The sequence below is a fragment of the Bidens hawaiensis genome, unplaced genomic scaffold (assembly GCF_021521415.1).
Source record: "Bidens hawaiensis isolate Kalapana, Puna unplaced genomic scaffold, B.hawaiensis_p1.1 tig00011228_1, whole genome shotgun sequence".
Taxonomy (NCBI): domain Eukaryota; kingdom Viridiplantae; phylum Streptophyta; class Magnoliopsida; order Asterales; family Asteraceae; genus Bidens; species Bidens hawaiensis.
In genome coordinates, this window is record NW_027491873.1 from 381,021 (window position 1) to 525,199 (window position 144,179).

General features: G+C 36.4%; 7 protein-coding genes, 2 long non-coding RNA genes and 4 pseudogenes across 12 annotated transcripts in view; 8 read left to right on the top strand and 5 right to left on the bottom strand.

Moving 5' to 3' along the window:
* The first annotated feature begins 3,652 nt into the window (after window positions 1-3,652).
* Window positions 3,653-5,169, top strand: LOC143537569 (uncharacterized; annotated as a pseudogene). The gene is made up of 2 exons (XR_013136079.1): window positions 3,653-4,690; window positions 4,804-5,169. The product of XR_013136079.1 is annotated as an uncharacterized LOC143537569 (transcript).
* Window positions 5,170-6,583: 1,414 nt separating this feature from the next.
* On the top strand, window positions 6,584-8,632 carry LOC143537534 (uncharacterized). The gene is made up of 3 exons (XR_013136072.1): window positions 6,584-6,719; window positions 7,426-7,798; window positions 8,409-8,632. It is a non-coding gene; the product is annotated as an uncharacterized LOC143537534 (long non-coding RNA).
* Window positions 8,633-13,004: 4,372 nt separating this feature from the next.
* LOC143537557 (uncharacterized) lies at window positions 13,005-17,648 on the bottom strand. The gene is made up of 3 exons (XM_077031306.1): window positions 16,911-17,648; window positions 13,826-13,936; window positions 13,005-13,364 (listed from the first exon to the last, which is right to left on the bottom strand). Exons 1-3 carry the CDS (start codon window positions 16,995-16,997, stop codon window positions 13,215-13,217), a joined length of 348 nt encoding a protein of 115 aa, XP_076887421.1. The 5' UTR covers window positions 16,998-17,648; the 3' UTR covers window positions 13,005-13,214.
* A 6,413-nt stretch (window positions 17,649-24,061) lies between these two features.
* On the bottom strand, window positions 24,062-25,696 carry LOC143537558 (UBP1-associated protein 2B-like; annotated as a pseudogene). The gene is made up of 2 exons (XR_013136076.1): window positions 24,402-25,696; window positions 24,062-24,287 (listed from the first exon to the last, which is right to left on the bottom strand). The product of XR_013136076.1 is annotated as a UBP1-associated protein 2B-like (transcript).
* Window positions 25,697-29,433: 3,737 nt separating this feature from the next.
* On the top strand, window positions 29,434-32,590 carry LOC143537537 (vesicle-associated protein 3-1-like). Its single transcript, XM_077031280.1, has 7 exons — window positions 29,434-29,623; window positions 30,249-30,319; window positions 30,407-30,488; window positions 31,145-31,260; window positions 31,466-31,639; window positions 31,755-31,898; window positions 32,120-32,590. Exons 1-7 carry the CDS (start codon window positions 29,575-29,577, stop codon window positions 32,237-32,239), a joined length of 756 nt encoding a protein of 251 aa, XP_076887395.1. The 5' UTR covers window positions 29,434-29,574; the 3' UTR covers window positions 32,240-32,590.
* Window positions 32,591-39,744: 7,154 nt separating this feature from the next.
* LOC143537570 (putative chloride channel-like protein CLC-g) lies at window positions 39,745-44,799 on the bottom strand (annotated as a pseudogene).
* A 553-nt stretch (window positions 44,800-45,352) lies between these two features.
* Window positions 45,353-46,754, bottom strand: LOC143537535 (uncharacterized). 2 transcript variants are annotated; one of them, XR_013136073.1, is made up of 5 exons: window positions 46,670-46,754; window positions 46,520-46,593; window positions 46,123-46,439; window positions 45,805-45,941; window positions 45,353-45,692 (listed from the first exon to the last, which is right to left on the bottom strand). It is a non-coding gene; the product is annotated as an uncharacterized LOC143537535 (long non-coding RNA). The 2 variants fall into 2 exon arrangements; XR_013136074.1 differs by having other exon boundaries at window positions 45,805-45,953.
* Window positions 46,755-58,382: 11,628 nt separating this feature from the next.
* On the top strand, window positions 58,383-59,427 carry LOC143537536 (protein WHAT'S THIS FACTOR 9, mitochondrial-like; annotated as a pseudogene).
* Window positions 59,428-64,029: 4,602 nt separating this feature from the next.
* On the top strand, window positions 64,030-68,104 carry LOC143537559 (glutathione S-transferase zeta class-like). Its single transcript, XM_077031307.1, has 10 exons — window positions 64,030-64,121; window positions 64,200-64,244; window positions 65,823-65,908; window positions 66,003-66,074; window positions 66,153-66,206; window positions 66,296-66,371; window positions 67,088-67,149; window positions 67,346-67,405; window positions 67,482-67,575; window positions 67,892-68,104. Exons 1-10 carry the CDS (start codon window positions 64,046-64,048, stop codon window positions 67,930-67,932), a joined length of 666 nt encoding a protein of 221 aa, XP_076887422.1. The 5' UTR covers window positions 64,030-64,045; the 3' UTR covers window positions 67,933-68,104.
* A 422-nt stretch (window positions 68,105-68,526) lies between these two features.
* On the top strand, window positions 68,527-72,788 carry LOC143537560 (glutathione S-transferase zeta class-like). Its single transcript, XM_077031308.1, has 9 exons — window positions 68,527-69,369; window positions 69,436-69,483; window positions 70,218-70,303; window positions 70,402-70,473; window positions 70,571-70,624; window positions 70,732-70,807; window positions 71,604-71,665; window positions 71,984-72,043; window positions 72,265-72,788. The coding sequence occupies exons 1-9, from the start codon at window positions 69,282-69,284 to the stop codon at window positions 72,343-72,345; spliced, it is 627 nt and encodes a 208-aa protein (XP_076887423.1). The 5' UTR covers window positions 68,527-69,281; the 3' UTR covers window positions 72,346-72,788.
* A 35,739-nt stretch (window positions 72,789-108,527) lies between these two features.
* LOC143537538 (acyl carrier protein 1, chloroplastic-like) lies at window positions 108,528-110,410 on the top strand. The gene is made up of 4 exons (XM_077031281.1): window positions 108,528-108,733; window positions 109,457-109,546; window positions 109,863-109,985; window positions 110,092-110,410. The coding sequence occupies exons 1-4, from the start codon at window positions 108,674-108,676 to the stop codon at window positions 110,221-110,223; spliced, it is 405 nt and encodes a 134-aa protein (XP_076887396.1). The 5' UTR covers window positions 108,528-108,673; the 3' UTR covers window positions 110,224-110,410.
* A 2,684-nt stretch (window positions 110,411-113,094) lies between these two features.
* On the bottom strand, window positions 113,095-117,997 carry LOC143537561 (zeta-carotene desaturase, chloroplastic/chromoplastic). The gene is made up of 14 exons (XM_077031309.1): window positions 117,703-117,997; window positions 116,751-116,875; window positions 116,495-116,629; window positions 116,311-116,383; window positions 116,123-116,196; window positions 115,921-116,025; window positions 115,584-115,828; window positions 115,335-115,422; window positions 114,531-114,573; window positions 114,290-114,446; window positions 114,048-114,176; window positions 113,893-113,965; window positions 113,614-113,778; window positions 113,095-113,367 (listed from the first exon to the last, which is right to left on the bottom strand). The coding sequence occupies exons 1-14, from the start codon at window positions 117,893-117,895 to the stop codon at window positions 113,221-113,223; spliced, it is 1,752 nt and encodes a 583-aa protein (XP_076887424.1). The 5' UTR covers window positions 117,896-117,997; the 3' UTR covers window positions 113,095-113,220.
* Window positions 117,998-143,678: 25,681 nt separating this feature from the next.
* Window positions 143,679-144,179, top strand: part of LOC143537539 (ras-related protein Rab11D-like) — a 1,981-nt gene continuing 1,480 nt past the window's right edge. The window contains exon 1 of the mRNA XM_077031282.1: window positions 143,679-144,068. Coding sequence (XP_076887397.1) covers window positions 143,836-144,068 — 233 coding nt within the window. The 5' untranslated portion in view covers window positions 143,679-143,835. The remainder of the gene's footprint in view (window positions 144,069-144,179) is intronic.

The following is a 144,179-nucleotide window of genomic DNA, read 5'->3' on the forward strand; positions in this document are numbered from 1 at the left end:
TACACCAGATTATCCACAATGCTATGGATGCCCTTAGATGTCATATCATCGCCACATCATATCCTTTACAAATCCTTAAAACCCATTAAACTATTTCCAATTGACCAATGCTAAAGACGCCCTTTAGTGCCCTTAACTGCCTAGTCAGTTGCCATATCATGATTAATAAATCATTTATAACTCCTAATTTCACCTCCAACAATACAAGCATTTTACGTTCCCAACTCATCAATTTTATTATACAACATATATTGGATTTTTTAAATTGGATTTTTTTTTCAATTGAACACATTAAAACTGTTTTTTTTCCTTTTCAAATTGGATTTTTATATTCAGATCAAATCTAAAGGGTACATATGTAGTTTACTTAATAAATAAAGGGGCAAATATTAAACTTTCATCAATAAAACAAAACATTTATCTACTTTCTCCTCCACAAGACATTCCAAACTCCATTAAAGCTTGACAGAATTACAAATTTAGTCCTTTAAAATAAGACGAATTACGGTTCGTGTCCTTTTCTAAGTTTCCTTCAGGCGGTGTACTTTAAACTTTTTTTTCCTACAAGTTATGTCCTTTACGCTAACTGGGTTAGAAAAACTCTGTTAAATCCCATCACGTGAGAAGCATGTGAGGGCATTTTTGTCTTTTCACCTGTACCTGCAACTTCTTCTTCTTCTTCAAAATAGAAAAATACCAAAAAACTCGCTGGCCGGACTCGAACCCGCGATCTCAGGCCGGACCAGAGTGTAACACACACACACCAGCCAACTGCGCTGGTGTGTCAGTTGGTTTAACATAGTAAACGTTTTAATATATACATAAACATATCTAAACCCAATTTGATTATAAACCCTAACCATGCAATTGATTAATTCGTTCTATGTTCGTTTAATTAATGTTAGGGCTTTTGTAAAACTCACTGTGACGAATTCAAACATACAATTCATCACCTCAATCGTCGATGAAACATGGGTTAAATTGTTATGAATATGCAGTTTGAAGTCAAAAAATAAATAAAATAAGGTTGTTTTATGAATAAACATGAACTCTTGAGATTGATGCAAAAAATATGCAGTTTGAAGTCAAAAAATAGTGCAGCCCCAAAAAGTAATAGCAGCAGGCAGTTTATGCGCTGCAGGGCCAGACCAGGTTTTTTTTAATACTCTATGTCGGGTTCTGTAAATGTCCGAAAACCGGGTATTACTGTTGGGATGTGCAGGTGTTTAAAATCAATCCGTTAGCAACAGATTTCTATAGAGCCAATTTTTTTGAACTTTTTTTGCTGCTATTACATCTGGAATATATAATCGAGCCAAATGCAGTAGCCGTTGAGGTGATGAATTGACGAGATCAATTTAACCCATGTTTCATCGACGATTGAGGTGATGAATTGTATGTTTGAATTCGTCACAGTGAGCTTTACAAAAGCCCTAACATTAATTAAACGAACATAGAACGAATTAATCAATTGCATGGTTAGGGTTTATAATCAAATTGGGTTTAGATATGTTTATGTATATATTAAAACGTTTACGATCTTAAACCAATTGACACACCAGCGCAGTTGGCTGGTGTTTGTGTGTTACACTCTGGTCCGGCCTGAGGTCGCGGGTTCGAGTCCGGCCAGCGAGTTTTTTGGTATTTTTCTATTTTGAAGAAGAAGAAGAAGTTGCAGGTACAGGTGAAAAGACAAAAATGCCCTCACATGCTTCTCACGTGATGGGATTTAACAGAGTTTTTCTAACCCAGTTAGCGTAAAGGACATAACTTGTAGGAAAAAAAAGTTTAAAGTACACCGCCTGCAAGGAAACTTAGAAAAGGACATTTAACAGAGTTTTTCTAACCCAGTTAGCGTAAAGGACATAACTTGTAGGAAAAAAAAGTTTAAAGTACACCGCCTGCAAGGAAACTTAGAAAAGGACACGAACCGTAATTCGTCTTATTTTAAAGGACAAAATTTGTAATTCTGTCTTAAAGCTTTATGAAGGTATTCAAAAAATCTAAATAATGGCCCCGGATGACACGTGTGAAACTCTTTCCTTCTTATGAGATTTAAGATGTTTTCCACATCAGCTGAGACAGGCAGGCGTGTTAGAGATGGTCTAAAGTTATAAACTCATCATTCACTTTCTTTCAACAACAATAACAATGTCCACCATCTGATGACACCCAATCACTTTGATTCTCCATTCATGTACTTAAACTCATTTGGGGGATTAGGGTTCCGGCTATGTTGATAGTCTCACTGTTGAAGCAGCAAACAAAAACCGTAATTCGTCTTATTTTAAAGGACAAAATTTGTAATTCTGTCTTAAAGCTTTATGAAGGTATTCAAAAAATCTAAATAATGGCCCCGGATGACACGTGTGAAACTCTTTCCTTCTTATGAGATTTAAGATGTTTTCCACATCAGCTGAGACAGGCAGGCAGGCGTGTTAGAGATGGTCTAAAGTTATAAACTCATCATTCACTTTCTTTCAACAACAATAACAATGTCCACCATCTGATGACACCCAATCACTTTGATTCTCCATTCATGTACTTAACTCATTTGGGGGATTAGGGTTCCGGCTATGTTGATAGTCTCACTGTTGAAGCAGCAAACAAAAACCCTTAAGCCAAGCCAACAACATCATTCAACTTAATAACTCATTTCTATCTATCTTACCGATTCATGCCACTGATTCACCTCTAACAACCCCAATACTCGACGCTATCTTATCATCCGTCTAATGATGTGATTGTGTCAAATGTGGTCGGCCGGTTATTGGCTGCTTGTTAACATGTTGTACCAACAATTATATTCAAGCTAATGTGAAGTTGCCTTTTTTATCAACAAGGTCATGAAGATTGAGCCGGGTATTTTGTTGATGGTGAACTCGGTGCCAAATATGTGCACATGACAGAACAATCCTTTGGAGTTTTTGTTTATGTTGGTAGATTGCTATTGTGTTGAGAGGAAAGATTTGATTTTGAAGGGCGTGTCGGATGAGGTTAAACGAAAAGGGGTTGTTAAGTTTTGACCTGTTGTGATGGAATTTCACCTTTTCTTAAAGAGAAGAAGCTTGTGAAGATGTTGTCTTTGAAAAATCTGAGCGGTTTTGTTTCGTTGGTATTATGCGGGCCTACACTGATACGCGTTTTTTAGTCAGGTTTGCATTCTTACATATCTTGATATTTTGTTCCATGCTTTAGTAGTGTAATGAAATTAAAGATTTTTATCAAGCACAACGGAAGTCTAAATTAGTGTCTTTTTACAAATTTTAAATTGGAAGTACTTCAGAACTTGATTTAAAACAAACTGATTAGAGTTTAACCTGTCAGATAAGCTATGCCAGTTATATTCTTAGCCAAATAATCTGAATGAGTCTTCTGTTCCATTACATTCTTTACCTTGCTGCTAGAAGCTATAAACCACCTCCTGTAAATATATGTTAAATGAGTCAGTTACGTTGGTGACTTCTAACTTTAACATCATAACAAATTATTGTATTGAATGCTCTTTTAACACAAAGACATTGAAAACAACAGTTTAGCGGGTCAGAATCTTTTCTTTTCTTTGAACATTTTTCTATACTGCTTTCATTAGGCGTGTACACATTAACAGCTTACCAATGTTCAAATTTTATTTCAAAACCTGTAAATGTATGCCTATTCTAAGTTGTTTTAATTTACCTTATTCTTCTTAATAATGAAGGTTAAAAATACTCTTATTCTTCTTAATAATTGCAGCCCAAGCCAACTTCACTTTTACTAATGTTGTGATATCAACTCACTCAATACTTTGTTGAATTAGATTTAAAAATATCAGACCCATTTTTGGTTTTAAAAAGCGAGAAGAGCACAAAAGCAAAAGGGTCTAAAACTGATGAACAAAACCGCACTACTTTTTGTACACGAGTCACAAGGTGCTTACATAGTTTTCCTCTCTATATATCTTATAGGTTTTTAGCATATCCTACCCAACTGTAACGATGCGTTCTCATCACAAAATCGTGTGGTGCGCGCATTATGCGCTCCTGACGCACGCGTGTTAAAACCAAGATTGGTTGTGGATGAGAGAAGTCCATAGTTAAATGTGTTGAGTGTGAGCAAATAAATAATTCATGATGTATAAATTGTAACTCATGCAACCTAAAACAAATCTGCAAGATCCTTGTGGGCAAAGCAGACAATAACAATATGTTACTTGATATTATGTTTCAAACTGATTTATGTCTTGTTATAATAACAGAAAAAAAATCAAAGCTGCTCAATCAATCCTAATCGTTGGAGGCGGGCCTACAGGAGTAGAACTTGCAGGCGAAATCGCAGTTGATTTTCCAAAAAAGAAAATAACATCGGTGCACAATGGAAGTGGGTACCGGTTGCTTGAATTTATTGGACCCAAAGCTTCCAAGAAAACTTTAGACCGGCTAAAATCCAAACATGTTGAAGTGAAACTGGAGCAAAGTGTGAATTTGGAGGATGTTGCAGAAGGAAGCCAGGTGTATAAAACTTCATCAGGTGATATAATAAGAGCAGATTGCCATTTCGTGTGCACTGGAAAACCATTGGCTTCATCATGGCTAAAGAACAGCATATTAAGAGATAGTTTAGATGATAGTGGGAGTTTAGTTGTTGATGAATATTTGCGAGTTAAGGGCGCAAGAATATCTTTGCCATTGGAGATATTACAAACATCAAGGTAAGTTGCTAGACACTCGGGTTGGGTTCACATTTTACCATCTCTGCTTAACACGCACAAAAGATAAGTTATTACAAAATGATATAAGTTCGGATTGTTTTGTATCATAACAGGAAATGAAGCAAGGTCATTTGGCTAAAAAGCAAGCATCAACTGCAACCAAAAACATAAACTTGGTGATGAGTGGAGGAAATGAAAGCAATATGATAGGTTACAAGGTGAGGTCATCAACTAAAGCCATTGTTTCCATTGGAAGGCATGATTTTGTGGCTCAATTTCATCTTAGATGTACCAGCAGGCGCCTAATGCTACCTATTCACCGAGTCAAACGCTCGATGCATAGAGCAAGCACCCCCGACACACATGAGCTGATGATCATACCTAATATATACTCTCTCTCTCACCCAACTCATGCAACTTTCCTTTATGAGTTTTATCACCGTAGACTGGCCATTCATCCAACTTTCATCAGTCAATAGGAAAGCATACATTGCGATCCAATTAAAGAACGTAAATACCATCAACACCCACATGCTCTGTAACAAATTTGAAAGTGCCACAAACATGTTACCGGTCATATACCAGAGACGACCGGCACAGGCACATATGTATCTTCTGAAATATACCATAGGGCAAATACTGTAGCCAACAACAGAATTATCGTTGCTATGAAACCGCAAACCTTCATGTGTGCACAATTGGTGTTACATACGTTGGTCTTGGTAAATGGAGTGTTGTAGCTGGCCAAATAACCAATGGTCTTCCCAACACATGTGAAGAAGACAAACAGGGCGCTTCCCATTCGAATACGCCGAGGGTTCGATCCTGCAAGGTTTGCTAACAGAGCCTAGCATGGCCCTCGGAAGATGTTGTCTCCAACCCCTAACAACCAAGAGCCAGTCACGTAGATAGTAACAACTCTCAAAATGTGAGGAAGATCGAACCCTCAACATATTCGAATGTGACACCAATTGTGCACACCTGAAGGTTTGCGATTTCATAGTAGTGATAATTCTGTTGTTGGTTACAGTATTTGCCCTATGGTATGTATCAGAAGATACATATGTGCCTGTGTGGGTCGTCCCTGGTAACTCGACCGGTAACATGTTTGTCGCACTTTCAAATTTGTTATAGAGCATGCAGGTATTGATGGCATTTACGTTCTTAAATTGGATCGCAATGTATGCGTTCCTATTGACTGATGAAAGTTGGATGGGTGGCCCAGTCTACGGCTGGGTGAGAGAGAGCATTCTAGGTATGATCATCAGCTCATGTATGTCGGGGGTGGTTGCTCTATGTATCGGGCGATGGATAGGTAGCATTAGGCGCCTGCTGGTACATCTAGGCTGTTTGTTGGTGGTTTGTTTGGCGGTGACGGTTGCTTTACCGAAGTTTGCTGAGTCGGGGTCACTTGGCTTGAACACACACACACAACAATCGGATTTTTTTACTCATTTTTTAAATGGGGGTAGTATGGCCTTTTAAACTACAACCATATTCACATATTTATCTCGTCAAGATCCTGTTGAATAAAAATTCCTAGTTTTACTCATTTTTGCATGAAGTTTTATTCAAAATATGATCAGATATACTCTCTGTTATGTTTTGATCAAACAAATTCTCTGATTCGCATTAGGTTAATTGTGTCTCGAGCTACATCTCCAATATCTAGACGTCCCAGCCCTCCTCGTTCAACTACCCCAACCTTGGGTGGGTTATCTTCACCAAAAGTTGTAATTGATGATGTCAAGACGACAAATGATGACACCAGCCAAGAGGTTGTAAAACTAAGAGCCCAGGTATGTAGATGCTTACTATGTTAATATTTGTATGTGATCCTTGGTTATGTGACATAATTACCAAAATGTATAAAATTATTGCAGGTGGAAATCTAACTCGTAAAGCACAACTTCAAGAGATTGAACTTGAAACAACTTCTAAACAGTTAAAGGAGGCAATGACTATTGCAAAGGAAGAGAGCTCAAAATGTATAGCTGCAAAAGAAGTCATTAACTCACTTACCTCCCTAGTAAGTCAAATCATAGCATCAAATTCATCCATTTTCAAATTTATGGCATTTACACCCTTACCTTAAAACTTGCATTAAGATACGAGAGTAGGTTTGTAAATGTACTGAACGAACATGAACAGAGCATGTTTGTGTTCGAGCGTTTAACTTTTAGTAAATGAGCAGGGTTTTCTTGTTCGTGTTCGTTCGTTAACAAAATGAGCATGTTTATTTGTGTTCGTTCATTAAGCGTATAAACAAATGGTTCATGAATGAACATAATTGAGCTAAAACTAATTAAAAGTAATGTGAAGAACAATGTGTCAGCCCTAAAAAGTTATTAAAACTATATTAAGTTGCAATGTGTCAAAATTCTTTACTGAATAATTGAATATATTAGCAAATGTAAACGAAAGAACTTAAACAAACGTAAACGAACAAACATAAACGGATTTAAATGAACGTACGTAGGCGGACGTTCATGAACATAAATGACTGAAGAGACACGTATTCGTGTTCGTTCGTTTAACTAAATGAAGTTTGTTCATGCTGTTTCTTTATTAATAAACGAACTTTCCGCTGTTCACTGCATGTTAGGTTTGTTTACATGGCTATATGAGAGTGTGAATGGATATACTCGGTGTTAATTTTTTGCAATTCTCTTAATCTGGACGAAGCAACAAATAACGGATTTTTTTTTTCGTATTTTGTATGCAACAATAAATAGCTAAAAGAAATGGCAGAAAGGTTACCTGTGGGAGCTGCCAGGAACATCAAATCTCCTTCACTTACTTCCAATATATCTTCGCCGATATTACATCAAACACCCGAGTTGACTTAGTTGACCGGTCTCATGGTCAAACAATGCCATATGAAGAACCAGATTCCAACGATTCAAACAGCCCAATAAAACCGAACGCCATTAATAACCACAGCTCAACCCAAAATAAACCAGTCCAGTCAGCAGCAGCAAGAAACAGTAGCAGAAGCAACAATAGTGAATCTCAGAATGGTGTTGATGAATGGGTTGAACCCGGTGTTTATATTACTCTCACATCTTTACCTGGAGGCATTAAAGATCTTAAACGGGTTCGCTTCAGGTATGCCTTTTCCAGCTTGTATTCTCTACAAGTGCACACATATGGTTTAGGTAGTTATAAAGTGTTGGATTATTATTTTATTAATATGGTTTAGGTAGGTATAATCAAGTTTTGTTCGTACTTCTTTTAGCTATAAAAACCACTCAAGTTTCATATATTGTTTCATTGTTGTTATAAACATTAAATTATTTAAGTGACTTAAATGGAATTATAAGAAATTTAATTACTATTTAGTGATTGTTTTTTTCAAGTTCACTTAAATGGAACAATTCTGCAACTTTGTTATTATTTGGTAAATTTTCTTTTTCTTCACAATTACTTTCTGCTTCAAGTTAAACTTGAAGAAATAATCAATAAATAGTAACATAGTTACATACATGTATGTTTCATTCATGTCATTTTATTTAAGAAAAAAAGTAAACGTTTATAAATTTTCTTTTATAAAATGGAACAATATTGAAACTTGAGCGCTTTTTGTTATTAAAAAAGGTGTAAGTGGAATATTCCCTTTTAAAAGTATTGAACAATATTAAAACTCGTTTAGACATATTACTCGACCAACACGTCTATTAAAATCCTGATTTTATTTAAAAACCTACTCAATTTGCAGCCGAAAGCGGTTCAGTGAGAAGCAAGCAGAACAATGGTGGGCCGAGAACCGGACCCCGAGTTTATGAAAAGTATAATGCTCGAATGCTTGATAAGTCTAGTGTCGGTATCCCAAACGAATGACTTAGCAGTGGGCCCGCCCGATGGACATGTATATGGTATGCAAATGAATTCTCCCTTTGCATCGATCATAAACAAATGGTGGCTCATATTAATTACCAAGCCTTCTCAGTTGTTTTTATTTCAATAATTAGATTATCATTTTGATATTATAGCTTTTTCATCATTTTTAGAATATTTGTAGACAGGAAAAAAAACACAAAAAGATGATTGTACTTTTTGATCAGTAATTAAAAGATGCTCACTGGTTTTAAGTTCTAAAGATGCACAAACCTTACGTTGTCACTCGTCTAAGAATACTTGTGAATTGCCAAACATGTTAGAATCGAGTAGGAAATGGTCAACATTTATAGTTAAATATACACTAGTGTGTACACTAATATACCCATATTTAGCTCTAAGACCATATGGTAGCATGTATGATAGACGACTTGATGCACATTCTTTGTGATTCGGGAGTCGTGGGGTAGGATAATAAATCACAAACTTGACTCGTTCCAACAACGAAGGTGATCGAGTGTGTTTAATGGTGTATCATAAGATGATAATTAATTAATTATTGGTGTTTGAAATGTAACTAAATAAATGTAAAGAATACACAAAAAGGAAGAAAAGAAGGGGGGGGGGGGGGGGGGGATGACCATGGGAGTATGTAATACAAAATTTCACTAGAAGTGACATTTCACATAAGAAATCATTTTTTAAAGTGTTGGGTGATGGAGCCAAATTCGAGATTGACGATCCCCTAACTAAATAAATAAACTACAAAGTAAAGTACGAAAGACAAAAGTGTTTTATTCTTATTAAATACTTTATTAGCAATCTATATAACCATATATATAGCTTACGTTTATATTTTTCGGGTATGAATAAAAATGAATTAAAAGTCTATGTTCCATCTAGTTTCCAATCTAAATTCTTTCTACTTACTCGTTTTCAGTTACACCATATTTCCGTGTTTTATTATGTTCATCGCCTCTACCCTACCCGAATAACGGCCGGGCCGAAAATTTTGTAAACCGAAAAATTTGGGACCCATTGACAAAAAATCCTGGGTCCGCCACTGTCCTAGGTCACCAAAAGAAAACCAAATATACCTGTAATAAATATTTGGTTTTGAGGTCTATGTACAAATGTTGCCATGACACACAGAAATGAGACATATTTACAACATGATATGGCGAGTATGTTGGATGTATTTAGGGATCGCAAAACAACCAGAGTATGTTGGGTATACTCGAAACCCGAAACATCCAGGACATGTATTTCCAGAACCCGATGAGTATTGAACTTGGCATGTGATTTGTATTAAACTTTTATGCGGGTAAGAGACGAGTATGAGATTAGATGATACCCAATGTGATTACTTGAAACTATATATTCGTTTATCATAACCGGATGTCAGAAAATTTTTATTTTTAATTTCATTTCCCCTTTGTGTGTTGATCTTTCATTTTAGTAGGCTTGTTATATGGAAAATCAAATTCACTCTTTTGAGACATTGTATTTGATGAGGTTATTTATATTTTATGTTGTGATATTGTTTATTTACGATGACGTTTATTTGTACGTAATGTATCATGTTAATTTGCAATAATTGTTACATAAATAAATTTATACAATAATATAATAGTAAATAAAAAAGAAATATATTTATAGAATCAACGGGTTGTTTTCTACAAACTAACCGGTATACTCAATGCGTAATTACCTAACAAATACCTGACATGTATTGGCGCAGGTATGAAACACAATTTTACAATCAGGTACGGGATTGAGATTGTTAATATACGACCTAAACTCGACTCATTGTCATCCATATCCATAGACTCTTGCTAATAATGTATGATCCTAAAGTATCACCCACCAAACAACTTATATTTTTTCATATAAGAGCATTCTCAGTTCATTTCATATATTTTTTCCTATAATTTAGCTAAAAACACAATTTCATAAATTTATCTATAATTTTTCAAACAATCTTCCACATTTTATTCCCTATTCATGTCCATATATTCTTTTTTTTTCTCATTTGTCTTGTTATGTAATATATGGTGATCGAGAGATAGTTGATATATTATATGGCATGGATAAAAAATGAGACCCTATATTTAGGTTTTTATATTAGTTGTCATATCACTCATCCATACAATAGGGAATTGATTGGAGATGTGATTTTCTCAAAATGTGTTTAAAAGCATTCCCAACCTATTCTATATATTTTTTCCTACAATTTAGCTAAAAAACACCATTTCATAAATTTATCTTTCATTTTCTAAAATTCGTTCACATTCTATTCCCTATTTATATCCATAAATTAATTCTTTATTATTTTTTTCTCTTTTGTCTTGTTATATAGTAAATGGTGATTGGGGGATATGTGATATATTATATGATGGATCAACAGTGAGTTCATATATTTAGATTTTTACTTTAGTTGCCATATAATTCATCCATATAATAAGGAATTGATTGAAGAGGTGGTTTTGATGGTTACCCTAAATTATATGGATTTGACAACTTTAGATAAAAACATCTACATTAACCACTATTGGTTGAATGCCATAGTTTATAAAATAAACCCAAAATAGTAATTGCTATAAATCGGATAAATATTAACAATAATTAAATCTTAAATGTTACTCCTTTATTTTGGATGAATGAATGTTTCATGTTTAATATTGTTCTTTTTTTTTTGAACGGTGACTTTCATAGTGGTTGAATAATCAGCCACAGCTCTTGGAGAGAGCCCCAACCGTCCCACTGGGGCTAAGACTATGTTGTCTTAACCGGGCCCACGCTTGGCATCCGAGTTTGGCTAGGCGTTCCACGAGAAAATTTTGAGCCCCCTGCCACTTGACAGGAGTTGTCCGCCCACAAGAGCAAGCTCTCTGGGAAGGGACACCCTAATAGAAAACTCGTGTCGCCATCAAGATTCGAACTTGAGAGGCCAACCAGCATCAAACTCTTAGCCATCATTTGGTTGGCCACTTGAGCTAGCCCAAGTGGTTTTTAATATTGTTCTTGATTATTTCTATTTCTTTTGTACAACCATTAATTTATTTTTTTATTGATAAACTAAAGTTATATCATATATTTGTAACAATTAACTATCGCCAGTTCTTCTAAGTTTTTTTTTATTTTAAAAAAAGGCCTATTATATATGTACTTTTAAAATGAAGCTTCATGTTTGTTTTGTTAAAAGTCTAAGCAAATAAATAAAATGAACAACATAATTAAACAAACATAAACCAACCGACGGAAACACACATAAATGCACAAACACAAGACAAGAAATAACAAGAGAAGGAATCGAGTGTGAGACTTTAATGTTGAAAATGAAAAGTTGATGAATGCGGCTAGTGTTTTTTTTTTTTTTTTTTTTTTTTAATTATAAAGGGATTTCAAAAATTGCATAGATAAAGGGAGCAATGGAACAAATTTTGAAGTCTATTGGTTTCAAAAATTCCGTTAGTTTTCTTGCTGACTTAGGATTTTTTAAATGACTTAGGCAATGCATATATGACATTTTTAAATTCTTTTCTTAATCCATTGTACCCGACCCACTTTTCCCCTGCCTCATAACATCCGGAGCTCATCATCCAGTGCCAGTCATCCCCTCTACCACCCACCACCTTTGTAATGTCATAACTTTTAATGAAGAGACACAAAATCGATACTCTAAATCAAAGTTGTTTGGTGTTTGGAACAAAATTTCAAAGGTTGAAAGGCAGTTTCGATGAAAATAATAAATGAGTTGTTGGATCAACAAAAGGCGTGGTGGGAAATGGAAAGCAAATTCTTTTTTGACTTGATAAATAGGTTGGGGATAATCCGCTATGCTATGCGTTTGGTTCCCAGCTTTATTCAAATTGGAACGCTTTAAAAGATGCTAGATTAGATTAGAGACAAAACGGTAGATGGTTCATCAATGAATGGATGGAATTGGACGTGGGTAGACGAATGATGCTCTTACCGGGTACCATTTTGTATGAGAGGGTGGATGGGTGGGTGTGGTAGCTAGAAAAAGATGGGACGGACGTTCACTATGCATTCGGTTTGGCATAGAGTGTGCCAAATCCAGATCTTGAGCACATGACCAACTCGTGATCCTTAATTTCTTCAAACGGGTAACAACAACGTTGTTGAATGAGAATCCCCCATTCTAACATCAAGTCTACCAACCTATAAGAATGTAACTACACTTGCATACTTTTTGCTAACCGCATTCGAATAAATTAAGGGTTGATAACCCAACAACTGATACATCTCAAACTAACAACTAACAACTGATACATCTCAAACAACTCACTCTTGTGCTAAACATAATGACAAGTATAAATATGTCTTCGAAAAATTGCGCCTTTTTAACAAAAGGGAAAGGGTATAAAAGCCATATCCTTCACTTCAAGTGCTACAACTAACAACTGATACATCTCAAACAACTCACTCTTGTGCTAAACATAATGACAAGTATAAATATGTCTTTGAAAAATTGCGCCTTTTTAACAAAAGGGAAAGGGTATAAAAGCCATATCCTTCACTTACTTTTCGGTAGTACCCTTAATCTCAAGGCACGATCATGATCAACTCCTCCATAATCAGTCAGAATATACAAAATCAAGCATTCCCATTTCATCTTTAAGCAACATCCATGGCTTCAAAGTGCAAACTAAATGTTGGAGTTTCATCGGGTTCCATCTGAATTACTTACTCCTGCAGCTAAGTTATTGGTTTGACTTTTCTTCTGATCTTGACTGGGTACCGGTTTGTTATCCAATAGCTTCCCACTTTTGGCTATGGCAAGGATGAGCTCAAGTTGCTTTTGTTGTTGGTCCTGCATGTCAACATCTCAAGAATTACAGTCAAAAATCTTTTTCTACAGATGGGTTAATTAAAACCAACATTAATATCAATTTTGTTATTGTATGCAACAAATGATGATTCTTTTTTTCTAGTTTGATAAGGTGTTGCCCTGTCACCGTGTCAACTTCTTTAGAAGGTTACTCACATATAATGATAAAAACTGGAAGCGTGTTGAATACAGTGGAAAAAAACTATTACATACAATGACGGAAGGTTAAAAACAAGTTGCATTTGGTGTAAACCCTTTTCTACAAGTCATAATGGTACTTTTAGGAAAGTATGTTGTTACTCTATAGCCAAAATCCTTAAAAGTATTGCTTTTTGATTATGTAAAACAAAACAAGCTATTATTTGTGAGATTTCTGACAAACACAGTTTTAATGCCATTAAGTTGATTAACAAAACTGCTGACACTTTTAAGCAATAACTGACCTGCATAGCCAAAAGAACCTTCTGAATTTCAGCAAGTTCTTTCTCCAAGTTGTCTTCTTGCATTGCCAGTGCCCGTGTCGCCTCTGAATTTTTCTTTGCCAATTCCGCAGTCTACAAACACACACAAAAAGAAAAATATACTTGAAAATTTGTTGAAATAAAGGCTCCAACACTACTGCTATGGCTTCTAAGGCTTGGTAACATTAATTTGTGTAATGTATTATACCAGCACACAAGCACATGTGACAACAAACTGTACTAGTAATTCTATAGATGTTGATTGAAGGACATTAACAGGTCAGGCAGGTTGTGTTACAAGTGAGAACAGGTTCAAGTCCAAATCATTTATTGGTGACGGTCATATCTGATTGAGCTGAACAGACACTTTTCGTCCATAATTTGAATTTATATGAAACACTAATATGTCGAATTTGATTGTAAAATTTATATTATTTCAATAATAATCTAATTATTTGAATAAATTGACTTTAGACCCATTTGGTCTGTTTCCATTTTAGCTATTTCCTTAATCTACTCGATTGAGCCAATCAAATTAAGCATAACTGAATCAACATGTTCATAAGTAAGGAGGCAGAGCAACTTCAGGATCTTTCAGAAGACTAAGGTATTAATTGTGTCATTAATCTGTAACAGGGCACACGGTATTATACAGTGACACACATTCCTCACTCTATTGCCAGTAGACGTTTCACTAAAAAGATACGCTAATGTTATCAACATGAAATATAAAAACAAGATGCTCTCAATCACATCACGTGTAAGACTACATTTATTTGCATGTGTTATGAACCTGAAGGTGACAGTATATGTGATTGGTTCTAGTGTCTATCTAAAAAGTATACTTATATACTTGAGAAATTCTAGAGACAAGCTCATGTTAAGTATCCTCAGCAATATAGTAATTGTTTTTCTACGAAGTCCACTTTGCCTATTAATTAACTATAAAGATTGTAACAACCCAAAATCCAGGGCTTGTTATTGCTGGTAAATACTTCAATTAATGGATAACTCAATTGTCATTTCACCATGTCAGCAAATGCTGGTAAATTTAAGGTTTTATGTACCAAAACACTCCATAAGTTAATATGTCAGTGTCACACCTTTCATAATAGATAGAAAATATCTAAACACAAGAGCATTCAACACATACTCAACTAGCATAATCTTTGTCCACAAAAATAACATGATCAAAATTCAACACAGTCAAGGTTCACTGGCCTTTATTAGTGACTTGCTTGTCACATCTACTGCCTATATAGGCTCGTTATCCAGCTCTCAGTTCGCTAAATTTATAACTCACAAGTATCAAGACTAATTAGGAAGTTCATAGCATAAACAAATCATGCTCTTACTTTCAAAACCAATCACATACTTCAACAATCCTAAAGCACATGACATGATCATATAACTTGTAAAATGTCTTTGCACACGTATGCATAGGCATGGATCACGTTTCACAAAGCACATTACGCTTCCCTGAACTTCTAACGTGCTCTTACTTCTTGCTAAACAAGCCCTACACTATCAACATAATCTTTCTAGAAATTTATGAAATGTCTTTGCGCACACGTATGTATAGGCATGGATCACGTTTCACAAAGCACATTACGCTTCCCTGAACTTCTAACGTGCTCTTACTTCTTGCTAAACAAGCCCCTACACTATCAACATAATCTTTCTAGAAATTTACACAAGTCCATTGTCATATTCACCACATAAGAGCCCTAGTCAACTGGTAGTGTGCCACACATGTGTTATTTGTTAATAATTTGTGGCACATAGCTTATTATAATACAGGTTTGCCTTTTTTAGTTAAAGAATCTATTGTTAACTCTCCAAATGATTTCTGCTTCATTACAAATGCGAAAACAATAATATTTGCGAACTACCAAAGGTTATCAACTAAAGTAATTTAAATTGTATACTAAATACATAAAATTATTAGCTGACAGATTTGTCATCATGCTATGACATTTATCTTGTTTTAATAACTTAAAAAAATATCTAATAAAAGAAACATACATCACCCTTTGTTTCTTTCTTCCTCTAGGTTCTTCCAACAAATTCATGCCCCCTAGTATTTTTTTAATCATACAATTAATCTATTAACCTAGCTGCATAAAACTGATTATCTCAAACAAATAAGAATTTCAAATACTTAAAGCACAATTTTGCTTCACCTTATTCACTTGACTATTGTTCCAAGTAAAGATATCATCAGCAACTTTCAAACTGAAAATTTATTTAAATATCAACTTCTAACACAGCAGTTTGCATATCCCCATCACATAAAAGACTCATACTAAATTAGCTTGACCCAAAACCATATTTTTTACTCATTAACCATACTCAACAAACTAAACGATGACTAAACAGGCAATCAAAAACACATGAGTGACACTAAAAACTTCAACTAATCAACCACTACACATCATAGGATTCTTACAAAGCATTACTTTAGACAAGGTGCACCTATGAACAAACAAAAACTCGTAAAACCTAACACCAAAACATCTACAGAGAACTAGAACAAAACTCCATGGGATTTAATCTCTTTCCAGTTGTGAACGAAACAAATGAGAGCTGAAAGGTGGGAATTTTATAATTAGTTACCAAAACTTTAATTTCGGCTAATTCCAAATTCACACATTCTCCTTCATATGAAATCATTATTTCTTTCAAATCCATCTCTTATCTTTCTTTTCCACTTTGAAAATTTTAACCCTTCCATACTTTTATTCTAAGATCATACAACTAAAGAAAACCTCACACTTTATAACAAGTAAACATATCTTTTTCGTTTTTACAAAGATGCAGAGACTAAATTTAAAAACTAAATGTGGAGTTTAATATTCCCATTTTTTTCAACGTCTCAAGTTAACATACTTTTCTCTGCTCAACTAACCGCATATGCATCATGTCACCAATTCAAATTCTTAATTCGATAGCCTCACTTCTCTAAAAATTTCCTTACTAAGATCTATGGCATTCTAACTAAATATATAGCAAAATTTAGCATTTCTAAAATTAAAAACAGAAAATTGCAGTATTAGTGTTCACATACCTGAGCAATAGGCTCCTTCATCGACTTGCGGGTGACCCTAAACCGAATCCCAAGTTTCTCAAGCTGCCTCGACAAAACCCTAATCATTGTAGCCGAGCTCCTCAAATCCTCCTCCACTTTCTCAATTCTGTCAACCAAATTAATCCCCGAAGAACCGGGTTTACTAAACCCTAAACAAACCCTTCTCTACTGTCTGCGTCGAATCGCCACACCAATCACAATCCCCACTACCAACAACACCGGCTGCCACACCGCACCCCGCGTCCCAAACCACTCCAACACCGGGTTCTGTGAAGTCGAAAACGTAGAATTAATAACGAATCCAATCGAAAGCACCGCGGAGGACGCGAGGCAAAAGAATTCGGATATGTGGAGAAAATCATCTAAATTGAATGTATCAGTGGCAGCAATGTATTGTTTGTCGACTAGTGCGTCTGAATTGAAAGCTCGTATTGAAGTATAAGGGTGATTTAGAACCCGGGTGGTAAGGGTTTTGTAAAGCGGGTTGATTGTGAGGTTAAGATTGGGGTTTATGAGATTGGTGGGTGTTAATTTGAAGGAGATGCGAGTGAGTGAGTGACGAGGAACTAGGGTTTGAAATGTTATTGACATTGTTGTTGAATTGGGGATTGGAATTTGCAGGTAGAAGATTGAAGAAGAAGAAAATAATAATAACAATATTTATTATGTGGCGATTATTTCAACGGTTGTTGGGTTGGCGCCTAGGAATATCAGATTGACACAGTGGAAATGGGGAAAGTTAGCTTTTGGTTTGGGTGTTAATGATAGGATCAAAATCACTAAGCTCATCTACGGTTCATCGGGAATAAAAATGAGAAGGATGAGAAATCATAATTAATTAATATGTGTCAAGTAAGGACCAAAGGAAAAAAGGTAGAGAGGTAATTGTATACATTTTCTCTCTTCACATGCAAGGCACATGTTAATACCCCCATCATTTTATAACTTTTTCATATGATATTTTTTTAAAAAAATAAAATTTATAATAACAAACGTTTTTTTACCTTTAATACGAGTATAATTTTGTTATATAAGACTAAAAAAATAATTTACGTCATTGTGTCTTTTTGCTTACCATTGTGTCTTTTTGTTTATTATTGTGTTTTTTCGCCATTGTGTCTTTCAACTGATCATTATGTTTTTTTAATACTAATAACACCGTTGTGTAATACTAATATGTAAATGTAATGAAAAATACCAACAAATTATCTAATACTAAACACAATGATGAATACATATTACAAATTAACATGAAACGTAAAACACAATAATTGATACATATAACACAATCACCTGAAACGTAAGACACAATGGTAAAATACATATAACACGATGACTTTAAACGTAAGACACAATGGTAAGATACATATAACACGATGACTTTAAACGTAAGACACAATGGTAAATACATATAACACAATGACCTTAAACGTAAGACACAATGGTAAATACATATAACACAATGACCTTAAATGTAAGACACAATGGTAAATACATATAACACAATGATCTTAAATGTAAGACAAAATAGTAATACATATAACACAATGACTTAAAACGTAAGACACAATAGTAAATACATATAACACAATGACTTAAAACGTAAGACACAATGGTAAATACATATAACACAATGACTTGAAACGTAATACACAATGGTAAATACATATAACACAATGACTTGAAACGTAATACACAATGGTAAATACAAATAACACAATGACCTTAAACGTAAGACACAATGGTAAATGGGAAAATTACAAGAATTGGCAAGTTTGACTCAAAATTTACCAAAATAGACATGTCTATTTAGCCTACATCTCTCCAATCATTGGTTTTTTAACCAATAAACAATTGACACGTCACCGAAGCCGGATAAGGCGGCTAAGCCTTAGCCTCCACTTTATGGGCACGGAATTTTATAAACAGTAAACAGGTCCCACCTTTAACCAATAAAAATTCGACACGTGTCAAAGGCGGCTAAACTTAGCCTACATCTATAGTTATTTAGCCGGCTTCGGGATACGTGTATATTTAGTTAGCCGGCTCCAAATATTCCTTCTTAGCCGGCTCCAGCTCGGCTTGTAGGCTAAGGCTTCACTTAGTCGCCTTCAATTTTTTCATTTAGCCGTCTAATTTTAGCCGTCAAAACTGTATATTTTACCAACCTTATTAAATATTTAGCCGGTTTCACTTAGCCGTCTTCTTAGCCGGTGTAAATTTAGCCGCCAAAATTGAATATTTTACCAACTTACCAACTCTATTAAATACTTAGCTGGCTTCACTTAGCCGTCTTCTTAGCCGGTGTAAATTTAGCCCCTAAAACTAAACATTTTACCTACTCACTTAATTATTTAGTCGGCTTCGCTTAGCCGCCAATTTTTTTTCTCCTAGCCGGCATGTTTTAGCCATCAGCAATAAATACTTTACCTACCCAAATTTAATTTTTCACCAACCATTTTTATAAAACTATACAACCATATTCCCTACATCTTATAAAACCATCTTCACCCTCTCAAAATATACTCATTTTAAAAAAAAATATGTTTGTTAACGTCGTCGTTTTGAATATTTTGTAATATTTTGAAGATCAAACTCTTTTGAAATTAAAGAAATTAAATAATCGTAAGTAATATTTGTACTTATCTGTAAAACACGTTTCATGCAATCAACCGGAAGGTATTCAACAACCCGATCAACAACATGCCAATTCCCACCACTACAACCAACGACGTTAACAAACATATTTTTTAAAAAAATGAGTATCTTGTGATAAGAAAGTAAAAAAGTTTGAGAGGGTGAAAATGGTTTTATAAGATGTAGGGAATATGGTTGTATAGTTTTATAAAAATGGTTGGTGAAAAATTAAATTTGGGTAAGTAAAGTATTTATTGCTGATGGCTAAAACATGCCGGCTAGGAGAAAAAAAATTGGCGGCTAAACGAAGCCGGCTAAATAATTAAGTGAGTAAGTAAAATGTTTAATTTTGTGGGCTAATTTTAAACCGACTAAGAAGACGGCTAAGTGAAGCCGGTTAAATATTTAATAGAGTTGGTAAGTGGGTAAAATATTCAATTTTGGCGGCTAAATTTACACCGGCTAAGAAGACGACTAAGTGAAACCGGCTATATATCTAATAAGGTTGGTAAAATATACAATTTTGACGGCTAAAATTAGACGGCTAAATGAAAAAATTGAAGGCGGCTAAGTGAAGCCTTAGCCTACAAGCCGAGTTGGAGCCGGCTAAGAAGGAATATTTGGAGCCGGCTAACTAAATATACACGTATCCCGAAGCCGGCTAAGAGTCAAAGATGCCGGCTAAATAACTATAGATGTAGGCTAAGGTTAGCCGCCTTTGACACGTGTCGAATTTTTATTGGTTAAAGGTGGGACCCGTTTACTGTTTATAAAATTCCGTGCCCATAAAGTGGAGGCTAAGGCTTAGCCGCCTTAGCCGGCTTCGGTGACGTGTCAATTGTTTATTGGTTAAAAAACCAATGATTGGAGAGATGTAGGCTAAATAGACATGTCTATTTTGGTAAATTTTGAGTCAAACTTGCCAATTCTTGTAATTTTCCCAATGGTAAATACATATAACACAATGACCTTAGACGTAAGACACAATGGTAAATACATATAACACAATGACCATAAACGTAAAACACAATGGAATCTACATATTACACAATGGCTTGAACGTAATACACAATTAACATAAAGAAAATGTTGAGCACAAAGACACAGTGACAAACGAAAGACACAGTGACGTAATCTTTATCTTAATTTTTATTTTTAATATGAGTATCAGTTGAAAAACACAATGACCAAAATATATAACACAATGCATAGAAAAACCCAATTAAAAAACACAATGGGCAACCAAATAACACAATACAAAAAAAACCCACCAACTTTTTTTTATTTTTATATAACAATATGATATTCATATTAAAGATAAAAAAACGCTCGTTATTTTGAAAAAAAAAATTCTAAAAAAACGTCGCATGAAAAAGTTATAGATGTTTTAAAATGATGGGGGAATTGACATGTGCCTTGCATGTGGAGAGAGAAAGTCTTCATAAATGAGTTATTATCTTTATGCCCTTCTCATCTATTTTTATTTAATTTTTACTCTTGAATTAATCTTCACCATCCAAATATAAGATCAATGGATTAGATTCCTTCTCACCCTTCTCATTTTTGTTGTCCTTTGTATTTTAACTTTACTCAGCTCATTTATAATCTTTGTAGTTATATTCTTAAGAAAATATTACCGCACCAAGAATGTGGCTCGCAATTGTATACCTTGTTAGGCTTTGTCTCTCTCACAGTTAAAATTTACTTCATAGAAACAGTTAGGCTTTGATACTCTTACAACCAAATTTTACTTCTTTTCAATAAAAACCTCTCTCTCGCATCAACCTCTCGTCCTTCAAAAACATCGAAACTTGATTGGAGATGCTCTAGGAACAAAATCATTCTTTTTTGTAACCATAAGTACAATTCTACACTAATTTTTACAAGTCTTTAATTTGAAAGGTCACCCTTCTTAGCATTACACCAATACGCACGCATCTTTGAATATGAGGTTCTAATGGGGTTAGGGTTCTATTTTTTTTAATAAAAATACAGTCAAGGACTCATAATTTTCAAACTACGTTTTGTTTTGTTAAGATAACATGGAATGACTTATCACATACATGGTACATTACCGGGGGAAAGTACAATCGACCATCTCATTCAATCACCACGTCCACTAAATTCAGCCACGGTCTCAGTTCAAGTTTGATTTAATAGGCGCCCTAGCTGGTTATGTTTATGTTTACAAAATCATTTTGAAACCTAATCATCATAAAACAGTCAATTTTCTTATTTCTCATTTATAGAAACTCTCACCAGGTCAGAATTTCAGTGTTCGCTAGTGAAACAATATGTTAACTGGTTTCATTTAGGTGTAACGAAAGCTCAAAGGCGTTGGTTGCTTAGAATGGAAGGTGGGATTTATGGGTGTTTAGCTGGTGACACTGGGGTGCCAAAAAGAGTGGTGGACTGGTGGGCACATTAAGGTTGTTCATCACAGCAATTCAAGTAGAGGTGGTGTGCTGCAGTGGGAGTGCTAGGTGGTTCACAGTGGCAATTCAAGTGCAGGAACAATGGTGCTGATGAAGAAGGGGAAAGGAAACCAACCTTCTAGTTTAACAAATAAAAAACTAGAAACCAACATTTTGGTTTAACGAAAATTAAGGATCATTTTGGTTATACGGCATTACAAAACCGAACCAAATCCAACTAAGCAACTGAACTGCACCAAACCTGGAAACCATACATACCAAACTTTTAACCAACATTTTGGTTAAACAAAAATTAAGGATCAGTTCTGAGTACTGGTTATACATCACTACAAAACCGAGCCAAATCCAACTTAGCAACCAAATTGCACCAAGCCTACAAAACAAACATACCAAACTTGTTTGAATGTTTTCAATTGAATTTATAATTCGTTTCATTACTTTGGACCAAGTTGCAAACGCATTCATTACCCAAGCATTTCAAACCCTAATATAAAACCAAAACTCAAACCAAACCAATACTGAAAAACCAAAACCGCCTGATTTCCTAAAACCAAAACGTTTTAGTTTGGTGAGCCCCAACCAACACACGTACACCCCTATATTGCATACAAAGAACATCAAAAGGATTTCAAATCTTTTGATACATAATCTTACATAACGAGTGCAGGAAAGATTAAAAAAATAGCAAAATTACATGTTCATACATTGTCATTATGCTTAATTAAAAATACCATCAGAAGTAACACTCACAAACACACCCCTCAGACAAACTTTATCCAGGAACTCAAGTTAGACTCAAAAAATATACTTAAAACACTGCCCTCTAAGCGTAAGCACATTTAAACTAAACAAGTAAAACTATAAATCAATATCCTCAAAATTAAGGGCATCCAGCATAGAAACAAGTAAAACCATAAATCATCACTATTTTGGATGCCCAAAAGTATTCTGTTTTGACTCGAGTTAAAACAAGAATAATATAAAGTGGAGGAATAGCAAGATTTGCTGAGCCAAGAAAGCTAATACAAATACTAAATATGAAAACATTTACATAAAAAATGGCCACAAAAATTAATAATTTCTAGCAATCTGGAAAGAAGAAGTATTGCATAACCAGGTTAAAGTGAAAGTATTCAAGAAAACAGCCACAAGTCAACTAACTACTAAAAGTCAAATCGGGATGAAATGAAAACACAAATCACATAAGAGCCTCTCCATCGTTATCAAATTAATGATGGCAATTTCGATCAATTTACCTATCTATGGAGTGAGTTGGGTTATCTTTTAAGCCTAACGGGTCAAATAACAAACAAGTTAAAGAATAAACGGGTCAAGCATGTTAAACGGGCCAAAAATACCCAACTGTAGTTTAAAGACTTGATGCATAAAGCGCCATTAATATTTGTTATGGTAAAAGAAAGTTGACAAAAAAAAAAAGCTGACCCGATCCATTTCAACATTTGCCAAAACACTTATTTTGTTCCAAAACCATTTGGACCACCCAAGCGGTCCACTTTGTCATCTGGGCCACCTCTAGTACTAAATAGAAAATTGCAATGAAAAACTTTATTTGAAATTAAACATGCAAAAAGACAACGTGGAAAATATGTATAATGTAAAAGACCATAGGATCTATGGGCAAAAGTGAAAAAACAGCAATGTTGTTTGTTCCTTTCTAATTTCTGCTTGAGAAAACTACCCATTACCAGTTAATATAGAGAAATCTTATAGTTGTGCTTTTCAAAGTCATCCCAATAACTGAAGCCTAAAGAATAATAATAAATGATTACAAAAATAACAATATGTCGACACTAATAACAAAACTATAAAAAAGTATAACCGTATGACCATCAAGAAATAATAAATGTCAACCATGTCATGTTGAAGATACAGAAAGAACATGCATACGCGAGTCAAAATCAAGAACAACCAGTAAATGAGAAAGTAAATCCAACAAACCTCAGCATACCATAAGCACCACAGCAAACTCAAATGGAAAACAGAAGCAAAAACTCAACGAAAATATCCCCAAATGAAAGTATAAAAATAGATAAAAGATAAACGCTAAAATGTCATTAACTCCATACAATAAACTATAGAAATGTATCCAAAATAAGTATAAAAAAACAAGTAAAAACAAGTACTTAAACCATAGAAAGACATTAGAGATACGAAAGATGCTTCGACATGCACAGCTTCCAAGCAACTAACGAAATATAAACGCCTTTAAAACACATTCTCCGATTCTGAATGATAACTTACCTCAATGGCAGCTGCAATTCATCTGCACAAACAAAACTACTCATGTAAAAAAATGAAAAAACAAACAAAACGCAGAAAGTTCACAACTTTGTACATGTACATAAAACATAGTCAAAAACAGTCTATCAGATCATACCACATATGAGACGGATAACCACCGAAAGAGCCACCAGCACCTGCACCACCTTGAGCCCTGGACCCAGAACCAGAACCTAGAGCCGGAGGCGAAGCAGGGCCTGCTCGACTCTTAGGGTAGGAATTTTGTAAGCCCGAGCCCGGTATCACAGGGGGAACACCCCCTAACAATGACGCACTGCCAACACCAACATTCAACCCGCCCGCTGCACCAGCAAAGTAACCACCTAACCCACCCGACGCACCACCAACTCCACCCACACCCATTTGCCCCAAAACCCCCGAAGCCAAAAACGGATTCGCTGCAAATAACCCTCCATACATAGGATTAAACAACGCAAAATTCTGCGCAGCAGCCATCATTTGCGTAGTCGGCTGTTGGACACCCAACCCATTAACCGTATTAACCGAATTACCCGGAGCAGAAACCACAACGCTCTTATTTTTACCTTCACTGGACGCTCGCTGGCAATGCAACTGATGCCCTTCGAACACCTTATGCGGCTCCTCCAACGCCTTCCTAAACCCATCCTGAGTCCTATACACAAACAACGCAAACCCCCTCGACTTGCCCGTCACACTATCGAACCCAATCGGCCCCGTCTCAATCTCCCCAAACTTCTCAAAAAACAATCTCAACCGCTCGGGGTCCGTATCCGGGTGCACATTACTAACATAAATTTTCCTCCACGAATTATCACCTCCCACGGGAGCCTCAGAAGCAGGCGGTCCCAACGCCGCCAGCTGACACGACGCCATTCGGTTATTAATCTTCTTCCTGGGCTCCTTCAGCTCCTTCATCGCCTCTTTCCGGGTTTAAACTGGACAAACCCAAAGCCCTTGGCTTTGCCGGTGACCCGGTCGATTACGACATTACAATCCTCGATTTCTCCGAAGGGTTTAAAGGATTGGACTAGGGCTTCTTTCGTGATGTCCCATCCTAATCCGAAGACGAAGATTTTACGGTGCGAGATGTCGGTGTCGCGTATGCGGGTGTAGAGCGTAGGGTTTGTTAAGGCGGCGTTGATGATGAATTGGATGAGTTGGTCTTTGGTGTAGGGTTCGATGAGCTTGTGGATCTGGTCTGGGGTGGTGTCGTCTGGGTCTGAATCGGAAGATGGTGGTGGGTTTGATGATGATGGTGGGTTTTGGCTGGTTGGTTTGTCTGGTAATGTCTTCTTCTTTTTTATGATCTTCTTCTTGGTGGCGGTGCCTGGTTTTTTGGTGACCTTTTGCTTCTTGGCGGCTGCTTCTGCTGCTGCTACTTTCACCATTGTATTGTTGCAGGTGAGAAGAGAGGAGGGGTTTGTCTAAGGGTGTGATAATAAGTTATACACAAGTGATGGCTTCTTATTTTTTATTAGTTCATAGGTCATAGCCTCATAGGTGATACCAAACTAGTCATTTCTTAATTTTTTTATTATTCTTTTTTAACGGCCGATTTTATTTTATAAAAAGACTAGCAAATATCTAGTCTAGGGGTGTGTATAAAACCGAAAAAACAAAACCAAACCGAATTATAAAACATTGATTCAGTTTAGAAGTTTAGCAAATATCAAAATATTGGTTTTGTTCGGTTTTGTATTTTGTTAAGAACCAATAACCAAAATATTGGTTTTGTATTTTGTTAAGAACCAATAACGGTTTTGTATTTTGTTAAGAACCAATAACCAAAACAAACCGAATTAGAAAACGTTGATTCAGTTTAGAAGTTTAGCAAATATCAAAATATTGGTTTTGTTCGGTTTTGTATTTTGTTAAGAACCAATAACCAAAACAAACCAAAATGACCAAAAAATTTGAAATAAACATAATATTTTAACCGTAACCATTAAAACTAAATCTACCGATGACTATGTGGTTAATAACGGATATTGAAAGTCTAAGTATTCAATATCTATTAATCATTAGGTTAAACAAAAAAAATCTTGTCCAATTTCAATATCTTGGGTCAATTTTTTGTTCCCAAAAAGTTTTGGCTCGATTATCAAAACCGCATCCAAAACCGAAAAAACAGAAACCGAACGATTTTAAAAAATTCATAAAACTGAAAGTTTGGTTTTTGGTTCGATCTTAGTCAAAAATCACACCGAACAGCACCACACACACCCCCATCTAGTCAAATCAAATACATCATATACACCAATTACATGAAATGAAAAATCAAATTCACTTTTCCAATTTTAATCCAACCAATTTTTCTCTATTCTTCGAGCCGGGGGTCTCACCGGAAACAGCCTCTCTATTCCTACAGGGTAAATGTAATGTCGTCTACATCTTACCATTCTCAGACCCTACCATAGTTTTGCTATTGGTGGAATATACTGAGTACGATGATGATGATCTTCAACCATATGAACAAAAATCGTCTTATATCTTCTTTAATTCTAGTAATTGACACCATTATATTGTTGAAAATGTTATTGTTTTCTTGCTTTTATAGACACCAACATGTAGCAAGTATGGTTGGTTGACCTGCTCTTTGTTGGCCTTCCTCTCATTTTAAACTAAAATGGATCTTTAGTCAATCATTTACCTTCAACATAAAGATTGGCGGGATACCACGCCAACAGCTAACAATCGACACATAATCGATGCAATAGGTTTTCGAAAGGAAATTTACCAAAATAGACAGCATTGACCTTTCAAAATCAGACATTGACTTTTAGCTTATAACTTTCTATACTTCACCTTGTGAACCTATCAAATTGTGTCACGAAGGACAGGCTAACTTAGGACGCTAAACCTAAGCCAACTCTTTTTGGCCCAAAAATAGTAAGATGCATCCCACATTATAACAACCTTGAGTTGGCACATGTCACTAAGCACGAAATTTTAACCTACAAGTGTAGTTTTTAGCCTACAAGACAGACAGTTAAAAAAGATAAGTTGGCTAAGTTAGCGTGAACTTTTTTAGCTGACAAGACATATGACTAACAAAATGTATGTGTAGGCTAAGCTTAGCCTACATGTAACAAATGTCAATTCCTGGTTAGTCAAAGACTGAGGATGTTATCAGTTTTAGTGTGAGAAAGTGTCAAATAATACTTAGTCTCTTTAATGTACTTGGTATATGTGACGACTTCTAATTAGCTATAAGTCAATATGTATTTTTATAATAGATAATATAAAAAGGATAAACAAGTTTTTTCTATTACGCTCTGCTTACGATGCGCGCATATAATGTATATATATGTGAACCTTCGGGTGGCAAAAGTAAAATTACACTAATTTTGACGTTATTTTACTAATCTCGTGAAAATAACGTTAAAAGTGGCGGAAGGTTAATCAGGCATCATGTGGTGGCGTTGATAGCCGAAAGACAAGGGCACATGTAGCAATCAGCGGGTGTTCCGATGATTGAGTGTTATGTGCCTTATGTCAAAGGCTTGATGCAAAACTACTATCGAGCCGGGGGTCTCACCGGAAGCAGCATCTCTATTCTTATGGGATAGAGGTAAGGCTGTCTACATCTTACCCTTCTCAGACCCTACCATAACATTGCTATTGGTGGGATATACTGAGTACGATGATGATGAATAAGTTTTTTCTATTTATTTTAGAAAGGTAAATTAAAAAAAAAAAACTAAAATACAAAACAAAAGGGCATCTAAACAATTACAAAATTACAACATAATTACACGAGATTGAAACTACATCAATCTAACTAGGATAAATATTTTATCTTAAACCTATTATTGGACAAAGAAACAACCAAACAATTGATGTCTTTCAGAATCTTTTTAGGATTGGCCTCGTTATTTGTGAAGTAAAGATCATTTCATAGCCTTTTAAATACACCAAAAATCTATCATCCATATATAGTGAATGATTTATATGAAGGTTTCCTAGTTCGGGAGTTGTTTATGTATGTTAAAAATATCATAAATTGAAAATACGAAAGACCGGGTTAATTTGTACCAATTACTAACATAATGTCAAACAACCGAAGCCGCAAATCAAGAGGCGAGTGCTAAGTACAACACTCCGAGAACAAGTTTTTTTTTAAGACTGGAAAAGATTCAGAAAAATTACGCGCAAGAGTTCATTAGATACCCAAGGGCCAAGCTGGAATCTCATTTTATTTCCAGTATCAAAATTACCCTTAATGACATTAGAAAAGGAAACACATCCAACTTTAATTTGAGAACGAGCCTTGTTATACTATTCCAAACCCCCCGTGATAAACATTTTGAGATATACCATAGACCACGATAGTAGGGCTGACAATTGGGTATTTGTTTAAGACATGATAAGACCTGTTAATTCAAAAAGTGCGGTATGCGTTTTTTCTCTTATTATTGAAACTAATACAACAAGATTTTATTTGTAACAAGTAGTTTTGTTGTTTGGATAGTTGGTCACGCTAACCTCTATCATTTTCCATTATTGGTACCTAAAATTTAAAACTGTCTTATAGTCATGACATATAAAGTAGTTTAACAAGTCGTATTCATGATTGATGTTTGTGTTAAACGCGTCGTTTCTAGCCTGTTAAATATGTTAAGACACGAATTGTCAGTACTGCACGAGAGTCTAGTATCATGGATGGCCGACACAACCTTCCACCAAAGACTGTAATCCTTAGTTTTAAATCTCCAAACCCATTTAGCAAGACCTTGTTGATGTCTTCAAGCAGACCAAGACCCAACCCATCATCTTTCTTTTTCTTCGCTTTTGCGTGTCTCTCCCAAGCGACCCAATGAATTTTATTCTGTCAATATTACCGCCCCAAAGAAAACATTTGCGAATAGATTCCAAGTCCTTTAGCACCTTGGCCGGGGCTTTGTAAAGCGAGAGGTAATAAGAAACAGAGTTGAGTTATAATAAGAAGATTGGTTTTCCTAAGAAGGATAGGAAACACTCTTGTCCATTCATTTTAAAATTGAATGGTTGAGATTAAATTAGAGAGATCATAAAGTATAAAACAAGGGTAAGGACATAATACGGATAACATATTTGTCAACCAAGGACCTTCCTTATATGTTTTGAATTTGGTCATTGCCTTTCTCGCGCTCTCAGGTAATTAATTAATAATAACTTCACCAGTTTGTTTCAGCATTTTGCCAGCACGAACTCTTTTTATTTATAAATTAGGGTTCTACATAACCAACTGATGGATCAAATCACAATCTCTATGACTCTGTTCGTTTCAGTACTGTTTGGATGCGAAGATGAACACGCAGCTGCTGGAGATTCAACCTCACGAAATTAGAATTGTATGTAAGCCTCTTGCTCTCTGTAATTCCTTTGCTCAAATGCTAGTTCTCATCAAATCTGAAACTCAATTTGTATAAGTTAAATTGAACTATTTTGTTGATATAAATGAATGCTGATGATCCTATACATGTAGAGTCAGCTGTGAATTCAGCTTAGTAGGTTTGAAAGAAAGAAGGTATTTATTTGTGCCTCAAATGTCATAGGTTAAGTACTTTAGGGGTTTTTGATGGATCAATCATAAGTAATGTTAGTGAAGACGTTTGTAACAGTTATTAGTAGCATAAATTAGGCGATTCATGATTCTGATCAATGCCAAAAGTTATAACTAACAAATTTATATAAGTTTGTTTTGATGTAAGGGGCCATACTTGTATAGTTATGGACTATATCAATGTACTCATACATGACATGGTGATAGTCCACTTAATCAAGTATGTATGGGCAATCAAATTCAATCACGCATATAATTATAACCATGCTCTCATTCCACATTGTGATTAAGTTAACATAAAACTTCACATTGGATTTATAATTTCATTGCACTTTGTAATGTATGTGTAGATCTACAACTGTTATTATCACAGGATTGGGCTAACTCTTCATGCCTTTTTTTTCTATTTCCGATTAGTTGAACCGGAGAAACAAAGCTCATGTACTATTCGACTGGTCAATAAGTCTGATCAGCATGTCGCTTTTAAGGTTCTGACCTTGTTTTTGATATTTAATTTTGATTTATCTTATGATATGATATAAGTAGATTTATCCATATGAATTGATTTTTTGCAGGTTAAAACCACGTCTTTGTCAAAATACTGTGCCAGACCAAATACGGGAGTTATTAAGCCAAATTTAACATGTGATTTTACAGGTATAAGTTTTGTTGTCGAAAATATTAGACCGTGTGGTGGGTCCTTGCTATTTTGCTATTACTTGAAGTCCTGCTAATATTTTGTTGAAAATGATGAATTTTAGGCTGTTTACATATTGTTACTCTGCAGACATTGATTTGCTTGAGCTTTCCTAAGACCTGCAAATTGATCTTAAGTATGGAACCATGTAACCGTATTTCTTTGAGTACAATTTGTATTTCTTGAGTTTAATCACTCCTATTTTATTTCTCATCCCTTCTATTTGACATTAAGATCGAATAACGTTTGACATCTAGAGTGACCAAGAAACATGGACCCCATATGTTAGACAGAAGCTGTGTGCATTTACTCATTTTATGATGCCATGTGTATTCGCATTTACATTGCAGTTCAATATCTTTTTGCATCTCAACTTTTAAAAGAGGTGTATGATTGCCAGTTGTAGAGTTTATTAATTTCTTATGATCTATTAGTTTCTTTGTTCTTGGCCCACAAGTGTATCTTTGAAAATCATTTTCCCTTATATTCAGCTGATATACCGATTATAAGAACCCATGATCAATGTCTTAGACAATTAAGCCATTGATGGATTTCACTTCTAGGATAGTTCATGTTGTATACACTAAGATATATTCGTATTGGACATGTAGCACAGTTACTATGCAAGCCCAAAAAGTAGCTCCTCCAGATCTGATATGCAGTGACAAGTTCTTAATTCAAAGTACAATTGTACCCAGCGGGACTACAGAGGATCGTATCATGTCTACCACGGTTAGTATCAAGAAATGTTGGTTTGACAGTGAGTTATAGAATGTGGCAAACGAGCCTGGTTGGGTAATGTGCTAAAATGGGCCGGGTCGGGTCTGCCCACACACAATACACTTTTTAACATACGATAACCCAATTGAACCCATTTGTAAAAAAAAATGATAAGTCTAGACGTCTAGTGAGTTTAGCTGATTCATCACGTTTTCAGTTTGCTAAAGAGGGTGACAACCACGTTGAGGAAACAAAGCTTAAAGTGATTCTTGTCAGTCCACCCAACTCACCAATATTGTCATCAACGAACAGAATATCAAGAATGAGACCATATAATACAGTCACTGAATCAAATGATGATTTGGTTCAACACAATAGTTCGAATGCCAAGGTAAGAACTTTATTTGATGGGAGGTATTATGGCTAAATATATGTCTTACATGCCATCTTATTTTATGTAAAAAAAGGTTGCTTTATTAGTTATTACTATTTTTAAACTATACTAGGTTGATGAGAAGTATAGAGAAGTTGTAGAGGGAAGGAAGAACGAACAATCTATAAACAAGAAGCATACAGAAGAATTACGTTTAAGCAACGACGTAGAAGAAATAAAGTCAAAACTGAGAGAATTTGAGTCAATACTTAAACAAGTAAGCTATGGCCTATGAGTTTACTTTTGGTTTGTGCTTATATTACAAGTCAACGTTTTTTGTTCACTAAAATCCATGAAAGTTTAGTGGTTTTTCAGTTTTTTTACATTTGACTTGAAGTTATACCTTTAAATAGAGAATATTAAGATATAGGCATAAAGAAATCAATAATAAGAGTCAAAAAAACATTCCAAAAATGCCCCTAAAACTTTCTTTTATAGGACAATCCGAGAACCAATCAAAATACAAGGACAGGAGAGGCCGGGTTCCAACTGCTGTTTGTATCTGTGGTAGCACTTGTTGTTGTTAGTGTTTACCTTGGATATTTGCTGCATGGCTGATGAACAAGTTTTAGCAGGTTGAGACTGCTATGACATTTATGAGCTGAGTTGAATAGGTCCGTTGACCAGGTTAGTGTCTATATGCTTTTGACTTCTTGTTCAAATACAACTACACACAAAGCAAGTTGTGATATAAAGACTTCATCCCAAGAACATTACAAAGCTTGACTTCATGTGGAATTTGATAGAAATTTATAAAGGGAATCACTGTTGGTGATTTGGTTTGAGTTTTTCATGATCAGATTCTCTAAATATGCCATTGTATGTAGCAAAAGTATAAGAAGGGAGACCCTAACACTTAAATTTCATATTAGAATTTAGAAGGTGACCCGAGAGCAAAACCTTGTGAAACTAGGGATGACAATGGGCCGGGCACGAGAGGGTTTTTTTAGTATCTCATACTTGCCCGTATCCATTAGGTACATGTTACTCAATACTCATTAGCCATGGTTTGTGGGTTTCCCCGTGGATACTAGATGTAACTGTTTATGGTGTTATCTATATTATAGAGATTTTTACATATATCCCCTTCGTAAACATCTTAATAACATATTTCCCCAATGTTAAAATAATAATTACATATTTCCTCTTTTGACATACAATTACCTTTTTACCCTCATCAATATCCAGTAGCTTTTAGAAACAAATTGTTACTGCTGCCATTCACGCTAGAACATCTCCTGTTTACTTGCAAGGTTTGCAACTCCATAATGCTTTTTTGTTAAATCTTACCTTCTTATTGTTCTATACCACTATAAGTCTCTCAAAATATGTTCCACTTCTTCGATTCCAAATTTTCCGTTTGGGTTCTTCATCCACTCAAAAGAGAAATTGAATCTTTAAGTGTATCATATTAGGAATTAGGATGTATCGTGATGTTTGTTGTTATGCATAATGTTTTTTGAATTTAGGCTTTTAGGATGTATTTTGGTTAAATTTAAGTTGTTTAAATGGGGCTTTTAGATAGTGTTTTTCAGGTGTTTGACCAAATGTCACGTGGAGTCGACTATATTATATGTCGTTTATTGTTTCACTATATATGGCAGAAGTTAGCTTAATACTTGTTTTTTTTCCATAAACATTGTCTGTAACCCAATTTGTTACCAAAGATTGTTATATTCCCATTAATGTAAATTTGTTATTTTGGCAAATAACAAAACTGAAGTCGTATGTCTTTTACTAAAGATTGTTGTACAAGTAAGCGACGTATCCGATAAATATGAATTTGTGGCTCAAACGACCTTACGGAGGGTTAAATCAGTCATTTGGGTCAAAACGTTTGTATACTTAAATTAAAAACATCGTGTAGAATCGTCCTTGGTTACCACGCGCCGCAACGCGCGGGTACAAAACTCGTTATAAACAAAAACAACGATAAATTTTTAGTCTCAAATCACAATTCAAAAGTCTCTCTAGTGATTTTTAGATGTCAAGAAGTTATTATAATAAAGTGCCACGTATGTTTATAATGTGATTTCAAATTATATATGCCACCCATGTTAGAAATATTGAACCTATACACTATGGTGAAAAAATGTTTTTTTCTTATATTTGCTAACGATTAAATAAATTAACTCCTATTGAATTTATTAGATTTAATATGTTTGTTTTAACAATGACTTGGTTTGGGTTTATTTTGTAAAAATTGAATAATTTAAACCGTATAGTGATGTGAAATTAGAGGTCATAGATTCAAGTCTAAAAGTTGTGGATGTTATTTTACTTCCTACTTTGCAGTATCATGTTTGCGTAATATCATAAGTTGCTCCACTCCACTTGCTGTTTTTCACAATACGATAGAAATAGTCAAATAGTCATCAATTCACCTCCTCCTTCTATTTTTAAATATTAAATAAACTAAAAATATTTATATAACTAAAAATAATTTAATTTTATCTTTTAAAATTTATTAGTATAACTAAAAAAAAAGACTTGACGTTAAACATTACATTTAATAAATTAAATAAAAATCACCTAGCAAAGTTTTGTGGACCAGCATGGATTTATTTGGGCTTTGTAAAATTGGAATAATTATTTACTTTAGCTAAAGGAGAAAATGACCCAATATGATCAAGATAAAGATTCAGGGGCATTCAAGTCATGTTTGAATGAGTCTCTATCCCATTTAGCAACAACAACAAGTTTAAATGATTCACACTTAATTTTAATCATTCAGATGTTTTTCTATCTGAAACCAAATAGTCTGAATGAAGTCTGAATGAATCAAATATTTACATCTGAATGGTTCCATTGTTCCATTCAGATGTAAACAAACAGCCCCTCAGTCTAGTAACAGCCAGTGTAGTCCCTTTCTACACGCCCACCCCACCCTCTTTTATCACTGAAGTATCCAATCCATAAGACTTCAAATCTAGTGTTTGAAATATCGATAATCAATCCGGTGTGTTTGATTTATATGTCGATTGTGTTAGTCGGTTAGGGTTTTCCTTCTCAATCGTTAGATGTATGTTTGTTGGTATGTTCTATCAACGTATTAACACAAATCCCTAAAATTGTGTCTATGAGTGTTCTGCTTTTATTCATACAAGTATTTCATGCGGTGGTGAGTTGATTGGCGGAGAATGAAGACGCTCTAACAGTTAATAAAGGTAAAGTTATAGTTTTGTACGAAACCTAACTCTATACCGTAACTCTCTCTCTCTCTATATATATATTAATTTCTATTTTTTTAACAACTTTTAATTTCTAATTAAAGATATAGTTTAATTTTTGATAATTTATAATATTTAATAAATAGGTAATGATATAGTTTTGTTAAAAATTATTTTTTTGTTGTAACGAGTATTAGGGATGAGCACGGTACCGTACCGGTATCGAACATACTAATCCCGAAAATTGCAAATTCTTGGTACCGGTACCGAAATATTCGGTTCGGTACCGGTACGGTACCGGGAAAGTACCGGTACCGAAGGTAAAAAATCGGTATCGTACCGTACCGGTACTGTACCGATCCTGAAACTTAAAACTTTGGTAGCGATTCTATAGAGAAGAATGGGTGTTGTGTGTGCTTGGGTGTTATGTGTGTGAATGTATGAACAAGATAGAGTAAAAGAGAGAGTTCTCATTATTTTTGTTCCCGCCAAGATTCTGTCAACCTCATCTCTGTGATACTCATATCAACAAGGACAGATCGGTAGTTGACCTTGGACCTTGTCTGAAGTACTTGGGCTGCTGTTGGGTTGGGCTGGACTTCTTGGGCTCTGCTTGGGCTCTGTTCGACCTAGTCTCTTCAAGTCCCCCAGTCTATTATTGTTGTTATTTATGACAACGGTAATAGACTTGTTTCAAGTCCGCCTTCCTTCTCATTTTTTCTTTTTGTTGGGTCCCGTGGGCTTTCCTTATTGGTCTTATGCTAACCTCTTCATCCATCGGGGCTGCCTCGGAAGCCCAAACCCGAGGTAGGCTCTTCAAGTCTCCCCGGTCTGTTGTGCTCATTATTTATGACAAGTATAATGGATTTACAACAAGTCTCTATTCTACCTTTGTTGTAACCTCTTGCGTGATCCACCCTACACTTCAATTGGATGTTGATTCTTGACCTAGGAGCTTTCTTTCGGAACAATTGTTCTCTTTGACTTTGTCTCGTCTGCTCCAACAACATGGCCTGGGACATGTGTTGTTCTAACCATTTCTTTTAGGTTGATACTACCAACTTGTTTAGATCAATTGGATAAGACCTTAACCCCCCTAGAACCTTTGATTTCTACCTTTGTTGTGACCTCTTGCGTGATCCACCCTACACTTCAATTGGATGTTGATTCTTGACCTAGGAGCTTTCTTTCGGAACAATTGTTCTCTTTGACTTTGTCTCGTCTGCTCCAACAACATGGCCTGGGACATGTGTTGTTCTAACCATTTCTTTTAGGTTGATACTACCAACTTGTTTAGATCAATTGGATAAGACCTTAACCCCCTAGAACCTTTGATTTCGTTTAGTTACTTTGAGAGGTCTTTTAAATACTCTCTTTTAGTCATACTTAACCTGGGCCCGTGTTTGCCACTGGGCATATTTCTCTTATCATTCGGAGAACCCATTTCTAATGTAACCTCTTCAGCCCATTACTGGCATACTCCTGAGCCGACGACATTTTGAAAAAGCCTCTCATACTTCCCTCAAGATGTCATGATACCTTTCGGATCGTCCGCCTTTCTCTTAACTGTTGGCTCCCTTTTCCTACTTTCAAATTTACATTTCATGTCTCCTTATCTGTCTAGTAGGATGTTTGGTTGGAATAGCTAGTACTCTCCATGCATCTTGGTTTCTCCTGGGCTTTCTTGACTTGGTCTCAATCATGGGACGGAGACCCATTTTCATAGGAGGCTTTACAAGTCCCCCTAGTCCTTACTTTTTATGATAAGGACAAAAGACTAATGTAGTTCCAGCTCACCTTTCTCATAGCATACGGGATAGGTTCCTCCCTTCTAGACTAATTCATTGGGCTAGTTTCGGACGAGATCTTTTTTCTGTACATGGCTGAGGTAGATGATATTTAGTTTCCATGAGCATGACCCAGTTCTCTTGGTAGTTTAAATTTACCATGACATAAATACACAACCCTTCTTCTATAAAGGATGAGTAAACCATAAACACCATGGGTTGATTTCATTTTTACTCATCAGATTTGGACCCAGTAAGGTTGAGATGGCGGAATCATGGGGTGAAATAAAGACCAAACATTATGCGCTCATCCCCACACAATGGGCCCAGTTCTGTAATTATCTCTTCAATTCCCCCAGTCCCTTATGCTAATTATTTATGATTGGGATAAGGGACTTTAGACCCGAGTTTCTTTAACATAACCAAGAAAATGTTAAGTTTTCTCTCTTGGGTAGTATGTAATCTCTTTCTTCTTATTGAGCAACCCTCCCAAAGTTGTTAGCAGCCCATGAACAGACTCTAATAATGATCTTGCTATTCTTGCTTTACTAGTAGTGGACATAAACAATATCCAATGCGATATATGATGAAAATGTATCAAACCACCGACAATAATCATGATGATTTGAATTATTTCTATATATTTCTCCTCTTGCTCCCGGATGTATCATGATGTTTTCAATCTGTATGTGGATGGATTATAAGGTTTCCAACTTGTGAGGTGGATGTAGTAGGTTAGCTATCAATTTGTAATCGAGCTTTCCTTTCACTCGTTGTGAAGAAGATTCGATTGTCTTTCCCCCTTAGGGGGCCGTATATGTATGGTGTCCCATTTAATGGGAAATATATAAGTTGTGAGCCTCATACAAGGGGTCATATCCCACCACTTGGGGGTAATACAAGTTCTAAGAGTCTTAGAAGGGGCTATTTTCCCCTGGGGAATTATGATTATTGAGCCTCATGGATGGGGCTATTTTTCACAGGGGTAATTATAAGTATTGAACCTAATGGATTAGGTTAATTTTGTATATGGATCCAAGCCCCTCAGCCGGGCCTTCCTTTTACACTTGTGAAGGAGCATTGATGTCATTTTCCCATTAACAGGAAATTATAAGTCATGTGCCTCTTAAAGAGGGCTTTATCCCATCTGGGGGAATTATAAGTATGATGCCTCTTTTAGAGGGCTTTATCCCATTTGGGGAATTATAAGAATGGGGCCTCCTTTGGAGGGCTTTATCCCGTCTGGGGTAATTATAAGTATGATGCCTCTTTTAGAGGGCTTTATCCCATCTAGGGGACTTATAAGTACGGTGCCTCTTTTAGAGGGCTTTATCCCATCTGGGGGGATTATAAGTACGGTCGACCCATTATATTTGTTAATCATAAATATAAAAAGCATAATCAGTTTTAATACTTATTAGAAGTCTTACACATGAAGATGATGGAAGGGGCTACTGGTAGGGGCACATTCCCTTCTTACAAAAGATAATAGGGATATGAAAGTTTCTTCTCCATGGAAAATTTTTGGAATGTGAAGTGTTACCACATGAGGCTTCTTTCCTTTCATAGCGACTTTGTCACTCTTTAGACGGGAACTCTTCTTCTCATTCATTGGAAGGGAATTATTTTTCCTTAGAAGTCTCACTAAAATGGTGATCTCTTTATGAGATACGTCTTCATGCATAGAAGCTGATGAACGGGTCCCTCTTGTCGTATTAAAGAAACTTCAATGACGAAGACCCACGATACAATGACGAAATGTCAAATTAGTCCCCAAGCTCCATGTTGGTGTAGGGGGAAGGGTTCATTCTGAATGGAATTGACCTTTCACATATGTCGTCCCCTTCAAACATTCCATCCCTTGGAGGGGGATTATTCTCCTTCAAATAAAGTTTGTAATGCAAAAAGCTGTTGTAGAATGCTCTCTTTCCTCACATGAGGGGTTTCTCGAATACCTCGTCCAATAGAAGGGGAATAATTTTCATCGGAGGAAAATCTTGCAATATGAGAGATGTTGTTGTAGAAGGCTCTCATTCCACATGGGGAAAAACTTTTCAAATACTTCCTTAGCTGGAAAGTGATTACTCTTTTTGAGAAGAAAAATCTGAAAGAGGTTGCTTTCCTTTGTAAGGAACCCTTGCCCAAATGATACTTTCTTTTCTGGAGGAAATTTTTAAATACCTCATCCATTGGAAAGGAAATCTTTTCTAGAGACAACGATAACAACGGTGTGTTTGGTGGCGGACGTAGCCTGAGCCGGAAGGAAACGGTAGTGACATTCCCTTCAAGCTTTGATCATCCATTCTTTCAAGATTTTGGGTGAGACCTTCAATCAAGAAGGTCCCACGGATGGCGCCAATGTTGGAACCCTAATTAAATCGTGAATGATTATGTGAGGGCTCGTGTGTTTCTCTAGAGAAGAATGGGTGTTGTGTGTGCTTGGGTGTTATGTGTGTGAATGTATGAACAAGATAGAGTAAAAGAGAGAGTTCTCATTATTTTTGTTCATCCAAGCATCTGTCAACCTCATCTTTGTGATACTCATATCAACAAGGACAGATCGATAGTTGACCTTGGACCTTGTCTGAAGTACTTGGGCTGCTGTTGGGTTGGGCTGGACTTCTTGGGCTCTGCTTGGGCTCAGTTCGACCTAGTCTCTTCAGGTACCAAATCGGTACCGGTACCGGTTTTGCTCATTCCTAACGAGTATACAACAGTTTCAAGCTATTGTATAGTTGTATTAATTAATTAATTAGAAAAACGTGTAAACATCACCTCCATATTAAAATTCTTGGATTGGCACCCTCATGAGTTTTAAAATGAATTCAAATTCTCCAAGATATTTGAATATTAAAGATTTCACATTTCACATTTCACATTTCACATTTCACATAACCGTAAGAGCTGCATAAACATATATTCTTATACTTGACTATCAAATAATTGCTAGTAAGATCATTCTCCAAATCAAGTTTATACAGGTCGACCCAGCTTGTATAGTTCCCTTTTAGAACGAACCCAATAGACCTCTTGTAGTTTAAGAGTCACATGTTTATAGACGCGACCCACATATATAAAATGAGAAACAAAAATGACTGAGCTCAAATTCGACTATGCTAATAACTAAAAACACTGATGCATTACTTGCATACATATAAACAATATTGAAGTCATATTATTAAGCCAGTAGTCTTGGTGAAAAGAACAAGTTCATATATATATACCAAAAATTCAATTTAAAATGATATGAACTGACCGGATTTAGCTTTCCACAATACATAGATATGATGGATGATTTAACTTGAATTTGAGGAGAAAAATTTGTTCCAAAGAGGAAACTTGAATCTTAATCTTTTCCATTTGATTCTTGCCAACAACGGGTGTAAACCTAGTATATGTTTAGGCATGAAATCATGTCTTGTCAATATCCCAACCACAGGCAGTCTCTGCAACACAAAATTAAACAACATTTTTTAGCGATATATGCAATAAGTATATTATGTATTTTATATAAAAATGAGTTAACTGGTAAAAGATAAGAAATTAGCTGCAAACAAGTTTGAAGTCTAAGGTGTATTCAAATGCTCACAACCTCTAATTGCTTTTGTTTTTAGAGTTAGTTACATAAGTGGCCCCCGTAGTTTGATAAAATAACAGGTTTGGAGTCTAACTTTGAAAGGTAACAGGTTTGGTATCTATGGTTTATAATTTGTAACACGGTTGGTATCTAACACTAGCTTTTGTTAAAATTTCTGTTTAATTTTTAAAAAATGACAAATTTACCCCATTAATGTTACTACTTGAAAACCACATTGACCAAACCTGCTATGTTTACCAAGCCACAAAGAACATTATTATTTAATTAACTCTTTTGTTTATGAGATTAGATTACTGTTTCGATAACATGGTTTAAGTGAGATTTAATAAAACCATTTTGTAACACGAACCAAAACCGATTTTCTTAGTCTGTGTTTTATCTCAAACAGGTCATAAAAGAGAACAAGTCAAATTCAGTCCCGACCCGTTTAACCCGTCCATCTTGCTAGTTATTATTAAGAACTAACTAAACGAAACCAAGCTTACCCCGGAAGTCTTGGGGATCACTAGTAAGTGTCTTAACCCGACACCCCTAAAAAGTATAAGCGCCTTCACGAGTGACATCGTCAGTATAAGGCGAAGCATCAGTAAAAGGATGCAAATCTATAAACATTTCCATCTCTTGGTGACTCAACTCAATATCATCAATCTTTTCAGCATATTTTGCAAAATCATTTGATGAAAATTTAGTACCCTGCTTGCGGTGCGCGCATATAATGTATATATGTGTGAACCCTCGGGTGGGCAAAAGTAAAATTGCACTAATTTTGACGTTATTTTACTAATTTTGTGAAAATAACGTTAAAAGTGATGGAAGGTTAATCAGGCATCATGTGGTGGCGTTGATAGCCGAAAGACAAGGGTACATGCACCAATCAGCCGGCGTCCCGATGATTGAGTGCTATGTGCCTTATATAATATGTCCAAGGCTTGATGCAAAACTACTATCGAGCCGGGGGTCTCACCGGAAGCAGCCTCTCTATCCCCATGGGGTAGAGGTAAGGCTGTCTACATCTTACCCTCCTCAGACCCTACCATAGCTTTGCTATTGGTGGGATATACTGAGTACGATGATGATGATGATGATGATGATTTGATGAAAATTTCTCCACACTATCCTCCTCATCAGCTACAGTTGGAGTAACATGAAACGCCTTCTTCTTCAACAATGTGATAAGATGAGACCGAAGAATCAACCCGTATAAAACCGGTGCTTCTGAATAAGGCGGCTCATCAACCATGGTAATCCAAATAAGAGACAGGAAGTTGCAATGGAAACCATGCAAGCAAGGAGTATTTTGTAAACCGTGCCTCTCCTAGTGTAAAAGTCAGAAAAAAAATAGTTTTATTTTCTAACCATAATTAATACCTTATAAATAACTATAAGAAACAGACAAAAAGTCAACCCAGCCGGTTACAACCCGTTACCCAGCCCACCCATCTTGCCACTTTCAAGTAGAAGTGTGCATACAAAAAAAAAAAACAAATTCGCAGGAGCATCTTCAATTTGATGTTTAGTTCTGACTTGACATTGTTTAAAAATCTGAACTGGATAAATGCATATTGGATGTGATGTTTAGTTTAAAGCATATTCACAAAACTGGATGAAAGTAAAAATGATAAATGAGTCCAATGTAATTCATTTTTTCATTTAAATTTTGAAACCAATTTCAACTCTCACTTTAATTATCTTTCTTTTTTAATTAAAAAATAATTTCTTTTTGTTTGTTTTTACTTTCGGTAAAAAGATTTAATAAAAATTTATTATTGTTTATGTAATTTTAAAAAACTTTAATAAATATTTTTTTTTTGTGTTTGCGTGTGGTTGTTTTATTTATTGTTTATGTAATTTTAAAATTTATTTATATAGCTTTTATTATTTTTATTTTAAATCTATTTACTATAACTTATATTATTTTTAAATAATATGAAATAAAAAATAAGACACCTATAAAAGTATTTTAGTTTATAAAAGTATTTGAGTTTATAGAAATAAAATATAGAAGTATGTTATTATGTCGAATATAGGGGTGTTTAAAAGTGGATGTAGAGTTGGAGGAAAAATGAGAATTTTTGATGTTTGAAAGTGGATGAGTGGAAATCTGATGTGGCGCGTTTAGTTTTTTTTTTCCTCATCCACCATTGTGGATGCTCTAAGGCGTTAACAAAAACCAAATTTTTGTTGCATGTAGTTTAAACCGGAAAAACCAAACCGAAATTTTCATTTTTTATTTTGAGTGTTAAGTGATATTTAAGATTTAAATAAACAGTGTAACCCAAATATTTTAGCCCAGATTCATTACTTTTGGAAAGGCTTTTTTTTTTTTGGCAAAAAAAGTTCAAGCCCAAATGGTAAAACCGAACCAAATGTACCGATTTCCATTTTTTATTCTGAATGTTAACTAATTTTTAAGAATTTGGTAAACAGTGTTACCCGAATACTTTGGCCCAAACATACAAAAATCAATTAAGTATTAATTAACAAAAAGTTTTAGGCCAAATTTATTATTTTAGGCAAGTTTTTTTCTGGCCCAAACATTTCAAGTCCAAATGGTAAACCCTGAACCATACCGAACCAATTGTATGGATTTGTATTTTTAATTTTGTATGTCAAGTAATTTTGGAAACTTTAACAAATAGTGTAACCCAAATATTTTTAGCCGTATAATAATCAATTTATCATTATTTAACAAAAAGATTTAGCCCCAAATTCATTATTTTGAGCTAGTTTTGATTTTACCCAAAAACTTCAAGCCCAAACGATAAAACCAAAACCGAACCGAACTGAAAACCGAAAAAACCAAAACCGAGCGGTTTTCAAAAACACAAAAACTAAATTTCGGTTTTGGGTTCGGTTTGAGCCCAAAACCAACTATGCACACCCCTACTTTGATTAAATATGTTTTCATAGAAAGACATTATCGAACTCTTGATATACCATAAAAACAAAATGACTACATGAAACCAAAACGAGAGCTTACTCGTTGATTAGACTGTAGAGCCGGAGAACTTTACCCAGTAAAAGATTGTACAGACCACCTGCAATGCCCCCAATGACACCAAGAAGAACCGGGGGCACATCTACTAGATGATAGCTTATATTTGCAGAGGTAACATCAAACATTATCAAACCCCCGGTCCCAAACAGTCCACATTTTCCACTCAAGCACATATCAGTTAAACCCCTAAGCAATATTGCAACAACAGCAGTTGAAAAGAAAGCTCTCCACAAAAGTGCACTTCTCCACCTGCAGAAACACAAATACGTAAAAATGCGATAGTTTAAGAATATTGATGAAAATTGAATTCATGTATTAGTCTTTATTTACCACGATGCCATTTCTTCAAGAGCAAAAAGTACACCACCAACAGGGGCACGAAAAGCAGCAGCAATCCCAGCAGCTGATCCACACGTTACAGGATCTCGCCTGTCTCTATCGTTATTAAAAAATCTGAACCATTTCCATGTCAATCCGTATTCTTTGATCCACCCTGGCATGTTAAAGCTTCAATGATTGCCCCAGTATGCACCATTGGCCCTGCCTTGCCAAATTAAGAGATGATGACACAGCAGCGATGGTGCCAACAATCTGTCAACAAGTCCACTTAAATAATATAAGTTAATAGCTTATTATACAGATACAGACACACGCACATATAGGGGCATATTTGTTTCAGATTCAATACTATTTTGAGAACCGTGAGGACCGCATAATGCAATTGTATATAATGCATAAAAAATATTATTAGAAGTAGTGGAATAGAGAAACAAAAACAGTTACATAGCCGTCTTGTGTAACACATTTAAAGCAATAGGTGCAAATGTATTATGCAGTTCTCGTGGTTCCACACATATAATTGGTTATATACATATGTATGTATAATGTACATATAAACATAGAGGATGCTAAGCAGAACACAGTTTTTCGCTTAATGAACAACCAAAATCATCCATTTTTTCAACCTTCAAAAAAATTTAAAATATAATAAATGGTTAATATACAATGTTTATTAAAAAATAAGCAGAGACTTCGTTTATTAATAGAAGCTATGCTTGTGTAAGTCATGTGTAGATTATATTACATACACATAACTTACACTTAACACATGTATAAGCAAACGAATAAACATTATAAAAACATACGAACAGATTAACTAGATATTTCTTATGTAAATAGCATGCCCATGTGTATTTAAGAAGTACTAAACATTAAGAATATGAACTACTGATCAAAAGTTAAAATATTTAGGTTTGTTTTAAATTGTTCTCATGATAATTTAGTTTTTTGTAATGAACCTCAGCCTTATTATGCGTGTGTGTATTCTAGAAAAAGTTTATTAGAACATAAACAAACGAAATCACCTTTATTAGCAAAGTTCTAAATGAGAATGTGGCTGGGGCATCAACACCATTTAAGTAAGCCTTAACTTCAGGTATGCCTGATCCAGTAGACTCTGGTGCTATAAAAGTTGTTATCAAAACAGCAAACAAAGTAAGGCCTAAGTTTGCAGCTGCAAATATAAGAAATGCTGCCAAGTACCTGTGATAGAGCATAGAGTACATTATTTAAAGCAATTGAAATGTACATAGAGTAATTATAGGGTTTCAATGAGGTTGAAATGTCTAGTATGCCCCTCCTTTTGATGGTGGAGATTAACGGACATGACACTGGAACACACTTTGTCCCGCCAGAAAACCACAAGGGTCAATGGTTCATTTTCCAAACGAGGGACACAATAGGGTCCCGCCCACAAACCACAAGGATGCAAATTGAAGTTCTCTCTTTGATATGTACATGTTCTAAATATTTTAGTAAAGAGTAAATTCAGTAAAATAACAGAGGCTGTATGAGGTTGTATGTTTTGCGCAACCCAGGTAATAAATTAAAAGGATACAACTTTTTGAGAGAAAATATGAACCTAAAACAATTTCACATTTCTTTAACAAACATCAACCCACTATGAGGGGATCTTGTCAAGTTCAATACAACTTTTAGTCCATCCATAAACCTAAGCTAACTAATATATATGCTAATCTTTCATGATAGCTAAAACATAATGTTTCTTCATGGTTGTGTCACTTGGCTTGTTGGACTCCATTACACCCAAGTATTCACCGTTCACATCAGCATCATCCTTATTTGTCGTATCCTCAGTAATAACAAAGTCAACATTTTGGTCTTTTGATTCAATATTTATAACCGTATCCTCGGATGATTTTGAAACAGTTTTCCCGCTTTCACTTACAGCCTCATTGTTTAAAATTTCAGTGTTATCCATCGTTTTCATAGATCTAGTTATACGCCTGCTAGAAACCCGTGAAAACTTTGCTCGTGTATATGAGTCCACAATATTACTTACAACGGGACTCGTTTTAAGACTTGGATCACCCTCAAATCCTGGTGTCACGGGAGATCTTTCACATAAAACTTCATTTTCAGCTAGAATTATATCCTCCTGCTCATAAAACCATAAAAACATTTTTTTTTGTTTTTTTGGGGGTTTCTGATTTAACAAACTTGAAACAAACTGAAAACACAAATGTCAAAGTAAATATGAGAAAACATACATGTGGAAGTTGAACCAAAGGTGGATTAAGGGGAGTGCTAGTTTTATCGTTCAACATTATGTCTTTGCAATCTTGAATTCCAATATCCAAGGAATAATGTGGTTTATCATGAAAGTGACCATGTGAGTGTTTTCCATCTTCTTGTTGAACTGAAGATGATTATCATATGCAGAAAGTGAGAAATGCATGTTTCATAGGTGCAGAAGTTTGTTTTACATAAATAAACATTTAAGTATTTAACTAATTCAATGAGTGATTCTAAATCATCCCCACAATAACAAACATGTTTTTCGTTAAATACTGTGTAGTGTTTATTACCCGTTGTGACAGTAGACTCTGTTTTGGAACAATATTCCTTCCAGTTAGGGGGGAAACCGACAACGAAATCATCAAAGACCTGCAAATGTAAGAAATATCATATTATATTAAAAGGGGCAATGAATGTTGATTTGAGTAAAAGTCAAAGAAAAGGTGAAGTACAACATCTACCTGAGGGGGGGAATCCGTTTTGAAGGGTTGTTTGTTTGTTAATGAAGCCCCTTAGAAGAAGACAGACGCCGTCAACTGTCTCTAAGTCGAAAAAATCGAAAATGTTGAGGATGGGTGCAGAAGAGAAGCAACGTGTAGCCCGGCTCCTATCAATGAATAGAAATGACAGTACATGTGAATGAATATGTATATATAAAGAGAGGGAAGGGAGGGAAAGGGGACGGACTGTTGAGAAGTGTGGCCTGCAACCCCTATGGTTTTAGGGTCGGGTTTGATGAGCCACCGGTCGTGCAGAGTAACCTGAAACAAAGAATAAGAATAGAAAGAATAATGTATATGTGAATTATTATAAGGAATATAGGGAAGAAGTTGTTACAGTGTTGTGGACGTAGGAAGGAGATGCATTGTTGGCAGCCATTTGCAGATTTATTTTAGCAGTTGGTTGGTGTGCATTCATTCATACAAATATAATAATAACATTGTTTATTTATTTATTTATTTATAACAAGCAATTGAATTGGTAATGAAAGATAAAGAAAAGAAGAAATAACTATGGGTGTTGAATTGAGATAGTAATAATAAGCAAGCGGGATGGATTTGAATCCTCGATTACAGCAGCAGCTTCTTCATTGCATTGCAAACTCACTCACTCCTTTCACTGAAATAATAATAATAATATCTAACTACCTACCATTTTCATTTTCATTTGCTTTGCTTTTGACTCTGATGGCTTAATAATACATATTAGTGGAAAATGATAGTGAAATACCATAGGCTCTGACGGATGGATTTAGGGCAGGGCTTTAATTAACAGTGGATGTGATACTTATGCGGCGGTGGTGGTTGTCCTTGGAAAACCCCTATTGTTTCGTTAGTTTTTCCGAACAGTTGGTGGATTCCGGCGAGAAGCCCTAGGCGTGGTTGCCGGACGGTTGTTGGGTGCCAAAGGCTAGTGGATTCTGATTTCTGATCATCATATTAGATGATAAGCTTAGAGGGTTCGATTTTAAAATAAAGGACAATTAATGAAATCAGGTACGAATATAAAAACAATTAGTGTAATTCTGTCGTAACTTAATAAGTTATAAAAGTGTAACTTATGCAACTTTTTCTCTCATAATATAAGTAATCCCAAATACCTTATTATTTCTTAAAAAGTTTATAAGTTATAAGTTGGTGAAAATAAGCAATCCTAAACACCCCCTAATTTTACAATTTTTGTTTTGGGTCAAAGGAAGGACTAGTAATTAGGTTACGGATTTCAGAACGGAGATGGGGGTGGAAGCCAATGACGTTGACGGAGATAATGACGGCCAGACCAATGAATGAAACCAATGGCATGCGATCGGCTATAAAAAAAGTTAAAAGTGTCAATTTGGTACACACATGTGGTTTGTTCAGTTACGTACATTTAGTAACGTGTTTGGATTTATTGCAAATAGTTACTTCATGTTTCTAAGCTTGCCATTTTAATACCTTTTGCTAATATCGACAACTTTTGTTTGTTAAATCAAGAGTAAACTAGTGATATCATTTATTTTATTATTTCTTTTAATCAAATGCCCCATTTTGTTATAGTTTTATATAGTTTTTAAACATTTTAAAAGCCCAAACCAAACAACACCACCCACATTTCCCTGTCGTTTTCCCGACTGCCAAACATTTTCGTCGCTGCAAGACCCAACTCCCCCTCCGGGTATAAAATCGGTTATGGATAGTCTTGTTAATCGTTAATTATTTATTCAAAAGCAAGACTAATGTATTCCAAGGCCATTACAATCATTAATTTACATCTTTAACAAAATCATTGACTCGAATTGAGAAAACTTGAAACGGTCACTTAATGATAATCAGCCAGAATCCTTTACAAGTTAAATTGAACAATACAAGACACGTAGCACACTTGTTTATCGGTTTCGAACACACCTGTTCCCTTAATTCCTCTCACCCTCTGTATGGCCAAATCAGAACTCGTTGTCGCGTCCAGAACTCTGATCAAGCCTACTACCCGTCAATTCGGCATCACCTAAGCATCATTTTATGTTAACTCAACTCGTCTTGTCACCGTGGTGAAAACCCCCTTGCCAATTTCCATGAACGAGGGCATTTCACAGATCAATTAGAGAATTTGAAAACTAGGGTTCTTGACGATTTGAGGATAGTCAAAACTGGTGTATATATTTAATTTTAAGCAAACTTTTAATGTATTAAAATAAATAAAGTAAATAAATTTACTCGTTTACCCTCGATTTAACAGACAAAAATAGTCGGGGTTAGGAAAATGTACTAAAATGGAAAGTTTTTGAAACATGAAGTAGCCATTTGCAACAAAAAAACGATACTAAAGTTGCGTATTTGAACAGACCACATGTACCAAAATTACATTTAACTAAAAAAAGAGAATTATTGTTTGCCTTCCTATGGTTTTAGGACGGAGTCACAATGAGTCCCGAAAAAGAATTGAACTGGTTGAGTCCATATGATTTCAAAAATGAACCATTTAAGTCCTCGCCGTTACTTAACAGTGTTAGCTTCAAGGGTAGATTTGACATTTCACTTATATACGTATATATGCGCACACGCACACACACACACACACACATTGTCACTTTGAGTCCTTAAAATTTCATAATTGGTCACCTTATGTCCCTTTCCCCTTTTAACAAAAATAAATGAACAAGACTTTTTTTTTGTAACAAAAATAAACAAATCGAACCACATTTTCAACAAAAATTTTAACAAACCAAATCACTTTTTTTTTCAAGTAGTTCATTTCATTTAACAAAAATAAAGAATTGAACTACTTTTTTTTAACAAAAATAAATTAACCGAATTATTTTTTAACAAATACAAATTAATCAAACAACCTTTCTAACAAAAATAAACGAACCGAACTTATTTTTTAACAAATATAAACGAAACAAACTACCTTTCTAACAAAATAAACGAACGGAACTTATTTTTGTAACAAAAAATAAACAAACCAAATTAATAAAAATAAACGAATCAAACTAATTTTTTTACTAAACTAAACTAACCGAACCACTTTTTTTAAAAATAAATTTAGTTTATTTCGTTTAACAAAAATAAACGAATCCAACTACATTTTAACAAAGCAAAAATAAACAAATCGAACAGCTTTTTAACAAAATAACAAACCAAAATACCTTTGTACAATACAAATAAACAAAACAAACTGAACGTTTCGCTTACAAAAACAAACGTATCGAACTACTTAAAAAAAGAGAAACGAACCAAACTTATTTTTAACAAAAAAGATGAATCGAACTACTTTTTTTAACAAAAATAAATGAACCAAACTTATTTAAACAAAAATAAGCTAACCGAACTTATTTTTAACAAAAATATGGTCGTAGCTTGTGCTAAGGTGGAGTTCGACTCGATTACTTATTTTACAAGTAGTTTGGTTCGTTTATTTTTGTTAAAAAAATAGTCTGGTTAGTTTATTTTTATTAAAAAGTAGTTCGCTTCATTTATTTTTGTTATAAAAATAGTTCGGTTTGTTTTTTTGTTATATTAAGTTTGGTTCGTTTATTTTTGTCAAAAAAATTAGTTTGGTTCATTTATTTTTGTTAAAAAAGTTCGGTTATTTTATTTTTGTTAAAAAAATTTATGTTCATTTATTTTTGTTGATTATGGTTTGGTTGATTGATTATGGCTTGATTTGTTATAGTTTGATTGTTAATTCTTTAATTTGAAGAGAATTTTTAAAGAAAGAACTAAAACTGAGCAATCATTTAACCACAAGGACTCATACGGATCATAAAAAAGGGTAGATTAAAAATTCCACATTTTCAGTTAGCGACAGGGACTCATATTGTTCGTTTCTGAAATCATAGAGACTCAACTAGTTCAAAAAAAGTTTCTGGACTCATTATGCCTTCACTTTGAAACCATAGGAATGCAAACAGTAATTTTCTCTAAAGAAAAAAAACCTTTTTGTTTGATTAATTAGAAGTTGTAAAAAATATACTTGTTTGATGACAAAGGGGTTGGTAATCTTTAATCACATGACAAATATATTTAGAAAAATTGGAGTCCATTATTGATGAAAGTATATCATCATTGGATGAAATAAATAAATTTAACTCGCAATCCATCTTGTTTGTGCGTATTTTGAATATTGGTAACATATATTGAATTTTGGTGATATTATTGTTGGCTATACAAAGAGTCAAAATTTAATTATTTATTTATTTATTTTTAAATTCTCAACGATTGTATTGTTGGTTTTCAAATGATTATGTATTCATATATGCACTTGAAATGAATGGTCTTAACCCCTACCCGAGTTAGTATGTGTGGTGCTGTCGCATGTTAAAGATTACTTGAAGGGGTATCTGATGTACTATTTCCACCCTTATACCAACCGGTCTTTATGAGTTGTTATTAGGGCATTCACATTTTTAAGTTTTCTTATTAAAGTGATTTTGATTAAAAGAACATAATAAAAGTCATTATAATTACTCTCTCCGTCTCTCTTTAAGTGTCATGATTTGAAAAACATAAATTTTATGATAAATTGAGTAATTACTTTTTTTTGTTTACCAAATGACAATAGTGCCATTAGAAATTAGGTTCATCAATATTGTTTATTAATGCTAGTTGTGTGTGTTTAATGGTAAACTTTGAAATTAAATAATAAATTTTGAAAGTAAACATTTTTTGTAATAAGACAAACAAAAAATAAAATAATGGGGCGGATAGAAGTATATGTTTGTGATAAAAAGAGTGATAGTAATACGTCAACGAAAGGAAGGTAAAGGAGTAAAGGGAAAGAAATAAAAAGATTACATGAAATTAAATTGTTGGAAGTGGGAGGGGGAGGGGGGGGGGGGGCAACATGATTATTGATTATTAGGTGTTCTAATCACGCCTTTCATTCGGTTCCAGTTCCAATTCCAATAGCAATATCGAATTTGTTTTGTTTTGTTTTGTCTTGGTTATCTTACCAGTAACCAACCAAGCAAGCAAGAAAAGAGCCACACGCGTAACCCTATCCACTTCCTTTCTTTCTTTCTAGGCTCTTAATAACTCCTTATCGTTTGATTCAACACACACACACACACACACAAAAAGACTTGACGTTAAACATTACATTTAATAAATTAAATAAAAAAATTACATTTAAAATATTAAATAAAAAACTTAATATTAATTAAAATCAAAAGTAATAAAAGAATGGAAAATTGGATTTTAATAATCCCTATTAAATGGTATTGGCCGATAATAATCCCTATTCGTTTTATTGCCAATGGCGGTTCCAAATTCAAAAAAGTTGGCCCCAATGGTCCCCCGTTAAAAATGACAACGACATTATAGTTTTTTCTGAATTTCAAACCAATGTTTTAGGGCTTTTGATCGTTAGGAGGATACGAGTTGATTGATGTAAAACTTAGTTTGAAATAGTGCTTAAAAATGACGAAATAATGCTTCAATTCGGGTGTTTGAACTTACAATTATCCAAAATCGAGTCATTTTGATCATTGTTTCGAGCTAAGTTTTACACCATTTTGACCTGTTATTAATCCAACCCATGTATGTATGTATGTATGTGTGTATGTATGTATGTATGACTGAATCGCCACCAATTAGGATCCAAATCATAGCAAGACCTAACAGTTATCTGCCATCAACGTTCAGTCTTTTTAAGGAGTTTGCCGTCGGCTTCTGCATATCCCAGCAGTTCAATTTGAAGGAAACAATTTCTTGAGCACTGATTTGCTGTCAATGGCATTTCGGGTTTATGAGAAACAAATCTAATAATTCAATTACGCTCAAGAAATTTGTATATTCAAACAAACTTATTGACATGCACAACAACAATCACCGACTCGAAATAATTGTTAACATTCAAGGTGTGACTGGTGTTTTGCATCGACCCCTTGAAGACCATATCGCTTTACTTAGTTAGCAGGGTATTGGTGGGGCTCTTTGAGTTTTCCCTAATTGGTCAACAAGAAAAGCTTGAGATCGTTGTTTATGTTAGATTAAGTTGAATAAAGACAGAATTACAAATTTTGTCCTTTAAAATAAGACGAATTTCGGTTCGTGTCCTTTTCTAAGTTTCCTTGCAGGCGGTGTACTTTAAACTTTTTTTTCCTACAAGTTTTGTCCTTTACGCTAACTGGGTTAGAAAAAGTCAGTTAAATCCCATCACGTGAGGCGCATGTGAGGGTACTTTTGTCCTTTCATATATCTCTGCAACTAAGCCCTCTGTATCACTCTTCCCCCTCTTTTTAACCCAACCCCACCTTCAATCGATTCAATTCCCCGGCGACGCGACTCAATTAGGGCTTCAATCAGGGCTTCAATTAGGGCTTGTGTCCGACGCGACTCAATTAGGGCTTCAATCAATTAGGGCTCGATGCGAAATTCAAATACCAGGGCTCAATTGATGATGGCTTACTGTGTTTGTGGCAAGGTAGCAGTTGTTCGAACTTCATGGACTGATAGAAATCCAGGTCGTCGGTTTTTCTCTTGTCCGGACATGGTAAGTGTGTGATTCGATTTAAGTTCCAGTCAATTGTTTATACTTCATGTTTCTCCTCTTTTCCAGACATCGGATTGTCCCTTTCTTGGATGGCGTGACCCACCAATGTGTGAACGGGCATTGGAGATTATCCCGGGCTTATTGAAGTCGAAAAACATGGTTGAACAAAGTTTAGAGAGTTATAAAGAACAAGCAAGGAAGATGAAGAACAGATTGGTCATTAGTTGGATCATTTTCATTGCAATTGTAATTGCAATGAAAATGTAACTAGTTGACTGAATTTGAAGTTGTTGACTATTTGTATTTTGACTTTATTAGTTAATTTAGGACTTTATGCAGTTTAAGTATTATGTATTTTGACTTTATTTTGGATGTAATTTTGGATCCCTTTTAAGCAATGTATCATCAGTTTATGTTGGATTTAATTTGGATCTTTGGTTAGTTTATTTTGGACTTTTGGATGGATTCTATACACAATCTGCACATTGTGCACTATCTACACATGATGCACAATCTGCACATTGTGCACTATCTACACATTATGCACAATCTACACATTATGCAGAATCTGCACATCATGCACAATCTGCACATCATGCACAATCTACACATCCATCTACAACATCCATAAACCATAAACCAAGAGATGAATACTGCATAATATGATCTGATCTGATCTGATCCAAGGGCAAATAAGTAAAAACTGCACAATATGCACAAAAAGATGAATGAGTCATCTGCACAAACATCCATCTGCCAAACCATTAAATTATGTAAAATCTGATCCAAGGGCAAATATGTCCAAACCTTTAAAATAAGTAACATCTGATCCATCTGCAGTTCTGCACAACCATTACCAACAACCATAAATGCAAACAACAACCAAGTTAAATAATGAACAACCATATTAAAAGCTACTTGTCATTTAACAACTACTAAACATTAATCAACCATATTAAAGTCAACAAATTAAAGCAACATTAGTCCAGACAACAACTTAATACATCCATACCATGAAAAACTACAAAAAAAGTCTAACAACTTAAAAATATCCATACCATAAAGTCATAAAAACTACAAAAACAGTCAAACAGTAGGCACATTAATCAGCAAAATTTTTCATGCATGATCTCTTGTTGTGACCCTTTTGACCACATGTCCCACAAGTGTTTGATCCTTTTGGCTTTGTCTTTCTCACTGCCTTCACTTTCTGGCCTTCACCCTCCACAGCCTTTCCCTTGCCCTTTGCATCAACCTTTGACTTTTTCCTTGAACCACCATCTTCCCTTTCCACTGCTGACTTTTTCCTTGATTTCTTTGGCCTTCCAGTTTGCTTTTTAAATTTAGGAGCTGTGATCTGGATTGGGACTTGTGATGTGGGCCACATACTCATACCATTGATGGGATACACCTTGTAGCTATACACTGCCTTCCACCTATCCATTGTGTAAATTGGTTTGACAAATGTTTCTGGCCTGCCAACAGATCTGTCATGTGCACCCTTCACCCAAATACATGCCACCACATGTCTACAAGGTATCCCAGTTATCTCCCATCTCCTACATGCACATGTACTTGTGCTCATGTTCACTACACACTGATCACCATATGGACCTGTTACCTGATAATGATCCTCACCGTTCCAATGCACAGAGTACCTATCATCCAAATATGTAAACCATTCACATCATTTACAAGACAAGTAAATATTCACATACAACTCACCTGCTTGCTTCCTTCTTCACTGACTCCATAATTTGTGTAGCATATGGTGTTAGTAACCCTGATGACCTATCAATTACCTTCAACACAGTAACAATCTTCCTCATCACATATTCTCTGATGTATTCCAGCAATGTGATAATAGGCTTGTCCCTTCCATCTACCAGCTTTGAATTGAAACATTCACACATGTTGTTGGTCAACACATCAGACATTGCTCTACCTATTATAACAAAACACAACAGATAAAGGACAAAACTTGAAAGTTATGAGAGAATAAAGGATACAAAATTAAAAACTTACCAGAGAAGTGTGACCTTGACCATGTTTCTGGTGGGATCTTAGATACCCAAAGATGACACCTTTTGTTCAAGTTTTTTAGGTTGTTCATCTCTCTCTCATATTGTGTAGGTGATGTACATCTAGCCAGCTTCCAAAGAGCATCCCTTAAAAGCTTTCCTTTGAAGAGTGAACTTAGGTTATCTTCAACGTGCCTCACACAAAACCTATACTCTGCAGAAGGAAACAACTTATCTACAGCCTGTATAAGACCCTTTTGCCTGTCACTCATAAAGGTAAACTTGGATCTGTTGTTTATATCCAAGTCATCACCAAGGCATTCCAAGAACCATTCCCAAGAGTTCAATGTTTCAGCTTCAACTACAGCATATGCAACAGGGTAGTATCCATTGTTTGGATCTAGAGCAACTGCTGTTAAAAGTTGACCAGGCCAAGCACTTTTAAGGAAAGCCCCATCCAGTCCCAACAGATCCCTACCTATTGCTTTGAACCCCTTTTTCAAAGACCCCAAACAGATGTATATCCTCTTGAATTGTCTTGTCTCAGATGTTGGATCTGAGCATTCTTCTAATTCAAGCTTCACTGTTGTATCTGGATTAGTCCTCTTCAACTCTTCAATATAATCCCTCAATAACCCATATTGGCCTCTGAAATTTCCAATTATACGTTCCCTGGCCAACATCTTTGCCCTATAAGCTTTCATCTCAGACACACCAACTTCAAACCTCCTTTGAAACATTTCTTTGATGGATTTAACTTTCAGCTTTGGGTCATCTTGAAGATCAGTAACCAAATGGTTTGAGAGGAACCCGGCTGTGCAAGCATAAATTTCCCTATATTGAAGGCATTTATGTTCATTTATCAACCTTGTAATTTTCCATGAAGCTGTTCTCTTTTGGTATGACAACAACAGTACCCAAGGGCATCTAATAGCAAGTGGGTCTTTCCTTTTTCCCCTACCCCCAATACTTTTCTGGACTGGTCCCTCATCTTTATTAGCACTGCTAGATCCAACCCCCTGCACTTCCATATCTCCTTCACACACAGCCCTGACCCTTACCAAATCATCTTTTCTTATCCTAATTTGTCTTCTTGTTTCAACTGCATGTGCCTTGATCATATCCTTCACCTCTGCTTTTGTACCAAAAACTTGTCCCACATGGAAAAGATAATCCATGTCCCCCTCATTTCTTTGTTTCTCATTATACATCCTATCATTATCCAACATCACATCATCCATTTCTATGTCTAAAACCTCTAAACTACAATTTGCATCCTGCCGTCCAACTTCAAAATCAGTATGCAGTCTGAAATCCCTCATATCTACATCTACATCATGTATTTCACCATCTTCATAGTTGAAGTCACTATCTGAATCACTTTCTGAATCTTCATCACCATCCCTAGTTTTCTTAACATTTTTAGATTTCTTTTTGTTCTTAGATTTCTTCACATTCTTTGGTTTCTTAACTGGACAACCCTCTAGATGTTCATCATCATCAGAACTCTCATCTCTCATTTCATAGTTAGAATCCCTACTATCATCAGTTCCACTTTCATCTGAACTTGAAGACTCATCTCCACTTTCTTCATCTGAAATTGAAGAATCTTCACTATCTTCATCCCCACCTCCATCCCCACCTCCATTGTAATCCATATCCACCTCATTTGTAGGCTGCACACCATATCCACCTCCATCCCCACCTCCATCTACATCACCATTGTAATCAATCTCCACCTCATTTGTAGGTTGCACACCAAAAGCATCCTCTCCAAACATAGGGTCAAATTCTGGATCCTCATGACATATATCAATCTGGTCTTGTTGTTCAACAACACCAACATTATTCTCTTCTTGATCATTCACATTTGCATCCTGTTTGTCTTGTTCCACAACTACCTCATTTGTGCTATCTTGCCATTCCAACAACAACATTTTCTTAACTGAGTTTGCTTTATCTAGTACGACCTCGCTTGCAAGAAACTCCTCATCTGTTATCTCTTCAATGGTAAACTTTGAGGGTGAGCAGAAGTATGTGTGTACAGAGGTGAACTCATGCTCAACATACACATTCATTAACTGATTAAAAGCTCCAATATACTTAGCAAATCCCCTAACATCATCATCACTTCCCAAAGCTCTAAGCCCCCAATCCAATTCTGAACCCGGTACTACATAATGGTAGAATCTAACCTTATCTGTAGGATAGGATAATTCAAGCAAGATTCGATCAAGCTCGTGAACTGAAAACTTGTCAATATCTAGCATGTCAACAAAATGGACAACGGCTCTGTTATAAACTCGTCCAGGAAATTTAGTGAAACTGCCACCATGGTGCATCTTGATCGTGAACAAATGTGGATTATTTACTATACAAACAAGATTAAACAGATGTTAGTTAAATAAACCCAATTATAAACCCTAAAGTTTTAACTTACCATAAAACGCATCAGCATTTGATTGTTCATCAGCTTCACGAATGTAGAATCGATGATGAGAAGGATCATCCATCTTACGTGTTTAAGTTCTGAGAATGATGTGCAATTGATTGAAGCCCTAATTGAGTCGCGTCGGACACGAGGGTTTAAGGTTTTTAATCGCCGGGAATTGATTCGATTGAGAGGGAGGGGGAAGAGTGATACAGAGGGCTTAGTTGCAGAGATATATGAAAGGACAAAAGTACCCTCACATGCGCCTCACGTGATGGGATTTAACTGACTTTTTCTAACCCAGTTAGCGTAAAGGACAAAACTTGTAGGAAAAAAAAGTTTAAAGTACACCGCCTGCAAGGAAACTTAGAAAAGGACACGAACCGAAATTCGTCTTATTTTAAAGGACAAAATTTGTAATTGGGCCTTGAATAAAATATGAATTTTGCATTTACAACTTTTGGTAGGCCTGTAAACGAACAAGAACGGAACACGCTAAAAAAATTAATGTGTTTGTGTTCGTTTGTTAATATATTGATGACCGTAAACGAACAAATTTAAACAAACGCAAACTAACGAACATAAATGAACGTAAAAGAATGCACACAAATGAGCGAACAAATATAAATACACGAACATAAATGAACGAGTGAGATATGTGTTCATGTTCATTTAATTGTACAAAAAATTTCGTTCATGTTCGTTCACTGAACATTCTGTTCACGAACATAAACGAACCTCACACTAACGGTTCATTGAACATTCGCTTCATTTACATGTCTAAGTTTTGGAGAACAATTTCTGTGGTTAGTTTGAGTAATGTGACTATTAATTAATTAGCGCTAGCATTTTGTCTTTCATTTGTAACTTGTACATTTATCGTACCCTGTTCACTACATCATTCATTTCACCCTTTTGCAATAGATTAATCTTTTTTTTGTCATATTGCCCAACCAAACTCGTACTATTAATGATCTTTCTTCAAAGTTTACCTTAATAGGGTTTGTTATAGCAGATAATTGTGTGCATCTATTAATGTTTTTTAATCTTAATTTTGCAGGAACATTGTGTCGTTTTGATGATTTCTCAGCCTATACCAGACATTTTGGTAAGGGTATCTCAAATGGCACTATTTACCCGATCTACCATCCTAAATTACCTCCTTTACATTCGTTTTTATGGGCAACCCGTTTGTCGACGCCCGAGTCAAATGGGTCCTAGACCCATACCTCGACTTCGCAGTCGAAAAAGAAAAAAACCTAAAACAAATCATTTCACTCAAAAACTTAAATCATTTCTCAACCCTCTAAAACCATCCCCCTTTCAACCATATCCGCTTACAAAACCACTTTTAACCTCCCGACCACCGCTCTTAATTTATTCCAAAAATACCCTTCCGTGTTTCAAATCTTCCAAAGATTCTTTACTCGACCAGTTACAAGCCGAGCGATTAACAAAATTATTAATGCTCACACGTCTGGGAAAACTTCCATTAAACATTATTGGTTTATTACGCTTCGACCTCGGTTTGCCACATGATTTTATCCTTACATTACTTCCCTGATTATTTTCAGATTTGTAACATGAATTCAAACATGTTTGGTTTAGAGCTGGTGATGTGGTGAGACAATCTTGCAACCTCGGATCTGCAGAAAAATAGTGCGGGTAAAAAGGGAATTCCAACTAAGTTTCCGATTAATTTACCTAATGGTTTTGATTTGGAAAGGAAAGTGAGAATCTGGATGCATGAATGGCAAAATCTGCCATACATATCACTGTATGAAGATGGATTCTTTTTATCACCAAATACTGATCAAGCCGACAAGTATACTGTGGCGGTTTTGCATGAATTAATGCATCTTTTTATATCAAAAAAGACTGAAAAGGAGAATTTGTTGATGTTAGGGGATTATTTGGGGTTCGGGCCTCGGTTTAAACGGGCTTTGGTGCATCATCCCGGGATCTTTTATGTTTCGAATAAGATTCGGACGCAAGCTGTGGTTTTGAGGGAGAGTTTCGGTATCGGTATCTTCATCTTATGAATCAGAAAGTTAAAGCGTAGAGGTTATTTAACGGCGTTAATAAGCGAGTGGGTGGTTATGTTAAAGGAGGTTAATGATTTGACGTGGCAAAATAGGCCGGTCATACAGGTTGGATAACGGGTCAAAATGGAAACTTTGAAGTTGGGCGGGTCGGGTTTATTGCTGTGTGTGTGGATTACTATTCCCATTGTCTGAAAACGGTTTCAACACTTTTTTTAAATGTGCCATTGTCATTAGCACAAAAGATACAGGGGGCCATTTGGAGTGAGAATCTTGACTTCAAGGCTATGTTTTTATTCTGATGTTCTAATGTATTTAATTCGATTTTATTTATCTTTGTAATTTTTGGATATGATGTTAGAGCGTTTCCAATGGGTGTTTTTCGCTCCCACAAACGGCTGTTGTGGCTAGAGTTGGACCTACTTGAGCCTGGAGTCGAGCGATTCACAGTATTCTTTATGCAATGTATGTTGGTATTTTTATAAGATGCTCTAGTATTTTGAATGGTGAATGTGAACTTGTCATGCGGTTGAAATTAACAATGATATATCCATTTCCATTGAATTAATTGACCATGTTTTAAACCTCGTAGTTTTGTTTCTTTTTTTTTCCTTATCAACCCTTTTTATGTCTCATTCTTTTTAAGATCCTTTTTTGGAGGGTAATCCTTTCTTCCTTCAAGTCATCCAAGTTATCATCTTCAAATGGATTTAGGTTAATTTGTTTTTAAAAATTAGAAAAAAAAATCAACCATTCTACAAATTTTCTGCATTTGCCAATCTTTTGTGTTGCTTTTCCAGGTAGAGATGCACATTCCGGTTAACCGTTAACCAGTTATTTTGCTAACCGATTTTTTTTTTGCGGGAATTAACCGGGTAAACAGGTTAATCGGGTCATGTAGTACCCGATTACTCACCTGAAAAAACCCTAACCGGCATAACTGGGTTCGGTTAATACCCGAACCGGTTAACCGATAATCGGTTGACTGATAACCGGTTAAAAAACCGTTTTTTTGAAAAAAGTCAGAAAAAATAGAAAAAAAACTGGAAAAATCAGAAAAAAAAACCCTAAAAACACTTGTTTTTGATTGATTTTAACACATTTTCAACATTTTCATAATCATTGTTAAACGTTTATATCGTCGTGACGTGGAATTCGCTCGTTTATTCTCTCCATTTATTGTTTTATTCTTCCTTTCGGGCTTCAGCTTCATCGTTTAATGTTTTTATTCTTCGTTATCCATGTCGTCTACATTAAACATGTCTTTGCGATCCGGTTCGGGACTACTCGATCGCACCGAATCATCACATCTTTATTCTTCCTCGGTTAGTGGTTGTGTGACACCCATTGCTACTTCTTCTTCGCGTAATTTTTCTTTAACATCAAGCTTCCCTTCAAGATTAGATGTATGTTGGATACTGTCCGCCACATCCAAGTGGTCTTTTAAGCAAATGCACATTTCCAACGATTCCAGTGTTTGCCTCGTCCTTCGTATCGATAAAATCCTACCACTCAAAGAAAAATCACTTTTCGAAGTTACCGTAGAAGCTTGGACGGTAAGTAAATCCCATGCCATGGCGGAAAGCATGGGGAATTGGGGTTCATTTGCTTCCACCAACCCAAAATATCAAAGTTTTCAAAATCATCGGTTGTGACCATAAAATCGGTTGCATCATACCAGCTTAGCTCGCTATTTGGTGCGCTACCACGAGCTTTTTTAATTTTATTGTTTCTTATATCATTAAACAAACTTATGTTTGGGTCACTTGATGATGAGCTTTCTCCAAAACCCATTGATTGTCAAACGCTCTGTGTCGAACCAAATTTAAAAGCATAAAATTTAAACATGTTTTCTAAATAAGTATTAAATTTTCTCACTTGTTTTGATGCATAATTATGGTCATCTAAATGCAAATCCAAAGCCCAAACAATTTTTTCGATTAAAGTTTCAACCCCGGTAATGATTAAAATCGGGTTCAACCACAAGCAAAACTGTCGGCAATTCATCAAAATATTTTCTCAATTTTAATGTCATTGGAGCTATCATATAATCGTACATTGGATCGGCATATTCAAAATCATTTAGTTTGACACAATCTAACCAAATTTGGTGAAGAACCAATGGACTCATTGTGTAATAAACTCTCGGACAAATAAGTGGTTGCATTTTTAAAAACTTTAAGCAAATCACTTAACTTTGTAATCGTGTCCCAACCCTTCGACGAAAATGCCTTAACTTTTCGTTTAATAGAAAGATTGTCATGAAATAATTCCAAAGTCGGTCTTTATCTTAACTTGCTATCAAGCATTAACCAAGTTGAATTCCACCTAGTAGGTACATCTAAATACGGACATAAAGTGATGGAAGTCGTTTCGGTACACAATTGCAAATATCTTGTATATCTTTGCTAACTAGTTCTAAAAATTTCGGTTAACATTATTCTAAAACGTTCAGTTAACTTTTTTATATGCTTAACTTTTAAACCGTCTTGCACAACCAAGTTAATAATATTTGCAACATATCTAGTATGAAAAAAAAACACCGTCACAAATCGGTTGGTATTTTAGTTTTAGTTTTTCAGCCGCTGCGGTATTATTTGACACGTTATCGAAAGATATGGAAAGAAGCTTGTCTTGTAATTTATATGTTTGTATAACCCCTAAACCCTAAACCCTAGAGGTCTTAAGCCGGATTAAAAGATCCGGTACTACTAAAAGGTTATACTCGTAATATAGGTGCGAGATAGCAAGGAAGAACCGATCAGTGTATTGAAGTTGATCTTTTCAAGAAAGGTGAATACGCCCAACTTTATAAACTTGTTAAATCGAGTCAAATAAATAAAATGAATTACATGAGATTACGTAAGCTCATGTACTATTCGACTAGTCAATAAGTCTGATCACCATGTTGCTTTTAAGGTTCTCACCTTGTTTTTTATATATGATTCTACTTTTATCTCTTAACAATCAGATATAAGTAGATTTATCCACATGAGTTGATTTTTTTTGCAGGTTAAAACCACGTCTTCGTCAAAATACCGTGTCAGGCCAAATACGAGAGTTATTAAGCCAAATTTAACATGTGGTTTTACAGGTATAAGTTTTGTTGTCGAAAATATTAGACGTGTGGTGAGTCCTTGCTAATTTGCTACTACTTGAAGTTGTATATCTTGTCAAGCGTCATGAATTTTAGGCTGTATACGGATTATACTTTGCAGACATTGTCTTGCTAGAGTTCTCTTTAACACTTGAGAATTTAACTCAATTATGGAACTATGTAACCGTATTTCTAAGAGTACTACTTGTACTTGTTAAGTTTAATCACTCATATTTTATTTCTCATCCTTTCTGTATGACATTAAGATCGAATGATATTTGACATCTAGAGTGACCAAGAAACACGGACCCCATATATTAGACAGAAGATGTGTGCATTTGCTCATTGTATAAATTTCTTATGATCTATCATTTTCTTTGTTCTTGGCCCACAAGTCTATCTTTTAGAATCATTTTCCCTTATATTTCGTGACAGTATCTGCTAAATGTGCTTTTGATTGAAGCAGTTGATATACCGATTATAAGAACCCATGATCAATGTGTTGACAATTAAGCCATTGATGGATTTCACTTCTAGGATAGTTCAAGTTGTATACGCTAAGATATATTCGTATTGGACATGTAGCACAGTTACTATGCAAGCCCAAAAAGTAGCTCCTCCAGATCTGATATGCAGTGACAAGTTCTTAATTCAAAGTACAATTGTACCCAACGGGACTACGGAGGATCGTATCATGTCTACCACGGTTAGTATCAAGAAAAGTTGGTTTGACAGTGAGTTATAGAATGTGGCAAATGAGCCTGGTTGGGTAATGTGCTAAAATGGGCCGGGACGGTCTGCCCACACACAACACACTTTTTAACATATGATAACCCAATTGAACCCATTTGTAAAAAAAAAAAAAAGAAAAATGATACGTCTAGACGTCTAGTGAGTTTAGCTGATTCATCACCTTTTCAGTTTGCTAAAGAGGAAACAAAGCTTAAAGTGATTCTTGTCAGTCCACCCAACTCACCAATATTGTCATCAACGAACAATATCAAGAATGAGACCATATAACACAGTCACTGAATCAAATGATGATTTAGTTCAACACAATAGTTCTAATGCCAAGTTAAGAACTTTATTTGATGGTAGGTATTATGGCTAAATATATGTCTTACATATCATCTTATTTTATGAAAAAAAAGGGGTTGCTTTATTAGTTATTACTATTTTTAAACTTACGCTAACTAGGTTGATGAGAAGTATAGAGAAGTTGTAGAGGGAAGGAAGAACGAACAATCTATAAACGGAAGAATTAGGTTTAACTACTAGTACATTCACCTAAGTAACACTACTTTTATAGTTATTGAAAGAAACTTGGTGTATTATTTTATACGGTAATAAAGACATGTCATACATTCACAGCCCTATACATACTAAGTATGTCATTAGATCATGTCAAAGTAGCCAACTAGTATCATGTTTTTATTTTATTTGTAACTTTTTCAATTTAACAATTAAAGAGCCAAGTTGTTCTAATCACCAATCAATCAGATTATGAGAGATTAAACTTTTTCACAAGTATGAAATAAAGGCTAAAATTAACTACTGTAATAATTTAACCGCGGTCGGTAAGGTATCATCAGTTTCAACGTATGAATGTGAGAGATAAACACAAAAACTGGCAGAGCAGTAATAGTAATGGAGGTGATGAAGCTGCACTCGCATCCGATGAGCTCATGCTCTCGTCGTGTTCGTCTAGCTCTCAACTTAAAAGGTTCAATCTCTCACTACCTAATTCAATTACAAATTCCGATTATACAGTTTTACTGAATCTAACTAATTATTCTTCTAGGGCTCAAATATGAATGCATTAATATTACCTCCGTCGGAGATCCAGGTGAGAATAACACACAAACTTTTTCATACTTTAGTTACTTAAACAGGTAATTGATTTGATTTATAAGGAAATTTCTTTATTAATTGATGAAATCATAACTACAAAAGTTAAGGATAACAAATATACTTTTTTACTTTTAAAAGTTTAACCGAGATTATTACTATTTTTCATTTACAAATTCTATTTGTAAGTGAGAGGTAGGGGATCAATGGTAGATATACTTATTTTATAAGTGAGAGTTAGGAGGATCAAACCTCACTACCACCAACTTATATGGGAGATACGAGGGATGACCCTGGCTTGCCAGGGTTCGAGTCCTGATCTCACCCGGTTTTACCGACTCCTCGCTGTCGTGCCGTTTGGCGGGCGTGGGGGTCGGGTTTTATCCGGTGAATCCCTCGACAGGTGGACCGCTAGAGGCTCCGTCCGTCCGGACTAGTGGCCGGCTCGGGCTACCTTTAGCTAATGGGGGCCGCGTATGGGGTACCCGACGTTACTTAGTTGGCCGTTCAAAAAAAATTTACAAATTCTATTTAGACTCATAGGTTTCCTAATATATTTTTGAATAATTGATATATAAAGTTACTAATTAATTGCTTTTAATTATAACTACTTAATCATTCCATTTTTATTGATTTTGATATAATTAGAGATATATTCAATTATTTTAACTTCTATTAATGACATAATAGTAGTGTGAAGTAATTGTTATAAAATATTTTTTAGTTTACAAATAAATTAATTATAAGCCGGTTTTGTGAGATACATAGCAGTCAGCGTTTTCAGACACGGACCGGACATCGAACCAAACGTCTTACCAGGTCACAGTTCGGTTCAGACGTTGACGACATCATTAATTTAAAAATATTTAAATATTAGATAGTCTAAAAACTATTAAAGGTTGAATCTAATTTTAGGTTTATGCTTGAAGAGAAAGGATATTTATAAATGTTAAATCAAGGATTCTAACACAACTACGATTTAAGGGGAGTTGGAAAGCATCTCTAGTTTTAAACATGAGGTCTTGGGTTTGAGACTTGCATCACACAATAATTTTTTTTTTAAATTTACTAAAATGCCATATGGACAATATGTCTTTTTTAGTATGCTAAGATAATCAATATTATTCAGTTACTTTTTTTTTTGTATTTCATCACATAACTGACATCCGTGTAAAAGATAATTAAGGTAGTCGAATTCATAAAACTCAATTTTGCTCTCTTAAACCTTAGAAATAAATGTAAAAAAGACAATCTTGTCCTCCTTAAGTGTATTCTAATATAATACAGTATCGATAAATATTACAAAATTAACAATACTTTTACAAAAAAAGGCCCTCTATATGTCAGGATGGCATCAGGTTTTTGTACAATTTCAGTGACAATCACAAAAAGCATTTGCTTATGCAAGACACATAAGAGACTCTATATTAGAGATAATATTATATTTGTTTCTAGGCAATTGACACACGTCTAGTAGACTAGTACTTATATGTTATATATGCATTATAACGAGACCTATAATTGTGGAATGTGGACTCATACTGAAAAGTGTAATTCTGTGAACTTTGGAATACAGAACTTTTGAAGGTTAATCCTATGGGCTATGTGCCTGCTCTAGTGGATGGCACTACTGTAGTTTCAGATTCATATGCGATAATACTAGTGAGTTATTTATTTCATTCGGGGCGGTATAGTATAGAACTCATGGTACTATTAGTTGCTGGTCAATATCCTTGTATGATCTTGTTATTTACAGTACCTGGAAGAAAAATACCCTGAACATCCTTTGTTGCCTCGAGATATTATAAAAAAATCAATAAATTACCAGGTAAATCGGTTGCAATTTGTTGACTCAAGTGACCATCAAATTCTTTGTTCCAAATGAGTGACAACTTGTTTGTGGTAGGTTGCAAGTATTGTGTCTTCAAGCATTCAGCCTCTTCAGAATACAACTTTAGTTGTGAGTAGAAACTTTTGGTTTCTGTTTATGGCATGCTATTATTGATTTTCCATATTTTAGTTTTGACCATGCTTAAAGTTATTTAACAGCATTATATTGGGGAGATTGTTGGTCCTGATGAGAAGCTTCCTTGGGCTCAATATCATATCAGCAAAGGGTTAGTAGGTAAGGATCATTATTAGCCAAAATTCCAATAATAGTAATAATATACACTTTAGGATCAATAATACATACAGAATGCTCTTTTCATAAAACAATTTCCCAATTCAACCCATGCTAAAAGAAATCTAGAATATGAGATGGTCAACCCACCCAACCCCTAGGCCCAAGTATTGTAATTCATAATTGCAGAATTTGTGGCTAAAATGAATGGTTATGTGGCTCAAGTATCATATCTGAACTCTGAAGTTTAATAGTCATCATCATCATCATCATCATCGTACTCAGTATATCCCACCAATAGCAAAGCTATAGTAGGGTCTGAGGAGGGTAAGATGTAGACAGCCTTACCTCTACCCCATAAGGATAGAGAGGCTGCTTCCGGTGAGACCCCCGGCTCGATAGTAGTTTTGCATCAAGCCTTGGACATAAGGCACATAGCACTCAATCATCGGGACACCGGCTGATCGGTGCATGTACCCTTGTCTTTCGGCTATCAACGCCACTACATGATGCCTGATTAACCGTCCGTCACTTTTAACGTTATTTTCACGAGATTAGTAAAATAACGTCAAAATTAGTGCAATTTCACTTTTGCCCACCCGAGGGTTCACACATATATACATCATATGTGCGCACCGCGAGCAGGGCTATCTGAAGTTTAATAATGAGGGTATTTAAGCTGAAATTGTTACCGAATCCCTAACTGTGTACCTATGCAGCTCTTGAGAAGCTATTAGCGAACCATGCTGGAAAATATGCAACCGGAGATGAAATTTACCTGGTAAGCTAATAGCCATAGTCTATATATGCTGCATATATTATGATGTTTGATCTTTATAACAATGCACTTAAATGGATCATTAACGTTTTAATCTCATTGTTAATCGTATGGAAACAATCAATGATTTACATTCCCTCATGTTAAGGTGGGAATATTCTTCTATGAATTTAATATGTTCTTTTATGGTAATTTGCAGGCGGACTTGTATCTTGCACCCCAATTTGATAATGCAATCAATCGTTATAAGCTTGACATGGTATTTAATCTCTACCAACATGCCGAAGTTTTTTTCTTCTTTTAGTTTTTATAAATTTCTTCATTGGTTGGCGCAGACCGAGTTCCCACTTCTACTTAAGCTGAACACGGTTTACTGCCAAACACCAGCTTTCCAACAGATTTTTGCTGAAACACCGCAACAACAAATAGGTTTGACCCACACACACTTATTGTTATAAATGAAATATTTACTATAAGTTTTATAGTAAATTATATATAAAATTGTTTAGGAAGTCAATTTCAAAAACATAAAATAAGAAGTATAAATTGAAACAATAAATAGTTGAATAAATCAATTTAGAAACTTTTTTAGTTTGACCTATTAATAGCTAAACGAGTCACAAATAGCTAAATCTATACTTTGGTTTAAACTGTCAAACATGTGACTATGTGACTTTCCTTAGCTGTCTAATCTTATTTTGTCAAATTTTATTTTGATTTCTCATTGTGTTAATGCTTGTATCAGATAAGTCGCTTTTCAATTTTACAAAGCCACATGAGACTTAAGACGTGTCATTTACAGGCAAAACCAATATATGACTTGAAGTGAAAAATGAGGTTTGGCTGTCATTAATATCCTTAATTGCATGTTGTTGTAACTTTTCACATAAACTGTACTTGATGTATAAGCTTAATAAAAATCATATTTTGATGTATATCCGGTCAATCCTGCGAATTCACATTGGGTCGGGTTGGAGTCCGAATCAATTCGATTCCCTTCAAAAGCTTGATCACTTATAAGATAATCAACACACAAGGACACTTTATCACCTCTCACGCCCGAGCCTGAGCTTGGTTTGTTTAATTTATAAGAGTTGGGCCCAAGTTCGGCTTGTGAGTACTTTTTAACCTTGAGATAGGCTCGAACTGGTTAATATTTATTTATATACTTGTATAATTATTTGTATAAATCTTATACTCATTTAGGCCCACGAATCTAGTGAAACTCGATAAATGAAGCTCAGGCTTGTTAAATGAGATTCTATACAAGCTTAGGCTCATTTCATAAACGACCAATTGGCTTGCGTTGATAAATCAATTGAAGCTCCAAGATTTCATATTTGAATTGAGCAATTGAATCGATCAACAATGTAAGTTATTTATGATTTTGGCAACTACTGGTTCTATATTATAAAAACAATTTCTCTGCTGCTCACCAAGGTTATGTTCATTTGGTAGTTGGTACCAATGTTGACGTTTTATGTACAACTTTTGGTACCAATTTTGTTTACCCGTCTTCACTTCTTCCCTGCCAAGACTAGACTCTCGATTTTCCTCATTAGCATCGTTTAACTGAAATGGAACAACTCTTGAACACAAACGTCAATCCATTGCCCATCAATACTAGAGTCGGACCCAATGAATATTACCTGCTTTAGTATTTATACATTCAAATTCCGATGGCACACCAAGAAAATTGACACCGACCCCATGGATTTTTAAAACCGAAGAAAACATTTCTTGGGTCCGCCTTTAATCAATACCCACCTTTACTTGTCTTTCGGTTGCTACATTGTGCGCTGGTACGATACCGATAGTCCGATACTGACCAATTTCAGCGTGCGAAGAATTATTCTAATTTACTATTAATTATCAAAAAGAGAAAAAAAAAATCAACGGTCTACATTAGTTGGTAGAAGATAAAATAAAATGACTTGTATAAAAATAGACATCCAAAATAAATAAATAAATAATTAAACTTATTATGACTAATGCCGCCAACAATGAGATTATTGTCGTGATAGTAAACATACAAAGAAAGTTAGTAACCAATATAAACACGGCATCAATTAATACAAAGTCCGTCAACTGAACTACTGAAGTTGACATTTATTTAGTCATCAACACATGCAGTTATGGAAGAAGGAAATCAAACAATGAAGTTGTACTCCCACCCCATGAGTTCTTGCGCTCGTCGTGTTCGTCTCGCTCTCGGTTTAAAAGGTTCTGTGCATGTAAACCTAAACATACTTGTTTATGAATAATCATTTGAGCATGCATGTAATGCAGGGCTGGAGTATGAATGCATAAATGTTACTAGTCCCCTCCAAGATCCAGGTCAGAATACTGAAAATAATATATGTTACATGCGTTTTGTTTATTTTGATATTGGATTAATCGGTATTGTTCATCTTTTAATTAATTTGATGTTGAGGTGATTTTGTAAATCAATTTGAGGAAAATTTCATTGCTAACTATCTAAATTCATCTATTTGTTAGTAAGAAGTAACTAAGAATTTACGCATCGGGGTAAGCGTTTGTTAAAGATATGCATTGGGTATCTGTAAACCTGTTAGTTTGTTAAAAATCATCTTCCGGGGTTCCCAAATATAGTTTTTTACTATTTTAACTTTTATATAATTCTATTACCCAATGAAATCCAGACATGAAAACTAAAGTTTAGTGAATCATTAGATTATTCTATTACTAAGAACTAAAGCAAATGTTTACGGGTATGGTTAGGGTAAACGAGTGAGTATATATGCTTCGGGTAATGGTATCATCTAATCCCATACCATGAATTTTTTTATAACCAATCTCATATATGGTCTCAAGCCCAAATACCTGCCCCAAATGTTTTGGTTTTGGGGTTTGGATTCCTTTTTGTTTGCCATCTACCTCCTTGAAGGCCACATGTGTGAGGAAAACTGTGTTTTATTAACATTACTGGTTATCAGGTCATTGGTGGGTCCCGTGAGTTTTATTGTAGTCATAGTTAAAAAAAAAGAAGAAGAAATTTACAATTTCATTAACAATCACATGATACTCTTACATTGAGGTTTAAAATGCAGAACTTATAAAGATCAATCCTATGGGTTATGTACCTGCTTTGGTGGATGACACTACTGTACTTTCAGATTCATATGCCATCTTATTAGTGAGTAATTTATTTATGTTCTTCATTCAGGGCATTTTAGAACTCATGGCACCAAAAGTTGCTGGTCAATATTCTTGTATGATCTTTGTTATTTACAGTACCTGGAAGAGAAATACCCGCAACACGCTTTGTTGCCTCAAGATCTTATAAAAAGGTCAATAAATTACCAGGTACATTGCAAATTTTATTGTTGAATTTTAATGATCAGATTACAAAACTTTCGTCTGCTCATTTCTACTTCATTGATCAACTACTTGTTTGTGGTAGGTTGCAAGTATCGTTTCGTCTAGCATTCAGCCTCTTCAGAATACAAATATAATTGTGAGTTGATACTTTTAATGATTGCTGTTTTTGGTATCTGTATCTCATCATGCCGTCAAATTATCATATTCCAGTTTTGACTTAGTGATCATGTTTGAATGTATCAGAATTATATTGGGGAAAATGTTGGTCCTGATGAGATGATTCCTTGGGCTCAATATCATATCAGGAATGGGTTTATAGGTAAGTTATGTTCTGTTCATTCTATTACGTTCGTTTATATTGTTAACGAACGAACATAAATGATCACAAACACGTTCATTTTCTTAACAAATTAACCAACACGTACAAGAAAGCATGTTCGTTAAATTGTTCATATTCGGTCGTTTTTTGATTAAAGTTAAATAAACGAACAAAAACAGGTTAGTTCGTGTTTGTTTGGTCCGTTTACTGCTGGCATCATTTCATGCTCCAAATATGCCTGTCATATTATCTTAACCCTTGTAACACCAACCATATTTGTGTACATACAAAGAGAATTAGAAAGAAAAATATACTTACATTCATCATACAGTATGATATTGTAAGTGTTTATCCAAAATGTGAGCTTTTGCTGTTGCATCAAACCGTCTATGTTGACAGAGGCCAGCTTCTCAAGTAGGAGCCTAAACAGTCAAGTAGCACATAGTTCATGAAATAGTTTGATATAATAGTAAATTACAAATTTTGTCCTTTATGTATACCCAATTTACGAAACATGCCATTTTAAGATGGAAAATTACATTGGGTGTCATTTGTTTGAAAAGCTATCACACTTCATGTCATTTCCAATAACGGAAGTTAACTTTTGTGGTTAGATTTATGAAAATAAAAGATTAGTGAGAAATACACATTTCGTCCTCTAAATTAAGGGGTAAAGGCAAAATGTTCATTTAATAAAACGAACCTTAAAGGTTAACTTCTGTTAAAATGACATAAAACGTGATAACTTGCATTCATGGTATTACCATAATATTTAATTCTGTGATCATGTTTGCAGCTATTGAGAAGCTATTAGCGAACTATGCTGCAAAATATGCTACCGGGGATGAAATTTACCTGGTATTTTCATTCTTGGCAACTGTAATTTTGAACTTGTGCTGTGCATATTCAAGTACTTTTAGTCAAGTTGTGAACTACAAATGTTATTTTTGACCCTGTAAAGTCAAATTCGACTTTAGTTTTGTATATTATGAGGTTCACATTTAGTCGACATGTTAACTAACTGAATGTATTAATCTGGTTTGAATTTATTACATCAAGATTCTTCATTCTGTGGACTTCTAGGAAGTTCAAAACAATATTTTGAACTAAAGAATCAAAATTCTGGCGTGCTAATTATTTGCTTGATTTGATAAATATATTATTGTTTACTTGCAGGCAGACTTGTTTCTAGCACCCCAACTTTATAATGCAGTCTGCCTCTACAATCTTGACATGGTAATGTCTGCTCACAAGCTACTACTAGTATGCAAAGTTTAATTCTGTTTTATTTGTAAATTGCATATAACTATCAGAAATTTCTAATTTGGAAATCAACACACAATTGGGATATAAATTAAAAAGAGTCTTTACTGTTGAATATCTATACACATTGACCCAAGTCAGTTTACAATGTCATTATTTTTAACATGTAAAATATTCTCCTCTAATTGATGCAGACTGAGTTCCCAATCTTACTTAAGTTGAACAAGACTTACTGTGAAATTCCGGCTTTCCAACAGATTTTGGGTGAAACTTGAAACACTGCAACACACAGGTTAAGTGAGGTAGCTGATACATTAAGATATGTTTACTTTCCTTCTAGAGATTCCCATGAACATGATGTGCGGGTCAGGTTGACCCAAAAACACTTTTTGCTCTTTTTCACATCTTTTATAGATAAACGATGCGTTAGTTATGATTATGATTACAATATTATTATTATTATTATTATTATCTAAATCTTTAAATAAGTCAACTTAAGAGTGCTTGCATTAAACATAGAGACTGGTTGCAAAAGTTATTTAATTAGTTATTTATTTTACTTGGTTAACCAAATATAAATGTTAAAGTGATGAACATGTATGTAAATTTAATTATTTATAAAAGCTTCAACTTAATTGCAACTCGAATATTCTCTCTGGGTATCTGGGATGGAATTCAGGGTTGTTAAATGGGTCGTGTTTAGGAGTTGGTGGGTCTAGCCCGATGAAGAAACACATATCCTATCCCCGGGTATGGGTCCTGGATCTAATGAGTCCACAGAGTACAATATGATAACTACTACCACGATATGAGTAATACTTCCCAAAGTCCAGTGACGAAACCTGCAAAACAGACACCGTGAGTCTCGTTACAGGAAGGACAAGAGGGGGGGGGGGTCTTCCTGTAACCACCCTCCGGCGTGAGAATCAGTAACGTTTGTAATGGAGAAAGTACTGAAGTACAAAGACTAAGTGTAGTCTGAATATAGGTGAGTGTATGAGTACCTCATACCGTTCAATAAGGTATTTATAGCCGAAGGATGAAGGAAGATGATTGGGGCAGCTGTCCTCTTCTAGAAGATCTTTAATAACCGCCTGTACACGTGCCCTCTTGTGATAGGTTAGGCTATACGTCTCATGTGCATGAGTATAACAACCTGGACACGTGTCACCAAGTGATAGGATTGATCACGTCATGGCCATGTGCACGGTTATAACAACCTGGCCAGGTGTCCTTTGTTCATTGGTTGGTATATCACGTATTCCTCAAGTAAGAATCATGAACCTTCTTCCAGAGAGTACTTGAGTGGTGACAGCTGTCCCGCTGGCACTGCCTTCCGGTTGTTTAGGCGGACAGATGTCCTGTCCTGCGGATGACTTTTGAGGATGCTAGGATGCTTCCGCGCGTGTTATGAGGACGTTTCTCCTCAATCGTGATATGCGGGTGATCCATGTGTCCCGCGGGTGGCTTATAAGAGAGACCTCTGTGACCCGCGGGTGGTACTTAAGGGTATTTGGGTCTTTTTGGTACCCTACCTCTATAAGTCCCCCCAGTCCAGTGTTTCTTCCTTGTGAAGTTTTTATGCGGGTGAAATTCTGAACTTAATGCATGTTGGGGGTTTTTTGAGTCTTTTTGGAATTAGGTAGAAAATATCTTCTGTTGGTATGGATAATCATGAAAAAAGGACAAGTTGACCATTCGTAGGCGCGTGAACAGATGATGGAACGTTTTCGACGGCTGTCACTGTACCCGATTGTGCAACTTTTTCTCTTTTCGAATTTCCCGCGTGACGTGGCAGTCACTGGTTGGGTGACGAATTTCTATCTCTACTGTTCATATCCCATCGCATTAATTGCGATGGGTATAAATAAGGAGAGGTTTCTTCTTTTCAAAGCTTTATCGTTTTTTTTTCTTCTGATTATCTTCATAGTTTCTCATAACTTTTCGTATATCTTTCTTCTATCTTTCTGAATTCTATTACAATGTCGAACGTTCAGAATGAAGTTGATGAGATAGAAGTTTCATGGGATTACTCAGAGTACAAAAAGCTACTGGAAACTTATGGTATTCCTCCTGAATGGGGACCGGAATTCCCTTCTCCAGGTTCTATAGCCAGTTTCCCACCGCCTGGGAAGATGGCTTTGTATGCTGATTATTTTGCTTACAGGAATTTCCGTTTACCCATAACAAAATTTTTTGAGAGATTTCTAACTGCTTATGGGGTCCATTTATCCCAATTGCATCCACGTGCTATGATGCGAATTCGTCACTATGAATTTGTATGTATAGCACGTGATATGGTTCCCCACATAGATCGATTTCCAGTTTTCTACCGTCTTACGAACCGTAATGGTTGGTATACGTGTCAAGGGTTTTCCGACCGGAGTATTGGATATGAAGTTGAAAAATTGTCTACAGACTGGCGTAACAAATTCTTTTGGATATCTGAGGACGTGGTGCCTCTGTCTATGGTTCGTCGCCCTGTGAATTCCGTTCTTCCGGAGGTTGTCACAGCTGCTCATGAAGGTCATGAATGGTATCATGTTTTTACCATGGAGCCTTCACCTATGCGCGCCTTGCTAGAGGAGGCTTTGGTGTGGGCGGGCATGAGTCGTTTGTGGCCAACGGAATTCATGGAACCTATTTTTGTTGGTCTCAATGAGCGTAAGTTATCTTTTATTGCCCCTTCTTCTTCTTGAACATTTTTCTGATTTAATTTCCATCTCTTTCAGGTCGAAGTCCTATGTTTAATGCTCTTTTTGAGGACAAGGGTTGTGTTCGCAAGAGCATCCGCGAGGCGGGGAACCAACCTATACTTGCCAAAACTAAGTCTCAGTTTCTGTTTCCGAAGAAGGTTTGGGCTGAACCTGTAACTTCGAACGCCACCTTTGAAACATGTGCGTATGTTCTAAACCCTCCTCCCCTTACTGCCGTTACTTGGGACATAACGATTGCCATCTTATCATCAAGTGATGATGATGATGTTTCTCAGTTTTCTGCTTTGGAAGAAGAGGGAGACTCTAATGAGGGTGCTTCTGAATTTTCCTCTGTCTCATCTTTGTTAGCAGAACTAGAGAAAAAGAGATATTTCTTAGCTTTTCAAACGGGTCACACGAACGTGAAGGCTGCGGATACTGAGGCAGGACCATCGAAGAAAAAACGAAAAGTGCACCGTCCTAAGAAGCCGCAATACAGCCTTGCTGACCGCATTGATACCGTTGAAGGTACGTGTCAACCTTTAAATATTGTACTCTTTTATGAGTGTTTGGCTAAGTATACCTTTGTTATGTAGATCCGTTGATCTTTAGTGAGGATATATCTGAGAAGCTATCTACCCCAACTCCTCATACTGAAAAACCATCAACTCCTTTTTCAAGGGGAGGGTTGGAGGATAAACCGTCTACTCCGCTTGATGTTGCTGACATGGAGGACCGGCAACCTCCCCCTTGATTGAGGTTACTGTAGATGAGAGGATGCCAACTCCTCCGATTGGTACTTCGACGGAAGGTCCCGACGACCAGTCTGACCGTGATACCCGCTTCGATTATCTTTTTCAGACTGGGAGTGTTACAGGGGATCAGCAGGACAATCCTGCTATTGATGAGGAGAATATCCAGACTGAAGAGCTTCCTCTTCGACCTCCTCCACAACAGTCTTCCTCCACCCCAGCTCGTCTTAAACCTTCTGGTTCCCGTTATTACGGGGATGCGGACCTGCGTGACAAGCATGAGCTGTTTGTCCCTCCATGGGGGATTACTAACGGGTCTCGGTTTTCCCAACCGAGAACTTGTATGGAGTTCATTGAACATTGTACACCACCCGCTGAGATGGCATATCAACGTGACCTTTCCCGCCATGATCTTCACACGAATGTAGATTATCATTTAGCTAATGCTTTGGCTGGCGTACTCTAGGCGGGAAAGTGGGAGAAGCTCGGCGGGCCGCTGAAGCTGCTAAGAAAGAGGCTGAGGAGCATCGTATTGCTGCCCAAACTGCTAAGTGGAAGCAGGCCGACGCGGAGAATTCTCTTAAGAATGAGCAAGATCGTAATGCTGCCTCTGCTCGTCGATGGAAGGAAGCTTGTGAAAGGCAAAATGCCATTCGCGAAGCTGACCGGGCAAAGGCTCAAAAGGATAAAGACGATTTAGCCAGTGCTCAAGAAGTCAATTCTTCACTGGAAAATCAAGTGGCCCTTCCGGGTGCCCGAATCCATGATCTTGAGGCGGAGCTAAAGTTGCAGAAGGAGCGAGTCGAACTTAAGGACCAGAGTGCTGCTGAAATCCAAACTGCCTATGACTCTCTCCTTCAAGCTCATGAGGAAGCTACTGCGGAATCCAAAGAGTTCCGAGCGCGGGCAGAACATGCGGAACAGGACCGTCAATGGTTCCTTACTCGGGGAGTTGATGCTGTAAGTTATACTTTATCACTTGTTTTTTCACTCTCACCTTTGATACTGGGAACTTATGTTTTTATCTCAATAGGTCGTCCGCCATATCAAAGGAAGTAAGGAGCTGAATGAAATTTTTGCTAATGTGATGGCTGCTTCTTCATCACTTGGGCGCGTTACGGGTTTTCACGAAGGAGTGAGTTATGCTCAAAGCAACCGCACATTTAAAGACCATCCGCTGCATGGTGTAAATGTCAAACAAAATCGTGCTGACCGGGTTAAAGAGCACGGCACTTTAGTCTTCCCTTTCCAAGATATGCTTCCGGAGTTTGCTTCCGTATACGACGGCGTACAAATTTTGAAGAGTTATCTTAGGGAGGAATCTGAGGACGACTCCTCGGAAGATACATCATTGAAGGCTCCGGAAGACCCATCAGCCTCTAACCCTTACGATAGGCTTTAATGTTCTGTATCTTGTAATTTTTTCTTTTCCTTCTTGTAATTACTTTTTTTGGATAATCAATGAGGAATATTTCTTTGACTTTTGTGATTCTTTTACTGTTTTTAATATCTTTTGAGAAGATTTTTCTGAGATTTTCGACTTTTTGAAATGTTCGAATGTTTGGATAACTATGGTGACGTGGCGGAGAGAAACTTTTTGTGGACAACTGATAAGACGTGCATGACGCCTTTGACAGCCTGTTTACACTCATTTTAAACTCTTTCCTGACGTGTCAGTCATTTAGCGGTCCACAGTTTTCTCTCTTTTCTGGCACTCCATCAGGCGCATTAATTGCGATTAGTATAAATAAACCACTTGTGGGTTTCATTCAACTTTTATCACTTTCAAATTTCCTTTCTTTCAAGCCTTTGAGACTATCAATACTTTCAGAAAACTTCTTACGATTTCTCCATCTTTCTGAGATTTAAATGGCTAAAGAAAAGAAGAGTACCCCTGCTATCAACGAGGTTGTCGTCTGCCTTAAAGAAGAGGATTATAATGACGTTGTTAACGTGTACGGGTTGACGACGAAGTGGGAGCCGGAATGTCTTGCTAGTGGTTCTATTGCCACTATCCTCCAAAGAAAATGGTTGTATATGTAGATTATTTTACAACGGGGAACTTCCGGATTCTGGTTACCAAGTTTGTCCAATCGATCTTGACAACTTATGGGATTCACCTTTCACAGATCCACCCCTTCGGGATGTTGAGGATTCGACACTTCGAATTCTGTTGCCAAACTCACAACCTTGAACCCACCGTTGGCATGTTTGCCGTTTTTTTATAAAATGACCCTTCGCGATGGGTGGTACAGTTTTGCATCCATCAAGAAGAGGACCATTGGCACGGAGTGGTTTCTTAGTCTTCATGGCTGGAAGCCAAAGTTTTTCTGGATCCGGGAGGACGTCATTCCTTTCAAGATGACGAAACGCAAGGCGGACACTCCTCCGCCTGTTGTACCTGCGCTTGCTCATGAAGGTCTTTCATGGTTTAAAACACTGATGTCTACCCCTTCTCCCATGCTTCCCATTCACGAGGGCGCAATGGTGAGTGCAAAGATGAGCCGATTGTGGCCATTTCCCGAATTGGAGCCGTATTATGAGAAGACTGATAAGAGTAAGTTTGTTCATGGTCTCTATCTTTTTCTTGATGTATGAATAATTTCTGACTTGTTTTATTTATTTCTGTAGGTGAAGGTTCCGCATTCAGTACTTTGTTGGACCAAGAAGGGGGCATGATGGTACGATGTCCGATTGATCCAAAAGATGGTCCCTTTTTGGATCGAACGAGCAACAATTTTTTGTTCCCAACTGCCCTTCGTCCGGAACCCGTGGTCTCCGAACCGATGTATGCCAAAGGTTAGAAGTATGTTGAAGAAGCCATACTCAAAGGTGAGGGCATTATACAACTCCGGCCTGTAACTGCCATTACTTCTAGCGGAGCGATCGTACTCTTTTCGTCTAGCGAGGAGTCATCACTTTGTGAAGAAGTTAGTTCGACTGATGCTAATAAAGCTATGGACTCAACTGCAGGTCTCACCCGTCAACGAGCCACTGCTAGCCAAGCGGCGGGTCAAGATGAAGTTGAAACTGCTGCGGATGGGAAGGGTCCGGAAGGTGGTGATGTTGCCGATGAGAGCAAACATCTGGTTGTTGACGTGGGCGTCTCCCAGGTGGCGGGCAAGCTCAAGATTAATCCGGTAAAGATTGTTTCGAAGAAGAAAAGATCCAAGAAAACAAATCCTTCAGCCTTGGAGGCCCGGTTGGAACAACTTGATGCGGAAGACCCGTCGTTAGGTACGCAAAGTGTATCTTAGTTCTGTTTTGAATTGGAATATTCCTAACCCATTTTTAATGCTTTTCAGTGAACCTGGATAACTTTTCTGAGGGTATTTCCGGTTTGAAAGATTCACCCGTTCGTCCGCCACCACCTCCTAACACTGCTACGGATCCGGTTATTGTGGCGGACGACTCCCCATTGAAGAATAAGGAGGCTGACACAACTGTTCATGCCAAGACGTCGCCTTCTTATAATGTTTACCACTTCAGGGATCAAGGGGGTGTAAGCACGTTTCCTTATGCTTCCCAAACTTCTCATACTCCTGAGGAGGAAGACCCCACCCCGCATCAACCTAATTGGTCCTTACGTCGGGATTCGACATTCCGTGACGTGAACGTATGTTTTGAATTTATGCGGGAGAGTCTTTCGCACGGTGAAAAGGAGAGACGTCGCCTTAGTATCCGCCAAGAATTGCTGAACTCCCATTCTTATTACTTGGCGAATACTATTTCCACTACCCATGAAATAACCAGGGACTGGTTGGCGATGAATGAGCAATGGGACGAACTGGCGGCCTCTACTTCCGATGCTCAAGAAGAAGCCCTTAAAGCTATAAATAAAGCTAGGGAAGCCAGCCAGGCCCTGGAGGCGGAGAAGGCTGCTCGTGTAACACCCTTGACAAACACAACATTGTCCCACTCTTAGGCTATCCCACATCGGCCGTGGACAAGCGAGATCCTTGGTTCATAAGTAACGTCCTGCCTCTTAACATCACCAACGCGTTTTGGGCAATCAAAAACAAATCCGTGAGTTCTTCGTGGGCAGAGCGGACAATATTGGTGGTGCGAGGGGTCGAGGTGTTACAGGTGATTGAAGAGCTCACGGATTTGTTTTTGGTTGCCCAAAATGCGTTGGTGATTGAAGAGGCAGGACATTTACTTATGAACCAAGGATCTCTCTTTTCCATGGCCGATGTGGGATTTGCCTAAGAGTGGGACGATGTTGTGTTTGCCAAGGGTGTTACAGCTCGGTCCGCTGCTGAGGAAGCCCAGGCTGTTCTCCAGAAACAACTGGACGAACAAGCCAAATTAGTGGAGGCCCTTCAAGCTGAATCAGCGGCCAAGGACAAACGTTTATCCGATCTTAACGCCAAGAGCCGTGACCAAGCTTTGGAGTGCGCTGGTCACAATATGGAGCTTATCCAGGCTAAAGCGGATCAAAAATGGCTACTATCGGAGGCCATTCCCAATGTATATGTCTTATTCTTATCATAAATAATCTAAGTGTTTTTAGAGTTACTTATGTATGGTTGTTTTAACAGGTTATCGCCGATGTTCGGGCTAGTGATGAGCTTGGGAACTGCGTTGCTATCCTCCTAAAAGCTTCGAAGCAGGCCGGTCGCCAACTAGGTTTCCAAGAAGGTTACCAGTTTGGCTTGAATTCCAAGATTCTTGAGGAATATGTTCTGGCCGGCCAAGATACTGCTGCCATCCTTAAACGGAAACCAAAGGACTTTGATTCTTTGAAATTCTCTTTGACGGAGCAGATATCCGAGCTTGCTGACAAGGAGGACAGCATTCAGCAGTTAAAGACTCTTCTTGAACTTGATGGAGAAGAAGGTGCGGGAGGCAGCGATGCGGAGCATGAAGATGCCGCGCCATAGATAGATTTTCTTTTTCTTTTTAACTAGGCTCCTCCATATCTTGTAATCCCTTTTTGTATGAATAAAGAAGGCTTATTATTGTATCCGGCACACTTTGTTTATTTTTTATAATATAAGTGTTTTTAGAGGATCTTCTTTGTGTACGAATAAAGGATTACATAATAATACAAGTTTCAAATGACTTAAATGAAAATTTTCATAACTGAGGCATAAGCCGAATTACAAGAAACGAAATTACAAAGGATCTTAACATCTAGTAAGGAGCGCAGGCTAAAAGACAAACCCACTAAATGTAGCATTTCCTCAGTTGGGCCTCATTCCAAGTTCTAGGGATCTCCGTCCCGTCCAACCTTTCTAGTTTGTAGGCACCTTTAGATAGAACTTTCTGGATTCTATAAGGTCCTTCCCAGGTAGGGGCCAACTTGCCTGGGGGCTCTTGGCCTGAGGCTTCGTTACTGCAGAAGACGAAGTCTCCCGCGTCAAATTCACATCTTTGGATCCGCGAGTTGTAATATTTTTTCAACTGGCGTTTAAAATTATGCTCGCGGATCGATGCCAATTCCCTTCTTTCCTCAAGGAGATTAAGGTTCATCCGGAGTTCATGATCGTTATCCTCGATCATGAGTACTCTGGCGGATGGGATCCCGATTTCGGCCGGAATCATGGCCTCTGTGCCATAAGTTAAACTAAAGGGGGTTTCGGAATTACTGGAATTCTTTTGAGTGCGGAAAGCCCATAACACATGGGGCAATTCATCGACCCAACCCGTCCTTTTAGTTCCTAGTCTGGCCTTAATTCCTTCTTTGATGGTCCGATTGGTTCGTTCAACCTGACCATTCGATTGCGGGTGAGCTACAGAGGTGAAGTTTTGAGAAATGTGTAACTCTTTTAACCATTCTTGTAGCCCACTGTCCGCGAACTGGGTTCCGTTATCGCTAACGAGTTTCAAAGGAAACCAAACCAACATATTATAAATTCCCACAGGAATTTTTTAACACTTGCTGCCGTTATGGAGGCTACCGGTTTAGCTTCTACCCACTTCGTGAAGTAATCGATAGCTACTATCAAGAATTTGACACGTACGGGGGCTTCGGGGAAAGGTCCCATTATGTCAATCGCCCATTTCTGGAACGGTCAAGCCGAAGTGGCTGGAACTAACTCAATCTTTGGTCGTAGAGTATTAGGAGCATGACGCTGGCATGAATCACACTTCCTGATCTCTTTCACAGCATCCATATGCATTCCTGGCCAATAATATCCAGCGTTCATTAATTTGGCTACGACCATGCGCGGGCCAGCGTGAAGACCACATATGCCTTCATGAACCTCTCTGATCAAATAGTTCGCGTCCTCAGCATCCACACATCTAAGTAGTGGTCCGAGGAAGGAACGTCGGTATAAAGTACCGTCATGCATTTGATAGTTCAAGACTTTGTGTTTTATCTTCCGGGCCGCCATTTTTTGTTCCGGAAGGACTCCGGATGACAAATAAGCTATGATGGGTGTCATCCAAGATTCCGCTCCGGTTTGAATTACCAAAACTTGATGTTGTAAAACAGACAGGCGATCCAATACTTCAACTCGTATGTCTTTAGCGAAATGTTCAAAATTTGTTGAAGCTAGTTTGCTAAGAGCATCAGCCGGTTTGTTTTCGCTTCTCTTAATATGTATGACTTTACATGAGGAGAATTGAAGCATTAAATATTTTGCTTGTGATACATATGAAGCCATGACATCGTTTTTAGCCTCATATGTACCGTTGATTTGTCCCGCAATCAACATGGAATCCACCCGGGCTTCCAAATGCTTAAACTCAAGCTTTTTCGCTATCCGTAAGCCTGCCAAAAAAGCTTCATAGTCCGCCTCATTGTTAGTACCCTTGAAGTCTAATTTTATGGCGTATGTAAATTCATGGCCTTCGGGATTGACTAGCCTGAGGCCTGCGCCAGATCCCTCACTGCTTGAAGCTCCGTCCATAAACAAGGACCAAATCTGTCCTAATTCCGGGGGTGCTTGGGGTTGCTGCTCAATCAAACATTCTTTTTCTTTGTGGTGCGGGACTTCCGTTATGAAGTCCGCCAACACCTGCCCTTTAATTGCTGGCCTAGGTCTATACTCTATGGCATGTTCACCTAGCTCGATAGCCCATTTAGCTAATCGTCTAGACAATTCCGGCTTACTAAGAACATTCTTGATCCTGTATCCGGTTAAGATGTCACACCCCCATTCTAGGCCTAGGGGTATGATCCATAGTTGGTACCATATTTGTAAATAAAGCAGAGTAACGGGTTATAGCGGAAGTCTTTATAAAAACATAAGGATTGATATTATAAAATATTTACATTACAAAAGACGAAACAAAAGTCTCGTTTAGTATTTACTTGTTTATAGTTTACAAAACCACCATGTTTTAATATTTACACAAAATTATCCGAGCCATCGGATTCTAGAGCTTCTTCGTCCTTCAAGCTCTAATACTGATTACCTGCAAAATGTTATTAAAATACGTTAGCAACGAATGCTGGTGAATATGCTGACGCTAAAATATTTTCTTTACTTAATTACCCCTCGAGACCACGTAAGTCTCGACCCATCTTGGCTTAGGAATAATCAAGTTAAAACAATCATCATAAACTTGAGTCTCTGCACTAGGTCACCTCAGCGAAACACCGCAGCGTTTATGACATAACTTAGGTACCATAAATATACACATGGCCATTCCCCACTCGGACGTAACTTAAGTCCGTCCTATCGTGGCTGGAGGTCGTGACCAAACGTGGTGCGATGTGCCCACCGCATTCCACATATGTAAGGATCCAGACAAACGTATACCATAGCCTGAGGGCTGGCTTATACTCTTATTTATAATGTTTTTAGAGACACGTAGCCTCATGTAAAGTTTTACACATAACACGTTTGTTGTTTGAAAACAAGTTTGTAAAAGTGGGGCGTATTCACCTTTCAATGGGATCGGCTTCCAACACCGTCCGTTAGTCTTTTCTTCGCTATCTCGCACCTATAGTACGAGTATAACATTCATTAGTCGGATACACGATCCGGCTTAAGACCTTTAGTCTTATCATCTCGATGAACCTTTAATCCATTATTTCTTTTACTTAAAAACATTTAGTTATAAAGTAATCTTTATAAACTTTTAGTTTATATATAAAAACCTAACGTTTCTTCTTTTTTAAGAAATGTATTTCTCTTATTATTTAAACATATTCATAATACTTAAATAATATATTTTATAACAAAGAATAATTATATACTTATATATATATACTCATATATATATATATTTATTTTATTTTCTTTCTTTTCTTTGTTATTTATTTTCTCTTTTTATATTCATCGAGTATAATTTCGACTTAGGCATTAAGCCTTTATAATATTTTAATATTATTCTGGTCGGGCATTATGTCTACCTTGCATGGCTTGGCAACACCCTAGACACTTGGGCAACACTTCGACGCCGCTCAATCAACACTCTTTCCTTGCAAAACTCCATCCCTCCACTTGGCACGCTTTTCGAGACACCGATGGCACATACTTCAAGGAAATTACCGGGTCGTCGGGCAGCACTTCTTTCTTGGTTGGGATGTCGGGGAGTGGCACGGAAATTGAGGTAACGGGCACGAAAAACGAGGTTTCGGGGCACGTTTATAGAGATGGATCATTGGCACGAACTTCGAGGTAGTGAGAGAAAGCTAGAGAGAGTAAGTGTGTGTAATTGAGGTGTGAGAATGAAATCCCGTAGATGCCCTATTTATAGCCACAACCGGATCTCATCGCGATGGGCTCCCTGGCTCCCCCATCGCGTACCGCGATATAGGGTTGGTGAGTCAGCGGGTAGACCTGCCACGTGTCGACACGTGGCAGGCGCCGCTACACGTGGCGACACGTGGCGGACGTGTTGCCACGTGGTGACACGTGGCAGCAGGCGTTGCCACCGTGTGCCACGTGGCACACGTGTCAGTGTGTGTCAGACACCCCATCGCGGTACGCGATGGGTGTCTTTCTTGACCCTGTCGCGTAGCGCGATGGGTTAATAAAACAGATTTTACATTTTATCCCCTGGAGTTTGGAAATTGGCATAATTGGTCCTTTTATTTTGGAAACTTGACATTTTTGGCCCGAAATTTACGTGATGTTACATCCTCCCCACCTTGAAATAAATCTCGTCCTCGAGATTGCTTGCGAGAATAAGTGGGGGTATTTCTTTCTCATTTCGGACTCAAGTTCCCATGTATACTCGGGTCCTCGTCGGGAATCCCATTTCACTTTCACAATTTTCAAGGTTCGTCTTTTAAGTTTCTTAGTTTTCGAATCTTCAATCTGGATTGGTCTTTCGATAAATTTTAAGTTCTCGTTAATTTCAACATCTATTAGGGGCATCGAAAGAGATTCGTCCGTTAGACATTTTCGTAGATTTGAGACATGGAATACATCGTGTATCCCTTGCATTTCCTCGGATAGTCGCAAACGGTATGCGACGGTACCAATTCGTTAGAGTACCTCGAAGGGTCCAACGAATCGAGGACTTAGTTTGCCTTTCTTGCCGAATCGGACTACGCCTTTCCATGGCGAGACTTTTAAAAGAACTTTATCGCCGACATTAAATTCTAACGGCTTACGACGGATATCGGCGTAACTCTTTTGGCGATCACGTGCCGTCTTAAGTCGTTCGCGGATTTGAAGAACTTTTTCGGTGGTTACTTGGACTATTTCGGGTCCAGACAATTGATTGTCTCCAGTTTCAGACCAACACACATGCGTTCTACATTTTCGACCATATAACGCCTCGAATGGTGCGGCTTGAATGCTCGAGTGATAAATATTGTTATACGAAAATTCCATTAGGGGTAAGTGGTTATCCCAACTTCCACCTAAGTCTATCACACAAGCGCGGAGCATATCTTCCAACGTTTGAATTGTCCTTTCGCTTTGCCCATCGGTTTGCGGATGATAGGCAGTGCTAAGGTTTAACTTTGTACCGAGTGCTTGTTGGAAGCTTTTCCAAAAATGAGGCGTGAAACGACTGTCTCGATCGGAGATTATAGATAGCGGTACTCCATGCAAAGAAACGATGTTGTTCACATAGATACGTGCTAATCTATCCATTGAGTACGACTCATTGATAGCAATGAAGTGTGCGGATTTTGTTAAACGGTCCACAATCACCCATATAGCATTATGTTGTCGAGTCATTTTAGGGAGTTTGGTTATGAAATCCATGGTTATTATCTCCCACTTCCAAACGGGAAGTTCGGGCTGCTGGAGCAATCCCGAAGGCTTTTGGTGTTCAGCCTTGACTTTCAAACATGTTAGACATTTCGCAACATGCGAAGCGATGTCCTTCTTCATCCCATTCCACCAGTAGTTCGACTTAAGGTTTTGATACATTTTGTCACTACCGGGGTGCATCATGTACTTGGTTTTATGTGCTTCATTCATGATTTTCTCACGCAGGTCCCCAATGATTGGTACCCAAATCCGGTTTCCCATTCTAAGGATACCATCGTCACCTTTGACTAACGAGTCAATGGTGCCGTTACGTTTTTCATCGAAGATCTTGTTTTCGTGGATAGCTTGAGCTTGAGCAGATTTGATTTGGTCAATAAGATCGATTCGAAGTTCTAGCCTTAACGCTCGGACTCTTTTTGGCTTTTCGTGCTCTTTACGACTTAAGGCATCGGCCACAACGTTGGCTTTACCTTCGTGATAAACGATCTCGCAGTCGTAGTCGTTAAGAGTTTCCATCCAGCGTCGTTGGCGCATATTAAGTTCTTTTTGCTCAAAGATGTGTTTCAAGCTTTTATGATCGGTGTACATGATAAATCTTACTCCATAGAGATAGTGCCTCCATATCTTAAGTGCAAAGATTATGGCGCCTAACTCTAAATCGTGAGTTGTATAGTTCTTTTCATGCACCTTGAGTTGACGAGAGGCGTAGGCGATCACTTTCTTTCGTTGCATTAGTACACACCCAAAACTGGAATGGGATGCATCACTAAAGACAACGAAGTCTTCGGTACCTTCTGGCAAAGCCAGTATAGGTGCTTGAGTAAGCTTTTTTTGAGTATATCGAACGCCTCTTGTTGCTTTGTTCCCCATTCATACTTGATGTTTTTACGAGTTAAAGAAGTTAGAGGAACAGCGATTCTAGAAAAGTTTTCGATGAACTTACGGTAATAGCCGGCCAATCCCAAGAAACTTCGAATCTCGGTTGGTGACTTTGGGATCTCCCACTTAGAGATAGCTTCAATCTTAGCGGTGTCCACTTGAATACCATTAACGTTTATGATGTGACCAAGAAATTGCACCTCGTGCAACCAGAACTCGCATTTCGAGAACTTGGCGTACAACTTCTCGGTTCTAAGAATTTCAAGTAACGTTCGAAGATGATTTTCATGATCGTCCTAAGTATGTCGTCAATGAAGACAATAACAAATTTATCCAAGTAAGGCTTACAGATACGGTTCATCATATCCATAAACGCAGCTGGGGCATTAGTAAGTCCAAACGGCATAACCGTGAACTCATAATGTCCATATCTTATTCTGAAAGCGGTTTTCGGAATGTCTTCGGATTGAACTTTGAGTTGGTGATAGCCGGAACGAAGATCGATTTTTGAAAAATAGCTAGCACCTTGGAGTTGATGGAATAGGTCGTCGATTCGGGGAAGTGGATATCGATTCTTGATTGTAACTTTTTTGAGAGCTCGGTAGTCGATGCACATCCGCATGGATCCGTCCTTCTTTTTGACGAATAGTATCGGCGCTCCCCATAGTGATGAACTAGGTCTTATGAAACCTTTCTCGAGAAGTTCGTCCAATTGTATCTTCAGTTCTTTCATCTCGGTTGGCGCGAGGCGATCGGAGAAGTACCAGGAATGAGATCGATCCTAAACTCTACTTCACGATCGGGAGGAATGCCGGGGAGTTCGTCGGGAAATACATCGGCATATTCGGAAATAATGGAAACGTCTTTAAGTTCTTTGGGCTTTGATTCTTCGGTGACGTAGGCCATGAATGCTAAGCATCCTTGATTTAAACATTTGTTAGCCCTTATCATGGAGATTAGGATAACTCGGTCCGCGTCTTTATCCCCTTCAATTCGTATAGTTCGTTTATCAGGGGCTTGAAGTTCGACGGTCTTGTTATTGCAAAGGATACGAGCATGGTTGTCGAATAACCAGTCCATACCCAATACAACATCAAAACCAGCAAGAGTCATGGGTAACAACTGAATAGGCAAAACATAACCGGCTAATAAGATTTTTCCATTTTCTAAAGCTTCGGTGATTTTAACAGTTTCGCCACTAGCGGTTTCGACGCTTAGAGTTTTATTGGGTTTGATTAAAGGTTCGTTTAATAGACTACAAAACTTATAATCTATAAAACTTAAGTTGACACCTGAATCAAACAAGACTCTAGCATATGCGTTGTTAACAAGGAACGTACCGGTGATAGTTTCCGGCATGTCGGCCGCTTTCTTTGTGTCTAGGACGAAGACCTTTGCATTGCCCTTCTTGGGCTCATTCTTTTGACCGCTACCACCCGCACCACCAGTTTCGGGCTTATTCTTGGGACACTCGAAGCTAAGATGCCCCATCTCCTTACAATTATAGCAGGTCATCTTCTTTTTCCAACAATCGGCCGTAGCATGGCCGGGTCAGTTACATGATTCACAGACTCGTGAAGCAAGGTTGCATCTACCTCTATGATATTTCTTGCAAATTTTGTATTGAGGGATGCCGAGGTTGGAGCTAGACCTTCGTTGATCTTTACCCTTGAAACGGGTATCTCCACCCTTTCTTGAGTCATGTGTCGGTACAACCTTTCTATCTTCCTCCTTGTTGCGGATCATTCCGCCCATCAAGTACCCAGCCAACTTCATCGCGGAGTCAGCGGTTTGTGGCAAGTGCGATCTCACCATATCACGAATTTCACGAGGTAGTCCCCATATATAACGTGTAACTTTGCTGGACTCGGGGGTAACCAGCTGGGGAACTAATCGGCAATACTCGTGAAATTTCGTGTTATACTCACGAAGGTTTGTTCCGACAACCTTGTGAGCCAAAAACTTAGTTTGAATTTGATCTATCTCGTGCATCAGACAGAACTTGGACATCAATAACTCCTTGAACTCATTCCACGTCAAACCATACATTACCTCCCTTCCTCGACTCATGATCAATGTGTTCCACCACTCTAACGCTTCGCCTTTGAACATTAGGGAGGAGTATTGAATCTTTTCCTCCTCCGTACACTTTCTCGTGATAACAATTGTCTCCATTTCTTCAAGCCACCTTATGGAATTGATGGCTCCCTTGTCACCGTGAAATTCTTTCGGTCCGTAGTACTTAAAGTCTTTAAATGAACATCCTCCTATCTTGAGTTTCTTAAATTCTTTACGAACCCCTATATCAGCGTTTGATTCATGCACACTCTCTTCCTCACGTGAAGGTCGAGTACGGGGTTTAGAAACAGATTTTCGAGAAGGATTTTCAGATTGAGTGTGTTTTGTTTGTCTAGATCGTGATCTATTTTCAGATTCTTCTCAAACTACTTTTCTGATCATTTGTTATATTTAATTCATGTACTTATCGGGAATTGGTTCCTCTTGTTCTTTTTTAGGACCTTTCCCTTTCACTTCGCGTCTCTCGGCTTCCTTTCGGGAGGCCTCTCAATTATTACTTTGTCGAGACATATTTTTTATCTTTTATTCTTTTTATCTGAAATTTTAACACATTTCTTTTCTTAATATATAAATTTATTTATTTCACATTCATATACATATCATAAATGATATGTATATTATTGTTACAACAAACTTATAGATCCTATCCTTATTACAATACACATATCATACAAACTATATTACACACATAACTTCATCTCTTAAACACACCATCTTCATTTTCTCAATTCTTTATAAACTTCTTCACAACTTTGGTGAGCTTGTTGCATTTGCGAAGAAGCTTGTCTCCCATCTTCTTCTTTTTCTTCTCATCCATAACAATCTTTTTCCTAAGGTCATCAGTTTCGTGCAAGGCTCAATCCAAATGCTCCTCCTGGGACTGAGGCATGTCTGTCGGATACCCATATCTTTGAGGTTGGTCGCGGTAACCCATCATCACAATGTCGTAGTGATTCTTGGGATCAGGGTATGGAGTTGCAGTCTCTTCATATTGGTAATTGAAGAAAGCATTGGCATCCTCATTTTGTTCTTGAATTTCTTTTGCTTGCTCTTCAAGGGATGGAATCTCACCTTGGTATGGTGGGAAGCTTGATGATGCCTTACCCTTGAGTTCCTGGAGAAATTTCATGTATGGATCTACAGAGCCATAGTTTGGAGTGGAGTGTTGTTCTTCCTCCGGTGTGGTTACTTCATTTGGGTTGTCCAGATATTCCTCCTCGAGTTCGGTTTCTTCTTCCAGTTCCTCTTATGGTTCCTCTTCCGATTCTTCTTCTGGTTCCTCTTCGGGTTCCTCTTCAGTCATTGCCGGTATGTGTATCTTCTCGTATGGCATCGTTACTCTCATCTTGGGTTTGTGAGAGGGTCCTTCCTTGTTGACACGAGAATTAGCAATATCCACAGTTGAAGTGCCGGTATGCCACCTTCGTTGATCGGAATGGCATTGCATCCAGTCAGAGGATGAAGAAGATTTCTGTTCCTCTTTTATTGATAAATTGGAGAGGAAAGCATATGAAGGATGAGGATTTGGTGGTAATTGTGTTGAACTTCCGGATGGATGATAGGTGGAAATTTCAGAAGGATAGTATGTCGGGATCTTGGAAGGTTGATATATAGGAAGGCTTGAGGGATGATAACTTGAATGCCTTGGGGGTTGGTATATTTCATGTGGTGTGTTATCTAGGTGGTAGATTGGACTTGGGTTGAGGTTTTGTTTATGTTCTTTGTTGAAGAATTATTCAAAGTAATCCTTTCTCATGATTCCTTGTGAAAATTTGTAATACTTCTTTGCTCTTCTTACTTCCTTGTCATAATATTCCATTAATTCTTCATAAGACATCTTTTGGGTGGTATAGATTGTAGAGAGGGAAAGAAAGGGTTACCAACCATTCTTATCCCTATTCACATTAACAAGTAAATATTTCCCACGCTTGAATCGAAGCTTGGGTATTGTTTTATGATACCCAATTCGCTAATCTGATACCAACCTGTCACACCCCCATTCTAGGCCTAGGGGTATGATCCATAGTTGGTACCATATTGGTAAATAAATCAGAGTAACGGGTTATAGCAGAAGTCTTTATAAAAACATAAGGATCGATAATATAAAATATTTACATTACAAAAGACGAAACAAAAGTCTCGCTTAGTATTTACTTGTTTATAGTTTACAAAACCACCATGTTTTAATATTTACACAAAATTATCCGAGCCATCGGATTCTAGAGCTTCTTCGTCCTTCAAGCTCTAATCTTAATTACCTGCAAAATGTTATTAAAATACGTCAGCAACGAATGCTGGTGAATATGCTGACGCTAAAATATTTTCTTTACTTAATTACCCCTCGAGACCACGTAAGTCTCGGCCCATCTTGGCTTAGGAATAATCAAGTTAAAACAATCATCATAAACTTGAGTCTCTGCACTAGGTCACCTCAGCGAAACACCGCAGCGTTTATGACATAACTTAGGTACCATAAATATACACATGGCCATTCCCCACTCGGACGTAACTTAGGTCCGGCCCATCGTGGCTGGAGGTCGTGACCAAACGTGGTGCGATGTGCCCACCGCATTCCACATATGTAAGGATCCAGACAAACGTATATCATAGCCTGAGGGCTGGCTTATACTCTTATTTATAATGTTTTTAGAGACACGTAGCCTCATGTAAAGTTTTACACATAACACGTTTGTTGTTTGAAAACAAGTTTGTAAAAGTGGGGCGTATTCACCTTTCAATGGGATCGGCTTCCAACACCGTCTGTTAGTCTTTTCTTCGCTATCTCGCACCTATAGTACGAGTATAACATTCATTAGTCGGATACACGATCCGGCTTAAGACCTTTAGTCTTATCATCTCGATGAACCTTTAATCCATTATTTCTTTTACTTTAAAACATTTAGTTATAAAGTAATCTTTATAAACTTTTAGTTTATATTTAAAAACCTGACGTTTCTTCTTTTTTAAGAAACGTATTTCTTTTATTATTTAAGCATATTCATAATACTTAAATAATATATTCTATAACAAAGAATAATTATTACTTATATATATACTCATATATATATATATATATATATATATATATATATATATATATATATATATATATATTTTTTCTTTCTTTTCTTTGTTATTTATTTTCTCTTTTTATATTCATCGAGTATAATTCCGACTTAGGCATTAAGCCTTTATAATATTTTAATATTATTCTGGTCGGGCATTATGTCTACCTTGCTTGGCTTGGCAACACCCTAGACACTTGGGCAGCACTTCGACGCCGCTCAATCAACACTCTTTCCTTTCAAAACTCCTTCCCTCCACTTGGCACGATTTTCGAGACACCGATGGCACGTACTTCAAGGAAATTACCGGGTCGTCGGGCAACACTTCTTTCTTGTTCGGGATGTCGGGGAGTGGCACGGAAATTGAGGTAACGGGCACGAAAAACGAGGTTTCGGGGCACGTTTATCGAGACGGATCGTTGGCACGAACTTCGAGGTAGTGAGAGAAAGCTAGAGAGAGAGTAAGTGTGTGTAATTGAGGTGTGAGAATGAAATCCCGTAGATGCCCTATTTATAGCTACAACCGGATCTCATCGCGATGGGCTCCCTGGCTCCCCCATCGCATACCGCGATATAGGGTTGGTGAGTCAGCGGGTAGACCTGCCACGTGTTGACACGTGGCAGGCGCCGCCATACGTGGCGACACGTGGCGGACGTTTTGCCACTTGGTGACACGTGGCAGCAGGCATTGCCACCATGTGCCACGTGGCACACGTGTCAATGTGTGTCAGACACCCCATCGCGGTACGCGATGGGTGTCTTTCTTGACCCTGTCGCATAGCGCGATGGGTTAATAAAACAGATTTTACATTTTAGCCCCTGGAGTTTGGAAATTGGCAGAATTGGTCCTTTTATTTTGGAAACTTGACATTTTTGGCCCGAAATTTACGTGATGTTACATAAGACATTGATGGGATGTCCTTAGAAGTACCTGCGGAGGTGTCGGGCGGCATAGACCAATGCCAAAACAAGTTTTTCGAGCATGGAATATCTTGTTTCTGTGCCCGATAACGTTCTGCTGACATAATAAATCGGTATTTGGACATTCTTTCTATCCGTCAAATGGACGGCCCCAATGGCAATGTCTGAAGCTGACAGATATAACGTTAACGGTTCTCCCGCATGAGGTGCTGTTAGCGTGGAAAGTTCCATCAAACATTTTTAACCTCCAAGAAAGCTTGTTCTGCTTCTGCAGTCCATTTAAATTGTGCTTTCTTGAGGCAATTCCTCAGAGTTGAGATGAAGGGATGAGACTTGGCTGCATGATTTGCTAAAAAACGATTTAAAGCGACCAAACGACCATTGAGTGTCTGAACTTCCTTGAGGGAAGAGATAGAAGGCATGTGGGCTATCGCTTGAATTTTATCCGGGTTGGCTTTGAAGCCCGCATCCGTAACAATCACTCCGAGAAACTTTCCCTCCTCCATTCCGAATGAACACTTGGCTGGATTTAGCTTCATGTTGATACTTTTCAAGGTTTCGAATGTCTCTTCAATATCTATCAACATTTTATCTTCTTCAATACTTTTGATTACGAGATCGTCCATATAAACTTCCAAATTTCGACCAATTTGACTTTTAAACGCTATGTCCATCATCCGTTGATATGTGGCTCCCGCATTCTTCAGTCCGAAAGGCATCATTTTATAACAAAAGGTGCCCCGGTCTGTGCGAAATGCTGTCTTATCTTCATCGCCCGCAGCCATGCGGATCTGATGATAGCCTTTGTAGGCGTCCAGGAATCATTTGAATTTGAATGGTGCCACAACGTCAACCTTGAGATCTATTTTCGGCAGAGGATAACAATCCTTAGGACATGCTTTGTTTAGATCTTTGAAGTCAATGCACATTCTCCACGTTCCGTTGCTCTTGGGGACTATGACTGGGTTAGCAACCCATGTCTGATAGCGAATTGGATGGATGATCCCGGCTTGTAAGAGGTCCTGGACATGCTCGTTCATTGCCTTTGTTTGTTCCGGACCCATCTTTCGTTGTTTCTGAACAATTGGCGTAAACAGCGGGTTTACCCTTAATTTGTGTTCCGTGATAGTCCGCGGGACACCGGTCATGTCCGCGGGTTGCCATGCGAACACATCAACATTTTTTGATAATAAATGTTTCAAGAAAGTTCGTACTATCTCGGAAATAGCAGGTCCAATTGTTACAGTTTGATCAGGGAAATCTTTGTTCAAGACCCACTTTTCTGGTTCAGTTCTCAAAGTTTGTTTTGGGATCTTGCTGGGTTTTGAGCTCTCGGTTGCAAAGCAATGTCGATTGACGTGAATTATTGCTATACCAGTGTAAGTCGGGACTCCTACTGCACCGTGTGCTGTGGACGGATGGGCATTGAAGTCACCAATTGCTTCTCGTCCGAGAATAACGTCATGCTTCGATGTTGCTGGCAAAACCAGAAATTCGACCTCCTCGGTCCTCGAATAAATTCCATCGCTCAAGGTAACTGGGAATGAAATTACCCCTCGTGGATGCATTATTTCCCCTCCAAATCCCGATACTGGAGCGTGGATGGGTTTCAATCTTTCTTTATCTTCTTCGTCAAGCTGTTCAAAGCATTGTTCATACATTATATCTGACGTACTACCGGTGTCGAAGAAGACGTAATGAGAGCGATAATGCCCGAAGAGGGCGGTGATGATCAGGGGATTTTTGTTGTTCGGGCCCCCTTTAATCCGAGGGAAAATCACTGGCTCATTCTTCCACTCTTCATCCTCAGATTCTTTCCTCTTATTCCCTGTATTGAACTCACCTTGTATCATATGAACGTTCAAATCTTTAATTTGCTTTTTACTCGGGCCTTGGATGTCCCGAACGGGCGCTTTACCATTGTCAGGTTTCCCATTTTTCACCAGGTGCCTGAGTTTTCTAGATTTAACAGCCGCCTCAATTTCATTTCTCAACGATCTACACTCATTCGTATTATGACCAATGTCATCGTGATACGAACAATGCTTCTTGGCATCCAAGAATGACCTTCTTGTCAATGGTTGTGGTTTTCTAAAACTTATATTTTCTGTAGTGAGAATTTCAGCGGGAGTCTTTGAAAGAGTAGTCCAACTGCTGGGACCTCGGTTCGAAGGTCCCGCTTTGTTCTTGTTGCCTATGAGGGACCTTGCATCAAATGGTTTTGATACGTCCAAGCTTGGCTGAAGCCTCGACCAAATAGGGCCTTTCGCCTGTCTATTAGGTCTCGGGGTTTGAAACTCGACTTTAAATTTTTGCCTCGGATTACCATTCCTCAAAGTTTTTTCAGTGTTAGCATACACTTTTGTCGCAGTCATAAGATCGTCCCACTCTTTTGGCATTCCATCTCTGCCAGTAAGTGTTCGGACTAGATCGTCACATTTAACGTTTTTGCGGAAGGCACCACGAAGCATATCCGTACTTATCCCGCCGATGTTCAGACCTTCATCGTTGAATCTGGTGATAAAATCTTCTATGGACTCGTTATCGCGGCGGACAACATCCAAAATTTCTGACTAGTCTCGTGTATGTTTCTTTTGCTGGCTGAACTGTTGAGAAAACTTTTTTACAAGGTCGTCCTAACTGGAAACTTGACCATCAGGTAACTTTTCAAACCATTCTCTTGCTGCCCCTGTTAACGTCAATGCGAACATATGACACCAATAGGGGAGCGTCCAACCACTAACACCCCCTACTGCCATGAAGTTCTGTAGATGGTCACTTGGATCAGTCATACCATTGTATTTGCCCACTGATGTAGGTATTTTGGCATTAACAGGGAAGGGTGCTGTAGCAATACTTGCAATGAATTTCGATTTTTCGGCAAAAGGTTTCCGGGCGGTATGGTTTAGTAAAGTCCTGCTCAGCGTTGCTGTGGTATTCGGTGTGGCGGACTATGTCATGCGGACGACTGCTTCTTGCCCGCGAACTCATCCCACTGTCCCCGATGTACATACTATGTTCACCCGGTTGATAAGTTGGGTCATAACTATCAAATTCTTCCAAGTAAGATGGTATCCGCATATTTATGCGAGGACGAGGACGTAACCTCGGTATTTCGCCAAACTCTGGCTCTGTTAGCTGGCTGTAACGAATTTGACTCCCTCTCATTGTTGATGGGGGAGAAGTAGATCTCCTGGGAGATTCCTCATAATTCAAAGTACGAACGTGAAATCTTTCGTTACGTTTTCCGCGCTCATATTCAGCCACCAAACTCTGTTATTGTACATGGAGCCACTCTTCAGGAGTTAGCGCTCCTCTGTATCTAGAGTTACGTTGTTGAGATCTCACCGTGTCAGAATCGCCTGAGTCATTTTCCAGGTCTAATACTGACCGGTTTCGGCGAGTCTCTTCCGTAATTCGTCTGAGATTACCCAAACTATTACCTTCCGGTACCGAGTTACGTCCCAGATCTGTGGGAGCAGGACCGGTTGGTGCTGTAACATTGTCCAAAGTAAAACCCCCGAGTGTTACGTCAATGTTGCGTGACCCCGGAACTGTGACACGTTCAAGAGTACGGCCACTTGGCGTCGTGATACGTGCAAAAAAACTAAGACCCTGGGGTACTTCTGTGTTAGTTACACGTGAATCAGTTGCAGGGGTTCCCGTCGACCCTTCAGGAAGTTTACTCATATCAAACGAACCAAAAAACCAACGAAAACTTTTGTTGTTCTAACATAAAACACGGATTGCGCCAATGAAGAACCACAGATCCTATCCCCGGGTATGGGTCCTGGATCTAATGAGTCCACAGAGTACAATATGATAACTACTACCACGATATGAGTAATACTTCCCAAAGTCCAGTGACGAAACCTGCAAAACAGACACCGTGAGTCTCGTTACAGGAAGGACAAGAGGGGGGGGGGGTCTTCCTGTAACCACCCTCCGGCGTGAGAATCAGTAACGTTTGTAATGGAGAAAGTACTGAAGTACAAAGACTAAGTGTAGTCTGAATATAGGTGAGTGTATGAATACCTCATACCATTCAATAAGGTATTTATAGCCGAAGGATGAAGGAAGATGATTGGGGCAGCTGTCCTCTTCTAGAAGATCTTTAATAACCGCCTGTACACGTGCCCTCTTGTGATAGGTTAGGCTATACGTCTCATGTGCATGAGTATAACAACCTGGACACGTGTCACCAAGTGATAGGATTGATCACGTCATGGCCATGTGCACGGTTATAACAATCTGGCCAGGTGTCCTTTGTTCATTGGTTGGTATATCACGTATTCCCCAAGTAAGAATCATGAACCTTCTTCCAGAGAGTACTTGAGTGGTGACAGATGTCCCGCTGGCACTGCCTTCCGGTTGTTTAGGCGAACAGATGTGCTGTCCTGCGGATGACTTTTGAGGATGCCAGGATGCTTCCGCGCATGTTATGAGGACGTTCCTCCTCAATCGTGATATGCGGGTGATCCATGTGTCCCGCGGGTGGTACTTAAGGGTATTTGGGTCTTTTTGGTACCCTACCTCTATACCCGACATGAAGACAAAAAAATTGCACCAACTTGAACCTGAAAATAGAAACATGAACCTCTAAACAAGACTTGTGTGTTCGCATGTTTCATTAACACGAACGGTTTAGAACAAACACATTTTACTTCTTAATTTTGCATATTACTACAAAATTATAAATGTACACAAAAAATAAACACAAATAGTCTATAAACAGTTGTGCTCAAACAATAAAACATTTGTCTTTACTTTTGAATTTTGACATAAAGTACAAACCAGTTTTACTTTAATTTGAGACATACCTCTTAAAATACTTTGAAAAATTTGCAGACCAACTAACAAACCCGTCATGTTGACTCAAGACCGACCTGTTTAGCTAAACGTCTTCGCTCTTCAATAAAAAGAGTAGATACTATTATTGCTTAGTAGATGATGAAAAGTTTATTAAATAAGTTAATCCTTTAGTATTTATTATTGCTTACAAGCTAATCTAATGTCTTGGTGGTTAACGTTGATATAATTTAGTAATTGTATATGATTTTGATAATAAGCAACCACAAATTTAGAGAACCTAGTGAAAGTGAAATATTAATGATCTATGATAATATGTAATCACAAAACTTAACATGAATTAAGTCATGGTGATGTTATCTCTACACCACCCAATCAATACATACCATGACACTTGCCACATCATATGGACCGTAAAGGTGGGCTAAAAAAGGTGATGTAGAGCTTATGGTCAATGCCACACAAGCCATTTTTCTTGTTAGGCCTTACTTTCATACGGATTATATGATGTGGCTAAAACAATCTCTCATATCTCTTATGCGGGTTGTATAACACTATAACCATTTTAGTCCTCTCATCCCTTATTAGTTATTACCAATATTCGCCTTGTTATATTGCCCGTATAACATTTCATCAGTGTACGATATCAACCACGATATATAGTTAATGTCATTGGTGAAAAATTGATGAGTTACTAATGATTTGTTAAGAAAATAATAAAACAAGTTACGTAATTCTAATGGTTTTTAAAGGTTAGAATCACAAATGTAAAATGATCAATGTACAAGTAACGGGTTTATCCTAATTGAACCATATAGTAAACTTTGAAATGCAATTGCGGGTGCAAGTCCATGAATGAGATGTAATATGCTCATTCAATTTCCATTTGACTTGTTCTTGTAAATATGAATAAAATGTAAAAGTTTTCTCTTTTAAAATAAGTTATACATTGCTGTGTCATTTGAATATACTTTTAGGATTGGAAATTGACACCCACGCATTGTATATTCATGTAGTCTTCTTCGATTATAATGTATTTGTTAAGGTGTGAATTTCTAAGTGACTTAAAGTTATGGTTCTTTGATGAATAAGGTGTAGATTTATGAATAAGTTTAGAGGTGTTTAAGTTAGCCGGTCTGAAAAAATATAAGCTTTAGCGATTCGCCGATTCGTATAAGAGCTTGTATAAAAACTAGGTTTTCTAATCTTCATTTGAAAATTGTATGTTCACACTATAAGGTAGTGTTTGGTATGTATGAATGAGAAATAAAATAGACGATTACAAAGGAATTAAAAAAGAACGTATAATAGAATGAAATCACTTATTACATTCCCAATGTTACTCCCACTATGGCATTCCAAATTCATTTCATTCACCTCATTTTTTTATTGCATCCCCTATTTCAATCTATATCACTTCCGCCACCCTCCCACCACTAACCATTGTCGTTACCACCCACCACCACTGCCATTGGACGCGTGCCAGTACCACCCGCCACCACCCATCATGACCACCTCCATCGCCGCTCACAACCAATTTTGTTTTGTTTATTAATCTTTTCTTGCCTAGCAAACAACAAAGTAATAATTGATTACATTCCTACTAGGGAGGAGCAAAATTGGTATGGGTACCGATTTAGTACAAGTACAAAATTGGTACCAACTTTTGAGGTTTTTGTACCGGTACTTCCCGAATTTTGCCTTCAATATCGGTACCGAACATTTCGGCACCGGTACCAAGAATTTGAAAAAAGTAAGTACCGTTATTTTCATTACCGGTACCCGCTCATCCTTAATTTCTACACAATAACCAAACATGACAATAAAATGATAAACCATTTATTTCATTGTCCCATCCATTTCATTACCTCATACTAAACATACACTAATAATTGTTAAATTTTAACTCATAAAAACACCACCATCGCCACTCACCATCAATTTTGTTTTATTCATTGATCTTTTCATGCATATCAAACAACACAAAGTAATAATTGATTACATTCATACTAGGGATGAACAAACGGGTATGGGTACCGATTTAGTATCGGTACAAACTTTTGAGTTTTTCGTACCGGTATTTTCCAAATTTTGCCTTCAATACTAGTATCGAACCAAACATTTCATTGCCGGTACTAAAAATTTGAAAAATTGATACGTGTACCGCTCATCTTTAATTCACACACAATAACCAAACATGAGAATGATTCATTTTATTGTCTCGTTCATTTCATAGAGTCTCGCCTATTGGAGTGCAAGCGTTTGGAAGATGTCAAGACTAGCTGTATGTGGTTAAGAAACAAATCCAAAGCTAGTTTAGTTTAGTTCAGTGGGCGGTGTGGGATGACTTTACTCTCTGTGTGCCGACCAGCCAGCCAGCAAGTTTTCGGCTAATATTATTGGTTCCATATTTGCCCTTCAAAGTAAAACATCTACTTGGCATTTGTCAATAACAAGTAATCACATCACACTATTTTTTTTTATAAAGGAAAATTGGATGCTAACTTAGTGCAGTTGGCCGATAAGCTGTCACTAGTCCCAACTTTTACATTATTTGTTTTCATTGGACATCCGTTAAAAAAAATTTAACGACGTTAAGTTTTTTTCAAATTTCAGATTGATATTTTAGGGCTTTTGATCAGAATGAGAATATGAATCGACTGATGTAAAACTTAACTCGAAATGGCGCTTTAAACAGTTTGATTTTTGTTAATTAAAAGTTTAAACATCGGAATTGAAACATCCTTTAGTCGTTTGGGCCACCGTTTGATGGTAAGTTTTACATCAATCGACTCGTATCCTCATTCCGATCAAAAGCCCTAAAATATTAGTTTGAAATTTGGAAAAAACTTAACGTCGTTAAGTTTTATTTTAACAGAGGTCCAATGAAAACAAATAGTGTGAAAGTTGGGATCAGTGACAGCTATTTTCAAAGTTTGGATTATTATCGGCCAACTGCGTTAAGTTGAGATTATTAAAATCCAATTTTCCTTTTATAAGTTATTATTTAATTTAAAACATTTTTTTTTGAAACAGCCAACGCATTTAATTTAAACATTATTAGACTATTACACAAATCTAAGAGCATCTACAACGGGATGTTAAACCCAAAGTTTGGAGCTACGTGACATACTAAGAACTTGGTTGTTACAAACTTCTTTGTTGTGAAACAAAGTCCATGGACCAAAGTTTGTTCCTATAAACTAGTGGCAAACTAGTAAGGTGGACAACCTTTCCTCTCTCCATCTCACATACACATATAGATATATTATATACACATATATTATATATTATTTTAATAAGGTTTGTAAAAGTTAGTTGTTGTAGAATAAATGAAGATTTTTGAAAAAAGTTTAGCATATGATGTGGAGCTGATGTGGCGGTTTGTACAAGTTTATTGTTGTAGATGAAGAAAGAAAAAAATAAAAAACCTCTCACGTCGGTAAAGCATGTGAAGTAATAATTTTCCTTTTAAAAATACTTAAATTAATAATTATTAGGACTATTGGTTTTTATTGGTCCAAAGTATTTCATTTTTGCCGGCGCTGGTCCCAACTATCACTTTAACTGCCAACGGTCCCAACTTTCACACATGTGTCTGCCACCAGTCCACGACTAACCGAGTACTAACTCCGTTATGTTTTAGCTGACGTGTCCATCCTACGTGTTAAAAAACGTTGACGTGGCTGCCTGCGTGTATATTAATAACAAAAACCTGTCTCCTCCTGTATATTAATAACAAAAAACCCTAAACCCAAATCGATATCTCCAATCGATCGACGATCAAGAACAACCCCAAATTAAAACCCTAATTCAATCATTGAATCGATTTCACTCCTAAGCCCTAATCCTAATCACACTCTAGTCGCAATGAGTTCATCATCGTCTTGTACATCTACTAGTAAGAGAAACCCTAAAATTGTTAAAATTGATTTACAGGGCAATGTCTACTGTCACCACGATTTAATTGCAGTTTCTAGGATTGCTGGTCATAGAAGTTCTCGAAATGGGGATGAATTCTACGGCTGCCGTTTATGGCCTGTAAGTACATTGTCTAGTTTACTGTTTTCAAGTTAAATTTATTACATGAATTCCTTCTTCTTTTGTGGCTAGAATCAAGACTGCAAAATGTTCATGTGGAGAAAAGATTTTGATGTCTTCTTAAAGGAATACAGTTCAAAAAGAGACCAAGAGATAAAAGAGATGCAAATAGAAAATTTAAAGCTAAAGAACATGGTGTTGGAAGAAGAGAACAAGAATTTGAAGCTTCAACTCTCATTAAAAAGGTCCAATTGGAAGAGTAATGTTGTTTTAGGTTTAGCAATTGTTGTCATAGCACTATGGTGGAATGTAAGATGTTTTCTTGGGACCCCTTGGCTATCAATTTCATGTAATTTGTATTAATGTTAATGGATGTTGTTGTTCTCCATATATAGACTTGATTTGTAATGGATGTTGTTGCTATCAAGTACATATAATCTGTAACAATGTGTTGGTAACCAAAATCAAGAAAATGTAACACTTTATGCAACCAAATCAAGAACTGATTGTTAGCATGTTATGTAACATTTCTGCACAAACAAAATGGTCAAAATTAACTTCACAATATGACTAAAATGACCAAAATTGCATATCAGACTAAACTTGACTTCAAAATTACCATAATGCCCATAACATTTAGCACCTAGAAACTAAAAAGAAAATCTACCATTTAATAAATAGAAACTAAAAAGAAAATCTACCAAAGCAAGCAAACACTGGTTTGTGTGTTTTGTGAGCACATAAAACCCACCATGAGTGCTCATGTCTGCATAACAGATTGTGCATAAAGTCAACTGCATGACCAAAATTGCATATCAGACTATAATATGACCAAAATAACAATATGACCAAACTGACCAAAATGACCAAAATATAACCAATACCACAATATGACCAAACTGACCAAAATGACCACAATATGACCAAAATGCCCAAAATAACAATATCACAATATGACCACAATATGACCAAAATGACCAAAATGCCCATAACAGATTGTGCATAATAACAAGTCTGCAACATTAACATTAACATTAACCAGTCTGCAACATTACTTAAACATAAGTTTTTGACATAGCTAACCATTAAAATACTTAAACATTCCAAAATACATTACTTAAACATTAAGAAGTCTGCAACATAATCCTTGTCATATATTAACCATAAACCATCAAGTAGCTTTCCTCTTGCCTTTGGCCTTTGTGTTTCCCCGTGGCCTTTTAGAACTTGTTGATTGTTGTGTTGGTTGACTTGACTCGTTTGTCATCCTCCGTGGCCTCTTAGAACCTGTTGACTGCTGTGTTGGTTGACTTTCTAGTGTGGCTTGAGTTGACCTTGTTGACCTTCCCCTTGCAACAGTTTCTGATGTGGCTTGATTCTTAGATGTCTTAGGCTTTGTACAAGTTCTAATGTTATGACCACTTTCTTTGCAGTTGCTGCAACTCATTTCTCCTCCATGTTTTGTCAATTTACATGGGTTCTTAGGATCTTCATGGGGATCTTTCTTTCTTTTTGTCTTTGGTCTTCCAGGTTGACTTTTGATGGGAGGAGGGTCCAAAGGATAATCAACTTTTGGCCAATACCTTTCACTAGGCAAGGGTGGAATAGTGTATGAATATGATCTTAAATATGTATCCTTAAGATAACAATCACTAACAAACTGTTCATCATTTCTTCCAAGAAACCCAGCAACTGAACACACATGCTTACATGGTATACCTGTAAATACAATCTTTGTTATTCACCTTTAGAAGACCTGTCATAAATAACTTAATTATTGAATTATTGAACGATAGTTAACATACCTGTTAAGTCCCACTTTCTACATGAACATGTCCTGTTATTCAAGTCCATAGCAAGATCATCAGCAAAATCTTTAACTTGGAACACATTATATGCTGATGGGAACACTGCACATTTATGGGCCCACTTTTTTGCTCTATCAAGTTTTTTTTGTATCCTTGGGCACACAACCAAATCTTCAGCTAACATTTCAGAATGCTTAGTAATTATCCTAGTCATTGTTGTGAGCCTAATTGATTCTAACATGTCTATAATATGCATAGCTCTTGCCTCAACTATGGTTCCATTAAAAGTCTCAGCCATGTTACTCACTATGACATCACAACATGTATTACCCTTAAGAAAGCACCTTACAAAGCAATTAGGATTCTGTTTCATGAAATCATCCACTGCATCATTTGATATTGCTCTCATCTCCTTGATAGCATCATTGAAGTCAGGCTCATTATAAGCCCTACATGTCTGCCAATAATATGTCACCCTTAAACTTCTTTTTCCAATTTGCAAAGATGTGCCTTGCACAGTTTCTATGCTCTGCATTTTTCCAAATCAAATACACAGCATTCACTAATCCCTGTCATATAAATATAGAGAAACTTTAGACATCTAGAACTTACAACTTATAACTTAGATATTAACAAAGTAAGGTCATACCTTTTGTTGGTCAGAGATAAGTGTCCAGTCCTTTCCACCATCTTGGACATCTAGGCATTTTCTTAGTTCTTCCATGAACCATTCCCAACTATCATTAGACTCACCTTCAACAACAGCCCATGCCACAGGGTACATTTGATCATTAGCATCTCTCCCAATTGCAACCAACAACATACCACCTAAAAAGGTCTTCAAAAAACAACCATCCAAACACAAAATCTTCCTACAACCTTCCAAAAACCCCCTCTTCACCCCATCAAAACACACAAATAATCTAAAAAATGTCTCCAAGTTTGAACCTGGGTCCTGGGTATTAAACCCTGGTGGAGCAGTTACCAAAGTAAAGGTTGAAGTTGGATTTATTTGTTTCAAAGCTGCCAAGTAGGACCCAATTTTACTGTAGTGCTCCCTCATTGACCCGTGAAGCATCTTAAATGCACAATGCTTGGCATTGTAAGCCAACCATTTACGTATAAGAACCTTATATTTCTCTTTAACTGCATCCTGGATCTCTTTACCTTTCCATAGAGGTTTAGCTTTGAATAAAGGCAATAAGTCTTTAGCTATAAACTTAGCAGTCAATTGTCTATTCTTTATCATGTTTTTCTGACAGTTGTGCTTACTATTAACAGTCTTAACCATATAGCAACTCTTGCCCTTGTGAAATGAACAATATACACTAAATGGACACCCTTCCACACATTTGACACCTACACGTCCCCCTCTACTCTTGTTACTTGTAGCAATGTAAACATTTCTACCATTTGTGACAGCATAATTTGAAACTGCTTCTTTGAAAGCTTCCCTAGTGGGGAACTTTATCCCAACAACCCATTTAAACTTAGACCAATTAGTTTCTTCACTTACAACTGGAACATTTTTTTTTTTGTTTCTTCCCTCTTATGTCATCATCTTCACTCTCTCCAGATGTGTCACTATAAGCATCAGAATCTTCAGCACTACTAGATGCTTCTTTAATTGCATCAGCGGATTGTTTTAGACACTCTTCAAGTAACTTCTTTTTTGTTTCAAGATCTTTCTCATTCACCTCTTGTAACTTAGCAACTGAACCTATCCACTCATCATCATCTTTCTCAGATCCATCATCATCCAAATCATCAAATTTATAAGACTCATCATCAGAATCATCATCTTCTGAACTCTCTAAATCTGACCTACCACTCTCTATTTCATCTTTATTTGTGTCAATTGGTGGTGGTTTAAGTGTGGTGTCTTTAACCTTAACTGGAGATCCAAGTGATAAACTAGTAACCTTAGCTGGTGATTTAAGTGTTGAAGTTGGTGGAACTTGTTTTCTAGCTGTGAGCTTGGAGTACCTCTTAATCTTTGAACTAGGACTCAATCAAACTTCTGGTTGGCTAATGGGCTGGGCTTCATATATATTTTGTTGGGCTGGAGAGAAAATGGGCTGGGCTGGAGACTTAATGGGCTGGTCATCAGAGATAATGTGCTGGGCAGGGGAGTTAATTGGCTGGGCTTGAGGGTGACTGGTATCGGTTGTGGTTTTCCTTAACTTATCAGTTTGAACATATAAAACCAAACCTTGTGCAGACCTGGAACTAGAACTAATCAAAGACAACATCTCAAATACTTCTTTATCACTAACTAATAGCTTTAAACGACCATCACCAGGAATCTTGCAATACAACCAAAGACCATCTTTCGATTTGTATGAACCAAAATCCTTTGCATAATCCAATAACTCAAAGTATGAAAGTTTGTCAACATCTAACATTAATGAAGTTTTTTTTCCACCAACATACCTTAAAATCGGTGGTGCAACATCAAACGCCCCATTAGTGTGGAAGGAAATACGTACTTGATTATCCATTGTTAAAATTAGGGCTTCTAAAATGTTCGATCGATTGAAGATGATGATTCAAATGCCCCACAACAGATTTTGTAACCTGTTCGATCGATTCAATGATTGAATTAGGGTTTTAATTTGGGGTTGTTCTTGATCGTCGATCGATTGGAGATATCTGTGACATCTGCCCCGATCCGACCCGACCCAGGTACCCGTTTCCCTTACCCGATCTCTTTCTTTTGTGATTTAATATTTATTTATACTTATATTTTACTTTTAATAATTTTTTTCCTTCCCGCCTCTTTTTCTCTCTTTCTTTCTGCCGTCCCGTCCCTCTTCTTCTCTCTTTCCGCCTTCTTTTCCCTCTTGTCGCCGTCCCGCCCTTAAGCCTTGAACCCCTCTTAACCTTTTTGTCTGTCCTTTGTTCCTTCCCGCCTAAGGTTGTCTGCGCAGCTCCACGCGCCAGACTCCTTACAAGGAAGCCTGCGTGAAGACCACCTGTTACTGCGATACGCGAGACGAACTGTCCCCGCAGCGCGCTAAGGATTTTAGTTCTTCCCGCGGCACGCTATGGATCCCGTTCTTCCCGCGACGCGCTAAGGAATATATATTTCTTCTCGCGACGCGCTTAGAATTGAAGTTCTTCCCGCGGCGCGCTTAGAAATATAGTTCTTTCCGCGGCGCGCAAAGGTTGGTTCTGTCTGCCTTCGCGCTCGCGCTCTCTTGACCTTCTGTGTCTGCCTTCGCGCTCGAAGCTTTCTCGCGCTGTCTTGTGTCCTTTCTTCTGTTTTAACTTGCTTGTTTGCTTTTGATATCTTATCTTTTGTGCTGTTGACCTAACCTGTCTTATGTCTGAAAAGCCACTTTTGGCGCAGCATGCGCACCAACCCCATTGGTTGACAGGAAAAGTGACTGACATAATCTTTTGAGATCTGCTTTTCCATGCTTGACCAGTACCTTTATCTGACCCGCCCATGCCTGTTTACTGTTCCCTGTCAGCTTTCTCTTGTCCCCTGCAGCTGCCATATCTTTTGATATCTTTTGCTTTTGGAATCTTTTACTTTTTGGAGATCTTTTCCCCTTTTCTAGGGATTGTGTTCCCTAGGGTTTCCCTATAAATAATAATGTTATTTTCTTAACACTACACACACAAAGCACTTAAACTCTCCTATTCTCTCTTGCTCCTTGCTCTCTCTGCCGTCTTCCTCTCTGCCTCCGTCTTCCTCCCTGTTCTGCCCTGCTTTTCCGGTAATATATATTATATATAATAGTTTACTTATTAATTATGCTAACTTGTAATCAAGACTAAAAACAAATCATTAAAACAATAATCTTATTTATAGGTTAACTTGTGCTTGTTTAAAGTTGGTTCTTGCTTTATCTTACACCGCATCGTTTATCAAGTGAGTAATCTCGTACCTAATCCCTTTTTATTTTTAATGTTTTGGGATGTTCATGTGTTCATACAAACTTAGAGTCTTAAACTTGTTTATAAACTTTAGTCGCGCAGTATCCCATGTGTTGAGGACGTTTACTTGGCTGTTTATTTGTATGTGTGTATCATTAACCGCTTTGTTCGGCCTATTTCGAAGTTTTCATGGATCCATTAGATGAACACGGGAGACCTATCGTTTACGGTTTTCTTTGTTTACACTTGCACAGATGTTTTCTTGTTTTTGTGCTCATTTGGGAGCACGGATTGAACTATGAACTATGATCTATTTAGGCTTGATCACAATCTGATTACACCCTTGTTAAACACCAGACATACACGTGTTGCCCGCAGATTTATTGTTATCTATGTATTGTATTGTATTAAACTTGATTTCTCACCAACACGCAAGTGTTTGACGTTTATTTTAACACATGTTCAGGTTTGCTGTAGCTGTTTTTGGAGCTTGTGGACACGTAGGACGTTTTTACTTTTGGACCTAGATTAAAATGTATCAAGACAAGTTATTGTTGTTCGAATATTTTGCCTTATAATATATTGATTTATGTTGATTTATGTTATCTTGTGTTTACTCTGCGCGTGCGCGAATGAATATATTTATTAAATATTGACACCCAATAGTGTCACGAGTAATGAAACAATATGTGGCGCCCCGATGTATAATCCGCCTTTGGTCGGGGTGTTACAATATCGATTTGGGTTTAGGGTTTTTTGTTATTAATATACAGGAGGAGACGGGTTTTTGTTATTAATATACACGCAGGCAGCCACGTCAACGTTTTTTAACACGTAGGATGGACACGTCAGCTAAAACATAACGGAGTTAGTACTCGGTTAGTCGTGGACTGGTGGCAGACACATGTGTGAAAGTTGGGACCGTTGGCAGTTAAAGTGATAGTTGGGACCAGCGCCGGCAAAAATGAAATACTTGGGACCAATAAAAACCAATAGTCCATAATTATTATTACGTTTAGAAATAAAAAATGTGGTGAAGTGGCAGGAAGCTTTACTTTTACAATAGAGACTCAAGTTCAATCCATGATATATTTGTGATCTCTGGTTTGATCCTGAGGGCCTCCCGATTTTGCCACCAATGGACATTCGGACGGGCGAGTTTTCCCAGGAACTACAGATAACTTGGATGCGCTTAAGGACTCTCTCTCTATATATATGCATTCTATATTTGTGACAATGGTTATTCATAGACCTTTTTTGGATATTCATACACCCTCTTAACACATATTATCTTATATTTGTTGTTCTTTTTTTATTAAAAAAAAAAGAGAAATAAAAGTGTAAAACGTAAGATACAGTTAGCTAGGTGGGTGATCTGACCGGCGGATATCTCGATGCTAAGAGGAACCTAATATTAACCCTATAAAAACAACCAAACACACTCTCTGCTTACTTGCCCACACATTTCATTCATCGTCGCCTCCGCCTATTGTTCTCCAGATCTTATTGTTGTTATTATTATCAATCAGATCAGATCCATGGCCTCTTTCACCGGTTCATCTCTTATCTCTCCGGCACACCTCTCTACCCAATCTCTGGTATATTATTATTATCACTTTCCTTTACCCTCTGTTTTTTTTATTATTCTTCATTTTCATTTCAGTAGATTGATTGATTCGATTAGTAGTCGTAGTTGGACGTGTAACGTGTTTTATTTATTGATCTGATTTCTTTAATTGTTTATTGATTGATTGTGGTTATTTTTTTTCCCCAATTTTTTCGAGTTGATAGATCGTACGCTCTGGATCCTAAAGTACGACCTAATTGGCTAATTCGTTGATTGTTGAATTGTTATTTTGTTTTGTTTTGAATTCAATTTGGTACTTTTAAGCTGTAATTGAAAAGTAGATACCGGTTAAAAGTTTGATTCAATTTGGTTAGGTTATAGGCTCTAGTTTTAAATTTCTGTTTAATTGATCTATGTTGTAGCTAAAGTTTGATAGTTTGATTCAACAGAGAGAATTATAGAACAACTGTTTATTAAAATATTAAAACATGCATACATAAAGATTTTGGATCTACTTTATATGCATGGTCTTCAGTACATAGAGATGCCTTATGACTCTAAATTTTCAATTTTTTTTATTAATTCAAAGATTTTATGAAAACATATTTATTTTTTTTGTGCTTTGACTGGGACACTCTGTATAGCTTGTTAGATGATAATATGATATATTAACCTCATTAGTCAGCAAGAAAGTAACACCTAGTGCTACTGATATACATATACTAATGGTTCTGTGTAAAATATTTATATTCAGGCATCAACCAGGATCTCTGGGCTGAACATGGTTTCTTTTTCCAACTCTGGAAAAACTCTCCCGGTTCGCCTCCTTCAGATTTCATGTGCTGTAAGTGGTTCTTCTTTTGTTACAATTCTATGCTGGCTTGTGGATGAATATGTATATTTATAAATGTATAATGCATGTAATGAACTATTGTCTTTAGTGTTAAAATGAATTGTTTTTATCGTGCCGATACAGGCTTCGTTGACCTGCTCACACTTTTTTGATCATTCTATTAATACTCAAATGTGTTAATTACGGCTACAATACAATATTATTATAGTAGAAAACTACATCTTTGAATAAAAAAGGTTTAGGAGGTTATATGCATTAAAAAGTTTTTGGTGACTTTCAACTAATTATGTTTCCACATCTTTTGCAGGCGAAACCAGATACAATAGACAAGGTTTGCTGCATTGTTAGAGAACAACTGGCTGTAAAAGCCGAAACACCGGTTACTGGTGAATCAAAATTTGCTGAACTGGGAGCCGACTCACTTGACACGGTACTTCAAACTAATAAACAAAAAAAAATTATAATTTTTGAAGTTATAAACTTGTATAATTTTTATTTTCTTTCTTTGGTGAATTTATTTCCACTTATGTTTGCAGGTTGAGATTGTTATGGGGCTCGAGGAAGAGTTTGGCATCACTGTTGAAGAAGAGAGTGCTCAGAGTATCGCCACAGTTCAAGATGCTGCTGATCTTATTGAGAAGCTTATTGAGAAGAAATGCAATGAATAATCAGTGAGATTATGGCAGTCTTGTTTTTGTTGGTTTCAACTGTTGCTGGCGTGTGTGTGGAACATTAGTAGTTGTTTGTCCTTTTTAATTTATTTTAGTTGGTATGCTGGTTACAGGATTAGTATGGTATTTTGAATGAATTTGCTTGCTGCAAGCATTAGCGTTTTAATATATTAAGACTTTGGTATTGGGAAACAGAAACGAGAAAGGCATATGATATGCTGTCAATGCATTTGGTTTTATACATGTCAACCCATTTGACCCGTTTTTATCATTAACACTTAAAAATGGGTTTGGGTTGACCTGTGACTGCCAAACTAAGCTTGACATGAATTGGCACCTTAACTAAAAGTCTCTGTTTTGCTCTTAAGTTCTCAAAAGAGTATTACTTGATGTATGTTAACGCTTATTGGTACAACATTTTACTATGGAACACAAAAGGGGTGAAATTTCGATAATTACTTGTTAACACATTCCAGTCTTGTGATTTTGAATATACATCACTATAAGAACTATCATACTATTTTGCTATCAAGTTTGAATTTTAAATTTGATCTTACAACTTGAATTTTGGTAGGATCTCCCGATCCTGTTTTGGTCTTACAAAGATAGATCAAAGATTAATGTTTTCTTAAGGTCAGTGGCTTTCCGGCTCGCAGCCGGGCGGAGGCGCTCTATTTGCTTGCAATGTTGGCTCTTCGCCTTTAGTTTAGAAGTAGAAGCAGAGGGCACCGTTTGCCCTCCACACTTCCAAAAAAGTTGGGCAACCTCTGTTGGTCCTACGTGGCAGCCCTCTCATCCAAATGAGGCCAGTGACCCCTCTTCCCCTCCCCGTTGGACCTATATGAGATTTGGATGGTGAAGAATGGTGGAAATTAAGGGGAATGATTTATACCTTCGTTGAAGGGTGAGGAAGAATAATAGAGACAAGGCTGACGTGGCGAATGAGGGGGTATGGTTCATCTAACCTTCGTTGAAGGGTGAGGAAGAATGATAGAGACAAGGCTGACGTGGCGAATGAGGGGGTATGGTGCAGATGAACCATACCCTTTAGCTTAAGAGTATGTGTTTTGGTTTGGTTAGTTAAAGTGTCATGTAGGCGTCACGTCATTGTCACGTAAGCATTGGACTTCAACTAACCAACTTAAAAACAAGTGTAATGTAGGGGGATAGTTTAGGGTGTGCAAGAAACCGAAACAAAAACTGACAATTTGATTTTATGGTTTTTTTAAAACCCGAACTTACGACTAGTTAACCAGTATTATACAAAGGTAAATGGTTGAAATTGAGGTGGACCCCACATTTTTGTGATCTTAGTTTTGGGCGTTAACCGATTGGCAAGAAGGTAGATTAGAGTGTCGTCTGGGGTGTGTTATGGTTTGAACTTTGAAGTATGAATTTTTGCTGAGGTGGCAAAGTGGATTTTGTATCGACGGTACTGAAACTAAATCGTAAAAATAAATTAGTAAGCAAAAAAAACAAATATTATTTTAATAATAATGTATTAAAAAATATATATGTTAATCTTATAGCTAACTTATAGATCATCCAAACATGTTCTTAACTTCGGGTGTGTTTTGTGTTTGGGATTATTTATTTAAGTCAAAATTTTTTGTTAAAAGGAATTATTAATATGAATTTTTTGAAAGGAGTTTTTAAAAAAAAGTGTTTGGGTTATTTTATGTGGTGGGGAAAGTTAAAATGACAAAACGTGACACTCCTTTAAAATGAGTAATGGGTTTTGAGGGTTTGAGGGGTGTAATAGGTAAGTCAAAGCACAATAAGTTAATAAGTTACACTTCCTCAACTTATCAAAACCTCCTTATTTTGCCTTGTTGATAAGTTAAAATTCAAAAGCCATTTTTGCTTGTCAAACAACTTATATAACTTATTAACTTTTTAAAAAGTTAACAAATAAGCTACAAGAAAACACAAATATACAATCCCAAACACCACCTTCATTTGTAACAATGGGGTGAAAACAGCAGGTAAATTTATACCAAGTGTTTGTCAAAGAAAATTTACATTTTCTGCTATATAAAATAATAAAAATAGTTTCTGAAAACAAATATTATAAATAAAATTGTATTATAATCAGATAAGATAAAATATTTATAAGAAGATAAGTTGTATCTTTATAAAACAAAACTGTGTAGTGGCTTGGCGCCCCCACTACACACCCACCCACCCACTTGAATCCATTTGATTGGGTTAAAAGGTTGCGACCGTTCTTAATCTCTAGCATCCGCCAAGCTACTTACGGGCTTGCCCTTAACGTCTCATCCGTAGTGGTGTATTGGTGTTTGACGCCCATGCTTTGCTGATGTTGACTCGGGCACTTAGCCCATTACAAATGGCCTAAAACATTTGGCAAAAACCGGATTCAATCGAAATTGTCTTGTGTTAAATTCCAAAAGGAGCAATAGTGATCGGACAAAATGGCACCACGCGAAGGCATTATTTTCCACACATGTAAACGAATAACTTATAATTTATGTATTATTTACTAGTTTTATTTATCATTTATTATTATGATGATGAGAGATCACATGGGCGGGATATATAGTTCATAGTTGATACTTAAATGGCCTCCAAAAGAAGGTTAAAAAACATCCCAATTTAATACCGTTTTGAAATGTCTTGGATCTGTTTGATATATATAAATTTCCTTTTGATTTTTATTTAATAATTATAAAGTCTTGTAAGTATTTAGACACATTTTATAACTCAATAATATATGTAGTTATGTACCAGAGTGAGAAAAGTATGATCTAAATTTTTCATAATGCTTGAAAGTGGTAACTAAATGTTTTTTATGAAATAATAAAATAAAACTAATCTATACTGTTTGAAAGTGGATACCAATTATCTTTAACAATAACAAGAATAAATCCATATTTTATAACTAAAATGGCAAATATATGATGTATTTTCTTACATCCTCCCAATCAATTATACAAAAGGCATACACTATATAGTATTGTAAGTGGCATCTTGTTAAACAAGGCTCATTTCATCAACTCCAATGGATTGAATTGCAGCAACTTGTTTCCTTAAAGCTGCAAGCTCTTCACCAGCATCGCATATAAATGCAGAAGCTTGTCTGCCTGATAAAGTCGCTCCTTCCATGCTATCTATGTAATCCTGTTTCGATTCAAAAATACGTGTTATTAATCCTCCACGGCCCGAGATCAAAACAGATAGTTATTTTGTGTGTCAAAGCAGGTCTGGTTGAATTATTTGGTTAATAATACATTAATACATATTGGGCTGCAGTCTTCTCCTTTTTATTTTACATGTTTGACCCGTCAGCTATAATAAAGAACTCGAACCGACTCATTCATAAGTTACATCATAAAAACATTTAAACAAGAAAGAAGTTGGCAATACCTGTTTTGTGTATGAGCCCGCCAAGAAAAAGTTCTTCACGGGTGTCTTCTGATCCGGCCTAAATGGATCTTTACCAGGTCCCTCTCGATACAAAGATTGACCAATTTTGACCACAGATGACCAGGTTACTTCCAGACCTTGGGAAGATGGGAATAAAGCCAAAACCTATCCCATTGAATATAAACCATATAAACCAAAAAGTTGGTTATGGGTTCAGTTTTAATAATATAAGTGGTTTCTAAAATATACATAACAAACAGTTAAAGACGTCTATAGAACCTGTTTGGAAACCCGGTTTATAATTTCTTCATTTGGTAAAGGCATGTATGGGTCTCCTGGAGTCAACACACATCTGCATGGTAAAAAGAGTAGTTAGTCAGTTACAACACACAACTGCCAAACAAATAACAAATGCAGCATATATAATTCCCTACTGGAGCAATGAGCCTTGTCCCTCGATATAATAATCTTCTGGTGAAGCCAGTGCCAGGTCAGCAAAACATGAAAAATCTGCATCTGGTGTATAAAGAAGATTGTCCAACCCTGCGGCCTTCCTCAATTGCCTACAAATTAAAATTTCATAAGTTAATTCAGATAAAATATCTGAAAAAAAAACCCTGAAAGATAAAAAGCAGATCTGTTCCGCAGCGAAGTACATTTGGACACATAAGCTCACCTAGATTGTTCTAGATCCTGCAATTCTGTTACCCAGCCATTATAACGAAGTTGCACAGTCACAACTGGAACACCAACTAATTTGTAGATATTATCAAAGAATTCCCATTCTCTCCAACTAGAAGGCAAAAGTCTCTTGATACCAGGGACATCACACGCTGCCATTTAATGTGATTGTATTAGTTACTTATATTTATATATTTTTTATTTAGTTTTTGGTGAGGGAGAAGTTATGTACAAACCTGCTATATATGCATCCGCCTTCACAATTTTCTTTTGAGTAGCCTGGAAAAGCACAATAATCATCAGATACAAAAGTGTTGATATATACATATGTATCATTTAAGTCCAAAAAAGAAAAATGAAACCTGGGCAAAAGTTTTATGGTTTATGTAATAAACTTTTTTTTATGTTTAACCTGATATAGCAGGTTTCCAGATCATGTAAGGATTAAAACATATTAGTTACGTCAAATAAATTATAGAAGTTTAAGGATTAAAAAGGAACTGCAATAAATTTAAATGGTGCTTATGGAACGAACTCTTAAATATATAATATTAGATGACTTGCACTTACTATCTCTAAGACTAAAAGCTTTACATAGTGGAAGTTAAGTCAACTTTTTATTTTATTAATCCCTTTTTGATGTGTTTCATCCTCATTGATGGATTTTATCATTTTTAATAAAAACTAGTGGTACACTGGTTCTAGACCTGTCATGTACCAACTATTGAGCCAACACTACTGTGCCAAATTGCAGAAACTAGTTAATAATCAGATAGACAATTGAATGCCCGACGCCTATAAAATAACAAAATATTTTCAGCCATTAGCAGAGTGGAATAGGTAGCTTAGACCACATATCATCATTTCAATGATTGACGACAGGCCCCAATTACCACATGATCTTATTTTTCAGCCAGACACCTATATGATCTTATTTTTTTAGAGAATTGCAACGTCTGTAACCAAACATCCTTATAAATAAGTAACCTTTAAAACATTTCATGCGAACACCTAACAAATATAGAAGAGAGTGATTGTACCTTAGACATAGCAAGCCCTGTAACATAAGTGTCTCCATTAGCGGACTTCTCATACAGAACCTCCCGACACCCCCATCTGAGATGGAACCTGAACTAGAATAACCATATTAATAGTTGCAAAAGATAACATTTCTTTTCCCAAAAAAAAGATAAACGTACTTGATATAAGTTCTTATTGCCAGTATACTAAGTATAACATATTGTTATTCGTGATTAAACTAAGTAACTTGATATAATCATTAATCATACCTTCCTCCTTTTTCTATAATATAATCTCTGATAGGACCACTTAGGTAGACATCAGGAGATCCCTTAAGCATACGCAACAACGAGGCCTCTGTCTTGGTAGCAAATAATGAAAAAATGGTGAGCATACACCGTGCACTGATATTATCACAGTCAATAAATCCAAGAGCATAAGCAACAGGGTCCCACATCCTCTGAATACTTGTACGTGTTCCCCCTTTAGACATAAACCATTCAGAGAAGCTAACCTGTTGAAAAAGTCAAACACATTCAAAGGCAATGACTTTATTAACTTACACAAAAGAAAATAAAAATATTAATCTTGGATCATGGTTCTTACGTTATCTAGGTTCCTTATTTGTGTCATAGCTCCATCTGGATCGACAAGTGCTCTCACAACTGGACTTAGAGCTAGGGCAACAGCATTTCTGGCTTTATCATATGTCTGCATATCATGATACGATTATTTAACAGATTAGCAAATGGGTTGTTTTTTCATATTTTACTACAGAAAGACCGTAATTGCATAAATATGATGTTACCTTAAGTTGATTTGTAGTTAAAAACGCGTTAATTCCATGTAATGGTGCTCCAACAGGAAAGCGGAAATCAAGTTCTGCAATGCGCACATGAATTTACAAATATGTTAAGTATTTAACATAATAATTACTTTACACCAATGTGTAAGTTATTTAGTTAAAATAATTCCGAACTAAATATAAAAAATTACCGCCAAGTTCTCCTCCTTTGTTCACAAAAGTGTGAGTATGATCCTTGACAAGAAGGTTCTTCTCAGCACCAACCTAGGTTACAAACAAATCACATGAAACTTATCAAAGATTCTTACAGATGGATAATTTCATCTCAATTGTGAGTTTGTGATAATTGTTTCAGAATTTGCAAAGGAATTTCACCTTTTTCAGAAGACGGAAAAGATTATTGTAACAACCAAAGAAAACATGGAGTCCCATTTCAATGTGGTTTCCTTGTTTGTCGACAAATGAACCAACTTTTCCACCAATAAAGGTCCTTGACTCGTATATATCCACCTGGAGAATTAAAAAAATTCAAGTGCGATGATGAAAATTTGAAGTGAACTCGTGTGTGCAAACAAGGTAAAGCATAGTTAAACAATTTACTACTGTTCTTTTCAATCAAGTTGTTAAATACCTCATGCCCTTGATCTAATAGCTCCACTGCGGTTGACATGCCAGCAAGGCCAGCACCTATGATTGCCACCTTCAACTTGGGTCCCCGATAATGTTCAGGTTCTGGTGGAAATAATCCTTTTGGAGCTGATTATTTAGCAACACAACAAGCAAATCTGTTCTCAGTACCATGCCATGTTACTAAAAAGAAAGATAATAAAGCAATAAAGTTAACATCACAGCAACTTAAACACCTACTCATTAGGCACCACCACAATTTTAATCCAGTAGTCACTAAAAAGTTAAATTGGTTATATATCTAATTACCAATATTATCACAATTCAAATATCATTGTCCATTAAGGCAATAATTCTATGCTTTCATCAAATTAACTAGAAATAAGAATTATTAGGCTAAGTTTCTCAGGTAATGTCCCAAATTGCAGTATCGGTACAAGACAATTGTGAAACCTAACGGACAAACCAGCAAATGAAATAGCCATAAGTAACAAATCGATCACCACATAATCACATTAGTGTCAGCACGATGTGGCAGGGAACAACACTTGAAGGACGTTACCGAGCCGAGCCAAGGTTAGCTTGAGCTCGACTCGAACTTCATACCAAGCTAGCTCGACTCAAAATCAAAGCTCAGCTGAAATCTTTAAGTCAAGCTCGGCTCGATAAAAAATACGTCCAAAAATATTGGAATCATAAACCTCTTGTAATAAACTACACATCAAAACTCTAACAAATACTGCAAGTCGAAAACTCTGATGAATCGGTGATATCTTAACAACAAATTCTATGTTCATATAATCATAAATGAAAAATCATAAGTCATTATGAAATAAATCAACAAAAACATAAACTATTAAATAATAAAATAGTAATCACTAATCAATAACCTAATACAATAAGCACAATTCCGTACTAGTTAATCCAATCAATAAACAAACAAACTAACAAATTACCATTAGTTCTCATGTCTGAAACATCACTGTCCAAATCTGACCGAATTACGGACTTATTAACCTTCAATCGTGTCAACTGGCGGCTCCGGCGACAGCGTATGAATGCAGTGGCGGTATTAAAGGAAGTTCGAGTTCCGGCAGCAGAAGTGGCCGGAAAATAGAGAGAAGATGTTGATGATGATGATGTGGCCATGGTGCTGTAACTAACTTAGCATTCAATTGTGATGAGTATTATTAATATTAATATTATTGTTGTGCAGGAATTGGGTGAGAAGGAATCTTGTAACAAGGAGATGCTAGTATTATTAATATTAATATTATTATTATTATTATTATTATGTTAGTACTTTTATATATTTTATTTTTATGATTTTTTTTAATACCTATCATTATATGTAATAATTAAAAGCGTCCATGTGGATCGTTCAAAACTGTGATTTTAGTCCAATAGTTTTAAATTTGTGATTTCGTCTCTATGGTTTCATTTCACTTGCAATTAAACCCGGTCCGACTAACCCCGTTAAGTCTGGTTGTTAAACTCATCTGCGTGCTCCTCTCACATGAGGTGCAATTTTGTTCTTTTTTTCCAAATACACCCCAGCCCCTCACGTGAGGGCCTTGCGAATTTGATCTAGGGTTTATTTTGGGTGACAAATGACAAAACTGCCCTTCTTGTAAGGAGCACGCTAATGGGTTTAACGACCAGATTTAACGGGGTTAGTGGGATCGGGTTTAATTGCAAGTGAAATGAAACCACAGGGACAAAAATTACAAATTTGAACTATTGGATTAAAATCGCTGATTTGAACAAATCACAAAGACGAAAACCACAATTTACTCTAATCTATACTAATAAATAAATAAAGGTTTTCTTACGCCGCATGTCATCAGTATATTGATTCTTACAAAATTTCCCATCCACTCTCTCATATTAAATACATTTCTCTTTTTAATATTTCATTTTCAATTTTTAATAATTTCATCCTAATTTAATAGAATTAATACCATCATAAATATGTTAATTTGTTTAATTCAAAATATAGTGTATTAGTTATTTTAGATTTTTATAAGTAACCAATACGAAACGGGTGTGTTTTTTAACCGGTTAAAGTATCAAACGTTATTCGTGTCAAAACAGTTTAAGATTAGAATGATTTTTGGTTCACGAGTTGGTTTAAAAAAGTAGTCATTTACAACTAAACTTTGATATAGAAAATAACAAAGAAAATTTATGATTTATGAATTTTCTAACAACTTTTATTTCCAAATTGCGTAATGTGTAATTTTTTTACCGTATAATATATATTTATATATGTGATACATTTTTTTTTGTATTTCACATTACGTAATTATTTTTAAAAAAAATTACTTATTCTAACTCGTGTGCTACACGGGTAACTGTTTGATCCCGTTTATACTCGTTCTAATCAATATATATAATAACTTAGATCTAATCCAGATCTATATGTTAATATTAATTATCCGGATCTAACTCTCTAATACGTTAGTTTGATTGCTATTAGTATGTAGTATATATTATCAGTATGTTTATTGTGAAGCTTGAAAGAGAGAGAGAGAGAATACTTTAAATTTTTCTCAATAATATTAATTCTCTCAAAACTTCTCTATATAAAAGTGAACAGTGGTTCACTATTTATAGAAGACGATCTGGTTCGCTAACATCCCCTAGCGAACCAGCATCCCCTTCGTTAAATAAATTAACTTAACGAACCACCCCCTGATTCGTTAACATCCCCTAACGAATCAGGAGGGAATACAATATAAAGTCCTAGTTCGCTAACATTCCTAGCGAACTAGACTTAACCTTAACGAACTAGTCTTAGTTCGCTAACATTCCTAGCGAACTAGACTCAAACATAACGAATTAATCTAAATAAACATTAAATATTAAATAAACATTAATGATAATTACAAAGACTCTAGACGCAAAACCGTGCACTAACAGACACCCCCTCGTCTTGAGCTCTTTGTCTTTAACTTATTTGAAACGCTTTGTCTGCCAATCTCTGCAACTATGAATCCCATGTTCATGGCATACATGAACAACACGTTGGAATTGCATAGCCAGGTCGTAATCTTCTTGGCGTTCAAACAAAATCTGCTTCCTATGTAGCACGTCATTGTCTGTCTCTGATAAATTAACCAACCACATCAGATCGATTATCTTGATGAGCTCAGTCTGTAGTCCTCGAACACGAACAATAACGGCCTCGCCAGTACGATTGTCATAGTACCAACGGTTGAAAGACAGATGAATATCTTGAGGCATTGTCTTCACAGGAACCCTTCTCATTGTCTTTGGTGGCTTTACTTTCAAGACAAGTTTCTTCCATCCGGTCCTTGGATCAATCTCATCAGAACGTTTACGTCTTGGGACCTGGGGCTTGAAGAACTTGAAGCCATGATTGACCTCTAACAGTAAGTGTTGATGGAACCACTCAGCCATTCGGTTACCCCCACGATTGATAAATGGACGTCTCGCGAGGGTGCGTACATCCCAACGCGGTAATGTTAAAACATCCATTATCCTCTCGTAATATTGGACAACCTTTTCCCATTTCACAATACATACCTTAAGGTCTGAATCATAGAGCCAGGAGACAATATCACCGTGTACCTTAGAAACAGTCTTGAAGGTAGTCATCTGATTTGCCTCAATCCAAGCAGCAACGGTATCCTTTCTTTCTTTATCTACATACCGAAAAGCACTGATGATCTTACCCACTTTCTGGCGTTTGAACCATCTTTCAATGTCATCATCAGTCACTTCTTTGAGTGAAGGAACCGTTCGCTGCACAATCTTCTCCAAATCATCCTCAGTCTCTTTAATTACGTCTTCATGAAATACCGGAGCACCTTGATCAACATTTTCGTGTTGATACAAGTCCGGGTACTCTTCAGCTGTAATATCCTCCATCCCAATCTCCTCGTTCTCATAAATAAAATCCGTATCCATAAATATCGGATCAACTTCCATTTCATCCTCATTGATCACTTCGACATCGGGCTCAGTCTCTAATACAGTCAGCTGATCGTCATTTAGCCCAAGTAGAATCGAGATCTGCTCCCTTGTCAAAGATCTAACCACAAACTCACCAATCTGTATCTCATCTTTGTTCACCATACTTCTAACTATCCCCAATTCGTCAATAAATATCACCGTGTTAGCCTCAATCATTTCTATTGGCTTGGCAGCTGTTGGATTTTGAAATGAAATTATCTGTTTGTTTGAATCATCAGCGCCACTAACACCAGCACCAGAGGATGAACCGTGCGATTGTTTAGGCTCACCTCCTGCATCAGACTCGTCTGGATCATTATCATCATTTTTGAGTTTCTTGAGGGCATCTTCTTTACAAGTTAATTGTAAAATTAACTCATCTTGTTCTTTTAATTTCACCCCCTGAGACTCAACAATCGTATGTAACGCCTTGGTCTCCTTTTGACAGAATGAAATATAACTCATCATCTTTCGTTGATTCTCAATGAGTCGTTCTTGAGTTTGTCTGTCAGCTGCCATTTGATTTTCATATAAATGTAACAGATTAAGCAGCATTTCCGTTTGACGTCCAGGTGACAAATTGTATACAGATGGATGAACTAGTTGAATAGGTCCCTGAGGCCGAGTGATTCTCATGAAAGAGACATCACTAGGCAGAGGCGGAGGAAAAGTAGTTGTTGGCAGAGGAGGAGGTCCCATTGTAGTGGTGGAGGAAACAGCTGACAGCACAGCAGGAGGCCTCGGTATTTCGGTCAACGCCATTTGAGGAATTAAACCGCGCCTCTCATGTGACACCATCGTCGTGGTCAAAGTAAGCATCGGAGTGCTAGTAGTTAGCGGCACCGCCGAGCTTTGAGTAGTTGATTGACGAGGTGGTGGTGTTCCAATAATTACACCAGCCCGAGAAGACACACGGGGCTACTTCGATGGTTCATCAGTAGCTACAGCTTTGCCCTTTCGTTTTCGTTCTAGCTGAGCTTTCATGGTGGCAGCTAGGGCAGCATCAACTGCATCTTGTTGTTCTTTCAGAGCTCGCTTACCAGCTCTATCATCACCATCACCATTGTTACCATCATCATCCCCACCATCATTGTTCCCACCTTCTCCCCCTTCACGCTCGGAATCCGAATCGTCATGGATCCAGCGTTCATTAGGAGGACATACATAATCTGGATTGATTATATGACCAATCATCCTTTTGTCCTGTGGCTTATCCTTTCGATAAATCAACATCCGATGCACCGTTTCAGCTTTCATATGTTCCATATCAAGAACATCGTTCACCAACGATCGATCAATCACCAAATCCGGTATCAGATCTTGAATAATTAATTGTAGAAAGCGTGGATACATCAAGAACTTATTTGACGGTAGAGTTTGCTGAACTTGCTCTTTCAAATGATCAAAGATGAGTTCTGAATAGTTGAATGGCTTGTTCAGGATTAAAGCAACAAATGCCTATTGTAAGCTCAGTCTACATTCATCGAAACCACCGCGACGTCCACTCAAGCAATGAAGCAAGACATGCAACAAATACTTGTAAGGTGGACACAACCCATTCTTGTTCAACATTGATCGACGAATATCACCCCCATAATTTAATCTTGTGAATAGCCCCCTAACCAGCGTCCTGTCAAATTCACTCGGGTAATCATCACTATCGTCAAATTGAAGTACCCGAAGAATGACCTCAACATCAATCGTGATCGGAAGCTGATTAATTGTAGCTTGAACCCAATTACTTTCCTCAACATATACTGACGTGTTCCAGAACTGCCTGATTATACTAAGATACACCTTAGGTTTAGCAGTGATTGCATAATGTATCTTCGAACGGCGTAAGAAATTCAACATAGCTCCGAACGTCCTTAAATCAGCCACATCATGATCGACATAAGCACAGATGTTGTGCTTCTTATCGAACGGTAATAGAATCATTTCGACTTGTTGAGCTTGTTGTGGTGGTTGTCCTTATGGTTGTTCTTGACGAGGTTGTTCCTGTGGTTGTTCTTGTTCAGCCATGATTTACTGTATAAATAAAAAACCGTACATAAGTATAGATAACACACAATATATCCAAAAAAAAATATGTGTAATTAATCTAGTTAATCGTATTAGACGATTTATAATCTTTAATTAAATTAATTGAATATTAAATTTAGTAAACTAATTAATTAGTTAATTTTTTTTTAAATGTCATTCGTTAACAATCACACTGATTCGTTATACAAAGATAACGAATCAGGCGATTCGCTATCAAGTAAATACCTTAACGAACTGGACTTAGCGAATCACTAATTAATTTTAACGAACTAAGCTCTAGTTCGTTATATTTTAAACGAATCAAACTCTGATTCGTGTGACGTCTTATAAGCTAAGCTAGTTCGTGTAAAATCTTAACGAATTGGATACGAAACAGTTCCAATTCGCTAAGACTAACGATGGTCAAAATTAAGACTTATTCTTTGACTTCACAAAGTCAAGGTCAAAATTATCAAGAACAATAATAGTCAACATCTTAACCCAGATTCAATTCAGCCATAATCATCGTTGAACTATCACGATAATCAGCTTGTTAAGCTCAGAAACACACTCGTTAATGTAGGTGAATGAGATTGAGACTCATTACCCAAATGTGTTAATCATCAAACGAACCAATAGTGAATATCAAGAACACATAACAATAATTAACCCAGCAAACAATAATCAAATATTGATTAGAGTCCACCAAGGGTATCGGAAAGTGATTCCGATCATTATTATATCAAAATCAGACAATTTAAGAACATAAATTATACACAAACGAGTTTCAAAGGTTCAAAACCCTTAAACCCCTAAAATCACATAATTCAACAGTTAATTCATTGTCATTTGTGACGAAAATGATATCGCCAAGAACATTTATACCATAGACACTCAAATTGAACTTTGAAATGTTCAAACTTAAAGATCGAAAATATCAGAGAGAATTTGAATAGTTTCTGAAAGATTAAGAAAGAAGATGGACAGTGGAATACTATTCGTTTTTCTTGTCTTATATAGCGATACACGAAACCCTAGGCACAACTTGCACGAATCAGACGATTCGTTTAACTTAAATTTAGCGAATTAGCCCATTCGCTAACTCAATTCGTTACCTTATGTTAGCGAATCACAATGTGATTCGTTAAATTAAAGATAGCGAATCAAGACATGATTCGTGTCATGATTCGTTAAATATGTATAACGAAGGGATGATTCGTTACAGAGTGCGGAAGCGAATTAGGTTAGCGAACCAGATGCTAGTTCGCTAAGGAATCACCTAGTTCGTTATCCATAAATAACGAATGGGAGTTTAGCGAATTAAACCCTTTAAATTAATATTAATTCTTTAATTTATTCATTTAATTTAATATTCATTTAAAATTAAAGAATTAAATAAAATCAATAAGTTAAATTATCGAGAAACCCTTATATCCCGACAACCTAATACGTTAAAATTGTTTCAGATTACCGAAACTTAACTTAAAAAATTTATTTAAGTATATAGTATAAAGAAGACGAAAATATTTTTGGAATTTTGTAAAAATTTTAAAAAATTAAAGAATGTATTTACAGAAGAATATCCAATCCTTTAAAATAGACCATCTTTTTTTATTTTTCAATGATTTTATCAAAAGCAGTAAATATTTTTGTAATTTTGTTGAGTTTTAACAGAGAATCATATTGACCAAATTGCCCTTCCATCACAGTTTTATATTTCAGCGATATTATGACTGGCAATAAGTCGGTCATTGGTATTGTTGTCCACATAAATCTAATAACACACATTTAAGTATTTTTGTGATATGATTAAATAGTTCAATTAGAGCACAGAATATCAGAAATTATCAGCCTCTAATCTCAGTTCAAGTTTAATTTGATTTTTGCCAAATCACCCCAACTTGACTTAAACCATTATATTGTTGATCAAAATTTTGATACCAATTGTAGAAATTTTGAGCAATGCATCAAGTTTCCTTTACTGTGAATGAGTATGCACGAGTCCATCTGTCGGCTTACATACAATTTAGCAGTAAATATTTTTCAATGATTTTATCAAAAGCAGTAAATATTTTTGTAATTTTGTTGAGTTTTAACAGAGAATCATATTGACCAAATTGCCCTTCCATCACAGTTTTATATTTCAGCGATATTATGACTGGCGATAAGTCGGTCATTGGTATTGTTGACCACATAAATCTAATAACACACATTCAAGTATTTTTGTGATATGATTAAATAGTTCAATTAGAGCACAGAATATCAGAAATTATCAGCCTCTAATCTCAGTTCAAGTTTAATTTGATTTTTGCCAAATCACCCCAACTTGACTTAAACCATTATATTGTTGATCAAAATTTTGATACCAATTGTAGAAATTTTGAGCAATGCATCAAGTTTCCTTTACTGTGAATGAGTATGCACGAGTCCATCTGTCGGCTTACATACAATTTGGCGTTTCTTTATGTTTATATCACATACTTTACTCTACTGGGTTGTTATAAGACCTACCAATGCACCAATGCAATTAAGCACGCAGTCTTTTAAGCTTACTTTTTGCTGAACTTGGGGTCAAAATAATCAATGTACTATCATTTTCTCTTTTTGCTTTAAAAACTCAAAATTTGAGGAGCATAAAAACAAAATAAAGATAAATTTAATCGCCCCAGTTAACTTAAGTTAATAAATAAATGGCTAACCTTCAATTCACAAGTGAATCATAGGACCAAGACATGCAAGCATGCTTCACAAAATTAAATAACCGACGTAATTTTCAGCGAGAAAATAATCTAAAAATCTTTTTGGTTTTTCTCTGTACAAACTTTAAAAACACAATATTTTTGTATTTTTCAATTTTCTTATAAATAAAATAAACTTCACAATCTTTTTGTATTTTCAAAATTTTAAAATGTTTTTGATTTTTCTAAATTTTAAAGGAAAAGACAATTAAAGAACAGAAATCACAATATTTTTGAATTTTTCCTTAATTTTTAATGTTTTTGGATTTTATCTATACAAACGAAAACACATTCTTTTTGTATTTTCTAGATTTCTCCCCCTAAAACCAAAAACATAAAATAAGACTAAATCTATAAAGCGATTAAAAGATAATTATCCTAATTTTAGGATCTCAGCAAGGGTCTACAATCCATTTAAACCAAGCAAAAAAGTAAAACGTGATTTATCGAACGCTTTGGTAAATAGATCGGCTTTTTGAAAATATGTGTGTACTTTCTCAAGATCAATTAATTTCTTTTTATAACAATCCCGTATAAAATGATATCGAATCTCGATATGTTTCGTTTTAGAATGTTGTACGGGATTTTTGGTGATACTTATAGCAGCAGAATTATCAATCAAGATGGGAGTAGTAAGAAACTTCAAATCGTAGTCGCGAAGATGTTGTTGTATCCACAGAACCTGGGAACAGCAACTCGAGGCTGCAACATATTCAGCTTCGGCGGTTGAAGTAGAGACCGTTGTCTGCTTCTTACACTGCCAGGAAACAAGCCGGTTTCCTAAGAATTGACATCCTGCAGTCGTTGATTTGAAGTTGATCTTGCATCCTCCATAATCTGAGTCTGATTAGGCGGTAAAATCGAAAGTATTATCTTTGGGGTACCATAACCCGATGTCAGGATTTCCCCGTAGATATTGCAAAATACGCTTGACCGCTGCCAGGTGAGTCACTCGGGGACTAGCTTGGTACCTAGCACACACACAAATAGCAAACATTATGTCGGGTCGAGAAGCAGTTAAATACATTAGAGAACCAATCATAGCACGATAAAGGGTCGAATCAACGGTATCCTCCAATTCATCCAGTGATAAATTGTGACCCACTGGAAGAGGAGTTGAAGGGATTTTTCCGGCAGTTATCTTGAATCGGCTCAAGACGTCGTTCACATATTTAGTCTGATGAATGAAGATTCCCTTATCAGACTGATGAACCTGCAGCCCTAAAAAGAAATTCATCTCTCCCATCGAGCTCATTTCGAACTTTGTTTGCATGGACTTCTCGAATTCCTTACATAAAGTGTCGTTTGTAGACCCAAATATAATATCATCAACATAAATCTGGACTAGAAGAAGATCATCACCAACAGTTTTATGAAATAAAGTGCAGTCAACAGTTCCTCGTTTGAATCCATTATCAGTCAGATGGTCGGCGAGCGTGCCATACCAAGCTCTCGGGGCTTGATGTAGACCATACAGGGCCTTGTTTAAACGGTAAACACGGTCTGGATAATTAGGATCTTCAAAACAAGGTGGTTGTTGAACAAACACTTCCTCATGTAATTCACCATTGAGAAAAGCACTTTTAACATCCATTTGATAAACCTTGATACTCTTATAAGCAGCATAAGCCAGGAAGATTCGAATCGACTCTAATATAGCAACTGGAGCATATACCTCAGTATAATCAATACCCTCTTGCTGATGAAAACATTGCACCACTAAACGTGCTTTGTTTCTGACAATCACCCCTCGATCGTCCTTTTTACATTTAAATACCCACATAGTCGGAATAGCTTTCTTGACTCTAGCAGGCTTGTCTATTAAATCCCAAACACCCAATCGTGCAAACTGCTGTAATTCCTCTTGCATAGCTTCTACCCAAGAAGGATCTTCAAGTGCCTTACGAGTTGTCCTTGGCTCAACTTGAGATAGAAAGCAATTAAATTTAGCAATATTCACAATTCCCGAAGATTGTAAATTAGTGTAAGCACACAATACGTTATTGTCGCTTGACGAAGCAACTTGATTACGTGTACGAATGCCCACGTCAAGTTCTCCAATGATATTGTCCTGTGGATGATATCCATGAATCCGAAGAGTAGGATTTTCAGGAACAACAACATTATCAAATAAATTAGTGTAATGTTCACCCAATTCGGGAGATGAAGCATTATCACTATCAAGATCAATAACTTAAATCTCAGCTTGATCATCATCGGAAGAAGTAGAAGCACTGTCAAGAACAATTGGAGGAACAACTTGAGATTCTTCAGTTGTAGCATCTGGTTGAACTTCAATTGCATTAGAACTTGAAGAGCTTGGAATGTTCAAATGTTCTTCAAAGTATGCTCTAACCAGATCTTCATCGATGTGATCAGTCGAAGGAGTAAAAGAGTTAAATAAACTATCATAGTCAAACATCCAGTCTGGACCTTTCCCTTGAGGTGGAGTTGTGTACTTTTGACAGTCCACATGGTACCATTCTTCAACACAGCCAGACGTAAAATTAAATACTCTTTTCTTTGGAGACGCATACCCTAAGAAATATCCTTCGATAGCCTTTTCATCAAATTTACCCGATTCCTTCTTCAACATTGTACACGGACACCCAAATGGTTCCAGGTACTTTAAATTAGGTTTTCTGTTATTTAATATTTCATAGCTTGTCTTCTTGAATCGCTTTACTGTTAGAACCCGATTAAGTGTATAACAAGCTGTGTTCACTGCTTCATCCCAAAATTGAATAGGAAGCTTTGAATCAGCAAGCATTGTACGTGCAGCTTCAATCAGAGTTCTATTTTTCCTTTCAGCAACACCGTTTTGTTGTGGTATATAAGGTGCACTATATTCTCGATGAATTCCCTTTTGAATACAAAAGAAATCCAAAATAGTGTTTTTGAATTCAGTACCATTATCACTTCGGATTCTCCTCACCTTTTGTTTGTACAGTGATTCTATCTTAGTAATAAGGTTTTGTACCAAAACAGGTGTTTGATCTTTTGAACTCATAAATAACACCCATGAATATCTTGAATAATCACATGTCACTACCAGACAATACCAGTCTCCAGAAATACTCACACGATTCACTGGACCAAACAAATCCATATGAAGTCGTTCAAGAGGAGTATTAATGGAATTCAATAACTTAGAATGATGTGTCTTCTTCTTCTGTTTGCCCTTCTTGCATGCAACACAGTGATCAGATAACTTAAAGTTCTTTAACGAAAAACACTTAACTAAATTATTTGCCATTAAATAATTCATCTTTCTAACATGAATGTGACCCATTCTTTGATGCCATAGAATCGAGTCTTTCTCGGTTGCTTTCGAGACAAAACATGTTTCGATCGATGTTGATATCTTAGAACTCATGTTTAAGACATAAATATCATTTGATCGTGGTGATCGCATGACAACCATGTCCTTGGGAATAATAAAACCCGGTTTCAAGATAAGACACTCTTTGTCAGTAAATATTGTAGTGTACTTTTTATCACATATCTGCGATACACTCAATAAGTTATGATCAACCTTGTCACAATAATTTACTTTTTCAAATGTAATATGACCATTTGAAACATCACCCTCTTGTGTGATCATGCCCCCAAAATTCCCAGCAAACGCTACATAACCCCCTTGAATATTTCTTACGTTGGTTAATAGGTTGAGATTTCCAGTGATATGACGAGAACATCTGCTATCCATGATCCAGTTTTCACCAGAAATGGTCTTGGATGAATCCTACACATAAACAAAAGTGATTAGTTCAAAAAGGCAGCCCAGGCCTCAGTCTTGGGCACCTTTTGGTTTTCTCTTTGATCATTAACTTTAACAGTTTTCAATTGTTGTTCAGCCACTTGTGAATAAGTTACTGGCTTCTTAGACTTTCGTCTTAAATAAGCTGCCTGAACAATGTTTGAATTCCTGATTTGACATATAGGTTCAGTTGGAATGAATTTTGGTTTCACTTGACCATGTGTCTCATTTATATGAAATACCTTCCGAGGAGTCACATCAGAGAACAAAATATGAGTATCATCAGCATATGACACAGATCTTTTCAGAATCTCCTTAACCACTGGAATTGGTTTAGATTTGTCCTTGATAAAAGGATGAAGATTTTGAAAGTTCTGTTGATTACAATTCTTCACAACATGACCTTGTTGACCACATAAAAAACACGTTCGCATGTCCACATGGTGATGTTTAGAAGAAATTGGAATAGATGGTTGATGATGACTCACATTTTTAGTCATGCTCTTAGCAAACTCATCAGATAATTCAGATTTCTTCTTTAAATAAAAATTTAAATTAGAACTGTTCGAAAAGCTTTTTAGTGTATCTGTTCCAGTTGACTTAACAAAGTTAATCTTCTGAGCTTGTTTTAAAAAATTTTTTGCCTTAGTCAATGAATCAGATTGAACTGATGTTTTTGTTTGAGCATACACACGTTCAAGTTCTTGAATTTTTGAAGTTTCATTGACAAAACACTCTCAATTAGCTCAGGCTTAATGATACTAATTTGAATATCTTTTTCAGTGAACATTGTGTCCATTCCCTTTAACTTAAAAACTCTAGCAGCAGATGGCTTAGAACTAGAATGATTAATGAAACGCATTAAATCCTCATCAGAAATTTTCGGTTTAACTGACTTCTTTGCCTTCAGAGAGTTCATTTTCTTTGAATTATCCTTTTTCTTTTGAGATTTGTGTGAACCATACACTGCTTCCTCAAATTCGTGAGGTTCGCATAGAATATGATTAGAACTGGGAATATTCTTATTCTTGTGTATAATCTCTGGTTCAAACACATCCTCGATAATGACCTCGTCATTGTGTTCAACAAACACCTTTTTGCTTTGGACATGAGATTTTTGAGGAGCAACTTGGGGTTTGACAATTTCAGGTTTAACCATTTTAGGTTTTTCAGAAATCACATATTCCTTTTGAATCAAATCCTCTTCTTTTCTTGCAAAAGGATTAATTTTATAATCATTATGAAAAGGTGGTGGAATTTCAACAAAACCAATACCTTTCTTAGAATCTTTTTGTTTTCCAGAAACTTCAATAATTTCATTCAATAAAAATGAAGAATTTCGAAATTTACCCAATTTGTTCTTCAACTCAAGAACCTCATTCTCAAGCTCAGTTATCTTAGAACGATGTTTCAAGATTTCCTGAAACTTTTGGTCATTAATGGTCATTTTCACAGATAACTCGGCTTTGAGATCATGATTACTTATTGACAATGCTTCAATCTTTTCTCGAGATTTCATTTGAGACTCAAGAGATTGCCTATAAGTGTCCTTAAGAGAAGCAATTTCTCTTATAAGATTATCATTTTGATTTTTCAAACTTCTAACTTAGAGTTGTTAGATTCACAGTCAACACATGATGCTTTAACAAATGAAGTATAAGAAATAGAATTACTAACCTCATTGATCTTAGCCATGCAAGCAAACATTGATTCAGAAGACTTGTCGCAAGAATCGTCAGAATCATTATCTGAAGACATCACACTAGCAGTAGCATCTTGACAATCTTCATGTAACCCAAACATAGCTAAATTTGCTTGAACATCATTGCATAGTAGCCGTTGTGACCAATCAGTCCCGTCTGCTAACATTGCTTGTGTTGTTGAAGAAGATGGTTTCTTTTTAGCATCACTTCCCCGTGGTGAAGAAACATTTTGACTTTGACCACGAGGTCCAGTGTATTCTTTTCTTGGTTTGTCACATTCCTTCGCAAAATGTCCGAATTCTTGACAATTATAACACTTCACCTTTAATTTGTCAAAACCCAACTTCTTGTTTAACGCTGGAAGATCTTTTCCAGTTCTTTGCATGAATCTTTTAACTTTACGAACGATCATGGCCATATTCCATTTCAAATCCATGATCTCTAGATCATCCGGATCTATCTGATCATAATCCTCATCAGTTAACTCACTTATGGCAATTTTACTACTCACCAAGTTTTCATATGAGGACATAAATGCCGTCAGAAAAGCAAAGTTTTGCTCAGCTTCCTTCATATTCGCACTAGGTGGTGTAGCAAATGGATTGGTACTAGTAGAACTTCCAGAACCACCTGAATTACCAGCAGAATAGAAACAAACTTTTGGATCATTAAATATAGCAGATTCTTTTTCACTTGCAGCATGAGTAAGAAAAGCTGTGATATGTGAGATTGTTGAACTCAGAGGCATACTTCCACCATAGAAAGCTGGATCTTGATTTTCTTTGGAAGATTTTTGACACTTAAGATCATATTCTCTAGCTTCGATCTTTTGTAGAAATTCAAGTGCTGTCAAATCTTCATTCAGAAAATAATCATTTTCTTTCAAAACCATGAGAAATATTGAGTAGGAACTTGGAAGCACACTCTTGATAGTATCAATTTTATCTCTTTCAGAAATTTCCTTTTTCATTTTATCCATTTCAGCAATTAAGTGACTAAATCTTGTAGTCATCTCTTCAACTGTTTCTCCTTTTAATAAATTAAAGTTTCGAAATTGAAATTTGAGCATCACTTTCTTACTCTTAGCTGTGTTTCCCATGCTTCTCATCCGCAAATGTTGAAACAAAGATGCACATCTCTTGATAATTCCAACTTGATGAAAAATATTCTCTGGTAAAGCCATAGTCAAAGTAGACTATGCTTTTATCTCGATTTCTAAAGCTTTCTTCTCTTCTTGTGAGTATTGAGAGACAGCTTTAGGAGTATACCCAATAGTATCATCACCAATCATTGGTGCGACATAAACCTCATCAAGACAATATGAGCAGTCAGGATGAACAGATCCCAAATGTGCACGAAACCGAGGTTCCCATTTAGCAAAGTCACTGAACTTCATCAATCTTGGACATTTAGAATGTGAACCTATCTCGGTATCGAGTTGTAACATTTGTTGCATCAACATGTTCTGAGACGCCAATGCATACATACCAGCCATAATTGAAAATAAACAAGTGTACAGTTATAACGAACTACACTCTGTGTTTAACGAATCAATGAACAATGTTTAGCGAACTGTGAACAGTTGTAGCAAACTGTGAACAGTTGTAGCGAATCAATCCTTAACGAATCAAAACTTAACGAATAAGGTGAGTGTGTTAGCGAATCAAAAGTCAACCTAGCGAGTCAACTTAAAGAATCACAAATAAAGTTAACGAATCACCCAAATGGAGAAACAGATAACGAATGTGATGAAGGTTTAACGAATCACAAGTCAACTTAACGAATTGACCACACGAATTGACCAAGTCAACTTAACGAATTGATCACACGAATTGACCAAGTCAACTTAGCGAATTACTAAGGAGTTCTTAGCGAATTAAGATAACGAATCAGCTACAGTTGATAGCGAATCAACACTATAGCGAATTATACTATAACGAATCAGGTTGTTACAACCGTTTGTAACAAACTTGATTCCTTTCTGCCACGTGGCAAAAAGTTGTTATGGCACAAATTCCAAGACAAACACGTGTCAAACGAATCAGTTATCTAGTTAACGAACTAGATAACACGAATTGATTAACTCACACGAATCAGTTAGCGAACTAATTAGCGAATGGCAAGAACTGATAGCGAATCAAATTGAAGACATAGCGAATCGCTTGAAACTTTATAACGAATCGCATTCATCTTCAAGTCTTCAAACATTCAAGAACAATTTTCCAGAAATATGAAGATCAAACCCAGAAACTTATCAATTCCAGATTCGTAATACTCACTCAATTCTTAACCAAACTTAACAAATAATATACCAAAATCTTCGTAATCACAACGCGAATTCAACTCAACACATCTCGTAACCGATTATCACAATACACGAACCAATTTCAGTCAAAACTAATCCCCTGTTTACGGACTCAAACCGAAAACACAATAAACATCACAAATCCAATCCACAATCCAATTCCACTCAATTGAACATCAATAATACCTTAACTAAACCAGATTCACTCTAATCCATCCAGATTCAATCCAAATCAACTCAAATTGATTCAAACTCAATCCAAACATAAAATAAACACAAAAACTATTACAATAACAATCAAACCAAGCGAATTGAGCCCCGAAAGCTCTGATACCACTTGTTTGATCCCTTTTATACTCGTTCTAATCAATATATATAATAACTTAGATCTAATCCAGATCTATATGTTAATATTAATTATCCGGATCTAACTCTCTAATACGTTAGTTTGATTGCTATTAGTATGTAGTATATATTATCAGTATGTTTATTGTGAAGCTTAAGAGAGAGAGAGAGAATACTTTAAATTTTTCTCAATAATATTAATTCTCTCAAAACTTCTCTATATAAAAGTGAACAGTGGTTCACTATTTATAGAAGACGATCTGGTTCGCTAACATCCCCTAGCGAACCAGCATCCCCTTCGTTAAATAAATTAACTTAACGAACCACCACCTGATTCGTTAACATCCCCTAACGAATCAGGAGGGAATACAATATAAAGTCCTAGTTCGCTAACATTCCTAGCGAACTAGACTTAACCTTAACGAACTAGTCTTAGTTCGCTAACATTCCTAGCGAACTAGACTCAAACATAACGAATTAATCTAAATAAACATTAAATGTTACATTTAAATATTAAATAAACATTAATGATAATTACAAAGACTCTAGACACAAAACCGTGCACTAACAGTAACTAACCTAGTTAAAATAACAAACAAGTGTTTATTAAATGTGAATATTTTATTCACGTGTTTGTTAAATAATATTATTTTTGTATGAAATAATTTGAGATTTATTTTTTAGAAAAAGGTTAAAAGTACAAAGATGGAAAAAAAAAATCATAAATGTGAGAAAATTTTATGTTCGAAAAACTCTCAACAAAAATAGGTTAAGAAGAATAATAAAAAAAATTATAACTAAAATATAAATAAAAAGGTAAAAAAAAAACTAAAATGTTTCTCCCCGTCTTTCTCGTTAAAAAAAAGACACAATGTCGAGTAAAAAAGACACAATAACAAAAATAAGCAAAAAAAACATAATGTTATATAAAAAAAACAATAGATTGCAAAATATAACAGAATGTCAAACAAAATGTAACAGAATATTCAGTTATATAACACAATATCAAAGAAAAAAGAATACGATCAATGATGAAAATAAACAAAGAACACACTGATAAATAAAAATACACACTAATCTTCCTCAACATTGTGTTTTTTTTAACAAGGACAGCGGGAGAAACATTTTAGTTTTTTTTAACAGAATTACAGATATTATTCTTTATGTCTGTAGTCAATTTCACTCATGGTCTTTTATCTTCAAAATTGATTTGGTTTATTCTTTACGTTTACATATCCAATATCGTTTGTCCTTTTGACACTAACCCCGTTAGTTTTTTCTCGTTAAGTCATGGCATGTGCGTTGTACATAAGGGCAAATTGGTCATTTTACCCATTAAATAAAAAACATGTTAATAAATAAACAAAAAACTTAATATATAATATATAATAAAATATTTTTATTTAATGGATGAAATGACCAATTTGCTGTTGCACATGCCATGACCTAACGAGAAATATTAATTGGGTTAGTGTCAAAAGGACAAACGATGTTGGATATGTAAACAAAAAGAATAAAAAAAACAATTTTGAAGATAAATGACCATGAGTGAATTTGACTACAAACATAAAAGACAATATTTGTAATTCTATCTTTTTTTACTGTTTTTTGTTTTTTATTTATATTTTGAGTTCTGTTTTTTATTAATTATGTATTAATTATTATTATTATTAATTATGTATTTATTATTATTATTGTGATGATTTTTTAGACCACGAATCAATCACATTCTTTTCATTTTTGTCCCTCTTTATAGAATAGCTTGACCCTTAGCTTTTAATCTCTTACAATTAATACTAGTTTACAATTTTTTTATTTGAATATACATTTTTACAAATTTTTATTTTAAGAGAAAATAATTAAAACAATCATTTTATAGATGGTTTATACTTCTTTAATCATTCATGTTAAAAACAAATCACATATTCTACGCTACCCAATGCCGTATATTTAGTTTTGCTCACATGCCACATTGTAAGCCCGTTAAAGAATGGTAAATGCATTCTACGCAAACGTTATTTGTCTATCAATCGTATTTCATTAATGTGTGTAGGCGTTATCATGCATGATCAGAGTAGTACACATTTTCGTGTTGGTTGGAGCTGTGTTATGAGGCCCGTAACGTCTCAACATTGTAAGGGACTTAACATGACAAGCAAAATAAATTATTATTTTTATTGAAGGGGAGGGGGGGGGGGGGTGTGGGGAGATGTTTGACCTAAAGTACAGTTTATCTCCACGTTCTCAAGTTAGCCAAAGGCTATTCTTTCAATCTATTAATGTTTTTGCATTCTCATCTTTTTGTAAGTTAATAACTTAATATCTTGACTTGTAAAAGTAGGCCGTTCGTTAATGATAAAGCTATCGGTCTTAAACTCTTAAATAACCTTGGGGAACAAAGTTGATCGACGTTTTAGGACACATGAGTTAGATTTTACCTTGTATATTTGTTAGTTTGTGTAGTGTTTTGATACATGATAAAACAAAATAACTTCTTTTTTTTTCATTTTTAGTTTTATTGTGACATTTACTTAAAGTTATCAAATATTTCCTGTTTCCTATTTACGTGGTATGTATCAATATACAACCTGAATTGCATTAGCGTGTGTATGTATATAATTCAAATATTATCGAGGGTTGAGGTTATCAAGTGCCAAAAGACAAGTACGAATTTGGTGCGTGTAGCCGGTTTCATGGCCACTATTATTTTAATGGGCATAAATAGGACACATGACATGTTCACTTTCACATTTCCGAGCAATGTTAGAAAGACCGAAATAGATGATGGGCCTAAAATGGCTAAAATCATCTATCATGCCAATGTTTTTTTATCATCACTTTTATTCGATTTAAATACTCTCTTTTACAAATTCTAACAATATATTAGTAAACCAAATTGTAATATATTGTTTTAGTTCAATAAAGACTTACAAATAATACGTGTTTTTAATTTTACTAACATGTATTAAATAAAATTTATACAAAACCATCATAACCGGCTGATAATATAAAAGTGTATATTAAATAAAGTTAACACAAAATTATGCTGATAATCTTAATGTCATCCATGTCACTCTAGTTCAGTTGGATCTATTTAGGACCAATTAAAAAGCTTGAATATACATCAATGCGTGTTAAAAGGTGTAGAGTGCACACTCGATTAAAACTATGAGGCAACCCCTGGTGACTAAGTTTTTTATACATCGGAAGATGCTAGGGACACATGTGAAGGTTGCATAAATTTGATGATTATAAAACTAACAAATGAGTTGCAAATAAGAAGGTTGGTTGTGTAATCCAAATGAACTAGGGGCTCAAGTTATCCAAATTAATTATATCGTGGGATTGTGTGAAAGACTCATCAGGACGGTCATGATTAAATCCTATATACATATATATACTATTAAATAAAAATCATGGAGTGCAACCTATGCCCGCCTTCAACGTGTAGGCATGTTTATGTGTCACCCTAGTTCATTTTTATAAAGTTGTTTCAACATAATTAGAGTATCATATCTGTATGAAACAAATAAACTTGTTCAACTATCACAATTCGATATCACATACTTAGTTTTCAACAAACGGATTAAATTGCTAGTTTATAACATGATAATTGATGTAAAGATTAATTAGGCTTGCATGGAGGTTTTACTAAAAGGTGAAAATATAACGCTATGTCATTGTCACATAGATTTCACTTGGAAGAACATCTCAAACCACTAAAGTGTGTAATTGTTTCACTTGAAATATAAATAGTAACTAGATTTTTACCCGGCGCAACCAGGTTATTAAATTTCGGGCGGTGGTAAAACCCAAGTATTGTCGATTCTGAGCGTTGAGATAGTAAGTCGACGCGAATTCTGTCGGTTTCGGTGACCTGTGTTATTGTACCGAAATTAAAACCAAATATATAAACAAAAAACTATAAAAGTTGAAATGGACCAATATGGTGACGTCAACCGATAAAACTCGAATGTTGGTAAAAGCCGATTGTTGTCGATCCTGGAACTTAAACAAAAAAAAATTGACGTTAGCTCGGTTTTCATTACGTTCGTTACGTTGACTGAACTTGCGCCGGGCAGGTTATTAAAACTCGAAGTACAGTGGTAAACCCAAGTGTTGTCGGTCCCAAGCATTGAGCCAGTAAGTGGACACGAATTTGGTCGGTTTTGGCAACGTGTGTTATTATACAGAAATTAAAACCAAATATAAAACAAAAAAGTATAAAAGTTGAGGTGGACCAAAGGGTGACGTCAGTCGGTAAAACACGAGCGTTGTTAAAAGTCGATTGTTATTAATCCCGGAACTAAAACACAAAAAAATGACGTTCGCTCGGTTTTCGTTACATTCGTTTCGATAACTGAACTAAAAAACAGAAACAAACTTTATGGACCAGTTCAGTGCCGCCAAGTGGCTAATAAGACACTAACGGCACCAAACTTTCTATTTATTATGTATAATAATAATATTAATAATAATAAAATAATTGAAACTTTGGTTGGGTGATGTGGCACGATTGCATTAACCCAAAAACGAATAGTTAAAACTAAAGTCCACGTTAGACCATGTGTACTGCTAGCGTTGTGGCTAGCGTTTTGGGTGAAAACGCGGGGGTACACCGCCCCCCTGCGATATGATATTTTTTTTTTGGTGCGTTGTATACAAAATGCGCATGGTGGCACAGAAATCAAAAAAACTAGCCGTTGGAGCCGTTGAGATTTAAATATATATATATATATATATATATATATATATATATATATATATATATATATATATATATATATTAATTATATTTATACTATATAAACAAACCAAACTCATTTTTTTTAACACACTCCTTCTACTTCTATACCAATTTATATCTTTTACATAAATATTTCTACCAAAATGTTTCCAAACAACAACCAAAATATTCTCGGTTTTGGCCAATACGCCCATCAAGGCAACCAAAATCCACAACCGAACAAATCTACCGTCCCGACGCCAACCGTACACGTCCCGCAAATGTATGAACCGCAAATGGCTGCGTACATTTCATGGCGCTACGTGGAAGTTCAATGTAATTTTTAATTTAGTTTAATGTATTTTTTATTTGGAAGTTTAATGTAATTTTTAATTTTATGTTAATTTATTTAAATGATTTAGTATTTAAAAAAACAAATAAAATTAATAATGACTGGGCGCCACGTGGCGCATAACCCCTGGTAGTGAAGAGTTATGACTACAGCCTGTTTTTGTACAAAACCATAACTCTGACTGGGCGCCATGTGGCGCATAACCTCTGGTAGTGGAGCTTTATGACTACACATGGTCTTAGCATCATGTTTGGCCCAACACTCTTGACCAAAACGTTCAAAAAGCGCCTATCAGTAATAGTGTGACAGAGGCTTTTCAGCTTAGGTGGCATGAGGCATTGTTCCATTATGAATGCTAAGACCATGTGTACTGCTAGCGTTGTGGCTAGCGTTTTGGGTGAAAACGCGGGGTACACCGCCCCCCTTGCGTTATGATAATTTTTTTTTGGTGCGTTGTATACAAAACGCGCATGGTGGCACAGAAATCAAAAAAACTAGCCGTTGGGGTGGGTGGGTGGGTCTTGGAGCCGTTGAGATTTAAATATATATATATATATATTAATTATATTTATACTATATAAACAAACCAAACTCATTTTTTTTAAACACTCCTTCTACTTCTATACCAATTTATATCTTTTACACAAATATTTCTACCAAAATGTTTCCAAACAACCACCAAAATATTCTTGGTTTCGGCCAATATGCCCGTCAAGGCAACCAAAATCCACAACCGAACCAATCTACCGCCCCGACGCCAACCGTACCCGTCCCGCAAATGTATGACCCGCAAATGGCCGCGTACATTGCACTTCAACAAAGCTCTATGCCAAATGCGGTGCCCGGTTTCCAAAACCCAATGACAAACATTTTTGCGGGTTCGGGTTCCCAACCCGCCCCTGAGACCCAACCCGAGGTCGAGTTCGTGCCGGAGACACAACCCGAGGGCGGTTCGAGCCAACGCGGACGTTCGAAAAACACGCAAAGAAGCCCGCTGGTGAACCTCGGGTTAAAAAGACGGTGATAGCGTGGAGTATCGACGAGTGCGTACTATGTGCTCGTGCTTGGTGCCAAATATCGGAAGATGCCAAATGCGGTAGGTTTTTAAAATGCATATATATTTTTTTAAATTTCTTATAACAAACATTAAACTTGTAATGTTTTTATTTTTTTAGCGAACTATCAAAAAACGGGGGTATTTTGGCACAAAATTATAGAGAGGTTTCACAACCTTGGCGGGGACTCGCGTCGAGAAAAAGATTCGCTACTGTCGAAATGGGGCGACATAAACACCAAATGCATGGCTTTCCATACGGTTTTCTCTCGGATACGAACTAGGAGTAGCGGTGTCTCGGACGCGGAAGTCATGGATAACGCGTTGGTTGAGTTTCAACATAAGGTCGGCGGGACCTTCAACTACTTTGGCATTTGGAAAGACCTATTGAGGCATCACCCAAAATGGGCCATGGTGTTGGATGCCGAAGCCGAAGCCGAAGGCGAAGGTGGTCCGCGTAAAAAAAAGTCTAAAACATCATCTTCGGTTGATCCAGACACGCCCCGTTCCGACGCTCAAAACTTCAACTTAAGCGATAATGACCCCGTGAATACTACCGACATGCCTCGGCCGGGGGGTAGAAGAACCAAAGGCAAAGGAAAGGGGAAAGGGGCCGGTTCGTCGTCAGAAACGGGTTCGAATCCCGAATTGGAAAGCCAATTCCAATTAATGAACTCTCGACTCCAAGATTTACACCAACTTGGAACTCAACGACTTCAAGTAAATTTGGACGCCGTCGACCTACTTCGAAGGAATGAGATGGACAAAGACATTGAGATTTTATCAAACGAGTTATCCGAAGACGACCCGATAGTCCAATCTCTAAAAGTCAATCGACGAGCGAAATATAAATGAGTTTTAGTTTTATTAGTTTTATTTGTGTTTTTTTATTTTAATTTGATGTATTTTTTTAATTTAGTTTAATGTATTTTTTATTTGGAAGTTTAATGTAATTTTTAATTTTATGTTAATTTATTTAAATGATTTAGTATTTAAAAAAACAAATAAAATTAATAATGACTGGGCGCCACGTGACGCATAACCCCTGGTAGTGGAGAGTTATGACTACAGCCGGTTTTTGTACAAAACCATAACTCTGACTAGGCGTCACGTGACGCATAACCCCTGGTAGTGGAGCCTTATGACTACACATGGTATAAGAGTAATTCTTGTACGATATTTCAACAAAAATCATATCATACCGAATGCCCGAGGTTTTATGCATAATGTGAGGCAATAGTTCAATCTCTTTGGTTACACCAATTGGTGGCCCCGTGAATTATGAGGTTTGATTATTTGACACCCCGTAAACTTAATAAGTTAAAATAGTTACCATGGTGGTTTAGTTGCTTGCATTTTTAGTTAGTCATGTTATAATTTATTGTAGTCCTTGTCATTTTTTTAAGAGTTGTTGTAATTATTATATATATTAAAAAAGAGATTAAATCCCTCTCACAAAATTACTATTAATTTCTTCTTTTTTTATTAACATTTTATTAATTATTATAACCACTAATTCACTAATCATAATTCCATAAATAAAAATAATAGTTCTTATTTCCTTTATTATAAACATTTTTTTGTGAACTAATTAAAATATTTAGCAAACTATATTTTTAAACACTAAATTTAGGCAAGTGTCGGCATTGTATATTTTATTTGTTGGTTAAACGATTTTCTTAAACTTTGATTTCATATTTTTTATAGTTTGTCTTTACAATGACATAAACTTTTTTCATGAAATAAAAATATTTCATCGTCTCATGGTTTTATATACGCGTTTTAACGTTTGATACATTTCCTGCCTTTAAAATATATTTTTGGATTACTAATTTATGATACGAATTTGTACCGCTGATACGAACCGAATTTGTGTTGGTTCGTAGCAGTAACATGCCGGTGTTTTTGGTTCCACATATGATAATTTGTTGTATTTTGGCTTGACGGGTTTATTTCTTTTGTTTAGTTCCGATGTCGTCACTTGATACAGACTGACTTCGCATCGATTTGCAGTGAGTTTATGGTTTAATGTTTTTACTTATGTTTTTTGTTCGATTCAACAATCATGTTGCGTAGCACGGGGTCCTAAATCCAAATTTAATATAATTTTGTAACTCGGTCCATTCTAACATACACCATTTTAACACATAGTGACGAAGAATCTTAAATGTACTACCGTTTAAATAGTACCAACAAAACACATCAAATTACATCCTATTATTCATATCAACATCACCCGAAGATAGAAAGCTTCAAAGCATGAATGTTCCACTTTAACCTAACCATGCACAACTAAACCATACGTATTTATGGTTGAGTCATTAGGCCTGTTCACTAGCTCAGCCGAGCCCGAGCCAAAGCAAGCTCAAGCTCGGCTTGATATTCAATCGAGCTGGCTCGGCTCGAGCTTGAACTCTTAATCGAGCTAAAAACATGAGCTCAAGCTCGGCTCGGTCTTAAATCGAGCTGGCTTGGCTCGGCTCGATTTGACTCGAGTTTACCTGTAATAATAATAATTATTATATGCAACTATCAAGTTAAACTAAATAAATATGGCGTTGAGATAAACACCAACCAAATACAAACTAAATAAATACGTCGAATACAAAATTAAGTAAAGAATTGGTGGCCGATGGCTGAGGATGAGCGGTGGCCGATGGCGGAGGTGAATATGAGCGGCGGCGGAGGTGAATATGAGCGTCTAAGGTTAGGATGGAAATGGAATGTATACTGATTATTGAGTGTGTGAACTATGAAATCTTATCTCTCGGCAACTCAGTATATGGAATTATGAATATGGACTATGGAGTGTGAAAGGAAATTGGGTTGGATTAAAGGAAAGCCCATGTGTTAAAATAATTGTGCTTGATAATTATATGCATGTATGTATATATATATATATATATAATAAATTAAAATAAAATAGTTTGAGCCAATCGAGCGAGCTCGAGTCGAGCTAGGCTCGGCTAGTTTACAATTGAGCCGATTTCGAGCGAGCTTTCTCCGAGCTTTTTTCGAGCGAGCTTCGAGCCGTAAGCTTTTTGAACAGTCCTAGTTGAGTGTAGTATGCATTCTTTATGTCCATGTATTTTATTTAGTTTTTATTACTAACGCACAACTGTTATTCTTGATTAGGGTTGTTAAACCAACTCGTTGCTCGCTTGAAAAACGCTCGCTTGATTTCGGCTTGGTTTGTAAATGAGTCGATTGGCTCAGTTCGGCTTGTAAACGAGCCAAGCACGAGCAAAGGTGTGGTCGGTTTGGTTCGGCTTGATTGGCTTGAATTAATTTCTCTCTCTCTCTCTCACACATATACATATACATATAAATAAATTTTTTAAACCCTTTTAAATTTTCCCTTATTTTATCATTTTCATGGTTCCATTTATTCGCTTCAAGTTTGATGTTGAATATGCATTATATTCAACTTCAAACTTTACTCTTACATAAATTTATAAGCTACTATACGTTTGTCTAAATGTTACTAGTTTGTTTATAGATACATTATTTCCAACTTCTTGTTTCTTATTGAATTTTATTAAAGTGAATAAACCAAGTAATACTCGAAAATTGCTCAATGTGTGATTGAAAAATACTCAGTTCGATATTCTCTATGTTTGTAAATGAGCCAATCGCCTTAGTTCAATTTGTAAGTGAGCTAAGCACGGGCAATGCTCACTCGGTTTGATTCAACTCGCGAACAACCCAGTTTTGTCTTTTTAGAATTGTGACTTTCTTGTGTGTTTAAGCTTTTAGAGAGCCTCGTTGTCACACTTTGGACAAACTATGTTGTTTTAACTGGGCTCACGATAACTTCAAAGTTTATCTTGAACATTCCCGATAAAACTATACCGTAAGCTGCCTTTGACAATAATTGTACCAGATAACTTTCTAACATAACACACAATTGTTTACTCATTCACATCACAAAAAAAATATATTATTAAAAAATGAAAAATTGAAAGATCACGAAATCTAAAAGGTCCGAGAAACAAGCGAAGCTAACATCCGCATGTCAACATCTTCAGATACATATCTCACTCACTACTTTAAATCATTTTGATTATTATTATTTACCAAGATCTGCACATTCTACAGATCCATCAATGGCTACCGGTGGTGGATACACTGATCCCAGCCAGAAGATCGACTACGTGTTTAAAGTGGTCCTAATCGGAGACTCTGCTGTCGGTAAGTCACAAATACTGGCTCGATTCGCCAGAAACGAGTTCAGTTTGGACTCCAAAGCTACAATCGGTGTTGAGTTTCAGACTCGAACTCTCGTTATTGACCACAAGTCTGTTAAAGCTCAGATCTGGGACACTGCCGGTCAAGAACGGTATAATTTTACTTATTCATAGTTTAGCTTGTGATTCTAGGGTTTGTGTAATATATATAATGTGGGTTATACTTGATTTAGCATTGTTGTTGCGACTAATGTGTGGTTTTG

Bases quoted from the DNA above. Each gene is read 5' to 3' on its own strand.
- LOC143537557 (XM_077031306.1), bottom strand. From the start codon at position 16,997: ATGATTAGGGTTTTGTCGAGGCAGCTTGAGAAACTTGGGATTCGGTTT. The intron at 13,937-16,910 runs GTATGTGAACAC...GTGTGTTTGTAG, and splicing joins TGAAGGAGCCTATTGCTCAG to ACTGCGGAATTGGCAAAGAA. The intron at 13,365-13,825 runs GTCAGTTATTGC...GTTGACATGCAG, and splicing joins AGGTTCTTTTGGCTATGCAG to GACCAACAACAAAAGCAACT.
- LOC143537559 (XM_077031307.1), top strand. From the start codon at position 64,046: ATGGAGGTGATGAAGCTGCACTCGCATCCGATGAGCTCATGCTCTCGT. The intron at 66,207-66,295 runs GTGAGTAGAAAC...GTTATTTAACAG, and splicing joins TTCAGAATACAACTTTAGTT to CATTATATTGGGGAGATTGT. The intron at 67,406-67,481 runs GTATTTAATCTC...TGGTTGGCGCAG, and splicing joins ATCGTTATAAGCTTGACATG to ACCGAGTTCCCACTTCTACT.
- LOC143537561 (XM_077031309.1), bottom strand. From the start codon at position 117,895: ATGGCCACATCATCATCATCAACATCTTCTCTCTATTTTCCGGCCACT. The intron at 114,447-114,530 runs GTTTGTACATAA...ATTAAATGGCAG, and splicing joins GGCGGATGCATATATAGCAG to CGTGTGATGTCCCTGGTATC. The intron at 113,779-113,892 runs GTTCTATAGACG...TCAATGGGATAG, and splicing joins TAAACCGGGTTTCCAAACAG to GTTTTGGCTTTATTCCCATC.
- LOC143537538 (XM_077031281.1), top strand. From the start codon at position 108,674: ATGGCCTCTTTCACCGGTTCATCTCTTATCTCTCCGGCACACCTCTCT. The intron at 108,734-109,456 runs GTATATTATTAT...ATTTATATTCAG, and splicing joins ACCTCTCTACCCAATCTCTG to GCATCAACCAGGATCTCTGG. The intron at 109,986-110,091 runs GTACTTCAAACT...TTATGTTTGCAG, and splicing joins GAGCCGACTCACTTGACACG to GTTGAGATTGTTATGGGGCT.
- LOC143537537 (XM_077031280.1), top strand. From the start codon at position 29,575: ATGAACACGCAGCTGCTGGAGATTCAACCTCACGAAATTAGAATTGTA. The intron at 30,320-30,406 runs GTTCTGACCTTG...GATTTTTTGCAG, and splicing joins ATCAGCATGTCGCTTTTAAG to GTTAAAACCACGTCTTTGTC. The intron at 31,640-31,754 runs GTAAGAACTTTA...AAACTATACTAG, and splicing joins ACAATAGTTCGAATGCCAAG to GTTGATGAGAAGTATAGAGA.
- LOC143537560 (XM_077031308.1), top strand. From the start codon at position 69,282: ATGGAAGAAGGAAATCAAACAATGAAGTTGTACTCCCACCCCATGAGT. The intron at 70,304-70,401 runs GTGAGTAATTTA...TGTTATTTACAG, and splicing joins ATTCATATGCCATCTTATTA to TACCTGGAAGAGAAATACCC. The intron at 70,474-70,570 runs GTACATTGCAAA...TGTTTGTGGTAG, and splicing joins AAAGGTCAATAAATTACCAG to GTTGCAAGTATCGTTTCGTC.